This window comes from Urocitellus parryii, chromosome 4 (assembly GCF_045843805.1).
Source record: "Urocitellus parryii isolate mUroPar1 chromosome 4, mUroPar1.hap1, whole genome shotgun sequence".
Lineage (NCBI taxonomy): Eukaryota > Metazoa > Chordata > Mammalia > Rodentia > Sciuridae > Urocitellus > Urocitellus parryii.
Window position 1 is genome coordinate 152,455,967 of NC_135534.1, and position 144,179 is coordinate 152,600,145.

Consider the following 144,179-nt stretch of genomic DNA (forward strand, 5'->3'; position numbering starts at 1 on the left):
CATCAACTGTCACTAGTAATTTCATACAGCAAGTATCTTGCCCTTATGACATTACTGAATGCAATTTAGATCATTTAGGATGCTTATAGATTGACAAGTGGCTTCACCTTTTTAAAAAATACAACCAAGGGAGTCAATGGACTTACAAAATTAGATGCCAATCATTTTTGCAACCTAGAAGTGAGGAACAACATGAGTAAGGTAATCAAAAATATGGAAATTTTCAACATTAGTTGAGTGACTACTGCTATGATCATTGTAAACTATAGATAAAATAAATGAAGGAAGCAAGTTGCATTGGCAGAAAAATAGGGAGAAAATTTGATATACTGTTCTTTGCCTCTTTCAGAGGCCTTACAACATCCTCACTGACTATATTTGCAGTGATTATATCCATGAACATAGGGAAGGCCCTGGATTTCTGGGCCCACAGAATCAGTGACTCATTTCCTGGGATTATTAAGTTACAGAAAAAATAAAACAGAGATTTTTTTTTAATCATGCTATAATCCTCTCTGTGAAGATTGGCACTCAATTTAGTGTGCTTCTCTGAAGCTAAAAAAACAAGAATCAACAAAAACAACAATACAATCAGTTTCCATTGTATTATATTTATGTTATATTACAAATGCTTTTCTATAAGCCCTACTTATAGGTCTTTTATGTTAAAAAACAAAAAATGAAAATAAATTCTTCCTCTACCTTAACATTTCCTTTCCTTTCATACAAAACTTCCTTGAAAAAGTAATAAATATTCCTTTCCTCTACATTCTCAAATTAGAATCTATTCTCAGTCTTCTGCATCCCCCTCTTCCCACTCACCACTTCACTGAAAATACTATCCCCAAGGTACCAAAGTTCTCCTTATTGCTTCCAGGGGAGACTTTATCTCATCTCCTCCTGATTTTCAGCATTATTTGATGATGCTGATAACTTCCTTTATTGATATTTCTTCCCTTAATTTTAGATATATTACACTTTCCTGGGTTCCCCTGGGAGATGTTATTTTATTCCTGCATTTCTATAGACACCTTGCCAGTATTTTCCCTCACTTTCTTCTCAGTTTTTCAACATTTACAACATTCTTACAGGTTTCTGAACCATGTCACCATCTATCAATATACCATCTGAACCCTGGAATCCACTCCACTTAAATAACTTCACTCTGGTCCTCATATTTCAGACTAAAAATGATTCTTACAAAAGGTGTTGTCTGAGTGTGGGCTGCTCTCTTGAAGTGTAATGTTTCCTTTATTACAGCATTTATATTGTAAAATTGCCTGCTCTTTTGCCTGAATCTCCCATTTTGCTCTCCAGCTTCATGAAAATGCATTCTGCTCTCATATACACCTAATTAGAATAAATAAATAAATAAAATTTAAAAAGAAAATAAGACACACCTACTGAAACATATACTAACCTAAGAATTTTTTTTCTAAAAAATATCATTATTAGTAAATGACATCAGGCATAAAATCTCATTATTAGTAAATGACATATACTATCTAATTACAGTTATACAAAGTTCAAGAATACACAACATTAAACCATAGTGATCATTCTGGGTGTTTGGGGATGCACTCTATCGATCTGCAAGCTGGTTACACAGGTATGTACACATTCAAACTTTGTCATTTGAAATCTAGATTCATGTATGTTGCTAAATGTAGATCATACTATAATTTGCAAAGAGCAGAAGACATTAATATGTGTGATGGTTAATACTGGTGAACATTCATTCGTAACTTGCATTCATTATTTAATTTAGTCTTCACAACAACCCAATGACTAAGACACTATTATTAGCCCCAGTTTTAAATTGAAACTGGGGTACAAGGAAGCTATCCAACTTCCTAAGGGCACAATAATTAATGGTACATTACACAATGAAGATCAGGATGTAAACAGTCTTATTCCAGAGTCTACAGTCTTAACTAAGCTATACTGTTTCTTCCAAGTAGTCCATATATATATATATATATATATATATATATATATATATATATATAATCTTTTATTTTAAAGAGGAGCTTGATTTAAGAGGAAGGAAGAAGAAAGTTGTGCAGAGAAAAAAAAAAGAGTCATTAGAAACACCAAAGCAATAGAAACATACAAAAATAACTATAAAATTCAGGGGTTTCTGGGATTTAAATAATTTTCAGTTCATGAATTATACATATGAATGTGTAATGCTTTTAACTGTAAATATCACATTGTTCCCAAAGCGCATTCAAGATAAGCTGTTTGCCTACTGCAGTTTTTGAAAGATCAATGGATGTTAAAATGTGTCAAACACTTGTCATTTCAGGAATTCTCTACTATAATATAATAATCTATAGTATATTATCAGAACACTTTTACATGTCCTGAAAATAAATATTATGGTAAAAAATGGAAGCATAATCCATTATCCAAGACTTTATCTCCCAGCATGATGTAAAAAGTAATAAAATATGGCCTATCTCTAAATAAAAATCAATTTTATACTTTAGGGTACTAAATTTACTAACATTTGGAAGAAACGTTTTAGAATTAAAACATAATATACACAGTACACTCCCTTAAATAATCACAAACATATCACCTCTATAGTTATTTGTGCCACTCTTAAATTTGTTCAAAGTTTGGCCTTGGAGTAATGGTGCATTACTTTAGACTAAATTTATTATGGCCTTGCTTCAGTGGGCTCACTGGGATTCATGTACCCTAGTTTGCTGAATCTGGTCTTCTCAGTCCATTCCCTGCATAATTATGAACACTTTGATTAGATATTATACAGTTTCCATATCTTTGCTCTACAGTTCTATTTTTTTAGTCTACATTTCTACAAAAATCATTCATTTTCTTCCAACTTTATAACATCTTTGCTTACTTAGCAGATAATCTGTTCTCTTCAACAAAGAAATTAAAATAATCAAATATGATTTTTTTCAATTTTCTGTCTTAATTCCACAAAATCCCTTGGATCCTACGTACCACTTTCTTCTTCCTTCTTCTTAAGTGGGGTCTTTCTAGTACAATATTTATTTCTCCAACTATACTTCGGACCTCTCCAATCTCCAAACATCCCTCTTGTAGTGGATTAGTTTTGATTAGCTTATCTAGGGGCTCCATTTTCCTTTCTGTACTAGGTTCTTTCCACGGACATTTACACCTGCCAAAATTTCTCCCTCCCTTGGGCTCCAGTCACTATGCAACCTCTACCTTAACATTTCCTTTCCTTATACAAAACTTCCTTGAAAAAGTAATAAATATTCCTTTCCTCTACATTCTCAAATTAGAATCTATTCTCAGTCTTCTGCATCCCCCTTTTCCCACTCACCACTTCACTGAAAATACTATCCCCAAGGTACCAAAGTTCTCCTTATTGCTTCCAGGGGAGACTTTATCTCATCTCCTTCTGATTTTCAGCATTATTTGATGATGCTGATAACTTCCTTTATTGATATTTCTTCCCTTAATTTTAGATATATTACACTTTCCTGGATTCCCTGGGAGGTATTATTTTATTCCTGCATTTCTATAGACAACTTGCCAGTATTTTCCCTCACTTTCTTCTCAGTTTTTCAACATTTACAACATTCTTACAGGTTTCTGAACCATATCACCATCTATCAATATACCATCTGAACCCTGGAATCCACTCCACTTAAATAACTTCACTCTGGTCCTCATATTTCAGATTAAAAATCATTCTTACAAAAGGTGTTGTCTGAGTGTGGGCTGCTCTCTTGAAGCGTAATGTTTCCTTTATTACAGCATTTATATTGTAAAATTGCCTGCTCTTTTGTCTGAATCTCCCATTTTGCTCTCCAGCTTCATGAAAATGTGGATCTTGCTTACTTTTTTTTTTTTGCCAGATGTATCTCCCCTATTTATCACAGAACCTTGCAAATGACAGATACTCAAAATGTCAAGACATTTGTCTTTTCTGGTGCCAGTACCATATTAAGTATTATAGTTTAACGATAGAATAGAGCAAACCAGTTCTCGTTCATTTTTCCAATTCAACAACATCTATTTTTTTATTTGAGACAGGAAATAAAACATCCAATAGAAGGTGTATTACAAATGAGAGTTAAGAGGTGGAAAACTGGAGCTCATTCTTACTGTAGAAAACCTACCAGCTAGTGTGTAACACATCTTCAATCTATTCCATCAGAGAATAAACGGGCTTATGCATTTACACACCAATTCCTGTTTGCTATTGTTTTAAGGGTGCTGCTGGGGCAGATGTGTACTGAACTAGTAAGGGTAAGTTAATATGCAGGGAGCCAACATGGTGTGCTACAGTTGTTCAACTGAGATGTAATTATCAATTATTCTGTTGCATAGGCTATACTATATACTGCAAAATTTAATTGCCCTGGGAGGTATTCTTATATTCCTGCAGTTTAAACCATTTTTAGAGAATCATGTTAGTTGAATATCATCAGATTTTCAGCATCAATTAAAATTATTATATTTTTTCTTATTTGAAATGTTAATGTTATATATTACATTATCAAGGCATCACTGTATTTTAAGTTTTATCTTTAAGTAATCTAAATAAACTATGGTGTCCTGAAGTGTTTTCAGATATTGTTTTTTTACTGAGATGTATTTTATTTTAATATTTTATACAAGATCCTAACTGCAGATGATCTTCAGTTTTAATTTACCTTGTATTTAAAAATACTGTAGAAAATTAATAAAATGTAGGAAACTGATATTATACAACATATTTCCTACTTATTTACTGGGGTACTGTGTGTTGGGCAAATATTAAATTATACACACACACACACACACACACACCACACACACATATATTGAAGCAAAAATGTAACTGCATTAAATATAGCTTATATTATAAATCAAAATATTTTCAATTATTGAAATGTAATGGTATCTTTCAATGGTAGGAACCATATCATTCTAATGAATAATAACTTTCAATTTTCATTAGCTCCCAAAGTAATAACTATTCATTGTAGAAACATAGATAATTAAAAGAATACTGAAAATCTATTCCAGCAAGCATATTTCCCTCAGATGCTCCTAATATAGTCTTGGTTCTCTATAATGCCTGTGGAAGATTTTCAGCTATGCTTGGGTACTGACAGTTCACTCCTTTAAAAAAGGGCTTTGTTTCACTTTTCTTTTAGGTTCAAACTAAATAATATAAGAGATTATCTCTACTAATATCCCATATTTGACCTCCAAAGTTTAGGTTCTGTATGAAATGTATAATGCTCCAAGAATTAGAATAGATAGGTCTTTGCTAAAATAATACATTGTTATTAGTAGCATCTGAATATTTTTAGAAATGCTTTCTCATGTATGTTAATTTTTATGCTATTTTACCAACATAAACAAACAAAAAAAAAAAACGAGGTAAATTTTCTTGGGTCGTAAGGCAATTGATCCACTACTATTATAATCTTCATGTTGCAGAAGACAGGTAGAGCTTATTCATCAAATCTTTCTGATGTAACTCTTGGAATCTGGGTCTCCCAGTACCAAGTCAAATGGGAATTCCACTACGTTTTAAGAAGCTGCTCACTAATATACCACAGGGCATTGCTTCTCATGCCATGACTCTTTGGAATATAGGTACCAGGATGTAATTCTTTGGAAGTGACTCCACAGTTTAGTGGATTGATGGTATAAGAATGACTTCTGCTTCTTTATTATTCGAAGCCAAACTGAACTCTATATATTGGCTCTGTACTTTTTAATATGGTAGTCCTCCCTTCTCCATGGTTTTGCATTCCACAATTTTGTTTACTTGTGACCAACATGGTCTGAAAATGTTACATGGAAAAGTCCAAAATAACAACTAGTAAGTTTTAAATTATGTATTGCTCTGAGCTGTGTGATGAAACCTCATGCCATCTTGCTCTGTCCCACCTGAGATGTGAATCTTCCCTTTTTCTAGAACATCCAGGCTGTTTATACCGCCTGCTCATTAGGCACTTATTAGCTGTCTTCGATATCAGATCCAGTGCTGCAGTATTTCAGTGTTTGTGATTAATTTGTCTGTAGTTTAATTAATAATGGACCCAAAGTGCAAGAGCAGTGATGCTGGAAATTCTCATAGGCCAAAGAAAAGCTGTAAAGTGCTGCCTCTAAAGGGGCTAAAAGCATGCAATGGAGGAAGGATAGCATCTTCAACAAATGGTGCTGGGAAAACTGGAAATCCATATGCAACAAAATGAAACTGAATCCCTTTCTCTCACCAGCCACAAAAGTTAACTCAAAATGGATCAAGGAGCTTGATATCAAATCAGAGACCCTGCGTCTGATAGAAGAAAAAGTTGGCTCCGATCTACATATTGTGGGGTCGGGTTCCAAATTCCTTAATAGGACACCCATAGCACAAGAGTTATATACAAGAATAAATAAATGGGACTTACTTAAACTAAAAAGTTTTTTTTCTCAGCAAGAGAAACAATAAGAGAGGTAAATAGGGAGCCTACATCATAGGAACAAATTTTTACTCCTCACACTTCAGATAGAGCCCTAATATCCAGAGTATACAAAGAACTCAAAAAATTAGACAATAAGCCAACAAATAACCCAATCAACAAATGGGCCAAGGACCTGAACAGACACTTCTCAGAGGAGGACATACAGTCAATCAACAAGTACATGAAAAAATGCTCACCATCTCTAGCAGTCAGAGAAATGCAAATCAAAACCACCCTAAGATACCATCTCACTCCAGTAAGATTGGCAGCCATTATGAAGTCAAACAACAACAAGTGCTGGCAAGGATGTGGGGAAAAGGGTACTCTTGTACATTGCTGGTGGGACTGCAAACTGGTGCGGCCAATTTGGAAAGCAGTATGGAGATTCCTGGGAAAGCTGGGAACGGAACCACCATTTGACCCAGCTATTGCCCTTTTCTGACTATTCCCTGAAGACCTTAAAAGAGCGTACTACAGGGATACTGACACATCGATGTTCATAGCAGAACAATTCACAATTGCTAGACTGTGGAACCAACCCAGATGCCCTTCAATAGATGAATGGATAAAAAAAAAATGTGGCATTTATACACAATGGAGTATTACGCAGCACTAAAAAATGACAAAATCATGGAATTTGCAGGGAAATGGATAGCACTAGAGCAGATTATGCTTAGTGAAGCTAGCCAATCCCTAAAAAACAAATACCAAATGTCTTCTTTGATATAATGAGAGCAACTAAGAACAGAGCAGGGAGGAAGAGCAGGAAGAAAAGATTAACATTAAACAGACACATGAGGTGGGAGGGAAAGGGAGAGAAAAGGGAAATTGCATGGAAATGGAGGGAGACCCTCATTGGTATACAAAATTACATATAAGAGGTTGTTAGGGGAATGGGAAAATAAACAAGGAGAGAAATGAATTACAGTAGATGGGGTAGAGAGAGAAGATGGGAGGGGAGGGGAGGGGAGGGAGGATAGTAGAGGATAGGAAAGGTAGCAGAATACACAGTTACTAATAGGGCATTATGTAAAAATGTGGATGTGTAACCGATGTGATTCTACAATCTGTATTTGGGGTAAAAATGGGAGTTCATAACCCACTTGAATCTAATGTATGAAATATGATATGTCAAGAGCTTTGTAATGTTTTGAACAACCAATAAAAAAAAGAAAAAAAAAACACTGTGAGAAAAAAGTCCCCTATGAACATTGATGCAAAAATTCTCCACTAATTACCAGCCAGCCAAATTTAGTAGAAAATTAACAGGATAATGCACCACAAAAAGGTGAGGCTTAAAGGTGGAATGCAAGAATGATTCAATGTTATGGAAATCAGTCAATGAAACACAGCACATTAACAGAATTGAGGGAGAAAACAATTGATGAACTCTATTGATTTAGGAAAAAATTGACAAACTTCAGTTCCCTTTTATAATAACAATACTCAGAAACTTGGAATAGAAGGAAACTATCTCAAATAATAAAAGTGATATGTTAAAAAATCATAATGAACACCATATTTAATGGTGAAAGACTGAAAGACTTTAAGATCAAGAGCAAGGCAAGAAGGACTGCTTTAAGCAATTGTATTCAACATAGCATGGAAATTCTATCCTGATACATTAGGCAAAAAAAGAAACGAAAGGCACTCAAATATGTAAAAAGTGGAATAATCTTTGTTGACAAGTTTGTACATATAAACATGTATGTAGAAACCCCTAAAGAATCTACAGGAAAATTAAATTGTAGTAAATGAATTCTAGAAAGTAGCAAAATTCAGTGTCAACACACAAAACCAGTTATGCATCTGTACGATAATGAATGATATTAAAAGGATATCACAAAGAATTCCATATACAATATCATCAAAAAGAATAAAATACTTAGGTATTAGCTTAATTGAAGAAATGACAGTCTTTTGCAGTGCAAACTATAAAACATTGCTGAGAAAAATTAAAGAAGAGATAAATAAATGGGAACACATCTTGTGTTCATAGATTGGGAGAATTGATATTGCTAAGATGTTAATATTACCCAAAGTGATTTATTTTATTTTTTTTTTATTTTTTTTTTTTTTTTATTTATTTTTATTTTTTTTTTTTTTTAATTGGTCGTTCATAACATTACATAGTTCTTAATACATCATATTACATGGTTGATTCACATGGATTATGAACTCCCGCTTTTACCCCGTATACAAATTGCTGTATCACATCAGTTTCCCTTCCATTGATTGACATATTGCCTTTCTAGTGTCTGATGTATTCTGCTGTCTGTCCTATTCTCTACTAACCCCCCTCCCCTCCCCTCGCCTCCCCTCCCCTCCCCTTTTCTCTCTCTACCCCTTCTACTGTAAATCATTTCTTCCATTTGTATTCTCTTGTCTTACCCCTCCTTTCCTCTTATATGACATTTTTTATAACCCTGAGGATCGCCTTCCATTTCCATGCACTTTCCCTTCTCACTCCCTTTCCCTCCCACCTCTCATCCCTGTTTAATGTAAATCTTCTTCTCAAGCTCTTCGTCCCTACCCTGTCCTTGTTCACTCTCCTTATATCAAAGGAGTCATTTGGAATTTGTTTTTTAAAGATTGACTAGCTTCACTTAGCATAATCTGCTCTAATGCCATCCATTTCCCTCCAAATTCTATGATTTTGTCATTTTTTAATGCAGAGTAATACTCCATAGTATATAAATGCCACATTTTTTTTATCCATTCATCTATTGAAGGGCATCTAGGCTGGTTCCACAGTCTTGCTATCGTGAATTGAGCTGCTATGAACATCGATGTAGCAGTGTCCCTGTAGCATGCTCTTGTTAGGGCTTTAGGGAATAGACCGAGAAGGGGAATAGCTGGGTCGAATGGTGGTTCCATTCCCAGCTTTCCAAGAAATCTCCATACTGCTTTCCAAATTGGCTGCACCAATTTGCAGTCCCACCAGCAATGAACAAGAGTGCCCTTTTCCCCGCATCCTCTCCAGCACTTATTGTTGTTTGACTTCCTAATGGCTGCCAGTCTTACTGGAGTGAGATGGTATCTTAGGGTAGTTTTGATTTGCATTTCTCTGACTACTAGCGATGGTGAGCATTTTTTCATGTACTTGTTGATTGATTGTATGTCCTCCTCTGAGAAGTGTCTGTTCAGGTCCTTGGCCCATTTATTGATTGGGTTATTTGTTATCTTATTGTCTAATTTTTTGAGTTCTTTGTATATTCTGGTTATTAGGGCTCTATCTGAAGTGTGTGGAGTAAAGATTTGTTCCCAGGATGTAGGCTCCCTGTTTATCTCTCTTATTGTTTCTTTTGCTGAGAAAAAACTTTTTAGTTTGAGTAAGTCCCATTTGTTGATTCTATTTGTTAACTCTAGTGCTATGGGTGTCCTATTGAGGAATTTGGAGCCCGATCCCACCGCGTGTAGATCATAACCAACTTTTTCTTCTAGCAGATGCCATGTCTCTGATTTAATATCAAGCTCCTTGATCCATTTTGAGTTAACTTTTGTGCACGGCGAGAGATAGGGATTCAGATTCATTTTGGTACAAATGGATTTCCAGTTTTCCCAGCACCATTTGTTGAAGATGCTATCCTTCCTCCATTGCATGCTTTTAGCCCCTTTATCAAAAATAAGATAGTTGTAGTTTTGTGGATTGGTTACTGTGTCCTCTATTCTGTACCATTGGTCCACCCGCCTGTTTTGGTACCAGTACCATGCTGTTTTTGTTACTATTGCTCTGTAGTATAGTTTGAAGTCTGGTATCGCTATACCGCCTGATTCACACTTCCTGCTTAGTATTGTTTTTGCTATTCTGGGTCTCTTATTGTTCCATATGAATTTCATGATTCTTTTATCGATTTCTACAAGATATGCTGTTGGGATTTTGATTGGCATTGCATTGAACTTATATAGGACTTTTGGTAATATCGCCATTTTGATGATGTTAGTTCTGCCTATCCATGAGCAGGGTATATTTTTCCATCTTCTAAGGTCTTCTTCTATGTCTTTCTTTAGAGTTCTGTAATTTTCATTGTATAAATCTTTCACCTCTTTTGTTAGGTTGATTCCCAAGTATTTTATTTTTTGGGGGGATATTGTGAATGGAGTAGTTGTCCTCATTTCCGTTTCAGAGGCTCTGTCGCTGATATACAGGAATGCCTTTGATTTATGCGTGTTGATCTTATATCCTGCCACTTTGCTGAATTCATTTATTAGCTCTAATAGCTTCTTTGTAGACCCTTTTGGGTCTGCTAGGTATAGAATCATATCATCTGCAAATAGTGATAATTTAAGTTCTTCTTTTCCTATTTTTATGCCTTTAATTTCTTTCGTCTGCCTAATTGCTCTGGCCAGTATTTCGAGGACTATGTTGAACAGAAGTGGTGAGAGAGGGCATCCCTGTCTTGTACCAGATCTTAGAGGGAATGCCTTCAATTTTTCTCCATTCAGAATGATGCTGGCCTGTGGCTTATCATAGATTGCTTTTACAATGTTGAGGTATGATCCAGTTATCCCTAATTTTTCTAGAGTTTTGAACATAAAGGGATGCTGTACTTTGTCGAAAGCTTTTTCTGCATCTATCGATATGATCATATGGTTCTTATTTTTAAGTCTATTGATGTGGTGGATAACATTTATTGTTTTCCGTATATTGAACCAACCTTGCATACCAGGGATGAATCCTACTTGATCATGGTGTATAATTTTTTTGATATGTATTTGAATCCGATTCGCCAGAATTTTATTGAGGATTTTTGCATCAAGGTTCATTAGAGATATTGGTCTGTAGTTTTCTTTCTTTGAAGTGTCTTTGTCTGGTTTCGGAATCAGGGTGATGTTGGCCTCGTAGAACGAATTTGGAAGTTCTCCCTCCTTTTCTATTTCCTGAAATAGCTTGAAAAGTATTGGTGTTAGTTCCTCTTTAAAGGTTTTGTAAAACTCTGCTGTATATCCATCCGGTCCTGGGCTTTTCTTAGTTGGCAGTCTTTTGATGGTTTCTTCTATTTCCTCTATTGTTATTGGTCTGTTTAGGTTGTCTATATCCTCCTGGCTCAATCTAGGCAGATCATAAGACTCAAGGAATTTATCTATGCCTTCACTATCTTCTATTTTATTGGAGTATAAGGATTCAAAGTAGTTTCTGATTATCTTCTGTATTTCTGAAGTGTCTGTTGTGATATTGCCTTTTTCATCCCGTATGCTAGTAATTTGGGTTCTCTCTCTTCTTCTCTTCGTTAGCATGGCTAAGGGTCTGTCAATTTTATTTATTTTTTCAAAGAACCAGCTTTTAGTTTTGTCAATTTTTTCAATTGTTTCTTTTGTTTCAATTTCATTAATTTCAGCTCTGATTTTAATTATTTCTTGCCTTCTACTTCTTTTGCTGTTGTTTTGCTCTTCTTTTTCTAGGATTTTGAGATGAAGTATGAGATCATTTATTTGTTGGTTTTTTCTTTTTTTGAGGAATGAACTCCAAGCAATGAATTTTCCTCTTAGAACTGCTTTCAATGTGTCCCATAGATTCCGATATGTTGTGTCTGTGTTTTCATTTAACTCTAGGAATTTTTTAATTTCCTCCTTGATGTCTTCTAAAACCCATTGATCACTCAGCAACCTATTGTTCATTCTCCAGGTGATGTTTGATTTTTCCTTTCTTCTTTTATCATTGATTTTCAGTTTCATTCCATTATGATCAGACAAGATGCATGGTATTATCTCTACCTCTTTGTATTGTCTAAGAGTTGCCCTGTGACATAGTATATGGTCTATTTTTGAGAAGGTTCCATGTGCTGCTGAGAAAAAAGTGTAGCTACTTGATGTTGGGTGGTATAGTCTATATATGTCAATTAAGTCTAGGTTGTTAATTGTGTTATTGAGTTCTATAGTTTCCTTATTTAACTTTTGTTTGGAAGATCTGTCCAGTGGTGAGAGAGGTGTGTTGAAGTCTCCCATGATTACTGTATGGTGGTCTATTAGACTCTTGAACTTGAGAAGAGTTTGCTTGATGAACATGGCTGCTCCATTATTTGGGGCATATATATTTATGATTGTTATGTCTTGTTGGTGTATGGTTCCCTTGAGCAGTATGAAGTGTCCTTCTTTATCCCTTTTGATTAGCTTTGGCTTGAAATCTATTTTATTAGATATGAGTATGGACACTCCTGCTTGTTTCCGTGGTCCATATGAGTGATATGATTTTTCCCAACCTTTCACCTTCAGTCTATGTACATCTTTTCCTATCAAATGCGTCTCCTGTAGACAGCATATTGTTGGGTCTTGTTTTGTGATCCATTCTACTAGCCTGTGTCTCTTAATTGGTGAGTTTAAGCCATTAACATTTAGGGTTATTATTGAGATATGGTTTGTTCTTCTATCCATATTTGTTTATTGATGTTACTAAACCTGATTTGTTATCCTCTTTGACTACTTTCCCCCCTTTACTGTCCTACCTCCCATTGTTGGTTATCAATGTTATTTTCCATTTCCTCTTCCTGTAATGTTTTGCCAAGGATTTTTTGAAGAGATGGTTTTCTAGCTGCGAATTCTTTTAACTTTTGTTTATCGTGGAAGGTTTTAATTTCATCTTCTAACCTGAAGCTTAATTTCGCCGGATACAAGATTCTTGGTTGGAATCCATTTTCTTTAAGCGTTTGAAATATGTTATTCCAGGATCTTCTAGCTTTTAGAGTCTGTGTTGAGAGATCAGCTGTTATTCTGATTGGTTTACCCCTAAATGTAATCTGCTTCCTTTCCCTTGTAGCTTTTAAAATTCTCTCCTTGTTCTGTATGTTGGACATCTTCATTATAATGTGTCTTGGTGTGGATCTCTTATGATTTTGCACATTCGGCGTCCTGTAGGCTTCTAGGATTTGGGATTCTGTCTCATTCTTCAAGTCTGGGAAGTTTTCTTGTATTATTTCACTGAATAGATTGCTTAATCCTTTGGTTTGGAGCTCTGTGCCTTCCTGTATCCCAATGACTCTTAAGTTAGGTCTTTTGATATTATCCCATAGCTCTTGAATGTTCTGCTCATGGTTTCTTAGTAGACTTGCTGAGCTATCTATGTTCTTTTCAAGTTGAAATACTCTGTCTTCATTATCTGATGTTCTATCTTCTAAGTGATCCACTCTGCTGGTAGTATTCTCAATTGAGTTTTTAAGTTGGTTTATTGTTTCCTGCATTCCTAGTATTTCTATTTGTTTGTTTTTTATTACCTCTATCTCCCTGTGAAATTGATCTTTAACTTCCTGGATTTGTTTGTCAATGTGATCTTTCATTGTCTGATTTTGTTGTCTCATGTCTTCCTTGAGACTCCAGATCATCTGAAGCATGTATGTCCTGAGCTCTCTATCTGACATTCCATCTGTTGCAGCTATTACCTCTTCTAAAGTTGAGTTGACCTGCATTGCCTGTGGTCCTTTCTTTCCTTGTCGTTTCATACTGCTGGCGTTTCTTCCTGCTTGGTGAAATTGTTGTGTCTTTGATATTTTCCCCCTCTATTTATTTATATTGCTCTTGTATAGTTGAAAAATCACCCTTGCAGGGCAGGTAGTGGCTGTGATCCTCCTCCAATTAGTGTGATCCGTCTACCATGCTGGCAGGCCCTAGGTCTGCTTTGCTGGTCGGTCAAAGGTCTACCTACCCAGCAGGCGCCAGGGGCACCTGTGTCACTCCATAGGTTGCTGGGCCTAACCTCCCGATGGGTTGCAGGTTCGCCTCGCTTGCAGGCACTGGGGGAGAGGCCGGTTCCGCCCCTCAGCAGGCTTTGGGCCCGCTCTGCTCCTGTTCACAGTCCCGCCTACCTGCAGACACTGGGGGAGGGGACGGGCCTAGCCCTCAGCCGTCCGCCGCCGGACCTGTCCTAGTGGGTCCGGTCCGCGTTCCCCGCCGGCGCGTGTAGCTGCAGTCCCTTGGCTGGTTGCTGGGCCTGACCCGCCCGCCCGTGGCTTGCAGGTGCGCCTCGCTTGCAGGCACTGGGGGAGGGGCCGGTTCCGCCCCTCAGCAGGCTTTGGGCTGGCTCTGCTGCTGTTCTCAGTCCCTCCTACCTGCAGACACTGGGGGAGGGGACGGGCCTAGCCCTCAGCCGTCCGCCGCCGGACCTGTCCTAGTGGGTCCGGTCCGCGTTCCCCGCCGGCGCGTGTAGCTGCAGTCCCTTGGCTGGTTGCTGGGCCTGACCCGCCCGCCCGTGGCTTGCAGGTGCGCCTCGCTTGCAGGCACTGGGGGAGGGGCCGGTTCCGCCCCTCAGCAGGCTTTGGGCTGGCTCTGCTGCTGTTCTCAGTCCCTCCTACCTGCAGACACTGGGGGAGGGGACGGGCCTAGCCCTCAGCCATCCGCCGCCGGACCTGTCCTAGTGGGTCCGGACCGCGTTCCCCGCCGGCGCGTGTAGCTGCAGTCCCTTGGCTGGTTGCTGGGCCTGACCCGCCCGCCCGTGGCTTGCAGGTGCGCCTCGCTTGCAGGCACTGGGGGAGGGGCCGGTTCCGCCCCTCAGCAGGCTTTGGGCTGGCTCTGCTGCTGTTCTCAGTCCCTCCTACCTGCAGACACTGGGGGAGGGGACGGGCCTAGCCCTCAGCCGTCCGCCGCCGGACCTGTCCTAGTGGGTCCGGTCCGCGTTCCCCGCCGGCGCGTGTAGCTGCAGTCCCTTGGCTGGTTGCTGGGCCTGACCCGCCCGCCCGTGGCTTGCAGGTGCGCCTCGCTTGCAGGCACTGGGGGAGGGGCCGGTTCCGCCCCTCAGCAGGCTTTGGGCTGGCTCTGCTGCTGTTCTCAGTCCCTCCTACCTGCAGACACTGGGGGAGGGGACGGGCCTAGCCCTCAGCCGTCCGCCGCCGGACCTGTCCTAGTGGGTCCGGTCCGCGTTCCCCGCCGGCGCGTGTAGCTGCAGTCCCTTGGCTGGTTGCTGGGCCTGACCCGCCCGCCCGTGGCTTGCAGGTGCGCCTCGCTTGCAGGCACTGGGGGAGGGGCCGGTTCCGCCCCTCAGCAGGCTTTGGGCTGGCTCTGCTGCTGTTCTCAGTCCCTCCTACCTGCAGACACTGGGGGAGGGGACGGGCCTAGCCCTCAGCCGTCCGCCGCCGGACCTGTCCTAGTGGGTCCGGTCCGCGTTCCCCGCCAGCACGTGTAGCTGCAGTCCCTTGGCTGGTTGCTGGGCCTGACCCGCCCGCCCGTGGCTTGCAGGTGCGCCCCAAAGTGATTTAAAGATTCAGTATAATCTCTATTAAATATATCAATGATATTTTTCAGGAATAGAAAATCTCATTCTAAAATTTATTTATTTTTTTTTGCAATTGTTATTTTATTTTTTTATTTTTTTTTAATTTTGTTTTTTTATTGGTTGTTCACAACATTACAAAGCTCTTGACATATCATATTTCATACTTTAGATTGAAGTGGGTTATGAACTCCCAATTTTACCCCAAATGCAGATTGCAGAATCACATCGGTTACACATCCATAATTTTACATAATGCCCAATTAGTAATTGTTGTATTCTGCTACCTTTCCTATCCCCTACTATCATTCTAAAATTTAAAAGGAATCTCAAAGAAACCCCAAACAGCCAAAACTCTCTTGAAAAGGAAGAACCAACCTGGAAGATTCACACTATCTGGTTTCAAATGTACTGTAAAGAGATGGTAATCATAATTGTATGATACTGGAATAAAGACAGATATACAGACCAGTAGAGTAAACTGTACTGGACGTAAACTCTAACATACTTGGTGACATGATTTTTGCTCAGAATGGCAAGACTATTCAATGGGAAAAAACAATCTATTCAACAAATGGTGCTGGTAAAATTGGAAATTCTCATGAAAATAAATAAATAAAGTGGACCCTATCTAAGGCCACAGATAAATATTAATTCATAATAGGTCTATATGTAAACTATAAAACTTTTAGAAAACACATGAAAATGCTTCATGACATTGGTTTAGCAATGATTTCTTGGATATGATACCTATAAATGCAGGCAACAAAAGAAAAAGAATAGAGAAATTGGACCTCAGAAAAACTAAAGTTTTTCACATCAAAATATACTATTAATGGAGTACAAAGACAACTGTGGAAAATTATTTGCACCTCAAATATCTGATAAGGAGAACTCAGAGATCTAGAATATATAAAGAACTCGTAAAACTCAACAAAAATTAAAACCAATTAAAAATGGGAAATGACTTAAATTGATATTTCTTCAATGAACATATATAAATGGCCAGTAAGTACGTGAAAAGATGCTTGACATCATTAAATATATTAGAGGAAATGCAATTCAAAATGAGATACTACCTTACACACATTGGGATGTTTACTATCAAAAAGATGTTTTGGTGACGATATGGGAATTAGAGCCTCTGGGTATCATTGCTAGGAATATAAAATAGTACAGCCTCTGTGGCAAACAGTATGGTAGTTCATCAAAAAAAACTAAAGAGAATTAGTGTGGAAACAACTTACGCATCCATCAACAGCTGAATGTGTAAGAAATCTGTTGTGTATATACAGTGGAATATTATTTAGCCTTTAAAAGGAAGGGAATTCTGACATATGCTATATGAATGAGCCTTATTCTAAGTAAAATAAGCCAGTCACAAAAAGACAAATACTGTATGCTTTTACTTATTTGAGGTAGTTAGAATAGTCGAAATCATAAAAACAGAAAAAGATTAGCAGTTGCCAGAGATGGGGAAGGGAAGTAAGCAGTAGATTGTTTGATGGGTAAAGAGTGTTTATTTTGTAAGATGAAGAGAGTTGTGGAGGTTGATGTAATGGTGGCTGTATTAGATGATGAATATATTTAATATATGAACTCTACATGTAAACGTGGTTAGAATGCTAAAGTTTATTTTACCACAATAAAAAAATGCAAAAGTAAATGAGATCCAATGGGAATCAATTTAAATATCAAGTCACTAGAAATTATCAAATTACTTCTCTATTTTATGTTTTGGTGTATGGAAAGTAGATTTGACATTAGAAGGTGTTTTAATTACTGTTGTTGTTTTTAAATGACATACTTTGGCAGAGCAGCTCATTATCACTTGCCCTCAACATGTGCGATAGTGACATGTATTCACTTTAACATCTGATTAAATTTATAATACAAATTAGTCCAAAATTAAAAGGGAGCACTCTCTTGAACGAATATTTCTATTTTGACTGATATGGGTGGGAGCATTTATCCATATGTCAACTCAGTACACAATTGATAGAAGTTGTTTCAAAAAGGGGCAGAAACAGAAAATATTATCTATCTTATAAAAGAAGTAATTATCATTTTTATGACCCCATCATCCAGGCTTGTAGCAAGAAACAAATCACCAGTTCTTGATATATTTTACATATTGCATGATAAACAAAGTTTACAACAAAGTTCATTCCAAGAGGAGCGACATGAGGGAGTGGGAACACTGGAACAGGCTCTGTGGTGACTTATGTTTGCCTCGTCCTTCAGTCAAGACACCTATCAGGGTCTCTGTTTTCTCATCTGTAACCCAAGAATCTCAGTTCTGTTGATTTATAGGTTCTTTTCAGCATTAAGATTCTGAATTTCTATAAAATGAATAATAGATGTTGCTCACCTGAGATCACAGTTCCCAGTTTTGCACCTGGGAAGGGGTCTTTCAGTGTTTTTATTGGAGTATGTGGGGAGCCAGAACACTGTTTCCTTACTAAGAGGAGTTGGGTGTTCTCGTTCTTGCTCTACAGGAGTGCCTATTTTATTCAATGTTGTTTTCGTGGCACAGTTGTAGGATTTAAAAATTAAAAAAAAAATAAAAGTAGGCTATCTGAGTGGTGTTCCACAAGAGGAGAAATTATTTTATTGCTTAAAACTCCTCCTGTATCAGTAAATCTTGTAAACCAAGTATGAATGTTGACATTCATGATGGATTGCACAAGTACAGCTTCACAGAGAGAGATGTGACTTCCAAAGATCCAGAAAGATAAAAAGTAAATCCATGCTGTAATTTAAATCCAGGTTATAAACTTGTACTCCACCTGGGATTTGGTTTAGATTTGATAAATAATCATATCTTAGCTGAGGGAACTTTCTCCAGAGCCTTTCTTTCTTACCTCATTGACATTTCAGTAAACAGTATTTAAGAAATTGATATGAAATTCTGCTCGTTTGGCCTTTTGTCGCAGGCAGATTTATTGGGGGTGAGGAATGGAGAAAACTAAAACAACATATAAGGTATAATGTGGAAATACTTTGAGGTTGCAGAATTTTCTATAAATATTTATTGGGACCAATTTAAGTATTCCATTAGAGTTGTCATTCAGAAATATGCCACTGATGAGCAATAAGATATTACACAAATAGAATAATGAACATGGGCCCACTGAAATGGAATGAGTAATTACAAGATAGAAAATAGTTTTTAAGTGAAATACAGAACTATTAAATAAATGGAATGTGTCTGAGTGCTTCACTTGAAGAAAGTGTCCTTTATACAAAATTCTCAGTCACAATTAAAACAATATCCTCAGATATATAAATACTTTCCTTTAAATAGCGTAGGCTTGCAATCTTTCTTTCTATGAATTGCTTCCTTTCAGCTCTAAAGAGGAGACAACATAGCCATCATTTATGAATGTCAATGCACAGAATCCTTTATCAAGGTAACCTAGGAGAGGTGGCAATGGACCACAACCAGAAGAAAAATCCTATTGTCTATCTTCTGTGACAACCACAGATGCTCTGATTCTAGAGCATCACATGTTGGTCATCACGGGATAGTTCTGTGCTGCTACCAAGGTCTCTGATGCTATCTGCTGTTTAGTGGATGGAAACCTTCAGTTCTGACAACAGCATCATCTTCTCAGATGTGTGTGCTTTCCAAGCATGTGAGATGATGAGCTTGCACTACTGCGTGCCTTTCACTATGCCACTCTATATTTTCTTCTATTTGCTGGTACTAGGCATTTTAATAATATACTGTTAAACTCTATTTTATCAAAAGAAAATATTTTATTATCATCTTGAAGATATGTTTCTGGTTTTGGCATGCCTGGGAAACTCTTCTTCAAACATCTAAACAAATTTTAAAGAGGAACAAAAATATCTTCAAACATTTAAAATGAAGAGATGGTTTTTGGAATGAAATAGGAATTTGAAATAGGAATTTGAAATGGGTACTTTTTCATAAAAGCTTGTTATGGTGAATCAGACTAGTTGTGACAAACACTGCACACAGCAGGCACTCAGCATAGCACTCAGCCTGGCTTTCTCACAGCACTGGAGCTTCTGTGGTCGAGAGCACTGAATGAATGCATTTTAAAAAACAAAGACACAGAGAGTGTCAACATGCTCTAGTGTATACTACTCGCCTAACCAAAAATGACACATGATTTGCTTCTTTCATTTGACACTACCTCATAAATAAAAGATGAAAGTAATGAATTATATTTTGTAAACATTGTTGCCAAATAATAACTGCTGATTGCTAATAAACCACAATGAAAACTGATCCATACCAAGCAGGGTGATGCTGCAGCAATAAGTATGTAGAACAGAATTGTACATTTGAATCAGTCCTTGGGCTGTTCCTTGAATATTAATTTATTTGTGTAATGGTTGTTTAGGATATATTGACAAAATTATTCCTTGAATGGGGCTGTAAAAATTGTCAAAAGCTCACTTTTCTTCTGTTTCTAAGTTGTATATCCATTTCTGATATTTTTAACAAAAGGTACCTTTCATTCAGGAGCATAAAAAGAAGTTTTAAATCTGTCTAACTAAAATTAAAATTTGCTCTTATCTCCTGGTCTTGAGACAGGAGGTGATACCTGGCTTACCTTCTGCTGCAAACTACAATAAAACTGCACAAGGTATTTGAAGCAAGTATTTCCAGCATTGAACATTATGGCTGATTGTGGTTTTTTCAAGAACAACAAATAAAAGAAGTCTAAGTTTTCTTGGCTTTTTTCCTGGGAGAATTTCCCTGACAGTAGAGCAGGGAGCCCAAGAACACAGCAGTGTCACTGAGCTGAGTATGAAGACACTAGAATTTGGTGCCTGTTCTTGGCTGAGTTTGGTTGGGAAGGTTTTTTCGATCAGAGACAGCTCTGCAGAAGGTAACTGAAGCTCCTGTGAGCATTCACTGTGGAGCCTTGGGCTGCATGTAAACAAACTGACAAACGTTACAGGAAGAACTAAAGAAAATTCATGAAGCAGAATGAAAAGTATTCCAGATGGAGACTTGGATCTATAGCAAGAAACAAAGAGAATGGGAAATGGTGAATATGTGATAAACAGAAGTGTGTCTTCCTCGTTTCCTTAAAAGATAAATAATTGCTTAAAGCAAAAATAATAAAGTTGCTTACGAGGTGATGATAATAAATGCACAATGAAAATATTTGACCACAATAGGAGAAATGATGGAAAATAGATTAATCACTGTTTATGGTACTTAATTTTCTATGAAGCTGTTCAATATTATGTAAGTTGCAGAGCTAAGTTAAGGACATATTGTAATTCCTAGATTAGCTACTAACAAAATACAAAGTGCTATAGCTAGAAAACTAATTAGGAAATAAAACACATTATTAATAGATATTCGACTAACCAAACCTAAAACAGGATAGGAAAAACACTAACAAACAATTGAAAGAACATACAATAAATTATAAAGTGAAAGGCTTAAATCTAACCATATAAATAACTACATAAAATGGGGTAGATTGAATGTCAAGGACTGTCAAACTGGACAAACATACATCACTAAAACACAATTCTTCTAGGAAAATGACACCTAAAATATAAAATCAAGAAGGGCAGAAAGTAAAAGAAGGCAAATCAAGAAGGGCAGAAAGTAAAAGAAGGCAAATATATGCAACCAATAAGCAGAATTAGAAAAAGTCACCTTTAAAACAAGGATGGGATCCTCAGATAAAAGAGAAATATATACCAGAGGTAAACTGTAGAATTCATCATGACAAAATAGAACCACAAATAGGTAGAATGTAATCGAAGTTTCAATATCTATTAAAAATTACCAGGTTAGAGTGAGGAATAGACAATGCCTCCATAATCAATACTAACACCCTTCTTTCAACATCCATAAAACAACTAGCCCCTCTAACAAGATCAATAAATATATATATTTAATAATACCATAACCACCTTATTTCATGGATAAGTAGACTATATCCAACAACAGAAGAGTTATTTTTTCCAAGTACATATGAAACATTTACCAAAATAGACTATATGCTGGGGAATAAAATAAAACTATACCTTATGAACAATTAGAAGACTTAAATATTTGGAAACGAAACAACATAATTCTGAATCACTTATGATTCAAAGAGGAAATCACAAAGAACATCAGATTTAACATTTTAAAAAATACACTGAATAGTTTTTTTTTTTAATCACACACAACAATCAATACAGAGGCAACTTGGTAGGATGCCTCTAAAGCAAGAATTTGGAGGAAATAATAGAAAATCCTTGTTTGTTTTGAAATTTTTATTGAGGTATGATTGATATATGAAATCTGTACAGATTGAATGTCTATAGCTTAAGTTTGGAGATAAGTATATATCTGTGAAACATCACTATAATCAGTGCTATGAACATATCACCTTCAAATGTTCCCTCTGGCTCTCACATATTATTTTTATTGTGATATGAGCACCTAACCTTAGATCCATCCTCTTAGCACATTTTTACAAAACTCAGTACCATTAACTATCGGCACTGTGCTGGACTTCAGAAATGTGGGCTATTCATCTTGCATAACTGAAACTGTCCCTTTGATGAACACCCACCACCACTCAGTCCCTGGCAACCATCACTGTATTCTCTGCTGTGATAAACCTGACTATTTTAGATTTTTTTTATCTAAGCAAGATCAGGTGATACGTGTCCTTCTGTGTCTGGCTTATTTTACTTAGCATGTCTTCTGGGTTCATCCATCTCATAAATGGCAGGGTTGCCTTCTTTTTGAAAAGCTGAATAGTGTTCCAGTGCCTGTATTTGTATTGCAACTGGGAGTGTAAAAAAGATATCACTATTTTGAGTAACTTTTTTGTGCTTTCTTAGGATGTAACACATTCACTGAGTATGACTCAGCTGTTCCACGACTAGATCTTTAACCAAAAGAGATAAAAACATATGTTCACAAAAGGATTTTGTGAGACTGTTTATAGCAGTTTTATTCATAATAGCCACAAACTGTAAACAACCCACGTTTCCATCTGCAGAAAGATAGCCAAACAACTTGTGGTATATTCATGTAGTGTTTTATTTAAAAAAAGGAGCCTAGTGATGGTATACCACAACATGTATGCATTCTAAAAACATGGTGAAGGAAAGAAGCTATGTGTGAAAGAATACACTAAGCATGATTCCATTTATATGACATTTTACAACAGGAAAAACAATATGAAGATGATAGAAATTAGAATAAAGTTGTCTTTGATGGTTGGGAATGAGTGGAAAGGGATGAAGGACATTTTATGGAGGATGAGAATCATCCAGAAATGATGGTGTAGGGCTGGGTACACAGCTGTATATCTTTATAAAAATCACCTGAAATAAATGATCAAAAATAGAATGCCAGATTTTAGTATCAGAGAAATTTGGTGCTATTCCTGTTATTTGAGGTCCTTGTATAATTCAAGGAAGTTCTTTCTATAAATGATTCAAAAAGCAAGGGATAGATTACTTGATAATGGCCAAACTTCATTCTGTGATAAGTGGCAAGGTTTCATCTAGGCATGCTCCCACAAGAAATAAAAATTGAATAATTACACCAGGGAAATTGTTGGGTGGATTTTGTTGTTGTTCTCACCAAGCTACAAATGCTTCTTAAAGTGTAATTATAATATTAAAAAGCCTTTTAAATTTCTTTAGGATCTCAAGAAATAACCCATGTTTAGAATAAATCTGTTTTGTTTTTCCTTCTAATACTAGGTTTAACAACACTACCCTACAGAAATAATCATGAAGAAACACCCAACTCTCAAATCTAAGGTATTTCCTCATCTCTAAGAAAGTAGGAAAGGTAATGTGAGATTGGATAATCTTTAAGATTAGAGGTCAGATTTCCAGAATTGCGATGTAAAAGCTTAAATGATAAAGGTAAATAAATTTAAATATAGAAGCTTGAATTTATAGGAAGAATATCCATTAATAAAGACAAAACTAATTGTAATCTATTCATGCTGCACTTTCAGAGCTGAATTGAGTTAAGCCCTCCTGAGTTCAATTCCTGGAACCAAAAATAAAGATTTCAGAACATCTGTCGGATTACCTACATAGATTCAGAAAAAAAAAAAAAAAAAATATATATATATATATATATATATATATATATATCACACAATAATTCAGGCAACTGTCTTCATGTACATAAAATGGTTTTATAAAGTATGTTTCATAATGTTTACATTCATATTGAAGACAAAAGACTGTACTTATACTTTCTAGAAGAAGTAGTGTAATCTTTATCTTAAACGAAAACTTCAAGGCAAAAGAAAGTATTACATAGGGAAAGACTCTCAGAACAATCAGGATATCTTACTTTTTTGAAGTTCCTTCTGGTGAGATGGATCCCATTAATTCTGAGAGTCCTACCTTCATGTCCTGCCAGCTGTATGATTCTAAGACTCTGCCTCCTATATGGGCCTCTTCATGTTGAATAAATAGGAAGATTTTTATATAGATAGTGTCTAGAAGATAACAGAAAATGGCCTAGAAATGAGTATAACAGATTAGCTCCAAATATCCTTTCTGAGAATATTCCTTTAAAAAAATTACCCTTGGAATGCTCAGTTTGAGATGGCTAAGACTAACCTGTTTAGAAACTGAAGAAATCCATACATTTTAGTGGAAAGACACACTGAGAAGTTATCTGGAGCAAGGAAAGTTACAAGGGTCTATGACCTACCTCATCTACAAGTGATGCTTGAAAGTATCTTTGAGTTCTCAGAGAGTATTGGTTACTAAAGTCACAGGAAATGAAATCCAGTGTGGGTAGCAAGAGTAAGAGTTGGAAAATAAATAATGAGTATATCTGAACAATATCATTGAGTAACCTAGTACACTTGTCCTTGTTATTTGTGGAGAATTGGTTTCAGGATCACCAATGGATAACTAAATCCATAGATGTTTAAATTCCTTTTATAAAATAGCATTGTATTTACATAAACTTCCTCACATCTTTCTACAGAGTTCAAGTCATCTCAAGATCACTCATAATATCTAGTAAAATGTAACTACTACATAAACATTTGTTATACAGTATTGTTTTAGGAATAATGACAAGTAAATGTCTACACATGTTTAATACAAATGCGATTTTGTTTTTGATATTTTTGATTTGTGATTGGTTGAATTTATTGAGAGCCGCAGTTATGAGTACCTACATTAATCCTATATTTAGAAGTTAATCTAAGGATGTACTCAAAGATTATGCACCAGTATATTTGTCTTTAGTTCTATGTATAATACTCCCAAAGCATTTCAACAATATATGTCTCAAACAAAAGAAATGGCTTAGAAAATTATTTTTAAATTTGTTTAATAATCTTTCTAACTTTATTTAGAGAGTTCACCAATTTTAGAAAATTATAAAGTTTTTAAAAATGTCAGTGACAAGAAAATTATCATAATATTAACTGATTAAAAATAGGATAAGAAATGTTGTAATTCCAATTATATACATCTATTTTTCCATTTTAATCCACCTATACATAAAAACACACACATGCACACTAGCATTAAATTTGACATATATTTAAGAGTGCTACTGGGTGATAGGATAAATAGTGCTTTGTGTTATTTTCTAAACCTTTTGGAAAGTTTGAGTTATATACAATAAAAAATTTTATAATAAAATCAAAACATACTAGTTTTTCTAAAAAATATATATTCAGTTGAAAATGGTCTGGAAAAAAAAACAAGATAAAGTGAATTATAAAAGAATTAGATTTTCTCCCCTACAGAAAAAAGATTAAAACATAAAGATAATATGATGATTAAGGAAGAATAAATATTTCCCAGGTAATTATCACAGTCAGTGTTGTAATTCTATAGAGTTGTGAGTGTAACCAAAAAAAATCTATCATTAGTAAAGACAAGTGGGTCACTTCTGCTATAACTGTGAATCATGTATTGTCAAAATGCAAATTTTATTTTGATGTACATGATACTAAATGATCCAGATGTGGATAAAAACTGTTTATAAAAATGATTTTATATGTAGACTCATTGTTCAGGTTGCTATGGTAACCATAATCCCAATTGTGCCTTCATAAGCCAAAGTCTATTTGATTTTTGTCATTCTTGTCTAGGAGAGTTCTGTATTCTGAAAAAAATTTAAAGCTCCTTTGGGGAGAGGAAATAAGCTCTTAAAATCTTAGACACTACATTATCTATAGCCTAATGTTTCTGTATCATCATATATGCAAAACCTTAGTATCCAATTGATCAAACATTAATGTATTTGAATTTATGTAGGGATTTAATAATTTATAAGGAAGCTTAGCAAGTTCACACTGCACTGGTATGTTCAGTTGGTCTCTTGTTCCTGCTCTTCCCACACTCATGTGCATGCATACATACATTACACATACAATCTTTCCAGACCCAAATGTGAGTTGTTTGTGAAGATGATTTTTAAGTCTGCAGGTGTAGAACTCCATATGTACTGTCCTGTATTAGCATAGCAATGCTGCAATGAGCTCTAGCATTGATGGCCAACAGGCACTAAAGAAAAAGCCAGGAGATAATAAAACTCTTCTCCATGTACCATTTTCCCACTTCCAGAAAATAACCTTTAATGAATATTGAGCTTTTTAAAAAATAATGAGATTCAATGAAGTTACAGTCATGATATTTTAGGGGAAAAGTAATTTAAATGGTTTTCCCTCCACATATTCCCCCTTCTGCTCTTTCAAACCTGCCAAATATTTAAACTTTATTATGTCATTTGTCTTAAACTTTTGATGACTTGCCATTGCTTCCTAGATAATTTTACAAACTATTTATGAATTCTAATTGTTTTCCTACTATATTTTCAATTTTCTTGGAACTACAAATAATTGTTGAGTCATTGTCCTTCTTGACCCTTCAACTTGGAATAACTTACACCCTTCACCAAATATCCCAGCTCTTCAGTTCATCCTATTTCTCAGGACTCAAGTGGATGCAACCATTTCTGTGTAACCATTCCTGCATGACCTATCAGTGGCAGGTCATTAGCAGTCACTCTCTAATGCACTCTCAAATCACCCTTACATTTCCCAGTTTTGCATTTGCCATTTATCACATTACATTTGCTAAATGTGGTTGTGTTTACCACTGATTATTGAAACTACCTTTTTAAATAGACTACCTTTTTAAAAGACATATTGTGATGACTGCCCTGATTATCTGCATATTTGGTTTTAGTTTATTCTGTGTTTTATGTCTCCACTGTATATCACAGAGAACTACATTAACTAGTTTTGCAACAAGCTGTCTTCTTGATAGGCAAAGACTGGAAAGCAAGAACAGTGAGAAGTCAACAAATGTCCCCTATCATGTCTGCTTCTGGAAATAAGGCATCTTTGGCAATTGCTACATCCCTGGTCCATATGTCTGTCTTTCTCTCTCTCTCTCTTTCTCTCTCCCTCTCTCAGATTCTCTCTGCTTCCATAGCCCTACCTTCTGCTGAGAACTTCTTCATACTGGTCCCCTGTGGGTGGAGTAGCTTTCTGTTTTTGCTAATCCACCTGCCTTTTAAACTGCTGTTTGGCTTCTCAGCTCTTTCATTTTATTCAATGTTCTTTTATTAATGTCATTTTGTTGGAAACTCGTAGACTGGAATCTTGTTTCCTAATGTGATGGTGAAAGATATGACTATAAACCACTTGCAAGCAGAAAGTACCCTGTTCTTTAAGTCTTCTCAGCAATAGCATAATTATTGGGATATATTAAGCAATAATTAAATGTGTGATGAATTAAACTGTGTTTTATCAAGTACATTTTTCTGAATAAGAAAATAAATACTTATGTAAGGAGGAATATTTAGTCCCTATGTTATTTGAAAAACTACTGATAATATCTGTCAATTGAAGTACCTCATTTCAAAAGATCGAGTCTCAAAAAAATACCTGTTAAAATAAATGCTTAGTCCATTATTTTATAGTATTTTCCTGCTCTCCATAAGAAAATATGAAATCACTTCTCTTTTTCAAGTAAAAAAAATTTCCATCCCTTCCTTCCTATTGGCTTTACATAGCCATTTGAATAATCTGACATGTAGCACCATCATGCAAACTTGATTTATCACTTTATTAAGCAATATAATAAAATTGTGGAAAAATATTTTTTTCAATTTGAAAAACTACCTCAAATATCTTAAAATTTTTTCTTATTTTCCATAATTGCCAAAAATGCCAATTAAGGTTAAAGCAAGAAAGGAAAGTTTAAATCACTATTTGGTTTCAGTTTTCTCCATTTTATTTTCCTAATTAAAGGTGGAGGTTGAAAGCTGCAAGAACTCTGGGAATCACTATGTACAGTAAATATATACAGTAACATTTCTGACCAAAATTCATAAAGTTGAGTAAAATATGCAACCCAAACAAAGCTTTTGTATAACAGGATCTATTTACAAAGACCACACAGTAAAGGCTTTCAAAAAGATATCTGTGTGCTTTGGAGATAGCTTCTTGTTTTGCATTTTTCTAAAGGTGATCTTTGTTTCATTCAGTTAAAAAATATCACATTTTGCATCCTGAAAAAAATTAATGGCTATGTAAAAATGGTGCTATTTTCCAAATATCTTCATCCTCTATGGTATAAAGTAGATGTTCTGATCACTATGCAGGCCTTGACAAATTGGTAACACATAACGCAAAGCTTTTGCAATGAAAAAGAATCTGGGAGCAGAGATCCAATACAGCTGTTGTCTGGAAGCATAAAGCTAGTCAAATGATCCCAGGCCAAAATTTCAGCTGCCAAGTGGCAAGATCATTTGTTATCCATTTAATGAATATCTAAGCGGATGGAAATTTCTAATATGTATATTTTTGCCTAACTGAAAAAGAAAACCCAAAACAAACAAACTGGGGATCACTCATTGATGATCAAGCAAAAGGCCTTTTATGAAAATTTACAAGTGCCAAAAGTCAGATGAATTAATAACACTGAATACAGCAACATCAATGGACAAAACCTTGCTTTGCTTTAATTTGACCTGAATTATCATAAACAAAACTATGAAGAATTATATTTTATATATTAAAATACTCCTTGAATTTTTTCTCCCTCAACATTTATTAATTTAATAATTTTTAAATACTGCTACATTCACTGCACTACATTCAATACAAGAGATTCATTCCATTGTTTCAGGCATTTCTGTAGTGTAAGTTAAATGCCCTATGACATATAACAAAAAGCCAAAGTTAACCCATTTCTAAATATTTTAAATTTTTTTCCTAATGATCAGCAAATTTGTCCAGAAGGCCATAAAATTTATCCTGTTTACCCTTCTCTATCAGACATACAGTATATAATATAGAATGGAGATCCATCTAGGATAATACACCATGGCAAATCTTTGAAGTAACTCTCGGTCTAGCTTCTATAGAGCCAGAGATGTGCTTTCCTCTTATTGCATCTCACTGTAAGTTTAACCAGGGAAAACTGCTAAGGACTTACTGAACTCATCATGATCCCCCTTATTCAAATAGACCCAACAGTGTCTAGGAAAGACATAATTACATGATTAGCTATTGAAAACACAAAAGCCATCACTTCAATTAGTATGCAAGCTTTCTTCTGACAGAATAAATGCAGAAATCAAAGATGATTGAGCAGGTGATTATTTCTATTTTTCAGGGTACATGGATGAGGGGGTAAAAGGTTATTTTTAAAAGGTTTCTTAGCAAGAAAAAAATAATCTTTTTAAAGAGGTAAACTATTCCCCTGCAAAGGTAGAAGGGTTATCCTCACATAAAGTAATAGTCTTTTAATCAAGACAGATACTTTTTAGTAAATTGCCACCTTTTCTTTTTGCATATAGAGAATATCTAAAGCTTTTCAGTAATGAAAATGCAATTTCACTTCCCAATCAGAAAAGTTAATAGCTCTCTTTTCTTATCTCATGAACCTTCTTTAGGAAAATGTATACAATGACAATAAAAATCACAGCATCTTGTACTCAGAAAATTCTTCCTTAAAATGTTAAGTGCTAGGAGATGGACTAGCTTCCATTGTCCTCCACCAGTGGGAATTGATGGAATCATATTTGTACCTACCAAGATAATTTAATTGGTTTGCTTAATAGCACGAAAATGTCTATGCTAAACCTAAAATGTGGGTTCTAGGATGCTGTACTATTCACTGTGCAGTGCAAGACTAAATCTTTTGCTTGCTATGGTGAAAAAATAACAGTCAGTAATATCATGAGTGATAATAATTACTGATGAGAAATAGAAGAGGTTTCCATGCATTCCTTCAATGAAAATGGCAATTCAGGAAATGAATTTCTTTCTTTTTGACAAATCAAATTTGTCTTTTGAGACATAAATATGTTCCTGACCAACATATCAACTACTGACTCTTAATTAGTAAATGAAGAAAATAAATCCCAGCAGAGGGATGGAACTTCTCATCTTTTAAATCAACAAGATATTCTATGTTTGATTTATTTCCTATTTATCAGTATCAGTATATGGCTAGTTTTTCATGATATATAACTGTACATAAAATCCAACCAAGTCTTTAAACAACTGTAAAACAAAAAGCGATGGCATTTACAGGCAAAGGTATGTAAGTGCTAAAGTATCCCACAGAACATGATAAATTAAATGATCGTTGTTTGTATTACAATCTTCACCTTTTTTGTCCAGTGGTTGTTAAAGCTAATGATTTTCTTAAATATCATAATTTGACTATTCTAACACCACTTAAAAAAGAAGAAGAAACTTTTGCTCAAAATGTTTCCTGAGAAACATGTTTGCTATATGTAGTCTAGTTTTATACATCAAGATGTTGTTTTTTCTTAAAGATGTCAAAATTATTCATATGGTTTGTATTTCATCTCTTAGTATAATGCGATAAATATTTACAAAAACAACAACAATAAAACAAGCCAAAATAAAGAGGGCTTGCAGTCTTATTTCTGGAAGGTTTGATTTTCGCAAAGCTATGTTCCACATTTCTTTCCCTCAAATTTTCTTGAAACCCACAGACTTAAAGAATTGAAGTAAACATATTAGCTAGTACACGATAATGAAAGTCCATTAAAGAGAATTATCTATAATTAAGTTGAAAAGGTAATGGGATCTCTGTGATAGCAAAAAGGCAAAATACAATCACTCTTATTGTTTTTAGGAATTACAGTTCATCTGCCAGTTTCTATTAGTGTCTACCTCCTCAAATAAATAGCAAGTATGGATACATGTTGACAAACTGAACAGACAGGCATCTTGTGGATGAGTCTGGTGAGGTGGGAGTCAAGCTGATGCCAGCCACAGGCATAAGTGAGGTGATGGTCTTCAAATTACACAATCAATCTGTCTAAACAAACTGCCTTCTGTAGTAGCTCCATTTCCCTCTCAAGTCTAAAACTGTGACACCAACACACAGCATGAAGTCCGTAGTGTCTGGATGCTTTGTGCATTGTGAAGAGGGCATTGCTTCCCCAAACCCTCTTGGCTTGCTTTGGGTATAACAGAAACAGAGATTTGACATTTAGAGAAGGAAGGACTTTTTCTCCTCTGTAATACATGTGATCTCCAGGTGAGGGTGCCACATAAGCTTCATAAATACTTCAGCATGACTGAGTACAAGACTGGATGATGATGAAGAAGAATGGAAATCACAACTTAAAACTTCTTGATGGAATCCAGGAGGGTTTGGTAGCACAGGGTATCTGTGTAGGTACGATGGTTTGGGCAGATGTCAGGTTGGAGCTGACACAAACTAAAACAAACAGGAACATGAAGATCGAAACAAAATAAAACTACTTGCTATTCTAGGCAGTGTGATAAAACTGCTCTTCAAGAAGTAACCAGGTCTAAAATTCACCCCAGGAGAAAATTTTGTGGCACCCAAGGACTTCTCCAGTAATAAATGTTCAAGTCAAAATTGTTAAGTCCCATTAACTCCCTTATATTCTATTTTTAGAAGAAATTGCCACATGATAGTCCTAAAAAAGAACTGAGTTATAATTAGCTTGTTTGATTTTTATTTTTTAACTGACAACCAAATTTAAAAATTAAGGCCCTTCTCAGTTCCTTCCTGGTTAAGTCTCTCTGAGGACTTTCTTTTCTGGGAGCTATTTCTCTTGATCTAAAGCAGCCATATACTCTAGGACTTCAATAGCCTTGGAAAGGCCATAAAAAAAAAAAAATGAGCTTACATGTGAACCAACTCAAAAGTACCCTGATCTGTCCATTTGGTGACTTCTTGGTATACAGCTTGCATTTTAACCACCCAAATGCTGCTTTGTAATGTCTACTCAGCAATCAGTTTGGGATCAATTTTATCTGTCAATACTTCATCAATACACAGGGTCATAAAGTATTTTACCATTTTTTTTTTTTTTGCTTCTACTTGAACGATGCATTCTTGCATTGGGTGATTCAGAGAGTTACTGAAAATCTTCCATTTTCATGAATTCTAACTTAACCAGAGTGGTGGGCTGCTGTTATCATTTGTAGTGGAAGAACTGTTGTTGAAGTGTTTTCTAAACACTTCAACCTTAGTGGCAACTGTAATACTCATGATGTAGGCACCCTCAAAAGTCTACCATATAATCAAACTTACTTCCTCTAATTATGTATGGTGTTATGTATAACTTCTTATTTGTTTACAGTCTAAATGATTAATGTCTATAGAAATTTTAAAGCACCTGGCCATATGTCTGTGCCTCAGCTCAATTTTAATCTATGAGGGCACAAGCGCTCATGCAGAGAATGAGGATAACTAATTTCTAGTTCCAGGTTCCTTTTTTGGCTCTTCTCTTAAAGTGTATTATGAGGATGGAAACACAAAACAGATGAAATTTTCTATGTACCACTATCTATAAGAGATAATGATGGAGCGGCAAAAAAGTGACTTTGCTTTGGCTATGGTTATAAAATGAATTAAATTATATAAAATATATTTAGAACATACAGAACAACATAAAGAATGACAGAAGGTAATTTTAAATATTAAAAGCCATAATATATATTGTGCTGATAGTTGCAACATAGACACACATATATTTGTCAAATACTAGTAGGAAATGAGGGGAAAAATTTATGTTCTAAGGTGGTGAGTTAAGGGTGATAATTCTTTTTCATATGCCCTCTCTTTTTCTTAGAAATTCTTTGCATGATAATAAGAATTGAATAAAAATTACTACAAACAGAATCATATTATGGAGAAATCTAATACTGCCCTAGATAACTGTCACAATAATTCTTACTATATTAGACTTAACTTTTGGGACACCAAATTCCAAACAATTAGCTGAATGCTGCAATTGGAATTAATTTACTTGCCCCCATGTACATGCACTTTGTGCAATATTTAAGTTTTGTGCTTGGGCTTAATGGTTCCTAGGATAATGTTGATGATGCTACTTCTCTAATCATTTAAAATTAAAATTGATTTTCCTTTTCAATTTTCTTGCACCACTGTGTTCTCATTTCATGTATGCCAATGGAAAAAAAGAATACTCAAATATGAATAAAAGATGGATTCCACAGTCCATCTAAATAAATACATATGCAACCTGCTTTTTTTTAAAACTCCTACCTATATTTACTTCAGACAAAGGATATATTGTAATTGGAGCAGTAACAACATTCTGCTTTTTTCCCTTTGTAAGAAAATAATTTACAACTCTCCAAAGAGAGACAATTAAAAAAAAATTCTCTCTTCTGTAAATTTGATCAGGACCAGATGCTCAAGAGGCTGAGGCAGGAGGATTGTGAGTTCAAAGTCAACCTCAGCAAAAGTGAGGCTCTAATCAACTCAGTGAGACCATATCTCTAAATAAAATAAAGAATAGGGTTGGGGATGTGGCTCAGTGGTTGAGTGCCACTGGTACACCCTGGTACAGCCTCCCCCTAAAAAAATTGTTAGGTAGAAATAACTTATGAATGTAAGAAAAATAGAAGAAAAATGCTTCATAATTTCAGTTGTTCAACAAAATGCGTAAGAGTTCACAAAGCAATTTCCATACAAATATAGTAAAGATCTCACAGGATTGGTCAATGTAGAAATTGAAATTCTGGCTATAAAACTATATGTGGAAAATTAACCACTGATTTTCCTGCCTCTATCAGGGTAGAATAACAAAAATTAGGGAGCTAACTGGTGTTGAATACTTTCCTCAAGAAAGACTGTTCTTCATTTTAAATTGAGTATGACAGATTTGTATGAAATAGTTTTAATGTAATACATGCCAGGTTAACAGCATTGACAGGGGAGCATGGAATTCTAAGGAGGAAGAAAAGCATAGAAATCACCACTTATTTTATTATAGTCAGATAAGAAAGATTTACCTACAGGCAGGTAGTAGCTTCCTATTACCTGTCATTGTTTCAAATGACAGGGAGATGATCTCTATAAAATGTGTCTCTCTCGTATAATTTTCTAAATTTTCCCTATGCTTAATATAAATATGTCTTTTCTCATGATGTTCTTTTAATATACAGACCATTATTTATTTCTCAACAAATTATAAAGGATTGAAATGATATAAACTAGAAAATAGTGTAGTTAATCTAGATAAAATTAACTCCAAAGTAGTCTCCATGAGTTTTGTGAATTAAGACACCTCTGTGTTATACATAACTTAAAGAAGAATTCACAATAAAACTTTCAAAATATTTTGAACTGTATGACAATGAAAGATAATAACGTGAAATGTAGCTAAGTCATACTTATTGGGTATTCTGATGCTTTAAGGTATATAATAAAAAAGAAGTTAAGACTTAAAATCTATGATCTTCACCTCCATCTCAAGAAAGCAGAAAAAAATAAGCATAATGAATTCAAAGAAAGCAAAATACAGGCAATGAATTTAAGAGCAGAAATAAAGAACAGACAAAGTTATAGGTTGATGGTTGATTCATAGAAAAGACTAATAAAATTGATAAAACTCTGAAGAGCTGATCAAAGAAAGGAAAGAATATAAAGGCATATGTAATCAATATCAGGAATATAAAAGGGAATTGAAACTGCTGATACTAAGAAGAGCACAAGAGGGTATTGTGAACAACTGTATTCCAAAAAATTTGAAAGGTTAGGAGAAAATAACTTTCTAGAGAAAAAATACAAGATACCAAACCTAAGGAGTAAGCATAACAAATAATACACATAAGTACATAAATAAAACATCATTAAAAATAACTTAAAAATATATATAATAAATGGAGTTATATGATTCACCTATTGATAGACTAAATATTACCACCACGTTGATTTACCTCAAACTGATGTATAGATTTAATAAATCTAATCAAAATCCTAAGAAATCATGTTGTGAATCTGAACAAGATGGTTCTATGATTTATAACAAAATGGAAAGGCATGGGAAAAGCTTGCTCTACTGAACTATACATAACTTAAAGAAGAATTCACAATAAAACTTTCAAAATATTTTGAACTGTATGACAATGAAAGATAACATCATGTGAAATGTTATAAACTTATAAACGTAGTATAATTAAGAGAGTATGGTAGTGGTACAAAGATAAATAAAATAATGAAAATACATAGAGCTTCACAGAAAACTTATGAGTGTGGACATATTTTGGAGAAAATTGGAACTCCAGAATGGTGTGGGGAAAAACATTTCCAGAGCAAATGTAGATCCATCTTTTTTAAAAAAGAGAAGAAACTAGATGGGTAGGCCATCACACATAAAATTCAATCATAGATTATTGGAGATGTAAATATGACAGGCTGATCAATAAGATTTCCATGTTAATAAACAAAACCATATCTTTATGACTCAGTGTTTTAGCAATGATTTCCAAAACAGGATTCAATATGACTACAAAGAAAGGGGGAAAATTATTTCTAAAAAAGCTACAATAAAATTTAGATATCCTATACTTAAAAGATAACAATAGAAGTGAGAAGAGGAAAGGTATTTATACCTGTAAACATAAATTCATAGATATTTCAATTTTAAAAATGAACAAAATATTTGCAAATACTTCACAGCAGAGTGTATTCAAATGGACAAAAATATAATCATACAACTATATGACTATGAAAGTGGCTAAAATTTTAGAAACAAGAAAAATAATACCAAGGTTACGGAATGTAGTCAGGCATAGGAATACTCCCATACAGCTGTTTCAAATGTTTTGGAAAACCATATGATGTTATCTACTGAAATGGATTCATAGATATACTATGACTCAGTCATTCCTCTCCAAACAAATACGTGGGCCTGGGATCACCAGAAGACAAATAAAAATATGTTCAAAGCAGGACTGACATCAATCAAGATTAGGAATATGGGTGGTATATAGTGTTAGTAATGGAGAATAAGGAGTATCTGGATTTGAACTCAGCATTGCTGGTTCTCAGGCACTTGGTCTTGCATCATATATTCATATTTTCTTATTCTAGCTTTACTTCTACAAGAGAGGAGCTACTGCACCTATTTCACAGTAATCTTGTGAGAATTAAATGAGATCAGAAACAGAGAACTTACCATGATACTAGGTACATATGTTCTCAAATATGTTACTTACTTTTAATATTAGCAAAAATCATGAGTTTTGTGAGCTCTCACTTTCTTAAATATGATTGATTTCTCTTCAACATATCAGTCATTCAACAAATTTTTTAAGTATTTTTTTTGTGTGCTTAGCCATAAAAGAGATAAAATTGAAGTACAGGTGTTTGTTCTCACCTCAATCTACTTTATAAGACAGTTATGGTTTCTGCTGAAACTTAAGGCTTCACATTTACTTTTAATATAATTTGCTCTACCTCAGAGCACTAAATTTTTACATTTAAATATAAAAATAAATTTCTAAGTATTATATGCATTGTATATCAAAATTTATTATACATGGGAATCAATTTTGAACACCTGAAATATTATTAGAGGATACTCTATTCACTGAATCTGCTCAAATACAGTACATAAACAGTTAATAACATATGGAAAATACATCTCCATTAAGCTGAGGAAGACAGATTTAAAGTTAATTTACATATTTCCATGCATCATGTATCTTTTGTATTTTCATGACTGGAAGAAATATGGTGTCTTTTTTTCCACTCAGCTGTTTAACATTTTATGCTTGTTTGCTTGCTCCACAAAAATTTCCAAAGGCTCAGAGTAATTTGAAGAAATCTGGTCAACAAACAGTTATCAAGATATAAGTTATTTTCCATTTTTTTGGTGTAGTCTACTATTTTGAAAGTAATTGGCAGCTTGGAAAACCTTTCATAAGCAAACAACTTCTCTCATTTTAATTGAATGTCAATAAAATTTTCAATGTCAGCATGGGTTACAAAAATGTGGGATTTCATTAAAGCTATCTACATACAAGTCATAGAATCAAGGGTTTATTACTATTTAAACAAATCTCAGCAGACAGCAAGCAGTGTCTCTGACCTGAAAAAAGAGAATCTCTAAATTCTTAGGCCACTATCTCTAATTATAGTCATAGACCAATTACACAGGATTCTTTTAGGAAGCTTAAAAATGGTAGGTTTGTAGCCAATCTCTGAATTAGATGGGATACTGGATCTCCAATTTTAACAAGCTTATAGGCTAATTGGTATGCATATTCAGTTCTAAGAATCCACCCCTTAATTTTTTGTTTGAGGTTCTTCTTAAGTGCTCAGAAATCTAAAAGCTAAAACTTGTTCTCTGGCTGCCTGAGAGATGTTATGGATTCAGATGGCATTTGATCTCCCATCTCCGCCCCACGTGTGTTCTGAACATGGAAGCATGCTACAGCCAAAGGGGTGACCGCATCTGAGACATGCTTATCCTCTTAGCTCTCAGAGTTTGCATTCCATCATGTTTCAGTTCCTCTGTGTTACTTGATCATTCACCTGTGCCTATTATGTGACCTAGTAAATACCCATAATCCTCTCACCAATCATTCAGCCACTTGCTTTTCAACCCACAATGATCAAGACTTGGAAGGAAAAGGCAAAAGAACCTATCACACAGTTACTTTTCCCACCAAAAGCATCTGCATCTTCAGTGCTGGAAAAACCCCTCAGATTTCTTCACAAGAATGCATTGGGAAGTATTGTTTCCTGGGAATGTACTTTATCCAAAAATAAGAATAATGCATGAAATCACCATTCACCTGAAAAAGAGAGGACCTGTTAAGTGGCAAAGGACAAAGGCATTTACTTTAGGAAGTGAGAAAACTAAGCTTCACAAATGCCATAAAAGTGTATGGTCAGAACAATGAACAGTTCTACTTAAACAGAAAGTTTAACAAAGTAAACAGTACAATTATTTCAAAGGATGCTGAGACATGGCCATTCCATGGTGCTAACAATTTTACAACTCTAACAAACATGTTCAGGGTTTTCTTGTTTTATTTTCTAGCACTAAGTATTGAACTCATGGGTGCTCTACCACTGAGCTACATCCCAGCCCATTTTGTAGTGACTGGGCTTCACTACACTGCCCAGGTTAGCTTAGAACTTGTGATCCTCCTGCCTCAACATCCTAAGTAGCTGGGATTATTTACAGTTTTGCACCACCACATCCAGCTTGTTCAGTATACTTTTGAGGTTTGACAACACCTAAGTTAGATTTTTGTAATTTTATTTTGAGTATCTGGATTTTTTTAGTTTGTTGTTTGACTGGTATACAAATTGGCTAAAGGTAAACTTCAATCCTGAGTCAAAACCCATCCTGAGAGGGAGGGTTTGTGTATATTATGATAAAGTCTCAAACATTTCTACAGCAAAATATCTGAACATAATGAAAGTTAACCCATTTATCCAGAGAGAAGAAAAACATATAAGTTCAACCATGGTAAATACTTTCAAGAATACTGCTGATTTGTTAGGAAAACCATGAAGAGTTTTAAATTTCACTTTCAAATAATATTATATTCTGCAGAGTAGGTCTTAGAAAATGAATTAATCTGGATTCTATCCTTCACCTGAGCAAGAAGAAGAAAAAAAAAAGCCAAGGGAAACTTGTATTTTCTTGGCATAATTTCTTGCTCTCCTCTCTTTAATAAAAAAGGCTATGCCTCAGTAGTAAGTTCCTCAAAGTAAAAATAAAGAGGTAATCAGCTCAGAGTTTTGGATTGTGAAACTTGAGGCATTTCAGATTTAGGAAACAACTAGAAAATAATTGTGAATCAGGGGATTCCTGCAGCTGAGCCATCTCCCTTTGGCTAATAAATAAGTTCTGTAATATTTATAATCTGAAAATTTAGGTACTTTGCAAAAGAAATGATTGAGAAGGCAGAATAGCTTAAGAATACAAATTTCTATCTAGAGAGGAGGACACGTGTATGGCAGAAAACAACACTGCTATTTGCTATTCTTAAAAAGTGATCTAAATTAGCACAATTCATGTTGTTAAAACCAGACCCTTCAGCAATCCCTTTCCACATCCAAAAAATATGCAAAAATCTAGAAAAATAAAACAACTTTGCCTTTAAATTATATTATTTTAAAGAAGGAGTCATTTTATTTTTTCTTGGCAAAAAGTATATTGTCATAGAATAATATATATGTGGATAATTGTTACTTTAGGCAAAGATTATTCTTAATTACTAGTAATTTTTCTTTACTATCCCCTGGCTAATATCCTTCTATATGTTATTGAACAAAGCAGTTACCATACGCACATGAAGAATCACATTTGCTAAATATTTATGTCTCCTGAATATTGGAACAGAGATATTTTGTTTAATTCAATTACAAACATTGGTTTCATGAATTGAATGCAGTCTGCTAAGGGCATTTTAGTAGCAAATAAATAAATATTGAATTACGGTGAGTTTAATCTTTCCTTGTCACAACACATTTATCTAGCTCCTGTTCCATTTATCTGTTTGCTTTTCTATTACTCTCAAGATATCTTCACTGTCTTCTCAGAAGTCTGGCTTCTGCCCTTGCTGAAATACTCCTTGTTAGGGCAGTTGACTTTCCAAAGCAAACTTTGAAGCACTGTTTTAAGTCTCATTTACCTGAGGCAGCTGACACTCTTCCTGTGTGCCCTCCTTAAAATTCTCTTTGACATCTGAGACAAAATACTCTTCTTATTTCTCACGTCACTCTTTTACTGCTTTTTTGTTATTTTACTTCTTTGCTCATCCCTCAAATCTTGGTACTTCTCAGAGGGATTGTCATTTGCTATGTTAATTCCCTATTGTTCAGGGCCATATCTTTTGTATCATCCCACTCCAATTCTCAGTCCACAAGCATCAGATGGGCAGACATCAGAAGTGGGCAGGTGACCAAGATGGGCCAACCATTGGCCCATCTGTGGCTAAGCAGATTCAAGCAGAGCATTGAATCTGCTTAGCCACAGTCATCAATCATTCACAGAAGGACAAATAACCCAGGGCAGTCCATGAGAAACAGGATCAAGATACTTCTCTAAATTGGGGGCTTCTAAGCCTGGTAAAATCTGCACTGTGTTACCAGGAGGAAAGGGCCAGCTTGACAATGAAGCCAGAGAAGGGAAAAGTGTTGCTGAGAGATGAAGAATCAATTTCCTGGGTTAATAGAGGAGCTTTTAGATTAGCTATGCCTGAAAACTGTGCCAGGATTTCTGCATCTCAATAGATTCCTCTTTCTCTTTCCTATAGCTATTTTTCTTCTCAAATCCTACTTAATTTCCCCAAATTAAACTATGGTCTAATACTGATAATTCAAATTTCCTAAGCCCTATCTCCCATTTGAGTATATTTTCTCAGTATCAGAAATCTGTAGTTAGATCTCGAACAGGTCCTCTAATAGGACTCTTGAAAGCAGTATATCCCAAGTTAATTTTAAATTCCTTTATTCTTCCCAATATGCTCATCTTCTAGTCCCTGTCTTCCTTGATGGTTATATCTATCTTGTTTCTCAGTCAAAAATACCATTTTAAGCATATGAATTTGTTTCCAATGCATTTTTTTTTTCTGTTCTGAAGCAGAAGAAATCCACTGGGCATTAAGAAGGTTACTGATAAGCATACAAATATTAAATAATCAATTTTAGTAACTTCAATCAAAGTTATATTGGTAGTGGTACTGTTAACTACACTAATGCTTACTTTGTTTTATAATTTTAAGTGGTACATCATTTAAATGACCCAAAGTGCAAGAGGGCACACAACATTTGTTAGAAACTATCTAAACTCAACAAGAAAGATATCTTTTCCTTTTTCAGAAATAGTTTGATTATTACCTATTGTCCCTCAAGATTCCTAGAAACCAGATACCAAATCAGTCTCAGACATCAGATGATGATGACTACGTTTCTGATAGCTGTTTTGTCTTCTTCGGTCTTCATCGCATTATCTTTGATTTTTTTGTTTTTGCAATTTTAATGATTTTAGGTTTTATTCTGCCTATATTTTATGCAGGCTATTTGCAGAAGAACTTCAGTCCTCTCAATCACTTACTGCTTGCTATAACTTGGATCTTAAATATCCTCCCAAGGCCCTATGTTAAAGACTTGGTCTCAGAGAAGTCCTATGAGAAGTGGTGAAGACTTCAGGAGGTGGAGCCTAGTGGGAAGGGTTTAGGCCATGGAGGGCCAGCCCTTGAAGAGGGTAATGGGACTCCAACCCTTTCCTCTTTTGTATTTCCTGGCCATGAGTTTAGTGATTTTATGTTTGTGGTCTCACCATGGTATATCAAAGGAAAGGCCCAAAGCAATAGCACAAACTAATCATGGATTGAAACCTCTAAATCCTGTGATCCTAAAACCTTTTCCTCTTATAAAATATTTTCCCCTTCTAAGTTTGTGTTTGTCAGCTATCTGTAGCTATAAAAAGACAAACAAAAGCAAAGACTAAAGAACTCTAAAAAGTTCATTTGGTCATTTTTCTTTCGACTGTCTATATTCCTGCCTTTAATCACAGGGCATATAAAGATCCCATCTCTTATGTTTCAAAGAATGATTAAGGTTTATCATATATTATCAACAGCAGTGTAATGTGGTCAATTTGTTCTCTTCATAAGGTAAGTAATAAACTACGAAAACATGACTTCTACAAAGTTAGAGTGATGTTTCACCAATTAATTAATTAATGAAAAATTACATTTCCCTATTAATTTGAGAGAAATAGAAATTTATATTTTCCCTGTTAATTTGAGAGGAATAAATTATTTATAGTAAGGTATGAAAACAACATATGGGAAATTTGACAGAGCTGCATTTTAAATCAAATTTTATTCAAATAGAGGCGATTAAATCATAGGTTAATCTGTTCAGAAATAAGAAAAATGTTTAATATTTGCAAAGCAAATTACTAAAATGAAGCAGAGAAAGTCAAACATCTAGAAACTTATCTAAAAGAGCTTGGAAACCTATTAAGTACTTAATATCACAAGGTCATATATTTCTGAGATTACATCTTTTGCAAACTTTTTGTTATTGTGGAATGCATACATATAGACAAGTACCTCGAAAGCAACCTCTCTGTTTTATGAATAATTGTGAAGTATTTGTTCCTATAAGCAAACCTAGGTCAAGGGTTGAGCTTTGTCTCCCTTTAGAAACCCTCTTCTGACCCTGTTTCATAATCACCCCCTGTTCTCTTTTTGAGAAAGTTATCTTGATTTATATGTAATAATTCTCTTTTTTAAACTTAACCACTTGGTATTTATGTATTTCAAACACGGAAGTTAAGATTTGCCTATTTATCAAGCTTAAAAACATCACATTATATGTACTTTTATGTTTTGCTTCTTTAGATCAACTTATATTTATAATCTACACTTAAGTTCTTCAATATGTTGCAAATATTCTTATTGTCCTATAATAGGTTATTGTAATGGCAATACCACAATGAAGTTATGCATTCTACTGGTGATGAGCATTAGATCTTTTCCCAATTTTAACCCACAATTAGTACTTTTATGAATATTTACATATTTATATTTGGGTACAGGTGGACATGAGTTTCTCTAGGATATTTACTTAGGCTGTCATTAGGTATTCTTGTTTTCATGTTACATAGATTACAGCTTAAGTGCTTTCCAAAGGGGTTATACATGGCATTATATAATTTAAAATTAAATGTTTTTCTTTTTCTTTAAAAATGGAGTTACTATCAGTTTAGGGGAAGATTCTTACAAATATAGACTATAGTTTTTCTGTAGATAATTTACTATTAATCAATCATTTAACTTCAAAGACTGATGGAGAGTCTCAGAAGTCAGAAGTGTATAACCAAAGTTGACCTATAATTGGACATGACTTTAATGCCATAATGAATTACTAGAGATGTGTAATCAAAGTTGATCTACAATTGGACATGACTTTGATGTCACAGTAAATTAGGTAAGATCTGATGGTATCATCCTTATATCTTTGAGTTTTTTAAACTTGAAATATGCTTCTAAAAATTTGATTATTTGGAATATTTAAAAATCCTTTTGGTGGCTGGGTGCAGTTGGCACATTCCTGTAAATCTGGTGGCTCAGAAGATGAGACAGGAAGATCATGAGTTCAAAACCAGCCTCAGCAAAAGTGAGGCACTAAGCAACATAGTGAGACCCTGTCTCTAAATTAAAAAATGTAAAATAGGGCCGGGGATGTGGCTCAGTGGTCGAGTGCCCCTGAGTTCAATCCCCAGTACCAAAAAAAAAAAAAAATCCTTTTGACATTTACCAGTGGGTTTAAATGAACAATTAATCAATGGTTTCAGAATAATTAAGATTATCAGTTCTATATGATTTCTGATCACTTGAAGTTTGGCAACTTAATTCTAATATATAATACTCCAAAAGTGTAATTCAAAAGTGTAATTCAGATGCTCACTTTTATTTTTATAAAAAATTGTTTGTTTCATTTTCAAAGTGAACTGTCAATCAAAATTAGAGTCAAGGATATATTCAAAGATGTATAGGACCAAAGATATTCAGTTTTATACCTGTTTAATATTTTTATCTTGCTGGGTAAAATATAACCAATTGAGATTCTTTATGATTTCATAGCTGGTTTAATGTAGCATTATACACAGTTCAATCACTTTATAGATATATGTATGTTCATATTTGTTCGAAAATAATTAAATCACTGTTTAAATTTTTGAGTGTACATTTATAAAAGGAATATAGATTATTGTCTAGAATAATTTCTAATATACTTAAATCATTTGATTCTGTTTACATTGCACTGGTGTATTATCACCTACATACTTTTGTAGTAAAATCTATGCCAAATTACTACGCATACTACAAAGTATTTTTATTATACAGAATTTAATAACAGTAAAATCTAGGAACTTTGAAATGCTCCCTCCTGTCTAGACAACATTTGAATAGTGGGCACTTGTTGTGGTACCATGTCAGTATCTTGTCAGTATGAACAAATGTTTAATACAACTGTTAACTTCACTGAAAAATAATATCGTTTTTAAAAGAATGTTAAGTCAAGAATTTGTTGGAATGTTGGAATGACAAATTCCTCCCATTACCCTCTGAATGATTATGACCCTCCAAATTTCTTGAATTTGGAGGGGGGTCGTCTAACATGATTCTCTAGTAATTTATTTTTCTTAGGCGTAACTCTTCAAGAACTTGTCTTTGGTCCTTTTTTTTTTTTTTAATGTACTCTTTCCCAATGGTACCATGTCTGTCTGTAGGTTTTTTTTTTTTTTTTTTTTTTTTTTTTTTTTTACTTCTAGCTACATATTTCACCAAAACTTTAAATTCACAATGTTAAATCAAACTAGACCTTCTGACAATGATGGAATAATAAACATGCTCCTGAGTGGTACAACTATACCTTGCACAATATACATAAAATGTCATTTTTTTCAGATACAGGATGCCAAGCAACACAGTTCTATGATCACAGAGATAACAGAAACCAAAAAGCCCCTCAATTATTCCAACTTCTCCTTCATGGTTTCTGGACCAATAAAAGAAGAGTCATGCTAAATAAAATTCATCCATCTTGTTAAATTTTCGGGAGGTCAAAAAAACTGGATTTTTGTGGGCCAGAGAAAGAGAACTGAGATAGGAGAGAATGACTATGTGGATCTGTGAGGACTCCCACAAATCTTTCACTGAGTAAAGGAAACTAACAGAGGTCAGGGAAAGAACTATAAGAAAGAAGTGAGTAGAAACAGTCCTGAAGCTCTCACAAGATTGGGAATAATTTATGGTTTTACTGTCCAAATGGAAAGACTATAATACATAGGGCACCAGGAAGAATCCACAGGAGAACATTGCTATAGTTTGAAAATTAAATTAGCAATAGACTAAATGTTTCTCAGGACATGTCCTACCAAAGATCAAAAATAAAAGACTTGAAAAAATGAACAGAACATTAATTTATATAATTTGCTTCTGAAAAACAAATTTCACAGAAAAAAATAGTTGTTCAAATACAGCTGGAACTTTGCCATATTGCTGAAAAATATAAGCCCACAAATATTTAAAAGAAAGAAAGAAAGAAAAAGAGCAAAGAAACCACTTGAAGAAGTATAATAAAAGAGTCAATGGTAAAGAGGAAATATTAAAGTAGATCAAGAAAAAAGAAGAAAGAAAAAAGAAAGAAAGATTGACTAGATATGGAGATAGAGAGAAAAGAGAGTTATAATCAGAAACCTTTAAGCCAGATATGATGGAAAGATTTCTTTATAAAATGCAGAACAAAAATCTGTCATACTAGAAATTGCTTCACCTGAAAATGTAAAATTATGGAAGAAAATATAGAAAAGAACTATGTGACCTTGAAACTGGTAATTACATTGAGCATAAAGAGCTCAATACATAAAAAGTTTAATAAGTTACACATCAAGATAAAACATTAAGTCTTCAAAAGACACTAGTAACAAAGTAATAGGAAAGCTTAAGAGAGGGTATAACCATTTTCAATGCATATATGTGATAAAGTACATATAGTTAGAATACACAAAGAATCTTACAACCCAAGTAACTCAAAATGTTTTTACTAGACAGTTCAGGAATGAACTTATATGAAAAATAAACACTTGAAAATGTGCTCAACATCATTGGTTATTAGGGAAATGCAAACGTACACCATAGTAAGATAACTCTACCCCCTATACAATGACTACAATTAATAAGACCTTTTTTTAAATATATTTTTTCTTTTTGAAGGGTGGGGGTACCAGGGATTGAACTCAGAGGCATCAAACACTGAGCCACATCCTCAGCCCTACTTTATATTTTATTTAGAGACAGGGTCTCACTGAGTTGCTTTGCGCCTTGCTTTTGCTGAGGTTGGCTTTGAACTCTTGATCCTCCTGTCCCAGTCTCTTGAGTCCCTGGGATTACAGGCATGCACCACTGCACCCAGCCTCCATAGGACTTTTAATAACAAATTTTGTTGAAAACAAAGAGAAACCAGAACTCTCATTCATTGCTTCTTTAATGGAAAAATATAGAAACTTGAAAGATTCTTTTAAAACATCCCTGTCTATATGATCTGGCAATTATTTTCATGTGTTTACCCAATCAAAATGAAAGCCTATGGCTGGGGATATAGCTCAGTTGAAAGAGTGCTTGCCTCACATGCACAAGGCCCTGGGTTCAATCCCCAGCATCACCAAAAAAAAAAAAAAAAAAAAAGCCTATGCTCAAATAATTTGTGTTTGAAAATGTTTATGCAAATTTATAAATAATAGCAATACCTGGAACCTAAGAAAAAATAATTTTAGCTAAAGAAGAAATTGTGACATAACCATGCTATAAAATACTACTGAGCAGTAAAAAAGAGTGCTCCTCTGACTCATACAACAATGTGGATAAAATACAAAGGTTGTAGTGGTGTATTTCATCCCACAGAAAGGGCACAGATGAAGGAATGGAGGGGTGAGATATTATGCAGCATAAAGTAAGTAACTTTCCATAATTGATAAATACTTGTTCCTCTTGGGCCTAAGTGATATGGTTTGAATGAAAGAAGATACTGACTTTTCATGATGATTCAGAATTTTATTTTCCTCACACATTTTGAAAGGAGTAGAAAAGTTATATAGATTTATTTTGATGATTAAATAAGTTCTTAAGTAGGAAGCACTTAAAACAGTATTTACAACAGAGTAAACACTATATAAAAATTCTTTCTATCATTATAAGGTTGAACAAATTTGCCTTTTAAAAAGAACTTCCAGCCCAGAGAATGCAGGACGTGTGAGAGTAGGTGCAATGACACATTGGAGAACACTTGGCAAACTCTTTCAATCATTCATAAAGGAAGAAAGGAAAGTATGAATGATTTTATATCCTCTCCAGGTACCTGGAATGCTCACCATCCCATTCCAACATAGTAAGTTATCAGGATCCTATCAGTACTTCTAGACTATGCCAAAGTTCACACTTTTGAGGAAGCTTGTCTAGACCCACAATAGAATCAGTGTAGTTTCTCATTGGCTGTATCAATTCATTTACTGGCTACCTCTCATTTGGTGCCTATATTTCTATCATCTATAGTATCAGTTTACATATTGATCTTCCAATGGCATGAGTTTGCTTAGTAATGGCCATGTTAACACATGGAGACTTCAGTGACAGGCAAATTTTTGAATTATTTATTTTGAAAAAATTAACTTTATCAGAAAGCACTAGTTTTCTCATGTTTCATTAAAAACTGATGCTCAAAAAGGAAAATACTCAGCAGACTAGTTACCATAATTTTCAAAATGAGGGCCACATGAACTATGGAGGGCAGTGAATAATATTTGCCTTATAGAATAAATGATTATTTATATTTAATGATTTCAGATGCTAAATCACAATAGGGGGCCTAGAGAAGAATAGAGCTACTTTGGATTAGATAGAGGGGAGTGAATGGAGGGGAAGGGTATGGGAATAGGAAGGATAGTAGAATGAGTCTGACATTATTACCCTACATACATATATGACTACATGACCTGTGTGATTCTACATTGTGTACAACCAGAATGAGAAATTATGCTCCATTTATGTATGATATGTCAAAATGCATTCCACTGTCATGTATAACTAATTAGAAAAAATTAAAATACAAAAAAAGAATAAATGATTGCTATATTTCAACTTATATAGAGATTTAAACTAAATTCCACTTAAGGGTGGATTTAGTAAAGGAAGTTATCTGAAACATAAATGATAGATAGACCTAGAAAAGTTTATGTGAGTTCAAGACTTTATTTTTTGACCAGGCTTTATGGCTTACAACTGTAATCCCAGAAACTCATGAGGTTGAGGAAGAACGATGGTTAGTTGGAAGCCAGCCTGGGAAAATTAACCAGACCCTGTTACAAAATAAAATAAATAAATAAAATAGAAGCGGAGGCGGGGGTGGGGTGGGGAGAGCTAGGAATGGAACTCAGTGGTAGAGCATCCTTGAATTCAATCCTTAGTACTGAGGAAAAAAAAAATTAAAACTGAGTAAATAAATTTATATCATATTTTGTTCATTTGTTTATGAGATGATAGACATTTGGGTTGTTCTACTTTTGGGCTATTATGAATAGTGGTACTATGAGCATTTGTGTACAACTTTTTGTTTGAACAGTTGTTTTTAATTCTTTTGAGTAGATTTGTAGGAGAATTACTGGGTAATATAAAAAAGTTATATTTAATTTAAAGAAACAAATTTTTTTAAATAAGATGTACTTTTTGTCATATTGATATTATGTTAAATGAAGTTTATAGAAGATTGTGTATATCTAGATACACCCTAATATTAATATCTCTCATACAAATCTATTGTTATATATACATACAAATCTATTGTTTTATATACAAATATACAAGTGTCTGTGTATTTTATATGCATACATATTTACATATCTCTGGAAAAAACTTATATTAATACAAAAATTTTCCCATTTCTATGGATTAATTAACTATATTGTTAATAATAAATAACTATATGTCATACTCTTTATTTAGCATTTAAAAATCCAGATGAACACAGACTTTATATGTATGTGTATGTGTGTGTATGTATATATGTGTGTGTGTGTGTGTGTGTGTGTGTGTGTATGAATGGGTTAGGGAGAATTACACAATAAAAGTGATTTAGATTGAAGATGGATTAAAAAAAACTCCTATGTGCTTAGACTTAAAAAGATAAAATCTATGATATATGTAAAATGTGAAGCCATTTATATGAAGGTAGAAATCACTTAGACCATTTAGTTGACAAAAAAAATGGTACCTGGGACAGATGAAAGTTGGATTGCTTTACAGCCTAGAAGTAAGCTCTTAAAACTTGTCCTTAGTAAACTTAGATCCAAACTGGCATCCTGCCTGATCCCCTCTGAAATTGGAACTGGCCTTTCTGCCTGCTGGTTTCCAACATGGAGTCATGTTTTGGTTAGGTCCCCACCCAGCTGGAAGCACAGATGTAGTAGAGGCTGAAAGATTCTTCTGAGACTGAAAAACCAGATTTCCTTGAGAATTAGGGAAGTTATGTGAACAGCCTTTGCAATTCATTGCAACTTTGGGTCTGTGATGCTGTTCCTCATGAACATGGGAGAGAATATCACAGATTATGCAGTTCAGATGTTTTCACAGGCTGGTAGTGTTTGAAATTCATGACATAAAGATGATTTGTGATTTATTTCCACTAAGTTTTCTATTTCAATCTTGCATCCCAGTTTTGCATCCCAGAAATACTCATAAACACCCTTGGTATAATCATTGAAGAAAATACTTACAACTGCACAATCAGCTGTAAAATAAAATGGCATAGTTTATATGACTGGCTGTTTATGAACTTGCAAAATTTTTATTGAAATGGCCGTGTGTGACTATTTAAATATTTTGGTTTTGCCATATTGTTTCCTTCAGTTATTTAATAATCACGAAATAGCACTAAAGAACTGAGTGAAAATAATGCTGAAGAACTTCTAAGAGGTAGCATCCTTAGGTTGGTTTGTGGATACAGATTCTGACATGTATATAGTGAATAGGTTATTATCTATAAGCATTTTGTATGTGGTTAGTATTAATATTATTTCTTTATATTTTTTCTCTTAATAAAATAAGGAGAATATGTCTTCTTCACTTCTTTATCCCAAACAATTCATAGACATCAAACTACTGGTAATTCATAAATGATTAATCAAAATGAATTGAATGAAGATACAAAATCCAAGTTTCTTAATGGTTCTCAGTGTTGACTTCCAGGTAGTTACTAGCTAAGCTCTTTTAATTTTCAAACCACAAACTTTCCAAAATAAGCTCATCACACAACATTGATATTAGCTTTTTATCAGAATGATCAAAGGAATGAATCAATTAGCTCTTATTGCACCATTGTTTTCCTCTTTGATTTTGATGCTCTGATATTTTTTGGTCTGTTTTAATTTTTTTGCTCTAATTAATATTGCCTATTTTTCAAATGCATTATTCAGGGTTGCTTTTCTCTTGAACAAAATGAATAATATATGAAATGACCTTTAAAGTTTACAAAAAAGATATACTTCAAAAACATTTAATTCCATATAATTTGTCAAATCTAATTCAATTATCTTTTGTTCCTTTGCGCTTATAAATTCACCATAATATTAATGGTGATGTTATCTCTCAGTCACTAATCATATGAATTCATGAAGACCTTACCTGAACTTTGGGCAAATAACAATGATTTATTTTTCTTAGTATTTATATACATGCTTTTCTGTGGAGGAAGGAAAGCATAATAGAAGGAATAAGGCAAACAGATTCAGAATATTTTTTCTAGTGTATCTTGAAAAACTTAAAATGCACTTGTTTATTCTTGTCTCTTCTATTTTTACTATATCTTTTGCTTAAGATAAAACTTGATTCATAATAAATAATTATGCTGCAAAATACTTTAAACTCATTCTTTTCAAAATTGTGATAATATTGCTAAATAGGTCCATAATCTAGCCAGAAGGAAAACACAGATGAAGACACACATGCACACACACACACACACACACACACACAATTAAATAATTATAAGACCATAGTTTAAACCATCAGAGAATGTAAAAATAGAATCAGAAAGCAGTTCTCTTATAAATTGCTGATCTCCTCATACATCCTATTTCTATGTTGGCTGTTTTGCCTACTAAGGAGGATCATTCTGACAGCTACAACTTGTTAGTGTTTCTTTATAAAACATGACTAGAAATATTATTGGATATTCTTGTGATCTGTTTGACATTTTAAGAGTATTATTTATACAATACTGAAAGAATGAGGACACAGTAGTCACATGTTCTTTATTCACCAAAATTAGTCATCCTCAATCACCTCCATGGCAGTATTACATCCATTTCTCAGTTGGCTTTGTTTAGAGAAGTGAAATAACTTACTCCCTTACCACCAAGAGCCAATAAACAACTGGGAAATAGGAGGGTGAGAGAAATCGGGTAGTGATACTTATTGACAAAGGAGATCACCTCTTAATATGTATGTAATACATAAATGTGTTGATGTTATATACCAGTTAGGAACAGCACTCCATTGTAATACCCCCCTCAAAATAATGTTGTACGACTTTACACTTTATTTACTATCTATTCTTTGTCCAGGAGCAACATTTGTTAAAGTTTGCTGCTAAAAGGAAAAAAAAAATGTGCTGTCCATTACCAGCCTAAAGCCAGTTAACAGATAAAGTAGAGCAAAGTGTTAGTGAACCTCCCTGGAACCGTTCTGACTACTCAGATGGGCACTTTTAGTTATGTAAGTCCTCTTCCTTTTCACTTTTGCATTCAGTATATATGACTTGTTGTTTTTAAAGTCCAGCTGTACTTCCAGTTTCTTTCTATAGTCATAACTTTTACAGAGGATACTTATATGTTCAGCAAATATTTGTTGAATGCCTCCTATTGGTGGAGGTACTAAGATACATCTATAGATACAAGGAGCAAGTTCCTGCCCTGATGAACCAAATAGACTGTAAGCAGACAAGGAATTGTCAATTAAAATGCAAAATGTTAGTAGCAGCATCTACAAATATAAAAAGAAAATAGTTTTTCCTTCACTGTGAGTGGCCAATGTGTACATATACATCCCCCTGGACCAAGACCCAACCTTCCCTTAACTTCAGTCTGGCCCAGGAATAATTTAATCTGGGAATTTCTTTTAATAGACGGGGCTCACAAGTAGGATGAATTCATTTTTGAAAACTTTTATTGAAGGTGTAAAAGATTCTATTATTTGCTTTTAGGTAGAAGTTGAGTATTTCGTAGTCTATGGATTAGAAATAAGCAAGTGTTAAACTATCCCAAAGTTCCACACTTGGTCAAATGCTCTGAAAAGAGAATATAATATGCAAAAGTCAATTGAAAAGCTGTGAACCTACTGCCATGTTTATGTGAAGATCAGTTTGTAGTTTGAAAATTGCATGAAAAATGAATACCCATTCATTGAAGTCCAGAGTAGCCCTGGTGTATTGCTAAAACACTATCCCAGTAACAGTTAAAGAAACAGGAAATCCATTGCTGCCTCAGTGAAGAGGGGGCTTTGAAAACATCATACACATTGATTAAAATATGCCTGTTTTTCAAAAGTAGCATATGTGATCAATATATAATTTTGTTGTTTTTCATAGTGTATGCCATTTTAAGCTCTCTTTAGCTAGATGTTCATTCTATCTACTAGAGTTGAATGTGAAGAAGCATATCAAGTAGAAAAGTGAGCACACATTAAAGATTCTAGGTATGCTAGAAGAAAGAACTCATAAAAGGGATTTCCTTTCTATGTAGTCAAGGACAGAAAGTCTGGACCACTTCTGCTCACAGGGAATTAAATAGTGTGTGTGCACGGGAGGGAGGGGCAGGGATGGGAATGAGGAGGACAATGACGTGATACCAATTCTTCACAGACCTTTCTACAATTCCTATCAGACTATTTTAATATGCTTGTTCAACTGTTCCTAAGAGAAATCTTGTTCCTAGCCAAGAAAGGTAATGTCATATCAATAGAAATATTCAGCCACACATAGAATTTGCTGATTTGGTAATTAGGAACAAGGATACTGGTTAGACATGCACTGCTTCTATTACTCTCTCCCTAAGAGATATCAAGATAATTGCTTTTTGTGCTTCAGTAATATTCTATGCATAACATTTCACTTGCTGCAGTATTTTATTTTTTACTTTTAAAAAAATTTTGGTAGTTGTAGATGGACAGAATGCCTTTATTTTATTGATTTATTTGTATGTGGTGCTGAGGATTGAACCCAGTGCCTCATGCATGCTAGGCAAGCACTCTACCACTGGGCTACAGCCCCAGTCCTTTCTGCAGTATTTTATAATTACCTATTTCTGTATATATCTCTTTATTTGCCTTTCCATTTCTAACACCTACCTCGGGTCTTGGCAGAAAGTTGACACGTCATGTTTACTGAATAAATGTTAATGTTTGCTGGGAGATCAGGATCCTCAAGTTATAATATTCTTTCTTTAAATCCTTCCTAAATCAAATTTTCACATTAAAGAGCAAAAATTAATTATTAATTATTTGTCTGAGAAATAAGGAGTTTGGATGGCATTAATCCAATGAAATCGGTAATACTCATGCTTCTTTCAAAATCCAATCAGCACTTTTAGATTTCAAATTATGATCTCAAATGTGAAAATGATCGGTAGACGATTATCAAACCCATTGGGCTGTACAGAGCAGTATGTCAGCACCTTTGCCCACAGCCACAGCCTGGAGGTTTTTGAAGGTAAGCAGCGCCTTCATCATTCTGGCATTCTATTTTAGTCTAAGTCTACATCAGAAGCCTGCCAGGGCTCAGTGCTGATAACAAAGCACTATCGCTTTTCAAAGTGACAGAGCACAGTGACATATCAACACTAGGACTTAAACGAAAAGCCCCTTCTAATTTAACAGGGAATCTGCTGAAGCTGTATTCAGCCCAGCACTCTTGTTTTCAATTAAAACTTTCTTGTAGCAAGAGAAAAGTTTGGCATATCCTTTCCTTTTAGAGGCAGTTATGGAATCCAGTGGAAAGGACAGTGTAAAGTCAGACCAGTAACATCTGGTACAGATCAGCTCTTTTCATCTACTAATTGCAGTTCCTATGGTTCATAGGAGTTTTACCTAAGGACTCATGTTGCCAAAAGGATCCTTTCTCTCATTACCACTGTTCTTAAAGGAATGTCTTTCTGATACATTGCAGAAAGCAGCAAAGGGGAGACCCTATATCAATTACTGAGAACCTTCTGTATGCCAGGTACTATTGGGATGGGGGTGAAGAGCTCTTATCTGTCATGGTTCATGTAATTTCTACATAGGGTTATGATATAGGTAGAATTCTTTTCTTTTTCTTCTGAGAAAGCAATTTATCAGTGAAGAAGTAACTTCTGTAGGGTCACACACCAAGTGTGAGGTAGAGCTGGAAGATCTATGCACATGCATGTCCAGCCAGATGCATGTTGCAGGTACCTATAGTACTGATAACATGTTAAAGTGGGTGGCTATGGGTAGCAATGACACACCAACATCATAAACCATGCTTTTGAAAACTTGTTCTCTAAGGCATACTTCCAGACAATTCCCAGGGGGCAGACTGCAGAGAAGGGGTCAAGGGTATCCAAAAGATAGCAAAACTTGATGATATCTTTATGAGGCCCAGAAACAGATGCAATCTCTTAAGCCTCAATGCTAAAAGCCATTTCTTAAGAAAACCTTTTTTAAAGAGCTGATATTTAAAAAGCTATGTATCTCACGGATACTGTAAAATGTATAAATGCATTTCATATTTTTTGCTTTAGTCACTAATAATCTCAGAGCCAAGTTTATTCTCCATGTCTATGACCTTCTAGAACATTTTTCTTCATATTGAACTTTCAGTTTATTTTAGTCACTTCTGTTTATTTCTCTTTTCCTTCAGGTTTTTCACAGCATTTAATATGTACTATTATATATGTTATTCCAACTATCTCTGCTACTTTGGGAATGGGAAGAGCTATTAATAACTAAACAAAATTTGGACTGGAGTCACAGAAAGGGTGTGGATCAGACTTTTTGGTACACTTTATACACCATTAGATCATAATGAGAACATCTTTCAAAATTGTTAAGATTGCTAGTAGTTCAAAAATAGACTATTCCTACTTCAGGAGATAAAAGCCCTCAGTACTGTTGATAAAGAATAATGTTAGTCACACACATGAGCACAGCACTAGTTAATATTTTGGAAGAAGCATTTCCCTTTAGGGATAAAACAAGTTTCTGGCAATTTGTCTCTGAGACAACCATTAAGCACAAAGAGTATTTTTAAATGCATGTATATATTTAGTGTAGCTTATACTCCTCCCCGCTAAATACTTGGAGCATATTTTTCTCCAAGAAAATATTTTCATGGATTGGATCCATATCAAATCTCTGTCTTATTTAAAATGGCATGAGTCAGTCTGCCATTATTTGATTGATCAAAACTTGGACCAAAGAAGGGCAGCCATATGGCACCCAACTCAGGGATGCTATGCTGCAAACTGAAGAATCTGGAATCAGCAGATGCCAGAAAGCAGAATGCATAGTGATGTTGATGTATGAATTAATGCAGACAGACAGGTATAAAAATATTGATGTAATTCAAAATTGATATTGATATACGTATATCAGAGATGAGCTTCAGAATTATTTTCATTTCTTGATAAATACTCTAAATAAAAGGCTTCAGTTTTAAAAATTCATCTAAATTTGAATATACATGTAATTTCATTGTTTTTCTTTTGAAAATTGTAATAAGACCAACATTTGAGATATTGTGTGGGTCTAAAATTCAGTCACTTAGCAAACTATTTACTGAGTGCTTCCTAGTACCAGATACTCTTCGAGGTTCTAATGATGCAGCAGTATGTAAGAGAGTCATGCCTTTGTGATGGCGCATATAACAAATACAGGATATGAAATAAGTTCTGCACAAAATAGTTTAAGTGATTACTATGAGGAACACAATATAGGGTAATGTAATAAAAGAACGAGTGGGGAGAAATGGAGTTATTTAAGATAGGTGCACAAAGTTGGAATACTGGTAGAGACCTAACTGGAGGAGTCAGTAATGAGAAGACATCAGGAAAGAATGCCCTCCACAGGGTTAATAGCATTTACAGAGACACCTAAGGTGGAATAAGCTTGGAATACTCAAGTCAGAAGGAAAGATTCTGTGGCTTGAGCACTGAGTGGAAGGGGAGGTGGACGAGGAAATGCATCCAGGCAAGATAAGAGGCTCCTGCCTCTTATGAAGAGTCTCTTATGAAGCAAGACTTAACTTTTCTTGGCATTAGTTTTCTCACAAGTTTTGAGCTGATCTTTGTGATTCCTGCAGCCTCAAATATTCTATTAAAACAATTCTTAAGAGTTCTAAATATTTTTGGTAGTTTATGCACAATAAATATTTCCAACCTTTAGAAATATGCCATTGTTCACAAAAGGGGTTAAACCAACTGTCTGTATTAGCAAGGCACTACATTTTTAAAGCTCTAGTAAAAATGTATTTATGAAATCGGTTCTCCCAAAGTGCTCACTACCATTAACTGGGAGTGTTGTCCGTATTTAGAAAATGCATTAAACTCTTTTAGGATGTTAGGGTTCTACTTAGTAAGCTGTTATTTTGTTTCAGGGAATAGGAAAAAAGTGTTTCCAGTTAGCTAAACTCTAAGCACATATAGGTGAATATATAAAAGCAATCAACACTTAAGAATCTATGAAATCATTGGTTCTCAGTTTTTTTTTTCCAAATATCATGCCACTTTCATATATATTCCCATTAGAAATACTCCTCAATGGAAGAAGATTACCACTAAATAGGGAAGAGAGGTGGGAGGGAACAGGAGGGAGAAGGGGAATTGCATGGAAGATGGAAGGAGACCCTCATCATTATACAGAGTACATGTATGATGTTGTGAGGAGAAAATATAAAAGAAGTGTGTCACATTAGATTGGGTAGAGAGAAGTGATGGGAGGGGAGGGGAGGAAGGAGGGAAGGGAAGAACAGCAGAATAAAATAGACATTATTATTACTGTATGTTTATATGTGACTGTATGACCAATGTGATTCTGCAACCTGTACAATCAGAAAAATGAGAAATTATACCCCATTTGATTCAAATGTATGAAATGTCAAGATCATTGTATTGTCATGTGTAACTAATTAAAAAAATAAATAAATTTTAAAAAATAAAGGTAATATGTCCAACTACAACTAAAAAAAATAAATATATATATATATATATTTTTTTTTTAAAAAGAAATACTCCTCAATTCCTCAATGGTGAAGGGAATTATCCTACCAGGGTATTACACTAATTTGACATTTTTTGAATGAGATTCTTCCTAAGACTGTATATTCTCTTTTTCCATTATTCTCCCCAAGAGTGTCCCATCTGAAGTTATAAATTAAACAAACAGATTCATTAGCTAAAAAATTCCTTTGTTTCTACTACTGCATAACTAGATTTGGGGGAAGGTTTAAGGATTGAACCCAGGGTGCTTTACCACTAAGCAACATCCCCAGCACTTTTTATTTTTTGAGATAGAGCATTGCTAAGTTGTTGAGGGTCTCAGTAAGTTGATGAGGCTGAGTGCAAATTTGCACTCCTCATGTCGTGACTACTGGAGTTACTAGGATTATAGGCGTGTGCCACAAAGCCTGTTTTAGCTTTGCTTTTAAAACTGACTACTTAACATTTTGTCACTTATCTAGTATCTCCCAGTCAACATGTTGGTATAACACGGTCAGATGAAAGATGTATTATTCACATATTCATATAATTTAACCCAATTTTATTGTGTACCCACTGAGTGTTAGGCACTGTGCCAGGTGCTGAGGACAGAGTGAGAGGTAGTGCCTAGCACAGGTTTAATAAAGAAAGGACATCCTGAAGGAACATCTCAATAGCGCTTTAAGGAAAAGAAGCAATAGGGAGGGTAAAATGAAACTCGAGATATCTCCATATGAAGTACAAATAAAACAGTCATGTTGGTAAGAAAATAAGTTATTTAAGCTTATCTATGTTAGGTTTAGTTATAAACTAAATTTCTAGATTTGGTGATAGGAACTTGAAATACAACTTCCTATATTGACTTGTTTCCTCTACACCATCAGTAAATGAGATCATTTGCTTAGGATAAAGTAGAAAGTTATGGGGTCCTGAAGTCTTAAGTACAAGTGAGAAAGTAAGAGATATAAGCAGTAAGCACTTTAAGTTTAGATGCAAAAGTTGTAGCAGAGATTTTTCGTTTCTATCCTAATCCTAAAAGTTACGTACAATATACGAAATCATCTTTCCTTTTGATTTTTATCTGTTCATACAAAAACAAATTTTAAAAGACTAAATAAGTAAATGAATTTCATCTCCAGTTGACAATATACCTTGAGTTCCTTTTAGCACTTGCTGAGTGACAGAAGGAGGAGGAATCGGTATTAGATATTGAAAAGTAGAGAAAAGTTACCATGGTAGCCCACAACCAAACAGCCCTCCTAGGCTAGGGGGTGTTTTGGTTAAGGCAAAGCTTGAGTCAGTAGAACCTTGAAATATGCTTGCATAGTGGAGTTTATCCTTTGGGAACACTCCCTGTTGGTGTGCAGCTACTAGGAAACATACAAGAAAATTGAGGTTTTTAGTGCTAGATTGAGAGGTCATATTGAGGAAACTCTGGAAGTTAAAAGATCATGAGTAAAGAAGTCATATGAACTAGAATATGAAGGTCCTAGAAATAAGAGGCCATCTGGAACTTCCAACACAACTCAGCTACCAACAGAATTCAATCACATTAGTGATATCAATCATTATCACATGGAACAAAACTGCCTTGTAACTAGAATCATAATACATGTTAATTTTGAAGCTAAAGTTTTGTGATAGTTTATTATACAGCAATAGAAACGGATAGATCAGGTGAACTTTTAGAGCAAACTTTAAATCATATGCATGGCGTGCATGATGAATTAAATTCACAAGGAGGCTTAGCTACAGAACAAATCTGAATTCAGCTACACACATTTTCCCAAGGGCATTCACCAAGTGCACAGAAATGTTACACTATGGCTAGGGGCAAGACAGAAGAGCTAAGGAACTTCCCCCTGAGGCTCCTAGAGAATTCTTCAAATGTAAGTCAGCGGCTTGGCAGAAATGGTAAGAATATAACTATGATGTACATTGAAATTTAACTGAATAGCCAGCTAGCTTTGGAACGGAAGTATGATAGAAATCCAAAATCTGTGACCTAAGATTCTATAGAAGGTAGCCAGAATAAGAATAAAGTAAACACAGAGGAAGATGAATCAAGAAAATAATCAAGATAAGAGCAGAGGTAACAAAATGGAAAATAGACAAAAGGGCAGAAAAATAACAAAGCTAAAAGTTGGTTCTTTGAAAAGATCAAGACAAAAGATAAATTCTACATTTTTCTAATCAAGGAAAAAGATACCAGGAGAAAATGAAAGAGAAAAAGAGATGAATACAAGCTGCCAGTATTAGGAATGAAAGAGTAGTTAACACAATAAACCCTACAGATATTACAGAATAATTCAAGACTAGCGTGACAGCAAATTGGATAAGCTATATAAAATGAACATATCTATTTAAAAATCAGCATTGATTCCATCTCACTAAATACCAAATAGTAATTTGAGGCATATCATAGATTTAAAGGATAAAGCTAGAAACAGAAAATACCTTCAAACCTTGACATAGTCTAACATTTCTCATATAAGACACCGAAATGTTTACCCTGGACATAAAATGCAGTAATCATTAAAAAGGTTAAAGTGAAACTTCAAATTGAAGTTCATCTAAAAGGAATCATTAAGAAAGTGAATCAGCCAACTGGCTCATTAGTTTGGTCAAGTTTACTATGAGAATATAAGACACTGGAAAACCCAGTGAGGCATCATACAGAAACTCTGATCTAGCTCTACAATTCTGTAAATCTGAAACTGTTTTGAAATGAAAGTTAATAAAAATTAAAAGCAACATAAAAAGAAAGTGAATAAGCAAATCAGACTACAAACTTAGAGAAAATATTTGCAGTAATTTCTGGCAAAGGACTTATATAGAGAATATATAAAGAACTCTGACAGATCAACAATACAAAGGCAATACAGAGTTAAATACAGGAAAATGACTGAATAGATACTTCATAAAAGAAGATACATTAATGGCCATCAATCATATGAAAAGCTGCTCGATACTGCTAATTTAGAGAAAAGCATATTAAACCACAGTGAGGTACTCTTTTGGTTCACTAGAGTCCTAAAATTAATATTTCCTAATGGTAACAAAGTTGAAGCATCTGAACTGCAAAATGCTAATGGTTTCACTCCTAGTAGTAAACAACTGAACAATTATTTTAGATAACTTTCTAGCCCTTTCTTATAAAGCAATCTCACCCATCATTTTTCAACAATTTAAGCAATACCCCAATAGGTATTTACCCAAGCATAGGAAAACTTACATCCACAAGGGATTTGTTTAAGAATATTCATAGCAACTTAAAATAATTCAAGTGGTTATGGGAAAATTAAACAAAAGAAACCGTACATGAAAGAATGTATATTTTAAGATTCCATATACATGAACTAAGGAATAGGTAAAACTAATTGTAGAAAAATTAACATGAAAATTTTGCTACTGGTGGGTGCTAACATTAGAGAATTGATAGGAGCTTTGTGCAAGGGAATTTTCTAAGGGGATGCAAATATTTTATATTTTTCTTCACGAGTAATTCCAAGGGTACTTACAAGTGCCAGATTCACTGAACTTAACGTTATTATGTCATATCAATATTGTAATAACACTTAGTATCATTACACTAAGCCGTGTAAATCATCATGATAAAGAGAACCTAAATCTCAATATAATTATTTACTTATTTACCCCCAAAGATGCAAAATAGAGATATTTGTTTAGAATTTTGCAAGTCCACGAGCCCATCTTGAACAATAGATAGATCCAAGATGAAAATCACTGGTATTGAATATTAGAGGAAACAAAAACAACAAGAATGAGACAGTGAATAAGTAAAGTTTGATGCTAGGCTCTGTCTTTGCAATCTAGTTCCCAGTAGTAGTATTGAGCACTTGATTTTTCTAAAAGCTTCTTACTTTAAAACATTAAAGTAATTGCTTTAATGGAATCAGAAAAAAAATATGTGCTTAACTATTTTTAAAACTATTTGTGTTTATTAAATGTGTATTATTAGAGCTACCATTTCCCAGAGCTTTTAATAAAAAATTTGCTTTGAGTCCAAATTTTATCAGGCAACTGTCAGATTAAAATCCCTCTACCTTCAATTTTGTAAGCTATTCCAAATTTCATAAAACTAGACTTAATCTGTTCCCTTGTAGGAAATACATCTAAGCTACTGCCCATATCTCTGTGATATACTTTAAAATAACCTTGGTTTGAATTAAGCTTAAGGATAAATGGTGAGCATTTAGAAAGTCTGCATCATATCAAACTGCTTCCTATAAAACAGTATTTCAATTTATTTTTACATTTTATTATTTTTCCCTAAAATGCATATCATCAGAATAAACTCATAAAAAACAACTGTCATTAATCATTTGTAATATTAACTGTGTGATATTTTAATCAATAGAATAAAATTTTAAATTTCTTTATGTAAAAGTGCATTAATCAATGAAGGTTTTTAAAATGATTACTCAGCATAAGTATTGCAAATGAGATCTAATTTTTACTTGTTAGCCATATATGACACAAATTTTTAAATTTTATTTAGACTTACATGTGAAATTAAGAAAGATTTCATTCAAAATATTCTCCTTGATAGGCTATATATTTAGAGGTCTATTTTGAGAACTCTTGAAATTTTCTTCAGATCTATTTTGAAGTAGAGATTACGTCAGTCACCTGACTTGGTAATAAATTATTTAAATAAAAAATATTACTTTAATATCTAGGCATAACTTTTTCAATGCAAGTCATATTTGTATGGAATTTTTTTCTATGTACACAATAAAAATCATCTTAGATCATACATTTAAAAATGTAGACTTTTTTAAAGGGGTAAGTCTAAGAGCACTAAATTGTATTAAAACTTTATTTTATACTTTTAAGTTTATTTTATAATTGTTATAAGTTTAACTATAACAACAAATTTAAAATGTAGAATTAGTTCAGCAAATTCTAGCCAATAGCCCACATTTTTGCTTAGGGTAGAAATCTGAATAAATGTAGAAATTTAACTTGAATCTCATGTTATTTTTTTTTTTCAATAGATTTATTTGTAGAGCAGTTTTAGGTTCCAAGCAAATCAGAGAAGATACAGAAATTTCAAATATACACCACAAATGCATATGCTCCCTCCTCATCAACAGCCCTCAACAGTGTCATATTTGTGACAATGAACCTTTATTTTCTCTATCCTCAAAGGACCATTCTTTACATTAGTGTTCATTGTTGGTGTTGTCCATCATATGGGTTGGATCAAATGTATAATGAATGTACCACCATTAAAGTTTCACACAGAGTAGTTGCTCTTCTCTCTGTGCTTTACCTATTCATTCTGCCCTTCTTGCAACTCTTGGCAACTTTGATCTTTCTGTTTTCACAGTTTTAGCTTTTCCAAATGTTGGAATCATCAGTAGGGAACCTTTTGGATTGACTTTTTTTTTTCCCCTCACTTAGTAACACCTGTTTATGTTTTCTCTGTGTCTTTACATGACTTGATAGCTCATTTCCTTTTAGCACTGAATAACACCCCATTATCTGAGTTTATCATGGTTTATTTATTCTTCTCCTATTAAATGACTTCTTAGTTGTTTCAAAGTTTGAGTAATTATGAATAAAGTGGTTTTAAACAGCTGTATGCAAGTTCTTGTGCAGACATTCATTTTCAACTCATTTGGGTAACTACCAAAGAGTCTGTTTGCAGTATCATATGGTAAGAATGTGTTTAGCTTAATAAGAAATTGCCAAACTGTTTTCTGAAGTGGCTGTACTACTCTGCATTCCCATCAGAAATCCATGAGATTCCTGCTGCTTCACACTGCTACAGTAGTTGTAACCGTCCATTTTACAGACTTTGGGCAAATTCAGGGTATGCAGTAGTATCTTGTGTTTTCATTTGCATTTCCCATATAACATATGATGTGGAGCATGTTTTCATGTTTATTTGCCATCTGTGTATTTTTTTTGGTGAGAGGTCTATTAAGATCTTTGGCCCAATTTTTATTGGGTTGTTTGTTTTCTTTCTGTTGAGATTTAAAAGATTTTTGGATAATAATCCTTTATCAGGTGTTTTATGAGAATATTTTCTCCTAATCTGGCTTCTACCTTCATTCTGTTCACATTATCTTTCATAGAGAAGAGGTTTAATTTTTTTTATTTTAAGGAATCCTAGTTTATCAATTATTTTCCTCATGGATTTCACCTCTGGTGCTGTGTCTAAACAGTCATTGCCATACCTAAGGTCATCTATGTTTTCTTGCTATCTTGTAGAAGTTTTAAAGTTTTGTGTTTCACATTTAGGTCTTAGTTACTTTTTAAAGAAGGTTTTAAGGGTTGTATCTAGGTGAATTTTTTTTAAAGAATGCTCAGTTGTTCTAGGACCATTCTCTGTACTCCTGTTCTCAGCTTTATGGTTTTTGTTTTGTTTTGTTTTGTTTTGTTTGCAATACCAGAGGTTGAACACAGAAGGCTTCTACCACAGAGCTACATCCCAAGCCATTTTTATTTTTTATTTGGAGAAGTTTTCGCTAAATTGCTCAGTAAGCATTAAACTTGTGATTTTCCTGCCTCAGCCCCTGGATAGTTTAGGATTACAAGCATATATCACTATGCCTGGCTGGGCTCTATTCTCTTCCATTGATGTGTTTGCCTATTCTTTCATTGATATCACACTATCTTTATTATTGTATGTTTTAAAATCAGGAAATAGGAGTCCTTTGACTTTGCTATTTTTCATCAAAATTGTTAGCTATTTTGGGTCATTGCTATTTCCACGTAAATTTTAGAATTACTTTGTCACTATCTACAAATTAAAGTGCTGGTATTTTGAGTGGAACTGTATTGTCTATAGATCAGCTTTGGAAGAGCTGACATCTTTAATATATTGTATTTATATGCATGAACATATAATACATCTCTATTTAGTTCTCAGTTTTTCTTTCAGAATAGTTTTGTTGTTTTATTATATATACCTTGTATGTATTTTATTAGTTTTATATGTAAGTATTACATTATTTTAGTTGTCCATATAAATGGCATAGTGTTTTTAATTTTCAATTCCACTTGTTCATTGCTGGCATATAAGAAAGCAATGGACTTGTATGCATTAACCTTGAATTCCGCAGCACTAATGAAGCCAGAATTCAGCAGTCGGTATAGATTGGTAAACTGAGTCAGGTCAGATCAAGGAGGCCAATTTGAATGAGTTTGGGGAGTTGGAGACTGCCCCCTGAGGGACTGAAGTGCCTTCAGAGCCCTTCCTCCACCCTCATCAAGATAACTTGCCCTTGGGCCTGGGGTGTGTCTCAGCAGTAGAATGCTTGCCTAGGCCTAGCAGGTGCAAGGTGCTGGATTTGATCCTCAGCACCACTTAAAAATAAATAAATAAAATAAAGGTATTATGGCCAACTATAACCAAAAAAAAAAAAAAAAAAAGATAACCTGTCCCTCTCCAAACTATTGCTAAGGTAATCTGTCCCAGGAATTGCTCACCCCTACATTGAATTGTAAAAGATGTTAATTAATGTGTCCTGGGCTGCTCCATCCTGCCTGTCCCCCTTCAGCTCACCTGTTTCCCACCTTTGGCCATCCCACCAAGCATTTCCTGGGCCTAGTCAACTATGCAGAAAGAAGAAGAGTAAGGAGAAGAGAGCAGGAGAACAAAGAAAGCCTAAGACATAAAAAGGTGGAACACCTTTGCTTCTTGGGATACCAGGATATCAGCTAGGGCCCACTTCTCCCTCCTGGAAAAAGTCTATGTTAATAAATAAATCCTGCTTTATATGCTTGCTTCTGTGTGCTTCTCTAATATTATACTTCAACCTGTGAGGGAGCAGAACTCGTTACCGGTAACCAGTGGTATCACTACTATAGTCACTTATTAGTTCCATAAGTTTTTGTAGATTCTTTTTGATTTTTTTACATAGAATATTATTGCATCTGCAAATAGTACAGTTTCATTTCTTTTCTTCTAGTCTGTATAGCTTTTATTTCTTTTTTATTGTTTCAGGACTTTTATTGCCAGGACCTCTCATGTTTTTTTTTTTTTTTAACAAAATTAAATCCCACCTTTTACACTGTTGAAGATGTTCATGTATTTCTATGTTATTTTTTCTTCTCTATTTATGTGTCAGTTGCTCTAATTAATGTCCTTTTATAGTTGTCTCCTTACTTGATTTTGAATAAAGTCTTTGGTCTTCTTATTTAGTTTCAAAGACATTCCTTTCACTTTTGTCCTCTATTAGTTTATAGTATTCTAATTTAACTCTTTGATGATGTCTGTGTCCAATTTCCCATTAGTATAACTTTATATCATAAAGTTTAAAATTCTGGTAGCAACATACAAGTTTGAAAACATCCATATTTTTACAACAATATTTTTACAACAATATGTGTTTATAGTAATAGTAATAATTGTTAAATGTTTATTGACTATTTATAATATGTTAAGTACTGTACTAAATACCAAATACTGTACTATTCTATACACTTGTTTTCTTATTTGATCTATAATGAAAAACTTAAAACCTTGAGATTCTTAGAATATGTACAAGCAAAATAAATATGTTGAAGCTATTAGAAAACAATTTTCCTCAATAAAATACCCTTAAAAGCACCAGAGAAGTAATGGAAATTATTGCAAGGGTAGAGAGCTTAGTTCATGATATGGATTGAGAGAATTCTCATTTTATTCCAAGGGCCAGGACTTAGGAAACAGTTACTTTCAGAACCCTCACCTGTAAAACATGAATAATAATAGGATCTATGTAAGACTATTTGAAGGACAAAATGCATGTAAAACACCTAGTTCAGTCACTGGTACTCCCATAGCTATGCTTAGTAGGTCATAGTTGTTTTTCTTATACTAGCACACCATCTGTTATCTACATAACAAAGTACTTTGTATCTCAGCATATTTAACCCTTCTGATGACCCAGAAAAACTCACAATGTGCCATAGTTTCTCCCTCATTGAATGAATGGAGTTAAATAGCTACATTATTTTAAATCCAAATAAGGAATATGGAACCCAAGAAAGACAATCCTATTTGTTTTTCCAGTTATTTTTTTCTTTACCTCTTCACCAGTTAAGACAGCTTTTTTTTAAGACATGTATCAAGAGGTATGTCTGAGGTAGTTATTTTCAGGCTAAGATAAAGCAGTTAAACATTCATGGGACATTAAAAATTTTAGAAATCAGAGTTTAAAAAAATACTACAGATGATAAGAAAAAGGTCTTATTTCATTAGGCTCACATGGAACTCTGTTTATCTGCCTGACTTATCTGAAAAATGAATAATCCTTGAAGTAGAAGGAAAAAAAGATTATAGAAATGAATTACGCACAGAGTTAAATGATAAGACAGAATAACTGTGGGGAATTGTGAGCCAAATGGTGATTCTTCAGGTCACACAAAATAAGGGTAGCAGAGTTCTAATCATCTACAGGCAGATACCTTTCAACTTTGAGTTTTTCAAGAAAGATGATAGAAAGGCAAGAATTTCAGAGTAGAACAACTCTGCTGTAACAAACTCTAAATTCCAGGCTCACAAAATCATGCTAGCCACCAAGAAATTAACTGGCAGTCAAAAAGAAACATTTTTCAAAAGAATACAACATATGCCATTTTCTCCAAATCACAGCATTCACAATAACAAACACATAATCAAAAATCACTGGATTTATGAAAAGACAGAAAAACATAGGCTACATCCAGGAGATAAAAGCAATCAATAGAGATATGCACCTTGGAATTGTCAGACAAGGACTAAAGAAGTTCTAAATTCAATCAATAATACTTAAAAAAAAAAAAAGACACATTTAACAAATGGTTAGGGGAGTCTCAGCAAAGAGATAACTACAAAAAAGATTCAAATGAAAAGCTTAGAAAAATATGAAATTTTCCCTAAGTAGTCTTAACAGCAAACTACATGCTACAGGAGGAAATAATCAATAAGTTGAGGAGTGCAAAATACCTAAACTGAAGGATGCAGAGAAACAAGGGCTGACATGTGTCTCAGATACTTGGAACATTTGTGATACAATGTACATTTAATTGATGCATGAGAGAAAAAGAAAAAAAATAAATGTTTGAGGCAGAAAAATTGTTTAAACAATATTTTCCAAAACTTTCTAATTGTTTTCCCAATTTGATAAAAAGTATCAAACTACATATCTAAGAAAGCTCAGTGAAATTTAAATATGATAAACACAAATAGACATACACACATTTGGAAAAAGCCTAAGGCATATCATAGGGAAACTGCTAAAACTGAAAAATGATGATAGAAATTTCAAAGAAGCCCAAAGAAATAGGCTTATTACATTAAAAATAAGAACAAAAATTGTTGACTGTTCTTAGGAACAATACAAGACAAAGTACAATGAAACAATATTTTTCCAAATGAGGGGAAATAAACTAATCCAAGATTTCTTTATTTAGATAAAATGAAGTGCAAGAGAGACATTTGCTAAGCAATAAAATATAATTTGTCATCTACAGATATGTACTTCAAAGAATGATTAAAAAATTCTTCAAAACAAATGGAAATTATATCAGCAAGTACAATCCACAAAAACAAAGAAGAGTGCTGTAAATGGTAAATTACAAATGGGCATTACAGAAATCTAATGGCAAGAATATAGACATATACCCAAATTTATCCATAATTTCATTATATGAAACAGCACTAAAATTTAGGCTAACTATTCATTGAAATTCAAAGATGGTCAAGGTATATGAGATAATATAATTCAACTATTTGCTGTTCATATAAGACACATTGCTAATATAAGTTAAACACAAAAAGATTATAAAAATATACACTATAAGCAATAATCATAAGAAATATGGAATACTATATCATAAAAGTTGACTTCAAACAAGAACTACCAGAGATAAAGGCTATTTTAATAATTATAAAATAGTCAATTCACCCAGAAATAAGCAATCCTAAATGTGTATTTACTTAATAAAAACTTCACAAATAAAAAAATGACAATAGTAAAGGGAAAAATAAAAAATACTCTGATTATATTTGCTTACATTTTTATATTTGCTCTAAGTCAGGAAAAGTAAGTAAAAACATAGTATATAAAATATTTGATTAATACAATTAAAACAATTTGCTATATTTGATGTTCTTAGAATACTACCAACTCAGAATACATCTACTTTTTTTCCAAGAAGAAAGCAAATAAAAATGTCTTAATTTTAGAATATGCAAAAGTTTTTGAAAAAACATAAGAAGTACAAAGATAAAATAAAAAGGTGAAAAATTGAGCTTTATCAAAATTTGTAAAATTCTGCTCATTAAAAGATACTGTTAAAATGATTAGGCAAACCACAGACAGAAAATTATGGATGTGAATGTGTATACACACATGATATCACATATTATATACTTATATAATATATACTTATATAATAATATATATAATATACATATATAGCTATGTATAGATACACATAACATATACATATAGATATACATATATATACATATCATATATTTATATACATGCATATTATAATAAAATGCATACACAGGGGACTTACATTGATAATACATGAATAACTTCTCCAACCAAAAAAAAAAAAAAATTACAATGAATGGGCCAAAAAATTGAAGACTCTTTAAAATAGAACTATATAAATAGCCATTAAACATATAGAAAAATCTTCAATGCCATTAGTCATCAGGAAACTGCAAACTGAAACCATGAAGAGATGCAACTCTACATCTACCAGAATAAATCAAGACTGATATTGCCAACTACTGGTGAAGATGTAACTTAAGTGTTCCCTATGATAAAGCAATTCCTTGCCTTGTTAGTTATCAATGAAAAATTAAAACGTCACGAAACACTTGAAACAGACCTACACAAGTATACTCTCATTGATTTTTGACACAAATGTAAATGCAATTCAATGGAATGATTAAACAAATGGTGGCAGAGAGATTTGACATGTATAGGCAAAACAATAAACCTTGACTTAAACCTCATATCTTATGTGAAAATTAGCTTTCAAGATGGACTATAGACTTAAATCTAAATTAAAAATGTAAAACTCTTCAAAAACAAAAATCATAGCAGTATATCTTGGAAATCTAAGGCTAGGCAAAGATTTCTTAGAAATGACATAGAAATCATGATTAGTAAATACATTGGGCTTTCTGTCAGATAAAATGGATTAATTTTGGGGGTCAACTTGGCTACACTGTTGTGATCAACTGTTCATCAAAAATATATCTAAATGCAGCTGGGAAGGGATTTGGTAGATGCCATTAATGCAAATCAATGAACTCTGAATGAAGCAGATTACCCTCATATTTGGAGATGGGGTCATCTAATCAGTTGAGAGCCTTAAGAGCAAAGACTGAGGTTTATTGAACATGAAGGAATTCTGCCTTCAGATACAGCATAAATATTCTGCCTGAGTCTTCTGCTTTCAGACTTTAGGCTGCAGTATCAACACTTAGTGAATCTCCATCCTGCCAACTGGTCCTATGGATTTCAAATTTGCCAGATCCTATAATTGAGTAAACCAGTTCCTTAAAATCACCCGCCTCTTATGCAGGTAAATGAATGGAGCTGGAGAATATCATGCCAAGTGAAATAAGCCAAAACAAAAGGCCAAGTTTTCTCTGATAAACAAATGCTAATCCATAATGGGGGAAGGGTGGGTGGGGAAGAAAGAAGGAACTTTGGATTGTGAAAAGGGGAGGGAACAATGGAATGAGATGGACACTATTACCATATATACATGTATGATTACACTACCAGTGTGACTCTGCACCATGCTAAGCCAGAGGAAGGAGAAGTTATGCTCCATTTGTGTACAACGTGTCAAAATGCATTCCACTGTCATGTATAACTAATTAGAATTTTTTAAAAAATTAAAAATCAGCCCCCCACCAAATAGGTGCTGTATCTAAATAACATTTTATATGTTTCTCTCTCCCTCTCATATATATGATATGCATACACTTGGTTTTGTTTCTTGCAAGAACTCTAACATAGAGTTCATTAAAATTAAACACCTTTGCTCTGTCCAAGGCCCCATGAAGAGAACATAAAGATTCACTCTGGGATTGTTTGCAAATCACACACTTGGCAAATAACTAATATGAAAAACAAAGGACAATGAAAATTTAACAGTAAAAAAAAATTAGAAAATTAGTAAAAGGCATGAATAGATATTTTACCAAGAAGATACACAGATGCTAAACAAACACGTGAAAAGATGGTCAATATAATTAGCCATCAGACAAATATTAACAAAACCGCAAGGAGATATCACTGCACATTAATTAAAATGACTAAAATGAAAATTGATGAGAACACCAAATGTTGACAAGGAAGTAAAGAAAGGGGATCACTCATACATCACTGGTGGGAATGTAAAATGGTATAGTTATTTTAAAAAAAGTTTGGCAGTTTCTAATCCTTCAGAACTAATCATGTCAATACTATGAAATTCAATGACTTTACTCATTGAGTAAAATCATTGATACCCAGAAAAATTAAAAACTTTACATTCACATAAAAACCTGTATATAAATATTTCAGGGAACTGGGGCATAATGGAAGCTCTCTTTTTTAATGATAACCAACCTGACCTTCAATAAAACTCACAAAATTACAATGAAAGGATCAGTAAAAACTTAATTGCTAAATACTATAAAGCTGACAAATTGAGGTCAAAACATTATAATCTTTAGAAATATATTATCTAAGATAAAGGTCTCTATTCAGTAAAGGTGAATAATTCCAGTTATTATATTGTACTTCTAGCTTTTGAGTGATGGTACTAGATGACACTGATTATATTTAATATTCTATCAATACTAGTGCTTTATTCTATATGTGAAAGCACATTAGTGAGTCTGTGCTAGATTAGACATAATAACAGACATGTTTTTGAAAATAAATACATATAAAATTTCTGTTGAATGTTGATACATTCAAAAGTTTACATATGTTGGTTCAGAAAATAAATCCATATTCAGCTATCAGACTCTGAGACATGGGCTGGGGTTGAAGCTCAGTGGTAGAATGCTTGCCTCACACATATGGTGCAATGGGTTCAATCCTCAGCACCACATAAAAATAAGTAAATAAAATAAAGATATTGTGTATCTACAACTTTAAAAAAAAAGAATTCTGAGATGTGTTTCCATGAAACTGGATCTAAACTTTGAGAGCACAGGCTGACTATAGCACATTCATGTTTGGCAGTTCTCATTATATTTTCTGTCCTGAATTAAGCTTTCCTTAATTCATTTGACTCCCATTTTAATGCCAAATGAGTACATGCCAATGCTACTACATACAGGTTGTGGTAAGAAGATAATCAAATTACTCCACCAACTAAGCCCCATTGGACTGGACCAGAGTTAGGCACAGTACCTCAAGCCAATTTATATATCTGCTAGTGGCCTATAAGATAGGTACCCCAAAAGAAAATGATGACCAAGTGGAACAATGAGACCATCCCTCAGGAAGTATGAAATCAAGATAAGAAGAAAGATGCCAGACAGAATTAGCAGAGACAAAAAAAAAAAAAGTGGGACAAGCAAATAAACTGAAGTCACAAAGTCACAAGCAGAAGCAGCCAACAAGGTGAAAGTAGTATTGGATATGCAGAAATCATATAGTTGCAGAAGCCTAACTGTTCATCACCATCCACTGAAGAAGGGCTTTCTGAATATACAGATATGCCCCTACTATGGAATGTTCTCTAAGTTTGAGAATAACCAATATTCACAATCTCATTTGTTCCTCATTTAAGACATGTATCTGTATGTAACTGTTAGAAATAAAGACACAGAGACTTAGAGTGTTCATGAATTTGATCAGTCTGACTCCAAAACTCCATGCCATTTGCATTATTCCATGTCACCTCTTAAACAAAATAAAACTGTAGAAAAATGAGGGAAGTGATTTTTATCTTGATGAAGTACCTTGGTGAAGTTATCTTGTGACTTAGCAATTTGGAAAATGAATTTTAATTAAATCCAAAGAAATGTTGCATATTAAATAATATTACAATTTTGTTCTTTATACTTTCGTTCTTTTTTTGAGATGAATTTTGCTAATATTCAGGAGGGCTTCTTTTATGAGGAAAGACTTGATTCTATCTAGTAGGCCAATAGTAAGCTTGCTGGAAGAATCCTGAGATTCACCTGCTAATCTTCAAACACTGTCTTGGGCTCAGGATTAGTGCTTCAGAAGATTAAAAATTCCTAGGCTCAAGGTTAGCACTGAAAAGACTTTAGACACTGCTGTTTTTATGGAACAAAATCACATTGTGCATGGGTTCATCTGAAAGGTGAATGCTTCATTCTGCAGTTTGCTTCATTTCCTAATACAATTGAAAAGTCATTTGCTGACTGTAAACCAGTGGCAGGTGTGCTTTCGTGTTGACAGCTGGGGTTCTGACAAGGATCACAGACAAGCTCTGCTGGCAGCACTAGAACATCTGGAGCATTTGGTCAGATTTCAAAAGCTAATTTGAGTGGACTGTCTTCTTCTATTTCAGGAAGAAAAAAAAATATAGACACCGGGACCATATTTGCATTGTGGTAGCTCAATAATTTATTCAATTTCTTATTTATTAAATATGGAGGCATAGGTAGCAAAGCATACCAACAATCTTATGTCTGGAAATATAGTCTGCAACATAGTTGACTGTAATCCCTTGTTTTATTATGATTTCCCTTGAATATTTTAACAGCAAGTAATTGATAGGGAACAGAATAAAATTTAATCTTGATAATTCATTTATGAGAAATTGTGATAGTGATTTTTGTGCAGAATACATTTAATTTTATTGAATGAAGAAATGAGGATTATTAATACTTATTTAATAATGAAGGGATTAGGTTTTATTTTTCTTAATTTGTTTTTTTTTGGGGGGGGGATATTGGGAATTGAACTCAGGGAACTCAACCACTGAGCCACATCCCTAGCCCTTTTTTGTATTTTATTTAGAAATTGGGTATCACTGAATTGCTTAGCATCACCCCATTGCTGAGGCTGGCTTTGGATCCATGATCCTCCTGCCTCAGCCTTCTAAGCTGCTGGGATTAGAGGTGTATGCCATTGAGCCCAGCTTTCTAATTTCTTAAGAATAATATTTATTGCTGCCAATATTACACAAGACAGTATTACTTAATATTCAAAAATGCTCAATGAGATTGTAGCAAATACCATCATCCCCTTTTATCATATGAGGATTCTTGGACTCAAAGAAATAACACTGGGTGGTAGAAAAATGGGTTTTTCCCAGGATGGGATTCCAGAAATCATGCTCTTTCTACTTTGTTTCTAAATGACACTTTGGAGACTCTCAATTTGCTGAATTTATGAGGTTGGTAAAGAGTGCACATTTTTTTTTTTTACTACCAATTTAAGTATGCCAGAACACATGGAAAATAAGGGCATTTCTACCACTTTGTTCATGTTGTAAGCCATTTGCACCTGGAAATTGTTTAGAAAAATGAGGCAGAGGTCCTTAATATATCTCAAAGTTTGGTCATTACATCTAGACTAAAAATATAATGATCACAAATTTTTGTCATCCATCATTATTTAATTGCTGATTATTGGGCCTTTTGAGACTGAGCAAGGAAAGTAGAGGCTGCAGGTTCATACTCTCTGGCAGAAATATTTATATATGAGGATTTTGCTGGGGTTTTTAAGAGGATCTAGATTGTGATAGTAATATGACACCTGAGGATTAATGTTGTTTTGTCGTTTTGAATGAGGTAGAAAAGTTAGATTCACCTTCTATTTCTCCAGATTACAGTATTTCAAGGGATAAGTAGGCAAGAATCCAAAAATATTAATTGCAAACTCAATTGCTGTGCTCATGTGGGTGTATGAAATACGGGAAACACTACCAAGTAATTTATCTTCAATGTTATGCCAATAAGTATGTGACTTCTTATGGTCTACACATCAGAGGATGTCCATTCAAATGAGATTTGAGCATTTTATGGATGAATGTGTGACTAATGAATGGAGACTAATATATTCTCTGGCCCCCACATTATTGAGACCAGAGTATTTACTAGTGTACACTGTGACAAATGGTTCCATTTTAATTTTTTTCCTTTGATCCTACTTACTCATTTTTTAGATTACACTGGCAGCTAGTTGGGAAAAAAAAAGATTTTTTGACATGATTTTGTGAGGATGACATGTCAAACAAATAGCATAGATGTGAATATCTTGAAAGCATTTCAGTCTGGCACCAACCAAGAATAAAAAGGAATCATACCCATCCTGGGACCTGAAAACATTGTTTGGTGCTTGGCATCTGAGAAATTACCCATGAAATGAACATTTGGGGTCTGACTCATTAGAATTCAGGTTTAGTGTCTTCAAATGAAAAAGACTCTCTGTATAGTTACTGAGAAAGAGATAAAAAGAATTGTAGAGAAAATGACAATAATTCTTAACTATGAAGGAATCTTATATTTATGAAATTTGCTCCATAACATATACAACATCTAGGGATGATCATCAGTCAAAATGGTCATAAATTCCAAGCCAGGGGAACTATGTATTCAGTCACTCAATAAAACGAATTCTATCAGGAAACTATGGATTTTGATTTAACCTGCTTGTTTATAGCTCTATATATTCTGTATTATACAAACTTTATTTGATATCTATAATTTAGTCAAACTAGAACTGGAAATTTTTCCTGCATAGAGTATAAAAACTCCAAGTACCCAGAAAATTTAGACTCAAATCTAAAGTTAGGTTTGGTTAAGAGACACAAGGGCATAATGCTTCGCATATTAGGCTTAAAGGTATTATGACACTGCCAGAATGCATCTCATAAATATGTTGTGTTCACTGTATAATCTTCCTTATCTGGCATTACTGATTTCTAATGCTTCTAGAAGGATGTCTAATATACTCTTTTCTTAGAAAAGATGCATGGCAGCCTTCTCATCTTTGTTTGACTATTTGCACCTGCATGTTCTCCATACTCAGGAACCCAATCACCTTTTGAGCAGTGTTATACCTTAATAAATGAACTATGGTGAGGGACTGAATTATTGGTTACAGAATTGGACAACTCTAAATATTATGGATTGGATATGGTCTAAATATAACTCCTGAGTTTCCATGTTAGTAAAAGGTCTCAGTGTGCTTAAGTTGGGAGGTGGCAAAATACTTAAGGAGGGGGTTGGTATAAGGTTAGGTTACTGAAGGCACTGCCCTCAGAAAAGATTAAGGGAGTTCTTGTGCATATTGTGAAAGTGGTTGTCATAGAGAAGCGATATTGGTCCCTTCCCTTCTCTCTGGCTTCCTTTCTTGCCATGTGATCCCTTCTGCATGTGCTCCTGCCATGATGCCACCTGCTATGAGCCCCACACCAGAGGTTGATTCAATGGGGCCATAAAAACTTGAACTTTCAGACTGCAATACTATGAACCAAATAAGCAATTCTTTACAAAATACCCTGGGTCAGGTGGTTTATATAGCAAGAGAAAATAGACTAATACACTAAATTACGCTTTCAGAGTGATTCTTTGAATTTCACTCCATTGTATTATCATTCCATTAACTCTGCAAACCTGCACATAAACACACACACACACACACACACACACACACACTCTTATACAATACTTCATGTAATACCTACAACCTTACTTCAGTATCATTGTAGTATCCCTTTTTCTCTAACTGAATCTTTCCCAGGTTACTTTCTATTTCAATACTTATGGATCTAGTTTATATAAGGAACTGTATTTGGCATTAGGTCATAAAATGTACCACAAATCTATTTTCCCAAGTATAAGTACAGGTAAAAGTAGAGACAATATTAGCCATGAAGTAATATTTCCTACTACTTTACATATGGAAAGAATTTATTTGAATCTAGTTGCCTTAAAATATATAATGAAAATATTCAAAAAATAATATACCTACATACAGAAAAATATACAAAAATTTGTTTCCTTTTAAACTTACTGTTTGTTTCCTAAATTATTTCTACATATGGCCTTGTATTATACTTTTCATTGTCCATAGTGACTGTAAGTAGATTGTAAACTTTTTTTTTTTTTTTTTTTGGCACCAGGGATTGAACTTGGCCACTGAGCCACATCCCCAGCCCTATTTTGTACTTTATTTAGAGATAGAGTCTAGCTGAATTGCTTAACATTGCTTTTAGCACATCACCATTGCTGAGACTGGCTTTGAACTCATGATCCTCCTGCCTCAGCCTCCCAAACCACTGGGATTATAGGTGTGTGCCTGGCTAGATTGTAAACTCTTGAAGGGTTAGAGTTTCAGTTTACATTTCACATTTTGAATCTAACCTGTCCCAATTGTCTTGCCCAGTGCCTGGCAACATTATAGATAATCAATAATTTGGAACATGTTATTGTTGCAGGGTCCCCCTGTTGGATAAAGGATGGCTTAAGGCACATTGCCTTCATTTCTTTGAGAGTTGACACAACCCCAAACCCTCATTATTTAGGTGATCATACTACTAAATTAAATTCAAGTTTCATAATATAATTCCTGGAAAGCAATTATGAGTTCTCCAGTTCATACTATTGATGAGAGAATAAGGTCTCAGAGATTCTCAGTTTGTTGCCAGGCTCCTTACTTATCAGAAAAAGGATAAAGGACCAGAACTCTGTATTGTAACCTCAGACAATATGTTCACTTCTACTCCAGGAATGGCAAAGGCTTGATCTGAGGTGGATCTAGCGGTTCGATTTGTTAACTACTCTGTCACCTTAGGTAATTGACCTAGCCTCTCCAGGTCCTGGTGCTTGATCCACAAAATGTTGATTGAATGATTATTGTGAGCATAAGGGGCAATGTCCATAAATGAAGGAAAAAGTAGACCCCCAGCACATCTTGCACACATTGTCATTCATTATATGCTCACTAAATTTTCAGCACACTATTTGGGGAGAGTGATAAGTTGACAAGGACAAGCAAATGAGTTTGTATTCTAGTTAAAATTAAAAAAAAAAAAACAAAACGAATACTCTTCTATTTTCATATTTCAGAACTATGGTGTGAAAATGTATAGAGGAAAAGGCACATTGATTCAACCCTTAACTGAAATAGAATATTCTGCTAGTTTCAAAAGAGAAAGGCTATTTACAGAATACCTGTACTGGCAAGACCTCTTTCTTTTCCCAAGTGACAGTATCCTTCACTCTTGGCTTCAAAGAGACCCCAAAGACTTTTTGTTCTACCTCTACCCCTAGGTTTTGCTTTCTCACTTTATCTGTTGGTTCCTTATCTTCTCCCCAAAGAATGGAGTACCTCAGGACGTAGTCTTAAACATTCTTTCTCCATGTCTGTCTACTTTGAGGATTTTTTTGTTTCATTCTTTGGCTTTAAATACCATCCCCATGCTAATCAACCTCTGCATCTTTATCTTCTGCAATTACATCTTTTAAACTTGAGTTTCATAGATAAAAATGCCTATATGACACCTCACTTAGGGACTAAAAGACATCTTAAATTCAATGTGTCAATATTAATCTCCTTATCTTCTCTGTCTCCCAGCTTTGCTTCATTCACAATCTTCCTTCTTTGTTGTAAAAGATCCCTCTATCCTCAAGTTGCTTAGGTCCCAATGTAAGTCATCTTTATTTCCTCTTTTTCTCACATCCCCATCTCATTTGTTGGAAATATATTGGCTAATCTTTCTTTTTTTTCTTTTTTTTATCTAGAATCCAAATATTTCTCCCTGCCCTCTCTGCCACCATCTGGTCCGAGTCAGTTTATCCTGCTTCAAATCTTGCCCCTTATTTGCTGTGTTCACCACAGAAGATCTTACCTTTAAAACATTTCTTAAACCACTGCCCTGGCTCCCCAATGCTCACAGAGGTAAAATCCAATTCCTCCCTGACATAATACCTCCCTAGCCCCTGGCACTGACCTCAGAACTTATGGTTCTCCTCTTTCTTCTTTTATTCCAACATAGTGACCTCTTTGCTAATCCTCAAAATCCTTTGACTTTTTTTTTCCTCTTAGTCCTCTCTTCCATGATATCTATGGCTAAGACTTTTAACTACTATGAAAATTTGCCCAAATCTCTTCTTCCAACAAAGCCAAATCTAAGCACCCTATTTAAAATTATGTTACCTCCTACTCCTTATCTTCCTACCTACAAATCTCCCGATTCCCCTTAACCTGTTCTACTTTTTGTTATTTTCTATAAAAAATACATAACCTTTAGACGTGTTCAATCATCCACTAATTCTGTTACAATTTTTTCCACACTGAAATCTCAGCTTCACTTGGGCAGAGATCACTTACTTCTATTGTGTATGACATGGCTTAAGCAGAAAGACAATGACCTGGAACACAGTAGCTACTCACTAAGTATTTATTTCGAATGAATAATTTGTAGTTATCAAGAAAACAAGATTTATTTTTTCAAATGTGTATAAAATTTTAATTAATTCCATGGCTTCTGCCCACTGTTAGGGGAATTTCAGGACCAATGTTTCAGCTGGCTACTTCTCTTTGGTGGATCCATGAAAAGCTCAGAAAGGAAATGAAGGGAAGGGATGTGATGTGACTCAAGACACATTAACGAAAGTTGCAGTGGGAAAGTTTGTCCGGTAGATTTGAAATGTGAAAGGAAGCATGGCTTGGTGTGGTATACAAATTTCGTGGGTTACTTCATTTTGGACCTTATGGATAAATTGTAAGAAACTGCTATCAAAAAACCTATACTTGGACATCATCAGCATCATATTTAGTAGTTTTTTTTTAATTTTTCTTTGATGCATATCACAAATATGGATCCCTCTGTCTCCCTGGTCCCCACTTCATTCTATATGAAAAAAAAATATATATATAGTGATAATAGGTTCTGGGAATATTGGGAATAATGAAAAAAATCAATCAGTTCCAGAACACAGGAAGAGCCTATACAGCTAATGTAGTACAAAAGAAAATGAGGCTCAGATTTAGTGGGTCAGGCTAGTTGTTGATGCCAAGTTCTTATGCCAAGGATAAAACATTACATTACACTAAAATCATTCCACAACCATATAAACAAAACCATAAATTTTCCATTAAGTAATATTCTATGCATCCAATCAATCTATGAAAGGGATCACTGATATATTAGTTTGCCCAAGTAATATTTTCCTCTTGTCTTTCTCATGATAAAGAACTCGAATTGGCTTTTACTGAGAATCAAACAACACACTTTACCTGAGCATTTAAACCTTGCCTCTCTTTAAACTTGTGCAATATTTTTTGCTTTCTCCTTCACATAATTTAGTACAATGGTTCTCAAAGCACATGGGCCTATGTCACTGGAAGAGGTAAAAAAGGACCTCTTAAGTAGGTAAGGACTTGGTTTGTGTTCATGTTTACCAAGTACTCCAGGAGGTTCTAATTCCATGCATGTTTGTGGGCCACACAATAGTATATTCACCTGGAGGTAGTCTTCTAAGAAGCAATAAATTGAGTAAATCTTAGCCACAGAACTTATTAGGATCACCTATTGAACCTTTCAAACATTGGGTACCTGTACTTAACTTTGGTGATTCTTATTCATCAACACTGAGGCAGTGAATGGAAATGTCCAAACCTTCCTAAGTGATTCCAATCAGGATTTCCAATGAAGAAACAATGCCAAAATTCTTGGAATACACTTCCTTCAAATTTTCATTATTCTGAAGAAATATTTCTCCCAGGATCATTTATGAACAAGATGGATAAGAGTTTCTCTGATGTGGAGAATGAGGGGAGGAACTGGGAGAGCTCTTGAATTTTTATTCAGAGTTTCTGACTCCACCACAGATCTAATAAGTTAGAATCTCTGGGAATGAGGTCAAATAATCTGCATTTTTTATCAGCTTTACCAGATGGTTCTCTTGCATCCCAAAGTTTCAGAAGTTCTAGTTCAGAGTTTGGTCTTCCTTTAAAATTTTTTTGAATTCTTTAAGCAGAATCTCTGGAATGAATCCTGGGGTTTGTATTTCTATTTTCTAAAATCTTTCTGAGTAGATTTTTTAAAGGTATCATATTTATGAACCCCTGTATTAATATGCAAATATTCAATTCATGATTGTCCATTTCCATGAGTTTTCCTTCTTTCTTTTTTTTCTTGGCTAACTCGAGTCCACAGAACAAGGACTCTGTTTGGATTTATGAGCACCTTAAAAAAATATTATGCAGTTTAGCACTTACATTTTAATTTTCAACCTACTTTCTCATCTTCCTCCAGAAACTCAAGGTAAACAAAATAGAGATTAATCTCTTTCACTTCTGTGATGCAGATACGGTTAACCTATGATAAGATATATAGTATTTTCTTAATAGAAATTAAGATGAACAATATGTCCTTTTGAAATTGCATGTGTCTCAAGGCTTCCTGTTTTCTAGTAACTATGTTAATCATATGTAATCCCAAGTTTAAGAAACAGTTAATAAATACTTTATTAAAACTTGATAGTATTAAATAGTTTCATAAGGTGAAAAGAATTACTTAAATTGATAAATGTAAAATAAGTATATTTATTTCCATCTAATTTTGTCACTCCAGGAAAAGCAATTTTAATTTCACCAAACTCTTCCTTCATCTGTTTTGATTAGACATCTCTCTGAACTGAAAAATATGCAGGTTCTTAACAATTATGGTGATGATGCAGAAAAGGAGATAGTTCTTTTATAAGTGAAAAATATTTAAAACATGGGAAGAATTGCATGCTGTGAACTAAGTGATCTGCATGAGAGTGTGCCCAAAAATTGGAAGAGAGGCATGAAAATGTTGTTCATCTGGATCCCACAGAGTCTGCACCCAGGGGTGAGGATACATTTATGGAAGGTTCTTCTATCTTTTTTGACTATTTGTTTTTATAGTTGTTTCTTTTCATTCTTAATGATCCCAACCTTTTTATTAGCACTTGAAAAGTATTTGTGACATTTTAGGATATAAAAAGTAAAAAGAAAATACTTCAATATCCAGAATATAAAAAATAAACTCTAAGTCTATTTTTAAATCACTTTTTACAACACATTTCCAGAAAATTATGTGTACTGTTCATTTCTCATGCAATTGTGGAAACAACCAAATGTCCTTGATGAAAAGAAAAACAGAACATTAAACTTTGGCCCTGCTCCCTGGGATTTGAAGACCTTATATATTAGAGCTGTCAAGGATGGAAGAAAGTTAAATAAGATAAATGAAAAAGATCAAATAACCATCCCTAAACTTCTTACTTGATGTCATCTACAGTAGGGAATCCATAATTTCATTTTTCTGTACTCTAATAAGCCGGACATGTCAGATGCATTTATAAATACGCTATGATGGACATAGGATGAATCATTTATTGGCCACCTTCTTATTCATGACAGCTGAAATGCTATGTTGTTAGGTACCCCTCCCCACAGCCTTTTTATTCTCTAATGATGTCATTTTGACATTTTTTTTGCTTTCCAGTACTTATCTATAGCCCTCATAGTCTACTAATTACATCTATAAATGAATCACAAATCAAATTATTGTTATGTTTTAAAGACTCTTATTGTCTATTTATATGTATTTTGTAGTTCAGGAGAGAAAAATTAATTTGCACAGGTTAACTTTTCAAAAACAGCAATATTTATGTGAGGGTACATTATAACAACAGAACCATAAGGATTTTATTTTTGTTTAATGTACAATAAAGTTAAATTAATTAATCAAGAGCACAGCAATTAGCAATGGTGTTGTGGACAAAGCTTTATATCTCAGATTATTTTCTACTTTCTACATTCATACATTTTAGTTACAGAATTGAACCCATGAAAGAGCTTGTAGTATTTTTCCTACAGTACAAGAATAAACAAGGTGATTCTTCTTATATTATCAGTTTTACATGATGATATATTAACATTATTTTATGCTAAACAAAACATAGGATGTATCTTCACTATGGTTTTAAAAGATTAAAAATTGTGAAATATAAAAGTGGCATGACTTTGAAAGATTTTAACATCAGAACTTTGAAGTTAGTTTACATTTGCAGCGGGGTCATTACTGCTTATACTCCACAGTTTATCCCTTATAGATTAAGCTCTTGGTTAGGGCAACATTTGGGAACATGTGGAATGTTTTGAGAACTACTTCCCTAGTCTATCCTATGTTCTTATTATGGGAAAAAAAATATGCTCCAAGTGTTTGCTTGGTTTATGTATGCTGATCCTAAGTCCATTCTGTTATCCAGGCACATTCTAGAAAACATACAATGAACCTTGTCTTGTACCATTTCGGAGTCAAGGGCAAAGGTGGCAGGAAGAGCATCTTCACAGATGAAAAGTGGAAACTCAGTGCAGAGAGGAGTCATAAGGGGGTAAAAAAACATAAAATATCTATCCAAGGGGAATATAGTAGTAGCCCAATGGGAAAATAATAGAGCACATAGGTGACCTGAGGATTCATGACATATTCCACATACGAAGTGGCATTTCAGCTGAAACTTGAAGGAATGAAGAAACAGTAGTTCTCTTTATGTCAGGCAGATGTTCAGAGAAGAGTTATAGGGAAGATGGACTGGTGGGAGGGGTGACTATTGTGTTACATGGGTAAAGGCAGGGGACTGAGAACAAATTGTATCTGTACACGTTGGTGTGGATGGGGAAAGCAGCAACATTGAGGGAGAGACCAGATTTTTATTTTGTACATTTTAAAATCAGTCTCTTGTAAATGAAGAATTACTAAAGAATTTTGAGAGGAAATATGAATGTAAACAATAGGAATTGCCTACTTAGTAGGCAATCGCCTATTTAATTTGATTTCAATATTCCTGGAGACTTTTCATTTTAAAGTAAGCCCACAGTGTATTCATCATGTCCTTGGGGAGAACAAAAATATTCATTCAGGAAGAATGTAGTACAACAAGGAAGCATAATAAAACATACTCCCGACTGCCTGGCCCAGAGCCATTTCCACTATTTGGCTTCTTAAGGCAACTTTGGTTTCATTATTTAAGCTCTCCATCCTTCTCTGTGCAGCCTTGAGCTTGCATGGCCTCAGAGCATGTTTTTCACATGCATTGGATAAGCATGATTGGTTTAAGCCACTGGCAAATGGTCCTTTTAGGTTGGAGCATATGATACATTTAGTCAAAGAGATGTCAAGAGATAGATAGTTGCTGGTAGTAGGCAGTTGAGTGTTATTCTCATAAAAAGTCTTCTTAATTTTAAAAGGCAAAAAAAGAAAGCAAAGTCCCTTTTCTATCTAATGAAAAAGTGGTATCTGGATGTAAAATTGAAACCATGGCAGGCATCTCTCAATACTGAGAAAAGGTTGACAAGGACAAACCTATGTTAGGAGACAGGGAACAGAGATGGACAGGTCTTCTGCGGTACCGTGAGTCATCCATGAAATTCTGTTTGTATGCTAATAAACTTAGAGTCTAAGCAAGTTACTTCCCTGTTCCTTTTGATCAAAAGTACACCCAGTAATAAAATTAGAATAAATTTAAAGCTTGAGAAGTTTCAAAATTCACAGTGCACATCCTTTTTCTTACATGTTTGAAATGGAAGACCTGAGAAAATAAATGATTTGTGTGAGGACATTCAGTCAAGTACCAGCAGAATCAGGGTTCCTAAGTTCCACAAATATTCTGCCTACCCATATTTTATAAATTTTAGTCTTTTAAAGAGAGCCTTATCTTTTTTGAATAAAACCATCCTCCAAAGTTTATGGCATGTGCTAAATAAATATTCAGTAAACATGATTTTCTGACTGAGAATATGAGCACTTATTTTCAGATTTGCCCAACTAGTAGGGAGTTTGGACATTAAAAATTCAACCACAACAAAGAGGAAACATGTGAGACTTAAAGCCCAGTGAGGTATCCCTCCATAGATGTACAGGTTTGACTACATGCTTTGCTCTGTGACACATACATATGTCCTGTACAATTATCACATGCCATGTCCATGATCTATTAACTATGATTTCCTGTAAAATTGTTGTTCACTCCTCCTTTTCCCATATGGGTAGCTATATGACACATATGCTATATATCTCATAGAGAACTTCATAGGTGATGACCTTTTAGTAGCCAGAGGATGACATTAGATCCTGTAAGCTCTCCAGAACTACAAATTCTCTACAGGACTGGTGAATTAACTGTTCCCAACACTTGCTCAGTGCCTACAGCATACAGATGCCCAGTGCATTTTGCTGAACTAAAGAACAGATGGACAGTAGAAAATGAATATCTGTGATAGAGATTGGTCAAAAAAAGAGAGAAAAAGGCAAAGATATTAGGTAAAGTTAATTAAGAAAAAGACCAATTTTCTAATTTTATCAGGTAATGGACATGATGCCAAATTTGAAGTAAATCTTTTTCTTTAATATTTACTCTGGCTCTGTATTCATCTTCATAAAACAAAAGTAATAATTAATAATAATAATAATAAACCATTTATACCTATCTATGTTAACTCTAGTGATGAGAGTTAATGCCCAAGTAATGTTCAAAATATATTAGCATAATGAAATGGAAACATTAATTAAATTTCTACAAGTCAGACGGGAGAAAAAGATAGTTGAAGGAAGAAACTGTATTACTAAAAAAAAAGAAATACATTTCAGTTTCAAATTCCAAAAAGGCATTCACCAAAGATTGGTATCAAGTGATAACAGTGGCAGTTTATTAATAATCTGTCATGTAAAGCTGACATAGTAGAAGCCAAATTCTGCTCAGCTTTACAATGAAATCCCATCTATTTTGTTGTTACCAGAATTAAATATATACTGTTGAAAGGCTTTAGTAAGCTTAAATATGCTCTAAAAACTCTTTTAGAAATACATTTTACTGCTTTTCCTAACACCTCACTATCAATAAGTCAATCAACAAAAGTCTAATCTTGATTCTTCTAGATATCCATGCTATATCAAACAGGCAGTAAGATAACATACTTATTTTTATACAAGTTGATAAGTTTGCTTTTAGACAAATGGAAAGGCCTTAGCAACTAAATTACTTGTTTCTGACATGTTAGGAACAGAGGCAAAGCTAGATATAATGTGGAAATAATATAAAGTAAGTATTAAAAGTTAAGCCTAGGGGATTCACAGGGGGATAATTTATTTAATCAGAATTATGTGTGAGCTAGCCAGATAGGGACAATCTATCCAAAGGTGTGAAGAGCTGATAATCCATATGTATTCTGAGTAAAAGATTTAGGTGAGGCATGTTATAGCAAGCAAACATCACTGAAACAGTATTTCAGAAATACCAATTAAAAGTGACCATCACAAGTAGAATTTGGGCTAGGGATGTATAGCTCAGTGGTAGAGTCTTAACCTAGAATGCATAAGACGCTGGGTTGGATCCCCAGTAATGTTAAAAATATAACACAAAGAAAGAGTAAGAATGAAGTGATGTTTCTCTTCTCTATATATTGGAAAACTTGTATTATGTCATTTACAATCACTTAATATACATAGACCTGTGCTAACCTCTGCTTCCAAAAGCATGCTGACCATCTGAAAGTAGGATTGTATAAGAAAAAAGGTTTACTCAACTAATGGTAAAAAGATTTAAAAGAGTTTTCTGTAGAAGCAAAGAACTGAGTGAAACCAAGGGATTTTGATTACTTGTACAGTAATTAGCAAAATGTGTAACACATTGTGCTATGAATGTGTTTGGTTAGAGTGCTAGTTTTCACTCACTGAATAGTTAAAAGTATACAGGTTATTTAATCCCAGGCCATAATATCAAATTCATTTTTTCTTATTCTATGAGTAATGTCTTAAATCAGACTCAGAATTTTTTTAAATAAATTTCATAGTTAATATCTTAAAACTCTGGAAAAATATCACAGTAGAATCCTTTTCATTTAAAATGATAGTCACCAGGTAGCAAAATTTCAATACCTACTAGCAAACAAGAGTACATGAGAAGAGGGAGGGGAAAAAATGGAATCCAGGAGGTAAGCATGTTATACAAGATAAAAATTTTCTACAAACACTAGAGATAGAAGAGTGTGTATGTGTGTATGTGTATGTATGTGTGTTTGTGTGTGTGTGTGTGTGTGTGTGTGTGTTGTGAGTGTATGTGTTTTGCCCATTCCCTTTTAGAACATTATGTTAAAAAATGTTTAGGAATTCATTATCTTTCTAATAAAAAGTTTTAGAAATTCTGAAGATTAAAAGAAAATTAGTCGAAGTAAGCCTCAGTTTTCCTACTTCTCAATTCAGATATCAGGAACGAACATTTCTAAAGTTTTATAGTTTAAGGATAGAAAATTTTAAATGAATTTCAATAAACCTGATTTGACTCATAATAACTGGTTAAGTAGTTAAACTTTACTCATCAGGTTAAGTTTAGCCAAAATAAGAATGGCTTTGCTATGTGGATGACCCCCAACTTAGAATGGTTTGACACATGATCTTTTGACTTTTTTATATTGCAAAAGTGATGCACATTCAGGAATTTTCACTTTTTGGGGGGTGGGGGTTGGGGTACCAGGATTTGAACACAGGGGTACTCAACCATTGAGCCACATTCCCAGCTTTTTTTTTTTTGCATTTTATTTAGGGCCAGGGTCTCACTGAATTGCTTAGTGCCTTACTGTTGCCAAAGTTGGCTTTAAATTCACGATTCACCTGCCTCAGCCTCCCAAGCTGCTGGGATTACAGGTGTGTGCCACCCTGCCCAGCTAGAGTTTTGACTTTCATCTTTTCCCTAATAGCACACAGTTATATTTTCTTGATGCTGGCACAGCATTGTGCCCCGAAGGTGTGGTGGTGGCTGGATTTGGTACAGTAAAACCATTTTCAAAACTTGTGATATTTTCAATTTATGGTGGGTTTGTTGGAACAATACCCCATCTTAAGTCCAAGAACATCAGTAAACTGCTGCAAAGGTCAAGAAGAGTGCATCCTAAAGTGGATTTACAGGTAACATGCTCTCATGAAATGTCAAAGAGAAAGTATACAATTTTGGATTTAGGAAAGCCTTCTGGGAGCAAAACTAACATAATGAAGATTGTAAACTAAACTCCAGCCATTAGTTTCCAGGTGGCAAACAAGATTTGTTTTCTGTGTGTGTACATCAGGTGTGCTTCTTTTTCTTTCTTAGTCCTTAAACTATGACTGGCTCTTTGCTATCAGGGAGGTAATTAAAGCAAAAACCTTTTAGGCTTCTTCTGAGTTGTTGCTAAAATTATCCTTTCCTTTCTGTCTCATTCAGCCCACCAATCGATCCTGGTATAAGTGAACACATGTTGGGCTTGGGGGTCTAACATGTTGGTAATGCATAGAGACACCTCATTGTCTTTGAGTTTTATTCTATGGTTGGGGGGAATGATATCTCTCACAGGAAGTTTGTGAAGACTAAGTTGTGATTCCCTTTAGCTAAGTATTTCAAATACTAGAATTCATCACATTTTCTGTTATTATTGCCCCTTCTCCATATCACATTTTCCCCTCATTTTCTACCAGAGAATTTTCTTATTATATAAAAATATGCTCTGTTCTACATTCCTTTCAAAAATAGTATACCACAAGGCATTCTAACAATGTACATGGAATCACCTTGGAATGGATTAAAAAGTCAGTTCCTGTACCTCACTATAGATCTGGGGAACCAGACACTCTGGATGGCAGAAGTAGCTCAAGATCTGTTCTATGCATTCTCCTCTGGAGGAGGCATTGTACACACATTTGCAGACCACTTCTCTAAACCATTATGCTTACACAATGTTTTTAACAGTCCCCCATTCTGTGTTTCAGTGTCTCTTCTCCAAGAAAATCTTAATCATAACTGGCAGCCTGCCTTCTAAATTAGACCAAAGGAAGGCTCCAAGTGGGAAATGGAATTAATTTCACTTAGCAACTCAGCCTGGATCAGCAGGATGAGGCTGGAGTGCATTTTACAATATATCACACTAGGAGTCCACGGTTAACTGATTTTTGACCCATATTTTGGATTTTTTTTTTTATATTCCTTGTTGCTAAGTGCTAGGAAATATCTTGATTTTTTTTTCAGCTTTTCATTTAAATACTAACTATAGGAGAAAAAAGTAAGTATTTTTATAAAGTACCAAAGTTATAAAGAAAGACGTCTGTGGTTAAGACAACAAATTTGTTACTACTTTTTAAAAGGGAGAACATTAGAAATGATAAAGCAACAATATGTTGAAATAATTTTTTTTAATATTTTTGGATTTGCAAAAGAGCTGCCTAGATATTTTTCCTTATTTTTGCTTTTATAAATAAAAAGTAAAACTATACAGCAGAATTACTATAGCACATATTTTATGTAAAAGTGTCTCATGTCAAATACTAGTTCAATTAAGGGGAATGAAATCACATATATAATACTGTGTCCAGTCACATAAAGATAACTTTTTAATACTATTATACTACAATCTTGGCTGGGTTTTCAGTTATATAATTATTCTCTCTAGGAAGTACACAGAATTTGGATGAATGAGTGGAAAAATACTTTGCTGAGCAGTTTTGTAAAATCACTTTTGTTTCAGTTAAATTCATTGAGGCCAACTGGATAAAATGTTATTACCTTTAATTTTCCAGTTTCTCATTCTCAGAACACAGGTTAATTTTTATTTTTATTTTGATAAGTAGATTAAAAACACAGTCCTTAAAATAGAACAATTATTATTTTTTTCTTTCCAGTGTAGTTTTAGCCTGCAACAATTATTACATTAAATAGATCATTCCTGAATTAAAGAGGAAGGTCAGAAGCAGGCTATAAAAGGAGCCTTGATACTCTTGTTATTATTCTGGTGTTGTGTCTGCCAAAATGCACTGGTCAATATTAATGATGTGACTTTTTCTTGGAAATGCTGTCCATCAAGCTCATGTGGCTAAACCTGCTTCTTTCTGAAACCAGCAAGGCAGTCACTGCCTATCTTTCACACTATATCCCTGCAGTATGATTAAATGATTTTGTTCCATATGCAATTTCTCCATTGAACTCTTTTAAGTCAAGTTCCTTTTAAAATATGGAATATTGTATGTGGCTAAAAAATGTTTTCATGCTTCTTTCTTATCTAAGTATACTGTTTCAAGTCCAAATCAGAAGACTTGTCTGGTAAGAAATATGAAAATAAGAACATCCAAGGATCTAGAAATGAATTCAAGTGTCTTTACATTATTTCAATTATTTCCTTCATTTGATACAGAAACATGTAGACAATATTTTAAGAATTCTTTGACTTTGTAAATAGTGTTTGATGGATTATATACATTTTGTTATTATCTAAGAGAGAGGATACCAATGTAGATAATCTTTTTTTTTATTTGCACAAGCACTTTATTTATTTATTTATTTATTTATTTATTTTTAGAGATTTCAAAACTTTGATTCATCCTATTTTTGAGAGTTTACAGCTATAAGACACATTGATGGGAAAAATAGGTACTTACATTCCCAGTTCATATTAATGGACTTTAAAAAATTCTTTCTTTCTTTCTTTCTTTATTTATTTTTAGGTTTATTGATTTTTTTAATACACAACAGTGGAATGCTTTACAGTTCTTATTACACATATAGAGTACAATTTTTCATCTTTGTATATATATATATATATATATATGTTCATGCCAATTCATACCTTTATACATGTACTTAAAAAACATTGTAATCTTTATAATACAGTTACAAAGTTAAACACATTTCACATATATTCATATAGTCAATATATAACTTTATCAAAATGCTTATTTAAAAATCAATCTCGCCAGGTGTGGTGGCACCTGCCAGGATTCCTAGCTGCTCTGGAGCCTGAGGCAGGAGGATCATAAATTCAAAGTCAGCCTCAACAACTCAGGGAGATCCTGTTTCTAAGTAAAATATTAAAAGGGCTGGGGATGTGACTGAGTGGGTAAACACCCCTGGGCTCAATCCCCAGTACCAATAAATAAATAAATAAATCTCAATATGTTGAAATTGCTAAGATTTCAATGACTTTTTCCTGGTTGAATCCACTGGTCTTTTCCACTATTATTCCATCATTATCAACATCATTATGTTTGAGGCACTACTTGCTATTACTATTCTCCTGATTAACATGACTATTAGTGCTATTGCTTGATATATGTAGCATTTACTGTGTCAGGCATTGTACTAAATAAGTTCCTTACCATATTAAAACATAGATAATTATTTAGGACCTGCTGCAGTCCTACCCCTAAGAAATGATTAACAAAAGGCAAAGAGTGGGACTGTCTCAGCCATGTTCCCCAAGGAGGAAATGGCTGATTGGGGATTTAAATATAAGCATTCAAGATGAGAAGGTGCCTTTGCCCTTTTATAACAATTCTCCTATAAATTGCCATCAAAGTTTTCTCCCATAATCTTTTCTTTTTTTTTTAGTACCAGGGATTGAACCCAGGTACAACCACTGAGTCATATCTACAGACCACTTTATTTATTTTATTTTGAGACAGGGTCTAGCTAAGTTGCTCAGTGCTTCTCTAATTGCTGAGGCTGGCTTTGAACATGCAATCCTCCTGCCTCAACCTCCAGAGCCTCTGGGATTACAGGTATACACCACAGCACTTGACTCTATCACTATCTTTTAAAGATAAATGAATTATATTCATGGCTAACTCTCTTTGGGGAAATACAGATGCTAGGTTATTCCATCCACAGGATAAAAGAAAGTTTTGTTTTTCTTTTATGGTCTTAGTGTCATACTATTAGAAGGTTCAGACATTTCAGCATTCAATCAAAAGTCTCTTCTTTTGCTTTTAAGTAAATAGATAAATCATCATAAAATTTTAGAACTAAAGAAAAGTCTTGACAATTGTTTCACCATCACATATATATAGTAAAACTTAGGTTTGCTCCCAGATAATCAATTCCCTTATCTCTCTTTGCTACTAGCAAACTTCGTATTTCTCTAAGACCTAGCTCAAATGTTACACCTATGCCATAGGCATTTCTAATTAGCCTCTCCCCTAACACCTGCCCCATGCCCATTTCATAGGATCTGTCCTTTGCTACACTTGTCCTGGGTATGCAACCTTGAGCAAGTTTCTTCTCCAAGTTTTGGTTTTTACTAAGAAAAACAGGCCCTTCCTCACAAGGCATTGTGAGGATTAAAAAAGAGAATCATGGTAAGGTTGACTTCTAGTCTTTGTGATCACATGTCTTCACTTGTCCTACCCAGAGTGTTGGAGTGTGAGCTCTTTGCCTGTAGCCAAGTGCCTGCACCATGTCAGGCACAGTTCACTTTCAATGAGTCTCTACTGAATGAAGACATTAGGGAATTAATATTCTCACCCCAGCAGTTCCTGGGTCCTTCAGAATAGGCATGATATCTTTGAATTTCTTATATGTCCACTATCTACCAAAATTATTTCCGAAAGTTTAAAATAAAATATTGAACTAGTCAGTGCTTTGATTATGTGACTTTAGCAAAGATAGTGGGTACCTTTATTTTACTTTAGAAATTTGATACCAAGTTTAAAAAGTACATCCTTCTTTGATTTCTTAAAAGACAATAAAGTCCCTCTCAAATATGTGAAATTTTACCCTTAATTTCTATTCAGTCTTTTCCTGATGCAGTGGTTTGACCTTAAAAATTTGCAGTCATATCTCTATTTCATGGATGGGCAAATGCTCTAGCAATCATATGGAATACAGTTCTGCTTCGTAAGCCTTTGATATAATATATTACTCATCACACTTGAAATTTACATTAGAGAATGATTGCCTTCTTTATTTAATTATGCTTCTACAGAACTATGAAAATTCATAAATAAAATTAAAATTTATGAATACTTTGAAGACTCTTACTTCAATGACTAAATTAAGAAATGTGTTTAAATATATAAGTAAATGTGTATAGGTTATTTCTGGAAAAATATATTTGTGAAATTTTTAAAAAATCAATATTCACAATGATAAACATCTTACTGTGCTATTTTAAGGAGACTCACTATAAACTGATTCATAGTAAAGGTCTCTAATAACACATTTATATCCTGGTAGACATACTGATTCTGTAAACACATAAAAATAACTTTATTAATAAGGGGCATATTAAAATCTTTTACATATGCATAATTCAAACAAAACTCAAAATGTGTCTGTTTGAATGTAGGTGTCTGTTGATTATAAACATGATCACTTATAATAAGAGAGAAGTATACTTTAGTACTTAACACTTTTGTTTCACAGACTTATTAAATTAAGTGACTACTCTTGACCACTGTTTTTCATACAATATTTTCAGGGATTGGGTCTACATTGGGTACATTCACTTCACAGATATTTATAGCTGGGACAAAAATCTCAATTAAAAAACTCACATTTAAATAAGAAAACTAGTGTTGTCCCCAAATGATAGACATCCAGACAGCTTACCATTTTCCAGTGTTTCACAAATACTGTTAACTGGTGTTTTCAAAGTGAAGGCAGACAGTGGGAGGATAGATCCTAAATATACCCTTTCAAATTTAGAGCACCTGTAATTTCTGTCATTCTCTCTATTTCATTAACATAAACATATACTCTGTTTTTATTCTGTTTAAAATTCAAAATAGAACTCAAAATTCAATAATTATTAAATTTGTTCAAAGTTGCCATTTATTTGGGAGAGAATGACAAATTCTTGTTCACTTCTTTAGCCTTTTCCTTCCCATTCTTTTTAAAGTGGCACACACATGGCAAAAGTGCTAGGGATCCAGCAGAATTTCTATGCCAAGTTCTCATTGATGACATTATACTGTTTAAAATAATTTACATGTGGGCTAATATATGCATGAGCTTACATTAAGCTTATAAGAGTCTTCACAATCCAACTCTAAAATGTATTTCTTTCAATAAAAACATATTCACTCCTTTCAATAGAAAATACGTATTACCTCTTTGAATAGCAAAATGAAAGAAAAAGACTTTCTCTTTTAAATTCAATTCAAGATAAAGAGGGGTTCATAATGACAATATCTCTCCTTGTAATTTACCAGATGGGAATAAAAGGCAATAATTAAAACAAATACATATTCTGGAGTGTTTTACATTAAAGATAATATATTTGCATTTTTGAAATAATTTCATATCAAAACAAACTCACAGAATATATGGTCATAAAATTTTAACAATAGATTTCAAAGAACTATAATCACCCTATTTACTTGAATCTGAGATTTAATATTTAATGTGTATAAAACTCATAGATAAAAGCTCAAATATAGATTAGTTTTTATTTCACTGGTTTTATCATATCATAATTCTTTTGCAACTGTCATATATTATGGTTATCATGGGTATAGTGAACTTCTCAAATGAGAAGCCAATTAATAGTCAAGTGTTTGGTTATCAGTTTATCATGGCTAAATACCATATGTTGATCTAGAGATTATTGTTAGGGATATGCTGAACCAAAATTCAGATCTGCCCTATGTGATGGTCCTACAATCCCCTCTTCTTTTAGAAGGACACATTAAGCTTATTCTATTATGTAAGCATAAAGTATCAGAAAAAGATGGTTTGAATAGCATAGAAAAATTTCTAAGGTCATTCATTTTTCAGGTGAATTTTGTTAAAAAATGATCAGAATATGATACTATGACATATCTATGTTAATAAATTTAATAAAAGAGAGAAAGAAATGCACTCTCCAAATGAAACCTCATGGCAATCAGTTGTCCCACCATAGACAATCAGGTATGAGCAACAGCAAATTTTACTTTACTGAAGCTTCTTGGAAAGTTGGTAAAAAGAGAAAAATTCTGTTTTCATTTCTCCTCTATCAGATTTCCTTAAGTTGAGAGGTGCCATTTTCTTGAGGAAATAATTGCAATGACAGAGTTTGGGGAGTTCTTCCAATTTCCACTTAAAGCAGTGAATTCCCAATCCCTCACTGTTTCTTCTTTTGCTTATAATTGGTCATGGGAAGGTCACTTAGAGTTTGAAATTATGTACACATTGAATAATCTTTTCCAACTTTCCCGCTTATTTGTCTAATGTACTCCAGTTTTTGCTACCCTTTCCTTTCAGTAACTGCCCAGAAATCACTATAGACTCATTCCAAAATCCCCAGAATGATTGAAATCAAACATATATTTAATGCCAGCATATAATTTTCCACAGCATCCTGGGGTCCCACTAGATTCCACATATCTTTGTGACTTCAGTTCATATATACTTCTACAAATACCAGACCAGGACCATTATTTCCAGCACAGCGCTTTGCCAGGTAATTTGGTGTAAGGATGAATTATTATTTCTAAATCTTAATCTGGTGTTCATCAGAAGAACTGAAGATCATACTCTGACTAGAAAGAGGCAAGACTGTTCTTTTTCTTTTCTTTTTTTGGTTGTTGTTTTAAATCCCAGATGGAATTATTCTGACTATAGCCTGCTTTGGAACCCCTTCTTGCCCAATGCAGTTATCAATGACGGTGCTCTGCAATGACATGCTCAAACCTAGTCATGTCTGTTGTCTCTTTTCTCTCACCCTCTATATGCAATCAGTTATGAAGTCATTTGGACTCTGCTTTTAAAATAGATAGAAAATCCATCTCAGTGTCTGCCTTCTGGATCAGGACAACATTTCTCTTTCTTAGAAGTGGTCATCTGCCTCCTTCCAAAGATCTTCCTACTTCTAGTCTGACTCCCCACTAAATCATTCTCCACAGATGACTTATCTTAAAATACAAATAACTACATCACACACTGTTGTTTAAAAGCATTCAATGGCTTCTCTTGGTATTTATAATAAAATCCAATATTTTTATTATGGTTTGAATTGCAGAGGAAGAAAAATATTTTTTTCTTTTATCTTCCTGAGTTCTTGGCTGGTTTGCTTATAAAAAAAGACAGATTGTTACAGCTTGGATGTGAGGTGGTATTCTGAAAGTGCATATGTGAGACAATGCAAAAAGGTTTAAAGGAGGGGCTGGGGTTGTGGCTTGGTGGTAGAGAGCCAGCCTAGCAAGTGTGAGGCCCTGGGTTCAATCCTCAGCACCACATAAAAATAAATAATAATAATAATAAAAGGTACAATACTTTTGTGTCCAAATACAGCTAAAAAAATATTTTTTAAAAGAAGGTTTAAAGGAGAAATGATTGGGTTATAAGAGTCTTAAACCAATCAGTGAATTAATCCCCTGATAGGATAAACTGAGTGGTACCTGAAGGTGGGTAGGGTGTGGCTGGAAGAGGTGGGTCCTTGGGGTGTATATTTTGTATGTGGTGAATGGAGTCTCTGTCTCCTGTCTGATCGTCATGTGAGCTGTTTCCCTCTGCTACACTCCTACACCATGATGTTCAGCCTCACCTTGAGCCCTAAGGAAAGAAGTCAGCTGCTTATGGACTGAGACTTCTGAAACTATGAGCCCCCAAATAAACTTTTTCCTTCTTTACAGTTGTTCTGGTTGGATCTCTTAGTCACAGAAGTGAAAAATCTGATTAAAACACATATCAGCAAAAGAAAACCATACAAATTTATTTAATATAAGTTTAACATGCTATGGGAGCCTAAAGAAATGAAGACTTATTTAAGTGATTAAACCTGAGTGTTTTATGTGAGATGAAGTATAGAGAGATGTAAAAGGACCTGGTCTGAGGTAGGTGTGGTAAACTTGGGGAATTTTAGAACAGCACCTTCTTTCAGTCCTATCCGTGTCCTTTCAAATTCAGAGACAAAGATGACTAAACATCCCTCATGAGGGTTTTATGACCTGCTTCAGGCAAAGGTCACATACTATCTCTGAAACTCTTCAGCTCATGGATTCAACATGCCAAGCTCCCATATTTGGTATCGCATGTCCTGATGCCCATCAAAGCCTGCCTCATTCCTTGTCACTGTCTCCTCTGCACATAGTTCCTCAGCTACTTTAACAGTCTTTCACTTCCTTGAAGCTATGAGTTACCCTTTTTCTCAGAGCCTTGAAAACTTCTTTACATCCCACCTCTCCCCATTTCCTCATGTGGTCAACTCTCCCTTTTAAAGTAAGAAATTAAATATCAAATCCTCAGAAAGGACTTATCTTCAGTATGTATTCTCCTGTCCAAATTAACCTATATTTGAAAATGCTTTACTTCATAACTTTGTCAAAATTGAGATCTATTTTTTGTATGCATTTGCTTAATAATTTTAGGTTTTCCAATAGATTGTAGAATCAATAAAGTAAAACCTTATCTGTTCCACCATTGTAGTGTAAATCAGGCATCGTCCCAAAACATAGTAAATGCTTTCTAAGAAATATTTGTTACCATGGGTGCAGGGTTGGAAAAAGACTGTGACTGAGAAAAAAAAGTATTTAACTGAGCAAAATAGATACAACATCTTTTCTTTAGTTTATATATAATTTTCCAGCTAGCAAAATATAGAAACCACCTGCTACTGCCAGATATTGTGGCAAATGCTGGAAGATATTTCTACTTTTCAGAAAACAAAAAGCAAAATAACAAAACACCTGACTTAAACAAATCAATCAGATCAATGTAACTGATATATTCTTGAATAGGAATTTTTAAAAAACAATGGAAATTTTTGCATTCAACAACTTCATTTATATTAACAAACTTCAATTTATATTAACAGAAACTTTATTTATACTAACAAAAACTTTTTGGTTTTTTTGTCCCATATTATACTTTCCTTTTTTTTTTTTTTGGTGCCTTTCAATGGATGCTCATGCTTTCAGATTAGAACTTTATCATGTAAGTCAGTATTTTAGTTCTGGGTTCAAATTATGCATTTCTATTATTTTCCTTCATGTAGGGTATTAGTTGCATATTTGACATTTATTTGTCCCAATGCTCTGTCATCACTGTGAAAATGAGCTGAAGAATATTTAACTGGTACATATAACCAACATATTCGGTCTGTGTCTCTGAAGTGGATTTTTCTCCTTAACTATCATGTACCTTCAGAAACACAAAAAATATATACTGAAATTTTAGTTTTGCAAACTATGCTGTACTTCACAAATGCATATTTAGCTATTTGGAATGCCTAGCAGAGGATCAGAATGATTATGCTACTTAGAGTCTTGGAGTCAATCTTCAAAACAGATTTCTGTATTTCTCCTGTTTTCCTTTGTTGCAGAGATTCCTAACTCAGCAAAAATGAAAACCACCTAATTAACTGTTAATTAGTGCACTCTGTATTTTATCATAATTGGCTTCCTAAAATGAAAATAAACACATGCTCTTCCAATATCCAAACCTATGGCATAAAATGAAATTTCTATTCCTTCAGTCTTGAGAATTTTAATATATAAATTCCAAAATTTCCTTATCAGATATTTTTGATATTATGAAGATCTGATCCATAATAATTATTAAAAATAACATGTCATCCAAACTGCTATAGCACTCCCTCATTTTTAGTTATGGGTTTCTCTGAGGTCATGACATGGTTTGGATCATAATAGGACACAATGATGAAAAAGATACAGTATAAATGTGATATGTGCCTATTGAAATGATTGCTTTCATTTAAAAATAGTTATTTAATTCCATTAAGTTTCATCATATCTTTCAAAATTTTTAATTATTATGGATAAAAATGAATGTATTTAAATCAAAATTATTATTACTTTAAAAAGAAAATCATGCAATTTCAAATGCCATGCGTAATAGGACAATATAATATGTAGTAAACATTTGCATAATTGACTCAGAATTTTAATAAAGAAAGAATATTGATTTTTATACCATCCTTTCTATAAGGCATAAAACAGATATGTGAAGCACTGTTGTGTTTTTTCATGGATAATTAAATATAATTATATTTAATAAACAGAGTAATCACCCACTGCATATATATTAATATTTTATTATGAAAGATGTAAATATAAAGATATTTATATAAATATGTATTTTAATATAGTTATTAAGATAAGCAATTTTCTGTATCTTAGCTTAATGCATGTATTATGCATTGTCCATTATAAGTTTTACACACTGAAATTAGTTATGTGGACACAATTTTGAAATAAAAATTCAGTAATTATTGATTTAACTTTAACCTTGAATGGACTGTGATAATTTATTTGCATCGTGTGGTGTTAAGCATACCAAAAATTTCAATTAAAATAATCCACAGGATCATGAAAAAACTCAGCATATTAAGGTAACCTTTAGGTTTTCAAATACAATTATGGTTAAAATATATTTGTTGCTTTGAAAATATTGTGCTTAATAAATTGCCTAAACATATACAAGCCATGTCAAATGCAGCACTTACTACATAATATTATTGCATCTACTTGATTAAGGTTTTATTTGCATTGTGAGTATGTATGTATGTGTATTCATTTCCTACAACCCAATGTTGACAGTCCAGTAGAGAAGAGCAAAACTTAGGACACTTTCAAAACGACATGACAATAAGAATTAAAACAAGTTTTAATAATATTAGTCTTTAGATGTTAAAATACCACTATACACATATCAAAATCTAAAATTACAAGGGCAAAAAATGTCAAATGTTACTGACTATGAAGCAAATGAACTCTCATAATTTGCTTTCAAAAACTGAGAGCTACTTTGGGAAGTGTCAGTATTTGTTAAAGCAGAATAAATGCATTTTCTATTCACTCAGTCAAGTGCATTTAAGTGTTCCTAAAAGATATGTTCCTGATTATCCATATCATCACTATTCTTAAGACTCAATGTCTGAAAGCTACTCAAATGCTGATCAGTAGTAGAAAGGTTCAATAATTTGGTATATTCTCATAGGTGAATATTATACAACAATGAAAATGAGTGTTTTACCATTGTACACAAAAATCTTACAAACAAAATGTTGAAAAATGGGAAGCAATATCTACTATGATTTCATTTATAGAATGTAAAAATGGAGGTAAATTATACCTCTAGAGGTTAAGATGTTGTTTATATTCTGGGAGTATATTGAGACCAGTCAAGGGCATAACAGAGACTTTTTTTTAAAAAAAATTAAGTTTATATGAATACTGGTTATACGAATGTGTTCATTTTCTTACATTTTGCTGAAACCATACACCTAAGATACTAGTAATCTTCTGTAAACATATTGTGTTTATACAAGAAAATGAAATACAGTAATAATGAGGATAATTTTTTTTAAAAATGTTCCATTCCATAAGTTGAAATAAATTTTTAAGAAAGTTCATTTAGGACAGAAAATCCACAGAAAAAATACAAATGGTCAACAAATATGAAAAAATGTTCAACATCTCTAGCAATTAGAGAAATGCAAATCAAACTACTCCATCTCACTCCAGTCAGAATGGCAATACAAGAATACAAGTAACAAATGTTGGCAAGGATGTGGGAGAAAAAGGTAAATATACATTGCGGATAGGACTGCAAATTGGTGCAAACACTCTGGGAAGCAGGATGAAGATTACTCAGAAACCTTGGAATGGAACCACCATTTGACCTATATATCCCACACCTTAGTATATACCAAAAGGACTTGAAATTAACATACTACAGTGATGCAGCCACATCAATGTTTATAGCAGCCCAAATCATAATAGCAAAACTATGGAACCAACTAGGTGCTCTTGAAAAGATAAATGGATAAAGAAAATGTATGTATGTGTGTGTATACACACACACACACACACACACACACACACACACACACATATATTTTCTAGAATATTACTCAGCCATAAAGAAAAATTAAATAATTATGGCATTTGTTGATAAATGGATAGAACTGGAGATTATCATTCTAAGTGAAACAAGCCAGTACCAAAAAACCAAAGCCAAATGTTATTTCTGATATGTAATTGCTAACTCATAATGGGGGAGGGTGGGGGTGGAGATAGGGAGAGAATAGCAGTTCACTGGATTAGACAAAGGGGAATAAAAAGGGAAGGGAGGAGAACTGGGAGTAGAAAAGACAGTAGAATGAATTGGATATAACTTTCATATACTCATATATGAATACATGATCAGTGAAACTCCACATTGTGTACAACCATAAGAACGGGATCCTAATTATAATGTTATACTCCATGTATGTATAATATGTCAAAATATACTCTACTGTTATGTATATCTAAAAAGAATAAATACAAAAAGAAGGTTTATATAGGTATGTTTGTAAAATATATTTTACAATTAAAAATTTACTTTTTCAGGGTAAGATTATTACTCTATTCATATACAAATAATTCATAAAAGTTTCCTCAGATATCAGTAAAATCTTCCCAGTATGTCGAAAGAATATCCACTTGCTTCCATATAGCACTTGTTTATTATGCTATGTTGAATGTTTCAGAAATATGTAACCAAAAAGTATACCTTACAGTTCCCAGAGGAAGCTGTTGGCTACAATGATTTAAAACATCTTGAAGATGCAGTTCAATAAAGCCACATGCCCCAAATAAACACTTTTGGTCTCTTGCCTTTTTATTTCCATGAATACAACATTTCCCCAAATATAAAATGCATGACACAAATTTCCATATCACCTCGATTTTATGTATTCATAACAAGATAAACTTTATCATGTTTACCCTTAAGGAACAGATAAATTCTGAAAGTTTTGATAAAAATTAACTTCATCAGTTTTACAACACAAAGAAGCTTATATTTATATGTATATATATTCTGTAGTAATCAATTATTACTATAATACACATGTTGATCAAATGCTATTGAATGAATTCAACCACAGAAATTAACAAATGAATGAGTAAAAACAATTCCTTAGAAATCATTTGTTATTTCTTATTTTATTTCCATACTTATACTTTCCTTTCAACTCCCTAAAGCTCAAACATCGGACTTTCATAGAGAAACCCAATTCTGATAAATCTTGACAGATTATAAAATACGTTTTACTTAAATAATTCATTGTATGTATTTACTGGCATCACATAGAATGTACCATGAACAACTTAATATATAAATTGTCACTCGTGCCCAGAGGACTTTTTTCAGTGGTACAAAACTTCATCTTGCAATATCATGCCTTCAAATTTATTTGAGTCCCATCAAAGACTATATCAAATAACTTTACTATTACATAACTAAGAACATTTTGATAGAAAAAGATTGCATAGTTTCCCAACATTTATGGTAACACATCAAGTGAATTATTCTAACTTCCTTTACTTTTTAAAACTGAACACTATGAAACAGGAGTAACAGAAAAACAATAATATTAAAATTAGGTACATTAATATAATCTTACCATAAACTCATAGGTTAAGAATTCAAAGATAAAGTTCGCCACCCTGAGACCTAGAAAAGTATAAGCAGAAACATTCTTTATTAGTTCTGGCATTCAACTTTAATTCACACACCAAAAAAATGTTAGTGATTTAATATTATGAGAAATTTTATTATATGAGTAATTAATGTACATTTAACATGACAGTTTTGACTATAATATTTGTCTGCAATAACATTATCAGTTACTCAGCTCACATCAAATTATTGTGATTTAAGATTAATTACTTTAATTTGGGCTCTGTAATGCAGAATGACAAACAAGCAATCTTTAGTGTCTTCTTTGTTTCTTGTGAAACTATGGGTGATGGACATATTTTCAAGAAGAATGTATTTTGCATATATTATTTTGGAGAAGCTTCTTTGTTACATTCATTTGACAGTGTCAAGTATACTTCCATCCATCTGTATACATATTCACATGCAATCACATTCATGTGCATACACTCAAATGTGTTTATCATACTGTAATCCTATTTTCATAATTGCTCCATCTGTATTAATCATTGAGTAATGTAATAATATAGAGTTCTCCTTAAATGTAGAGACTCTATATTATCATTTTAAAGATTGCACAGTTAGGGGCTGTAGTTGTGGCTCAGTGGCAGAGCACTTGACTAGTACTTGTGAGACACTGGATTTGATCCTCAGCACCACATAAAAAATAAATAAAATAAAGTCATTGTGTTCATGCATAACTAAAAATATGAAAAAAGAAGAATTCATCGTATTCTGTAGTTTGCTATTCATCCTAAATCGTCTAGGATATTTGATTTAATAAAAATGTTGTGTGACACTGGTATTATCCTCTTTAAATTAAGTCACTCAATTACCATTGTGTGTGACATTTAATAGTTACTAAATCCTTTGCAAAATTTTATTTTGATAAAATGTTACTAAGTAGTCAATAAACATTACTAAGTTCTTAAATTTTCTTTGTTATAGCAAGGAGTTTGCAAATACTGCTAACTTCTTCATGGAGGACCAAGATTAAATCTTCAATTTTTTTCTTCTGTTTTTGTAGAATCTAACTATAATGGACATTTTTTCTTAAGGCTCCTCATGGTGTGATTCGAAATGCTTATACCTCAAAAAGTGCATGGAAGAGTCACAGGGGCACTTCCTTCCTGCTCTCATTTTTATCAAAAAATGCAGCAAGTGAATTTTTGGTGAAATGAAAAAAGGTTGAAATGTTACAATCAGTATTTGACTGAAACTAATTGTCGAATAAACTTAGATATACAAATTATTATTTTTAATTGTTATCACCTTTATTAAAAATTTAAAGGTAGGTTTTAAGCTTTTGACATTATAATGCTGAAACAACAATATATTCTTAACATCCCTTAGCACTATCAGATGCTAGATTACTCCTGCTGGCACTGTGTTTCATATTTATAATATTAAATTAATGCTTTTAGCTAAATAACATAATTTCAAAATAAAAAGCACATAAAGAGATTTATGTGCTCTAGTTATATCTAGAATGTTTATGTGCATTTGAAAGTGAATATTTAGACATTAAGACTAAATACAAAGGATATCCCCTTCTGTATTACTGACACTATTTCATCAATTACATAGTGGGAATACAAATTATAAGTCCTTGTTCATATTTAAATTCAGGAATTTTAGAAATGATATTGAAGGCATTGGCTAGTTTGTTCTTCAAGGCCAGATCCAAATCAGAGAGGAGATTTTAGGCATATAAGGCAAATGCAGAAATATTAAACACTCCAACTTTAATTTACCTTTTTAAATGATTTGTGAAGCTTGATTCAGGCAAGGATACTGTGTATTGGGATATGTTTAAAGAGGAAAGAGTAAAATTTTAACATGACATTTCTAAATAACTATTTTTACAGGAGAAACTCATGATGAAGGACCAGTGATTAAACTGTCAATGACATTGGCACTGGGTTAGAGTTTTATCCTTGATGCATTTCATGAAGTTTTATTCCACATAAGATTCTAGCTAGGTGAATTATACCAGACATACTTCTCTAATATGAACTAGTTCTCCTGGGAGGCACAGCCATTCAGAAAGCACTTATGGTAAGCCAAATAAGCAAACCCTAAAAGACATTTTTGGTGTTTTTAAATAATTGTAATATCCTAAATTTATCTCATCAAAGAAGGAGTACTTCAAAGTTATGTTTATATGACAGTTAAATTGTTACATAAATTTTGAAAAGTTGTAGCTGAGTTAATATTTCTGTAGATAAACTAATGCTATTAGTGAATACATTTAGGACATACAATTCAGCATTTGGAAAAAAAAATCATGAATTGGCTTGTTAGATGGGGATTTCTTTGATGTTAAAAAAGGAGTACTGGAAATGGTAAGATGGCAGATAAAAGGAAGGATGCACATCCCGCCAGCTCCTCAAAGATAGACTTAAAAAGCCATAAGATGGCTTTTTAGCAAGGTGGTAAATAGGGAATGAACTGAAGATTAATACTGAACTGTTAAAAAAAAAAAAAACAAACAGAAAAACTGAAGAGTCATAGAAGTCAGAAGTGCAAATCTAAGAAATAATACATTACAGAAGTGCCAGCTTGGGCGCCATCCTGGCTGCCAGCAGCAGTAGCAAAGAGCCAAGGTTAGCATAGACAGAAAAATGATGACATGGCTGGCAGATAAAGAAATTGAAAAATAAAGAAGAATTGAAAAAAAAAAAAAAGAAGAATTGACTTGGGGTAACCTGTGGATTAGAGTGCAAGTCTGATTTTAATAGACATAGCACAAGTAGGGAAAGTGAATTAGTGAAAGAAAATCCAAAAATAACTCCCCTGGGAGCAGAGGCCTTTGGAGCACAGAAAATGGCTGCCAGGCTCCTGAGGAAAGCTACAGTGGCAGTGCTCCCCACTGCCAGGGAAAGCATGTGCTCACCCTTCTAGACAGAGTAGTCTGCCACTAAAGCCCAGCTGACGGAGAAAACATGGCATTTCTGCAGCCAGGAAAATGTGTGCTCTTGGTACCAAAGTGGCTGCCTCCCATATTCCTGCAGCTGAGGAAAGCACAGGCCTGTGTGGCCCCTACTGTACTCCCATGGCCTACGGAATCTCCCAGACAGGAGACAGGAGATCAGAAACACCTGAAGCTAACCAAAAATTCTCAGAAGGCAACTGAAGCAGAGAGGCTGAAATAGGCACAAAGAAAAATCTGCCATTCAGGCTCTGGATCCCAAGGGAGATAGATATCTCCCACTGTGGCTGGTGCTTCAGCAACTACACAGGAGCATCAGCAATCTAGGGCAGAGTCCCCCTACTTCATATTCATAGTGGTGAAAGTGATGAGGCAGGGGCAAAGAAGAGGTAGTCAGCATAGATAATAAATGATCAGGTTGGAAAGATGGTGGCTAATTATCAAAGGAAAAGAAAATAGAATGCTCACACCTCCTGAGCACTTCCCCCCTCTCAACCAGTGACCAACACCTTCAGGGAATCACTCCCTGCAACAAAGAAGTTGCTAATGAGTACCCCCTGCATGGCTCTTTTCCTGCATTTTGGGCAGATTCTGAGGATAATGAGGGGTGCTACTGGGCAGCTTTATGCCTGCCTTTTGGTCACTTAGGAAAGATAGGAGGAGGTCGGGGAGGAAAGGAAACCTGAGATCTATAAAGGGGCCAGACCCCCCTCCCACCTCCAAAGCACCAGCTCTGGGTTCCCTTCTCTCAAGAAGTCCACAATCTCTATTCTGTTCCTTACATAAAACTTGTTTTCCAGGCTTACCTCTGCATTTCTCAGATGTTTAATATTCAACACCCTGGAAATAAGGACCAGATCCTGATTCCCAAGATGGGTATCAGTGAAACCTGTAGAGGTTTTGTCCTTAATACACTAAAATTATATTTCACCAGAGACCCTAAAGATGCAGACATCCTGCTGAGACTGGCATCCCCCTTTCAATGGGGTGTGTACAGCAACTCTCAAACACTCATGCACAGAGTGCAAAAATTCCATCCAGACTAAAACTGAATTACTGCGGTCTCCAATTTAGGACTCTGCAATACCCCCAGCACAGAAAGACACAATTTGTCAACATCCAAATTGTGATACCCCATCATACCCTGGTGAAGGTGGGGGACGAATGGCAGTTAGTGTAGGTAATGAATGATTGGTTCAGAAAGAAGAGGGCTGATTCAGGAGGAAATAAAATGTGAATGCTGAAGCCAGATTTAAAATTAGGTCGTCAGTGTAGTTAGGTAAATCGGGTCTAATGAGTGAAATCTAAATGGAGGCCATGTTGAGAATGAATTCCCAGAAAAGTTGAGCAACTCTCCTGGAATGTTAATGAAGTCCAGGAAAAAGCCCAAGGCCAAAGTCCATCCCAGAGAAATGTTAATGAACAGCAAACTTGAAGATGCTGACTCAGAAGTGCCCAGATTATTCTTTGGCCCACCTGTGTCCCAACCCTTCGGGCCTTCCCACCTACATTCCATCACTATAAAATGGAGAGACAACAGCACTTCCATGGATTCCATCTCTTGGGTCCCCTTCTTCCTCCAGGAGAAGTCTTTTCTGCTGTCCTTTAATAAACTTCTAATTTCTACTCTAAACTTGCCTCAGCGTGCTTCTCTGGTGTTATACTTCAACATTGGGGAAGCAAGGACTCATCACTGGTCAACAGAGGTAACAATACCTCAAAGGACATTTCCCAGTCCTCTACTTGTTGCCAAAAATACCTTCCTCCCTGCAGGGAGTTGTAGGAGTTGTTAACCAATTACCTCCTGGTTGGTTCCTTTCCTGCCCATTTGGGCAGACACAAAGAGGCATCCCTGGAAGGCTTCTTTCTAAAATTTTGTCAATAAGATAAGGGGAGGAGAGAGCATGAAAACAACTGAAATCTAAAAAGTTTGAAAGGGGCAAGACACCCCCACTTCCTTAGACAGGCAGCTCTGGGGCCCCTTGTCTGTGAAGAAGTCTATCTCTGCTCTATCCTTGAAATAAAACTTGCTTTATATGTTTGCCTTGGTGTTTCCCAGGTGTTTAATTTTCAACATCTGGGGAAAGGGAACTTGTGTTTAATTTTCAACATCTGGGGGACCCAAACTTGGCCTTGATTCATTCTCATCATCAGTATCACTGTGAGCCTGGAAGCTGAGTGGTACTAGAACCAGCTTTGCCTCCTAGCCACATAGTCTGGCAGCTAAAAGAAGACCACGGAGGAATTAGGTTACAACCTTAACCCTCAACCCAAGGGTCCAAAGCCAAATATAAGAAAATGAAAATTCATCTGCAACAATAGATTTGACAATCACGGTATTAATAAGCCCTTTATTCCTCAGCAGGATTTGAAATTTAAAAAAAAATTTTCCTTTCTTCATTACTATTGCTTCTCTTTTCTTCATACTCTCATTTTAATCTATTATTTTTCTTCTTCTTTAAAATTTTAACATTTAAAAATTTTTAAACACAATTTCCTTGTAAAGTATTAATTTTTACTTTTTCCCCATAATGTCTGTTTTTTTGGTGCATGTATGTGGATGTGTTTGTATGGATGGATTCACTATGCAAAAAGGTTTTCAATAATATATACATATATATTTATATAAGTTTATCTTCACATTAACTTCTTCCTTCTGTACCTGTTTATTATTTAGCCTTGATTTGTCTTAGGTAGGTTTCAAGTATATGTGGGTTTGAAATATTTTTATCTTGTAGTTGCTGGTTTGTCCATACCTTGGTTTGCATTTCTCTTATTTCCCTTCATCACTCTCTTTCCACAGTAACAGTGACGTTTTCCTATTCCCAGGTCTACTCTTCCTTTATTTTATTACTTTCTATAAATCTTTTATTCCTTCTTATTTATAGCCAACATCTGCTACTTACCACCTGCCTCTCCTTTGATAACTTTTTAAAAATATTTCAAACTTTATCTCACCTTCACACCTTTTTTTCTTTGCTTAAGAAACTATAATTCTACTAAATAATAGAATTATATAATTTATGTAATTCATACTCCATTCATGTTGTTATGATTATTAAAAGAGTGGATAATATGGTAGGTACCTGATGTTGAATGCCTTATCTACTGCAGTTTTGTATTGCTAGTACTAATTTTAAATGCTGACTCCACCATTATTATATAGGTGGCAAACAGTGTCAAATTAGAGACTGGATATTTATCTCCATTCTGAACAACTGCCATTGACATTAGTGCTATTCTTGGCCGCCCCCTCTGAGAGGGGTAAAAAGTGACTAGACACTTTAAGATGACAGAATAGAGATCTTCCTGCTGAGAAACACAACTCATCTAAGCAACAGCAAGTTTCATCCCACACTATGATCTAGCCCCACTGAGCCTAAACTTTACTTCAACAAAAAGAGTTGGGTAAACAAAATTCCCAAATGCAAAATCAGGGCCAAGGGAGAAACCACCAGAAGGGAACTCAGATCCCCTCCCTTGACATCTATTCATATACTAAAAACAGAGAAATCCTAGAATATGTCTAGAAAGAACTACACATATAAGGAGACACATATAGAGGAGGAAGGCAAATCCATCTCAATTGATGCACCAAATCCAGGACCTCTGAAAACATGAGAAAACAGACAAAAAAAAAATCTCCTCCCAAAATTCATAATCCTCCAAGAAAGGATCCTAATTATATAGAAGATAAAATTCCAGAGAAAGCTTCTGAAAAAAAAAAACCTGATTATTAAAAAGTTCAATGAACTTTCAAAAGAAGATCTAAAAAATGAATTAAGAGTGCAAATCCAGGAGTTGAAAGACCATTATAATAAAGAAATAGAAATATTGAAAAGAAACAACTAGAACTCCTGGAAATGAAAGACACAATAATTCAAATTAAAAATTCATCTGAAAGCTTCATCAGCAGATTAGATTTCACAGCAAATAGAACAGAACGTTAGTGCCTGAAGACAGAACCTCAGACATTGAAGACAGGATAAATGAATTTGAGTATAAAGAGTACAACAAAGGAGGGGAAAAATAGAACATGATCAGGATATATAGGAACTCTGGGAAACCAACAAGAGACCAAATCTAAGAATCATTAGGATAGAAGCTAAAGGCATTAAGAATGTTTTCAATGAGATAATTACAGAAAACTTTTTCCATATCAGAAAGGAGACAGACATCCTCAAAAGGAGAATTAAGGACCTAAAATAGACCTGGTCAGAAAAGAAGCTTTCTAAGACACAATCAAAATGCCTAACACAGAAAATAAAGAATATTAAATGCCACATGAGAGAAACATCAGGTCATATTTAGAGGCAAACAAATAAGGCTCTCATTTATGACTTCTCAACTCAAACACTAAAATCAAGGAGAACCTGGAATGAGATATTTCATACTCTAAAAGAAAACAATTCCCAACCAAGAGGAAATAATATAATTTCCATGACAAAGATAAACTAAAAGAAGTCATGACAACCAAGCCAGCACAACTTCTCAAAGAAAAACTGCAGAGAAACCAACAAACAAATCCCCAAACTTCCAAATAGGTACACATCAAAAGAAGACTAATTATCTAAATTGTCTAAATGAGAATTAAACAGAACAAAAAAATCCAAGTGATAGTAAACCAAACACAAACACATATCCATAACAGTGAATATAAATGATTTCTTTCTTTTTTTTTTTTTTAGTGTGAGATAGTATTCTTTTTTTTTTATTTTATTTTTTTATTGGTCGTTCATAACATTACATACTTCTTAATACATCATATTACACGGTTTAATTCAAGTGGATTATGAACTCCCGCTTTTACCCCGTATACAAATTGCTGTATCACATCAGTTACCCTTCCATTGATTGACATATTGCCTTTCTAGTGTCTGATGTATTCTGCTGTCTGTCCTATTGTCTACTATCCCCCCTCCCCTCCCCTCCCCTCCCCTTTTCTCTCTCTACCCCTTCTACTGTAAATCATTTCTTCCATTTGTATTCTCTTGTCTTACCCCTCCTTTCCTCTTATATGACATTTTGTATAACCCTGAGGATCGCCTTCCATTTCCATGCAATTTCCCTTCTCACTCCCTTTCCCTCCCACCTCTCATCCCTGTTTACTGTAAATATTCTTCTCAAGCTCTTCGTCCCTACCCTGTCCTTGTTTACACCCCTTATATCAAAGGAGTCATTTGGTATTTGTTTTTTAAAGATTGACTAGCTTCACTTAGCATAATCTGCTCTAATACCATCCATTTCCCTCCAAATTCTATGATTTTGTCATTTTTTAATGCAGAGTAATACTCCATAGTGTATAAATGCCACATTTTTTTTATCCATTCATCTATTGAAGGGCATCTAGGCTGGTTCCACAGTCTTGCTATCGTGAATTGAGCTGCTATGAACATCGATGTAGCAGTGTCCCTGTAGCATGCTCTTGTTAGGGCTTTAGGGAATAGACCGAGAAGGGGAATAGCTGGGTCAAATGGTGGTTCCATTCCCAGCTTTCCGAGAAATCTCCATACTGCTTTCCAAATTGGCTGCACCAATTTGCAGTCCCACCAGCAATGAACAAGAGTGCCCTTTTCCCCGCATCCTCTCCAGCACTTATTGTTGTTTGACTTCCTAATGGCTGCCAGTCTTACTGGAGTGAGATGGTATCTTAGGGTAGTTTTGATTTGCATTTCTCTGACTGCTAGCAATGGTGAGCATTTTTTCATGTACTTGTTGATTGATTGTATGTCCTCCTCTGAGAAGTGTCTGTTCAGGTCCTTGGCCCATTTATTGATTGGGTTATTTGTTATCTTATTGTCTAATTTTTTGAGTTCTTTGTATATTCTGGTTATTAGGGCTCTATCTGAAGTGTGTGGAGTAAAGATTTGTTCCCAGGATGTAGGCTCCCTGTTTATCTCTCTTATTGTTTCTTTTGCTGAGAAAAAAACTTTTTAGTTTGAGTAAGTCCCATTTGTTGATTCTATTTGTTAACTCTAGCGCTATGGGTGTCCTATTGAGGAATTTGGAGCCCGATCCCACAGCGTGTAGATCATAACCAACTTTTTCTTCTATCAGATGCCGTGTCTCTGATTTAATATCAAGCTCCTTGATCCATTTTGAGTTAACTTTTGTGCACGGCGAGAGATAGGGATTCAGATTCATTTTGGTGCAAATGGATTTCCAGTTTTCCCAGCACCATTTGTTGAAGATGCTATCCTTCCTCCATTGCATGCTTTTAGCCCCTTTATCAAATATAAGATAGTTGTAGTTTTGTGGATTGGTTACTGTGTCCTCTATTCTGTACCATTGGTCCACCCGCCTGTTTTGGTACCAGTACCATGCTGTTTTTGTTACTATTGCTCTGTAGTATAGTTTGAAGTCTGGCATCGCTATACCGCCTGATTCACACTTCCTGCTTAGTATTGTTTTTGCTATTCTGGGTCTTTTATTATTCCATATGAATTTCATGATTCTTTTATCTATTTCTACAAGATATGCTGTTGGGATTTTGATTGGCATTGCATTGAACTTATAGAGAACTTTTGGTAGTATCGCCATTTTGATGATGTTAGTTCTGCCTATCCATGAGCAGGGTATGTTTTTCCATCTTCTAAGGTCTTCTTCTATGTCTTTCTTTAGGGTTCTGTAATTTTCATTGTATAAATCTTTCACCTCTTTTGTTAGGTTGATTCCCAAGTATTTTATTTTTTTGGGGGATATTGTGAATGGAGTAGTTGTCCTCATTTCCGTTTCAGAGGATTTGTCGCTGATATACAGGAATGCCTTTGATTTATGCGTGTTGATCTTATATCCTGCCACTTTGCTGAATTCATTTATTAGCTCTAATAGTTTCTTTGTAGACCCTTTTGGGTCTGCTAGGTATAGAATCATATCATCTGCAAATAGTGATAATTTAAGTTCTTCTTTTCCTATTTTTATGCCTTTAATTTCTTTTGACTGTCTAATTGCTCTGGCCAGTGTTTCGAGGACTATGTTGAACAGAAGTGGTGAGAGAGGGCATCCCTGTCTTGTACCAGATCTTAGAGGGAATGCCTTCAATTTTTCTCCATTCAGAATGATGCTGGCCTGTGGCTTATCATAGATTGCTTTTACAATGTTGAGGTATGATCCTGTTATCCCTAATTTTTCTAGCGTTTTGAACATAAAGGGATGCTATACTTTGTCGAATGCTTTTTCTGCATCTATTGAGATGATCATATGGTTCTTATTTTTAAGTCTATTGATGTGGTGAATAACATTTATTGATTTCCGTATATTAAACCAGCCTTGCATCCCAGGGATGAATCCTACTTGATCATGATGTATAATTTTTTTGATATGTATTTGAATCCGATTCGCCAGAATTTTATTGAGGATTTTTGCGTCAAGGTTCATTAGAGATATTGGTCTGTAGTTTTCCTTCTTTGATGTGTCTTTGTCTGGTTTCGGAATCAGGGTGATGTTGGCCTCGAAGAATGAATTTGGAAGTTCTCCCTCTTTTTCTATTTCCTGAAATAGCTTGAAAAGTATTGGTGTTAGTTCCTCTTTAAAGGTTTTGTAAAACTCTGCTGTATACCCATCCGGTCCTGGGCTTTTCTTAGTTGGTAGTCTTTTGATGGTTTCTTCTATTTCCTCTATTGTTATTGGTCTGTTTAGGTTGTCTATATCCTCCTGGCTCAATCTGGGCAGATCATAGGACTCAAGGAATTTATCTATGCCTTCACTATCTTCTATTTTATTGGAGTATAAGGATTCAAAGTAATTTCTGATTATCTTCTGTATTTCTGAAGTGTCTGTTGTGATATTGCCTTTTTCATCCCGTATGCTAGTAATTTGGGTTCTCTCTCTTCTTCTCTTCTTTAGCATGGCTAAGGGTCTGTCAATTTTATTTATTTTTTCAAAGAACCAGCTTTTAGTTTTGTCAATTTTTTCAATTGTTTCATTTGTTTCAATTTCATTAATTTCAGCTCTGATTTTAATTATTTCTTGCCTTCTACTTCTTTTGCTGTTGTTTTGCTCTTCTTTTTCTAGGATTTTGAGATGAAGTATGAGATCATTTATTTGTTGGTTTTTTCTTTTTTTGAGGAATGAACTCCAAGCAATGAATTTTCCTCTTAGAACTGCTTTCAATGTGTCCCATAGATTCCCATATGTTGTGTCTGTGTTTTCATTTAACTCTAGGAATTTTTTAATTTCCTCCTTGATGTCTTCTAAAACCCATTGATCACTCAGCAACCTATTGTTCATTCTCCAGGTGATGGATGCTTGATTTTTCCTTTTTTCTTTTATCATTGATTTTCAGTTTCATTCCATTATGATCAGATAAGATGCATGGTATTATCTCTACCCCTTTGTATTGTCTAAGAGTTGCCCTGTGACATAGTATATGGTCTATTTTTGAGAAGGTTCCATGTGCTGCTGAGAAAAAAGTGTAGCTACTTGATGTTGGGTGGTATAGTCTATATATGTCAATTAAGTCTAGGTTGTTAATTGTGTTATTGAGTTCTATAGTTTCCTTATTTAACTTTTGTTTGGAAGATCTGTCCAGTGGTGAGAGAGGTGTGTTGAAGTCTCCCATGATTATTGTATGGTGGTCTATTAGACTCTTGAACTTGAGAAGAGTTTGCTTGATGAACACAGCTGCACCATTATTTGGGGCATATATATTTATGATTGTTATGTCTTGTTGGTGTATGGTTCCCTTGAGCAGTATGAAGTGTCCTTCTATATCCCTTTTGATTAGCTTTGGCTTGAAATCTATTTTATTAGATATGAGTATAGACACTCCTGCTTGTTTCCGAGGTCCATATGAGTGATATGATTTTTCCCAACCTTTCACCTTCAGTCTATGTATATCTTTTCCTATCAAATGCGTCTCCTGTAGACAGCATATTGTTGGGTCTTGTTTTGTGATCCATTCTACTAGCCTGTGTCTCTTAATTGGTGAGTTTAAGCCATTAACATTTAGGGTTATTATTGAGATATGGTTTGTTCTTCTATCCATATTTGTTTATTGATGTTACTAAACCTGATTTGTTATCCTCTTTGACTACTTTCCCCCCTTTACTGTCCTACCTCCCATTGTTGGTTTTCAATGTTATTTTCCATTTCCTCTTCCTGTAATGTTTTGCCAAGGATTTTTTGAAGAGATGGTTTTCTAGCTGCGAATTCTTTTAACTTTTGTTTATTGTGGAAGGTTTTAATTTCATCTTCTAACCTGAAGCTTAATTTCGCCGGATACACGATTCTTGGTTGGAGCCCATTGTCTTTCAGTGTTTGAAATATGTTATTCCAGGATCTTCTAGCTTTCAGAGTCTGTGTTGAGAGATCAGCTATTATCCTGATTGGTTTACCCCTAAATGTAATCTGCTTTCTTTCTCTTGCAGCTTTTAAAATTCTCTCCTTATTCTGTATGTTGGACATCTTCATTATAATGTGTCTAGGTGTGGATCTCTTATGATTTTGCATATTTGGCGTCCTGTAGGCTTCTAGGATTTGGGATTCTGTCTCAATCTTCAATTCTGGGAAGTTTTCTCATATTATTTCACTGAATAGACTGTTTATTCCTTTGGAATGGAGCTCTGTGCCTTCCTGTATCCCAATGACTCTTAAATTTGGTCTTTTGATATTGTCCCATAATTCTTGGATGTTCTGCTCATGGTTTCTTAGCAGACTTGCTGAGCTGTCTATGTTCTTTTCCAGTTGAAATACTTTGTCTTCATTGTATGATGTTCTCACTTCTAAGTGATCTACTCTACTGGTAGTATTCTCAATTGAGTTTTTAAGTTGGTTTATTGTTTCCTGCATTTCTAGAATTTCAATTTGTTTGTTTTTTATTACCTCTATCTCCCTGTGAAATTGATCTTTTACTTCCTGGATTTGTTTGTCAATGTGATCTTTCATTGTCTGATTTTGCTGTCTCATGTCTTCCTTGAGACTCCAGATCATCTGAAGCATATATATCCTGAACTCTTTATCTGATATTCCATCTGTTGCAGCTATTACCTCTTCTAAAGTTGAGTTGACCTGCATTGCTTGTGGTCCTTTCTTTCCTTGTCTTTTCATACTGCTCGCGTTTCTTTCTGCTTGGTGCAACTGTTGTGTTTTGAAATTTACCCCCTATTTATTTATGTTGCTCTTGTATACTTGAAGAGTCTCCCTTGCAGGTGCGGGCGGCGGCTGTACCCCTACTCTAATTGGGGTGACGTGTCTACCACGCTGGCGGCTCTCTGGGCCTGTTCCGGGAGTGGAAGGCGGCTCTGCTCTGTCCCTATTCCAATTGGGGTGTCGTGACTACAATGCTGGCAGGTCGCTGGGCCTGTTCCGGGCGTGGGCGGTGAGCTTGGCTGGCGGGATTCCACCTAATGGCAGTCCCTAACCTCCCTGCTTGCTAATTAATGGCTTCTCTGAGGCGCCACGCCTTCTGTAGCTGCGGGGCAGGCTGCGCGAATCAGTTGGCCTGGATCTCCGGGGTCCTGCTGCTGGCTGTTTTGATGTTGCAAGCTGTTGGAGTGGTGGTGTATTCTTCAGCTTTCCTGGATGGTGGCCGCTGACTGCCTGGATGGAGTGTCCGCTGTTTTGATGTTGCACTCTGAAGGAGAGTGGCGGTGTATCCTTCAGCTTTCCCGGATGGTGGCCGCTGACTGCCTCGGTGGAGTGTCCGCTGTGGGGGATGGGACTGTACCGCTTGCTTCCCCTTCTGAGATCCCGTGCTCGGCCCAAGGGTCCGTGTGGGCTTGGCTGGTGGGATTCCACCTAATGGCCTTCCCTAACCTCCCTGCTTGCTAATTAATGTCTTCACTGAGGCGCCACGCCTTCTGTAGCCGCAGGGCAGGCCACTCGAATCAGTTGGCCTGGATCTCTGGGGCCCTGCTGCAGGCTGCTGGGATCCCTGGCACTCTATCACTTTGATTTTTTCTGCTTGCCCCTCCCCAGCGCTGGCTAGCCAGGTTTCGTTTTGGCTGCTACTGGGAGGAGGGGTTGGAGGTCAGGTGTCTCTAGTTTCCCCCTAGTCTTTTTGGAGGCTCAGCTTGCTCCTCCCTCTCCCGGCAAGCCTAGGAGAGATTTTATGCGAATTCCCGCTGTCTGGGGGGTGAGCTGAATGACACCGACCTGTTTTGATGTTGCACTCTGAAGGAGAGTGGCGGTGTATCCTTCAGCTTTCCCGGATGGTGGCTGCTGACTGCCTCGGTGGAGTGTCTGCTGTGGGGGATGGGACTGTACCACTTCCTTCCCCTTCTGAGATCCCGTGCTCGGCCCAAGGGTCCGTGTGGGCTTGGCTGGTGGGATTCCACCTAATGGCCTTCCCTAACCTCCCTGCTTGCTAATTAATGGCTTCACTGAGGCGCCACGCCTTCTGTAGCTGCAGGGCAGGCCACACGAATCAGTTGGCCTGGATCTCCGGGGCCCTGCTGCAGGCTGCTGCGAATATAAATGATTTCAACTCCCCAATTAAAAGACATAGATTAGCAGAATGGATCAAAAGACAAGATTTAATTATATGCTGACTATAAGAGTCTGATTTCACAGGCAAAGACACTCACAGCCTAAAGAAAATAGAATAAAACATTCCATGAAAATGGAGTCCATAAACAAGCCAGAGTAGCTATTCTTATATCTGAAAAAGATGATTTCAAGCAGAAAACCAATCAAAATAGACAAAGAAGGACATTATATCCCAATAAATGGGAAAATGCAAGAAGAAGCTATAACAATAGTAAATATATATGCCCCAAATGACAGCATGCCCGATTACTTAAAAAAAATACCCAACATTAAACCCCAGTTACATCACAATACAATAATTCTCGATGACTTCCACATACCCATTTAACCAATAAATGGCTCATCAAATCATAAAATCAATACAAATATAGCCAACCTAAATAATATTATAATATTAACAGCAACCTATACAATATTATATTATGTCAAGTGAACATAATATACATCTACAGAATATTCCACTATGAAAATGGCTGGATTTATCTTCTTCTCAACAATTTACTGAACCTTTCCAAAACAGATCATATTTTATGTCACAATGTCAATCCTAGCAAATAAAAAAAAGATGTATTTTCCTGCAACCTCTTGGATAATTATGTAATGAAACTAGAAATTAACGGTAAGAGCATAATAATAAAAATCCTATAAACATATGAGGGTTAAACAATACTAATTAAAATAAATAATGGATCAAGAATAAATGAGAGAAGAAATTAATAAATTATTCGAAACAAATGAAAACAAACACAACATATCAAAATCTCTGGAACAATATGAAAACCGAACTAAGAGAACAATTTATTGCATTGAGTGACCACATTAAAAAACAGAGAGATCCCAAATAAATAAGCTTGTGCTCCACCATGAGGCCTTAGAAAAAGATCAGACTAACTTCAAACTCAGTTCAAGAGGGAAAATAATAAAGATCAAAACTGAAAATGATGAAATTAGAATGAAAAAATATACAGGATCAATGCAACAAAGAGTTGGTTCATCCAACAAGTAAGATTGAAAAACCCTAGCCAAACTAACTGGGGTGGGGGAGGGAGATGGAAGAGAGAAAGACCCAAATCAACAAAATTAGAGATAAAAAGGAGATATCACCACAGATACTTCTAAAATCCAGAGGGTCATTGGAAACTATTTTGAAAATGTATACGCCAAGAAACTGCAAATTGACAAATTTCTAAACACATATAAGCTACTCAAATTGAACTAGAAAGATACAGAAAACCTAAATAGACTATTATCATCTAATGAAATCATAGCATTTAAAAGCCTACCAACAAAGAAAAGCTCAGGACCAGATGGGTTCTCTGAGTTCTACTAGATCTTTACAGAAAAATTAACACCAGTCTTCTTCAAATCATTCTATGTAATTGAAAGTGAAGGAACACTCCCAAATGCATTCTATGAGGTCAGTATATCCCTGATACCAAAACCAGATAAAGACACATCTTGGATAGAAAACTACAGGCCAATCTCCCTGCTGAACATAGATGCAAAAATCCTTACTAAAATATTAGCAAGCTACATTAAAAAATGTGAAGATGATACATCATGACCAAGAGGGATTCATCCCAGGCATACAAGTTTGGTTGAAAATATGCAAGTCAATAAATGCAATTTGCCACATAAATAGAATTAAGAACAAGAACCATATGATAAACTCAATAGACATAGAAAAGGCCTTTAGCAGAATATAGCAATCATTCATGTTAAAATGCTGGAAAAACTACAGATAGAAGAAAATTACTTTAACATTATAAAGACTAGATAGTACAAACCCAAGTCAACATTATACTGAATGGAAAAACCTGAAAGCTTTTTCTCTAAAATCAGGAACAAGAAAATAATGTCCACGTTAACCACTTCTATTTCATGTGGTTCTTGAAACTCTAGTCAGAGCCCAGACAAGAGGAGGAAGTTAAAGATTTACAAATAGTGAAAAGAAAAAGTCAAACTACCACTGTTTGCTGATGATAAAATATTATATCTAGAAGACCCAAAAAATTCCACCAGAAGACTCCTACAGTTGATAAATAAATTTAGCAAAGTAGCAGGATACAAGATCAATAATTGTAAACTAATAGTTTTAAATAAAACCATCCCTTTAACAATATCCTCAAAAACAAACCTGGAAATTAAGATCTAACCAAGATAGTAAAAGATCTCTACAGTGAAAATTATGAAACACTGAAGAAAGAAATTGAAGACGATCTCAGAAGTTGGAAAAACCTCCTATGTTTTTGGATAAGCAGAATCAATATTTTCAAAATAGACATACTACCAAAAGCAATATACAGAATCAATGAAATACCCATCAAAGTACCAATGACATTCATTACAAAAGTGGAAAAAATAGTTCTTAAATTAATTTGGAAGAATAAGAGACCCATAATGGTCAAAGCAATTTTGAATGAGAAAGGTGACACAGTATGCATTGCAGTATCTGACCTCAAATATAGCAAAACCAGGATGGCATCAATACAGGCATGAAGACAAATGGAATAGAAGATACAGGGAAAAATGCACGGTCATCTAATACTTGGCAAAGGTGTCAAAATTATATGTTAGAGGAGGATCCAAATGGGGGGGCCTGAGGGAAGCAGCATTCTATGTTGCTTGGTGACCTGGGACTCAAGTAGTGAAAATACTGCTTCTCTGTGAGAAATATTCCTGCTCCTGCATGGGCATCATGGCCACTGTGCCCATCCAGTGATCCAGGACTCAGCATCAAAGTAGGTCTCCGAACTACTTGCCCAGGCAGGATTACTGGGTACTCGAGGGACCATCAACACACACTCGGAACATTCAGCCACCCACCAAACAAAAATCACCCATGCCACTCCCACTCAGGACACCCCACAGCTTCCCATCCAGGAATTCCTGCTACCACTCCTGTGTGGATCCCCATCTACCAACATGAGGTTCCCCTGGTAGCCGCTACCTTGGGAATCATTAGCAGCAGACACAGTCCTCCACTTGCAGTAGCCTGCCTGCACCAAGGAACTTCATGCAGGATCTGAAGTCAGCCAACACTGCAAGCCACAGAGCTTGTCTCTGAACTCATCATCCAAAGTCATCACCTGACCCATCACCCCATATCTAAAAGAAGGCACCTCCATCTTGGGTCACCTTCACCAACATCTTCCAGGTATCCAGCTTCTAACTCCCCTCTCTTCCCAGTAGGCACTAACCCAGCACAGTGACATCCCGGTTACCTTCACCATCCTGAGGACAGAGATACCAGTTAACAACAGATGACCCCACCTATTAGATGAGAAAGGAAGCAGGAAAGACATGGATCTTCAATCAAAACAAGCCATGTGTCTTCCTTCAAGATTTTCTTTTTCTTTTTGTTCCTCTCTCTCTCCATTCTCCCACCCTCCTATTCCCAACATATGTGAAGTCAAGTATTTTGCATGAATTAGGATTTTAAGGACTAGGATGCCTGACTAGTATATTATAGTTTTGTTATATATTCTTTTTATTATTCTTTTTTTTTAATATTTTTCCCACCAATTTATTCTATTTTAACATTTTTTATCTTTATTAATATATATGTGTGTTTGCTTTATGTACTCTACTATCTTTCCCACTTACCTGTCTACCCAAAATTACTTTCTCTCCCTTCTCCTAACTTTCTCTCCCTTCTCCTGCTACTAATCTTCCTCTTTAGATTTCACACTTCCTAAGATATAACAATTCTACATCCTCACCTCCTACCTCCTCAGCATATCATCCTACTCCTTACCCCTAGTTCTATATCCTCCATCAGAAACTGTAAACCCTTTTTACAAACATACTGAGTATTCTGTAAATAATAATTGAATTCACCATTTATGTACAGTGTGACCAAACTGTAAATGTCTTAATAGCAAACATTTGTTTTTAAGGTGTATATTGTTTATATTGGGATCTGGATAAAATTGTCTGTCACCTCAAAGGAGAGATAGTGGATCCCTACAGGGGCACTATAAGCCTATAGTGTAAAAATGGTAATGCTTAGGATTCACAGTGCTAGAAGGGAAGACACAAAAGCAATATGAAAAGACAAGGGAAGAAAGTGTCCCAAACAAATCAAGATACCACATTATTAAAATTCATGGCCAGCACAGCAGAAGAAATGAGAAGAGAAGGAGTTCAGGATGTACATAATTAAAATGATCTACAAACTAAAGAATGATATAAAAGAGAAAATACAGCCACCGAAAGATCATTTTTAACAAAAAGCTACATAAACAAATAGAGGAAGCAAATTATTACTTCAATAGGGAGATAGAGGTCAAAACAACAACAACAAAACAGAAATCCTTGAAATGAAAGAAACAATAAACTAAATGAAAAGTTCAACTGAAAGCATCCAACAAATTAGATCACTTGGAAGATAGGACCTCAGACAATGAAGACAAAATATATAATCTTGATAAGAATGTAGACCACACAGTGAAAATGGTAAGAAATAATGAGCAGAACATTCAAGAAATATGAGATACCATAAAAAGACAAAATTTAAGAGTTATTGGAATAAAGGAAGGAATAGTTCCAAACCAAAGGAATGAGCAATCTAATCAATGAAATAAGAAAAAATTTTAAACATGAAGAATGAATTAGAAAACCAAATTCAAGAGTCTTACAGGATGCCAAATGAACAAAATCACAACATATCCACACCAACCCACATTATAATGAAAATGCCTAACATACAGAATAAGGAGAGAATATTAAAAGCCATGAGAGAAAGTAATCAGATTACATATAGAGGGAAACCAATTAGATTGTGTACAGATTTTTCAACCCAAACCCTGAAAGCTAGAAGATCCTTGAACAACATATATCAAGCTCTCAAAGAAAATAGATTCCAACCAAGAACCTTATATCCAGCAAAACTAAGCTTTAGATTTGATGATGAAATAAAAACCTTCCATTATAAACAAAAGTTAAAAGAATATACAACTCATACAACTCAAAAGCCTGCACTATAGAATATCCTTGGCAAAATATTCTATGAAGAAGAATTGAAAAACAACAATGAAAATCACCAAAGGGAGATATTATACTACAGTGAAAACTAATCAAAGGAGAAACCAAGTCAAGTTAAATACCAAAATTAAACAAAATGACTGGGTGTACAAATTATGTCTCAATGATAATCCTGAATGTTAATAGCCTAAACTCACCAATCAAAATACACAGACTGTAGTTTGGATTAAAAAAAAAGACCTGACAATATGCTGCTTCCAAGAGACTCATCTCATAGGAAAAGACATACACAGACTGAATGTGAAAGTTTGGGAAAAAACATACCAGTCACATGGACTTTGTAAGCAAGCAGGGGTTTCCATCCTCATATCAAATAAAGTAGACTTCAAGCCAAAGTTAATCATACTGCTTAAGGGAACCATTCATCAACAAGGCATAACAATAATAAATTTATATGCCCTAAACAATGGCGCATCTATGTTCATCAAACACAATCTTTTTAAGTTCAAGAGTCAGTCAGACCACAAAACGATAATTGTGAGTAACTTTAACATGCATCTTTCACCACTGGATAGACCTTAAAAAAAAAGCTAAAAAAAGAAACTATAGAACACAATAATACAACCAATAACTTATACTTAACTGATATATTTGCTCATCCTTCAGTGAGCAAATACACTTTCTTCTCAGCAGCACATGGATCCTTCTCTAAAATATATCACATATTATTCCCCAAAGCATCTCTCAGTGAATATAAAAAGTAGAGATACTATACTGCATTATATCAGATCACAATGGAATGAAATTAGAGATCAATGATAAAATAAAAAATAAAAGATACTCCAACACCTGCAGAGTAAATAATATGCTAGTGAATGAACAATGGATTGCACAAGACATCAAGGAGGAAATTAAAAGATTCTTAGAGATGAATGAGAATACTGATACAACATATCGAAATCTCTGGGACACTATGAAGGCAGTACTAAGAGGAAAGTTCATTGCATGGAGTCAATTTCTTAAAAGAAGAAAAAGTCAACAAATAAATGACCTAACATTGCATCTCAAAGCCCTAGAAAAAGAACAAATCAATACCAAAAGCAGTAGAAGACAGGAAATCATTAAAATCAGAGCTGAAATCAGTGAAATTGAAACAAAAGAAATAATTGAAAAAATTGACAAAAGAAAATGCTGGTTCTTTTAAAAAAAATAAATAAAATTGTCAAACACTTAACTATTCTAATGACGAGAAGGAGAGAGAAAACCTATCAGAAGGTGATACACAATCAATCAACAAATATATTTAAAAAAATGTTCAATATCTCTAATAATTAGAGAAATGAAAATCAAAACTAAGATTTCATCTCACTCCAGTCAGAATGGCAGGTATTAAGAATACAAATAACAGTAAGTGTTGGCAAGGATGTGGGGAGAAGGCCACACTTTTACATTGCTGGTGGGACTGCAAAATGGCATAGCCAATATGGAAAGCAGTATGAATATTTCTTAGAAAACTTGAAATGGAACCACCATTTGACCCAGCTATCCCACTCCTCAGTTTATACTCAAAGGACTTAAAAAGAGCATACTACAGGGACCCAGCCACATCAATGTTTATTGCAGCACAATTCACAATTGCTAAACTATGAAACCAATCTAAATGCCCATCAGTAAATAAATGGATAAAGAAAATGTTGTATATATACACAATGGAATATTACTCAGTAATAAAAGATAATAAAATCATAACATTTGCATGTCAGTGGATAGAGTTGGAGAATATAATGCTAAGTGAAGTTAGCCAATTCCAAGAAACCAAATGCCAAATGTTTTCTCTGATATAAGGAGGCTGATTCATAGTGGGTTTGGGAGGGGGAACATGGAAAGATTAGACAAACTCTAGATGGGGCAAAAGAGAGTAATGCATTCTGCTGTCATATATAACGAATTAGAATAAAAAATAAAAATTAAAAAAAATTATATGTTAAAGAAAAGACACCCTTTATAACAAATGGTGCTAGGAAAATTTTATATATACATGTACTAAATGAAATTATATACCTAAATATCACTCTACATAAGTCAAATTAAAATGGATCAAAGACTTAGGAATTAGAACAGAAATCTTGCAATTCCTAAAAGAAAACACAGAATCAACACTCCATCAAACAGATTCAGATAGTAGCATCTTCAACAAGACCACTAAAGCTCTAGAAATAAAACGAAGAATCAATAAGTAGAATGTCATCACATTAAAAAGCTTCTGCACATCAAAGATTAAGAAAGTGAACAGAGAGTCTATGGAATGAGAAAAAAAAATCTTTGCCTGTTACTCCTTGGCAGGGGATTAATATATAGTGTCAGGAGCCATTTATGGGCTGTGTGGACTATGTTGTGCATCCTAGTCTATTGAAGGGATAAGTCTGGAATTAGGAACTTCCTGTGGAACTCCCCACAGGGATTGATCACCTGATGCAGGTGAACTTCCCTCTCAAGCTCTGCCAAAGAACCAGCATAGCACCTGAGATCCCTGTGCCCTGAGAAGATGACAATCAACCTGCTCACTAGCAGATGTCATGATGCAAGACTCTACCCTTGAAACCTTATCCCTGCCTCTGATGTACCTCCTTAAATAAACCACCAGGGCCGTCTTTTCTTTGTCTAGTTCCAGTACCCATGTGGACTAGATCTAACAGGGGCTTCACTATTGTAAATATATTTCTGGCTATTTATGTTTTGTTTTTCAGTGATTATTTGAGACTTTAAGTTTTAGGGTAGCTTACATCCTCCTGGACAGGAAGAAGAACCCCCAATGAAATGCTAGTCATCACCCCCATTAATCTAGGATATATTAAAAACTCAAAAATTAATATACAACCCCCCCTAAATAACCCAATCATTAAATGAGCAAAAGAACTAAACAGAAATTTCTCAGAAAGAAGAAACACAAATGGCCAATAAACATAAGAGGGAAAAAAGATGTTCAACATTTTTAGCAATCAGGGAAATGAAAATCAGAGCTACAATAAGATTTCATCTCACTCCAAACAGAATGGCAATTATCAAGAATAAAATAATAATAAGTGTTGGCAAGAATGTGGGGGAAAATGTACACTTATACATTGTTGGTAGGATTGCAAATTAGTGCAACCACTTTGGAAAGCAGTGTGCAGATTCCTCAAAACACTAGGAATGGAGACACCATATGATCCAGCTTTCCCCACTCCTTTGTGTCTATCCAAAAGAACAAAATTGGCATACTGTAGCAATATAGCCACTACCATTTTTATAGCAACATAATTCACAGTAGCCAGATTATAGAATCAACCCAGATGCCCATCAATAGATGAATGGATTGGTTCCACAGTTTAGCTAAAGTGACTTGTGCTGCTATTAACATTGATGTGACTGTGTCCCTGTAGTATGCTGTTTTTAAGTCCTTTGGGTATAAACCAAGGAGAGGGATAGCTGAGTCAAATGGTGGTTCCATTCCCAATTTTCCAAGACATCTCCATACTGCTTTCCATATTGGTTGCACTAACTTGCAACTTTTCCCCCCACATCCTTGCCAACACTTATTGTTGTTCTTATGCATAATAGCTGCCATTCTGACTGGAGTGAGATGAAATCTTAGAGTAGTTTTGATTTGCATTTCTCTAATTGCTAGTGATGATGAACATTTTTTTTTTAGGTATTTGTAAATTGATTGAACATCATGTTCTGAGAAGTGTCTCTTCAGGTCCTTGGCCCATTTAAAAATGTGGCATATATACACAATGGAATATTACTCAGCAATAAAAGAGAATAAAATCATGGCATTTGCAGGTAAATGGATGGAGTTAGAGAAGATAATGCTAAGTGAAGTTAGCCAATCTCCAAAAAAAACAAATGTCAAATGTTTTCTTTGATATAAGGAGGCTGATTCATAGTGGAATAGGGAACAGGAACATGGAAGGAATAGATGAATTACAGATAGGGAAGAGGGGAGGAAGAGAAAGGGAAGGGTCAGGGGATTAGCAAGGATGGTAGAAAGGGACAGACATCATTATCCAAAGTACATGTATGAAGACACAAATTGGGTGTCAACCTACTTTATATACAAACATAGATATGAAAAATTGTGCTCTATATGTGTAATAAGAATTGTAATGCATTCTGCTGATATATATATATATATATATATATATATATATATATATATATATATATATATATATAAATAAAATGAATGGGTAAGAAAATGTGGTATATATACACAATAGAATTTTACTCAGTCATAAAGAAGAATTAAATAATGGCATTTGCTAGTAAATGAATAGAAATATATATATAAAAAAACATGCTTGTGTGAAATAAGCCAATGGCTCAATGTTTTCTCTAAACGTTTTGCTAATTCAAAATAAGGGAAAGGTGGCAGTGGGGCACTGGATAGAATAATAGGGAAGATCAGTGGAGTAGGAGAACTGGAGGGAAGAAAAAAGAGAAAGGGAAAGAAATATAGAATGAATCTAACAGATCATGTTATATACATATGTAAATGTACCAAAGAGAATTTCCCTTTTATGCATATGTAGAAACTACCAATAAAAAATAAACAAAGGAATAAAAGGAAGATCAGTAGACAAAAGGAAAGAGAAAAGGGGAAGGGCAGAGGGCAGGAAAAGGGAGGGGAAAGGAGATTGAAATAAAATTACTCATATGAATAATTTTGTCAAAATTAACCAAACTACTATATATAATTTTAACTCTCTAATAAAACAAGATTTGACTCCCCCCCCCCCACAAAAAAGAGGATACTGTACATCTCTGTGTTTGAATTTTGCTGAGAGTTTATTTTTTTGTAGGGGGAAGAAGAAGCTGAATGTTCAAATACCTTGGAAATCTTAAAGTTATAAAATCATCCTAAAGATAATTTAAAATAACTATAAGTACTTTTAAGTAATTATGGATAGTTTTAAAGATAATTTGGTGGAGTTTGAAAAATAATGCTTATTTGGCAAGGAATAATTAGTGCTGTGATAAGATGATACTACATTTTTATGTTGTGCATTGTCAATGAATACTCACAAAAGTCTTGTGTTAGAGATTATTTTCTATATTATTTTCAGATATGAGACTGAAAACTAATGGTTGCCTGAATGAATTCTAAAAATCCTTGCCACTAATATATTTTGGAATCAAAGTTCAGCATAATCTTAAATTCTGAATTTCAATTATTTACCGCGATAGGATAATATTAGTAGATGACATTCTTCAAATGCATAGTACTTGTCAGGCACTGGTATATTTTTACATATTAACTCACTTAATTCTTATGCTTATATTCCTACTTTATGTATAAGTAAAATTGAGCCACAACACATAGTTATTGTATAATATTATTGCAAGTACTTTTTCAATAAACACATATGCTTATTATTCTTTTCAAGTTTAGGGAGTCATGTGTTTGCACATTTATTTTACGTCTTTTGTCACCTTATTTGATGGGTTCTAGGTGATAAAAACAATTAACATTTATTGAATACATACTGTTTGCCAAGAAATATGTTAAATGCTTAATTAAGCTCATCTCATTTTATCTCCAGAGCAATCCCACCAGATATTTGGAATAACCACATAACACTGGTAAAAAACTGATTAAAGAATTTAACAAATGCATACTAGGGTGCCCAGCTAGTAAGTGAAAAATCTCAGTTTTAGAGACAAACTCTCTTACTCCATAAATGTAACATAGAGACTCTTTTAATGAGAAAGAAGTGTGAAAAGACTTAGGGGATTCCAATTTAGTTTGCTAGAAAGAAACATACATTTTCAAATTCACAAAGCAGAGATAAGAATACACCCTCAATTTTAAATAAATCAACCATAATAATAAACAAATTAAAATCTAGCTTTATATCTCTAATATATTATGATTAATTTTAAGTAGTGAAAAACCATAGTACTTAGTTTATTAAATGCTACATTAAAACTATGCATTATTTATCAGACATGCCAATTTCTGGAGTTTTCTGTCAATAAATTTTAGGATACCTAAGATTTGACAAAATATGCAAATTTTATGTAATATATGAACAATTTTGGCCTAGGTTATCAGAAACACTTTCTTGAAAAACCAGATTACTTTTTATCCATTTAGGAAAAATGTAAATAATGCTAACAAATTTTTTTGAACTCAGTTCTTTCAAGAGTGTCAAGCTTATCATCTTGGAAACACAGCTCTTATTATAATTGCAGGCAATGCTTTTGGAAAAAAAATGTAGACTGCTTCAGTGAAACTTAGCATATTCCAAATTCTCAATAAATAACTAATGAATATCTAAATGCTACAATAGAAAATAATCACTGGATAGACTGTTTGCTGTTAGATTTTGCCTTAACTCAATAATATCCAAACCTTCTCAGTGTCTTTCAATGTTTAGATAATTTCTGACAAAGCAGATCTAAAACATAGGGAAAGGTGCAATGTCAGGCAATGATAGGTAATCTATCAACCCATCCCATGATTAAACTATATAAATTTGTTTTATAATGTGATACAAAATGGCAATAACTAATTGAATTTTTTAAAAAAATATTTATGAGCAATTATTTACAAAATACTATTACTATATTGGAATGGGTGTTTGAAGTAATAAATAAAACAAATATGGTCTTCCCTCACTAATTTTATATTCTGCTTTCTTACATTGAATATATATATATATATAATTTCTTATACCTTTATTTCATTTATTTATTTTTATATGGTACTGAGGATTGAACCCAGCGCCTCACACATGCTAGGCCAGTGCTCTACCACTGAGCCACAACCCCAGCCCTGCATCTTTTGGTTTTTTATTTTATTTTTTTACCCCTATTTAATGCCCCTGTAATCTAATCAGTCCACCCACGTTTGCATGGGCTAACTTCGTGATAATCATGGCTGGTGGTACATGGCTGGATGAGGTGGGTCTCTGAGGCATGCCCTTGGGGATTTTATTTTTCCCTCTGGATCCTTTATTTCTCTTTCTCTCCTTTCCAAATGTCATGAACTGAATAGTTTTCTCCACCATACCCTCCTTCCAGGATGTTCTGCCTCACCTTGGGGCCATACCAATGAAGTTAGTTGGTCACAGATTGAACCTCTGAAACTAGGAACCCCAAATAAACTTCTCTTCCTCTCAGATGCTGTTGTTTGGTATTTTGGTCACAACAATGAAAGGCTAACATTCAATCTATAACCTCTTCTATGCATTTTCTTTTAGGTGTTCTAGACCCTATTTTAAGAAGCTTTAAGGAAATTCAAGTGGGTATAACACTATGGCACAAAATCCTACTTATCTCCCAATGTTCATCTTTCCTTGCTTTCTATAAAAGAATCCCTGATTTTCAGCAAGCTGTATAGCACTTGGAGTAAGACAGTGATCCTAAGTATCAGTGCCATAAGATTAAGTTCTGGTAAAAGCTTGTATGTGGAAGTAGAGTAGGTAATATATAGGAAGTGTCATTGCATATGGGAAGATTGTCCATCTTTGGTCCTGTTTGTTTTCAATTTCTGGCAAGAATGCAGAATTAATTGCCTGAAATGTCAGCCGTCATTCTGTGTCATCAGGGGACTCTCCACTCTCCCAGTTCTCCCAAACTCTAGCAGACTGATAAGAGGATACAACATGCTGTGTCATCTTAGACTTACATAGATTGTTTCTTCAGTGTGAAAGAGAAATTACTGCTAAATAAACAGAAAGTGTATTGATGGATTTCATGGAATACAGTGTGTTAGAAAATAACTGCTAATCACTACAGGGTTACTTTTTAGGTGATAAAATATTATATTAAAAATTGGTACTTGGGCTGGGGATGTGGCTAAAGCGGAAACGAGCACACCTGGCATGTATAGGGCGCTGGGTTCAATCCTCAGCACCACATAAAAATAAGTAAAGATGCTGTGTCCACCAAAAACTGAAAAATAAATGTTTAAAAATTCTCTCTCTCTCTCTCTCTTTCTCTCTCTCCTCTCTCTCTCTCCTTCTCTCCCTCCCCCTCCCTCCCTCCCCCCCTCTCTTCTCTCTCTCTCTCTTTAAAAAAATAGTACTTAAATAACTATGAAAAGACAAATAAAAAGAACTGGATATTTTAAAAGGCATCAAAAAGATTAACTTATGGTGTGTTAATCACATCTAAATCAAACAATAGAACTAGTATTATTAAAAGTAGCTTATGTCACTCTATGGTTTAATTTGGTCTCATATAATTTAGGAACATGTTTGTGAAGTCTATTTTCAAGGGGACTCAAATTTATCTGAATTTCTAACTTCTTACTATGCATTAACACATAAGTACATTTTAGGAGAAGTAAAAATAACAACATAAAATGACAACATCTGTCTTCTACAGTCTAAAATCTACTCAGAATTAAGTAACACCAAATCAAACCACTAACCTCCTAGGGATTTTTGTGTGTTTTTTATTGTATAATTGAAAGTTACTTGAAATCTACTACATAACAAACTGTGTAATTAGAAATTTTTGAAATATGTTGATGATAATGTGGGGACGTACTGAGGAATAAAATCTGAAAAATTATGATATATCCATGCATGGATATACCACAATGAATATATTTACATACATAATGTACTAATTAAAAGTTAATGATAACAATCAGTATAGTAGAAGAAGCAGATTAGGGGGAGAGAAGGAAGAAGGGGCAGGAGAAGGTAGGGAAGGCAGGGAATAAGACTGATCAAATTATGATTTGTGTGGTGTCCATTATGACATAGAGTCCTACCATAAAAAAAAAAAACCTGTTCAAAATAAGTATCATGTACATAAGATTAAGTTCTGGTAGAAGTTCTGGTAAATTTTGTATTTTAACCTTTTTTTAATGGTGCCTTTTCTATCCTTGTAACTTAATATATACCTGTATTTAAATTGCACTTGTAAATTCTAAAGTATCAAAACCTCTTAATAAAGTTGTATCCCATTAAAAAGCTATAAAATAGTGATTACAAAATTTTTTATGGAAAACCCACACTAAATAGCTTTTAGGAATAGGGTTTATGCCTCTCAATCCAAAATTTGTACATCTTTATCCTCAACAGATTGACTCAGGAACATCACTGTTCTGAAAAATGCATCTCCAAATTATTGGAACACGATTTCATGAAAATGCTTAATGTTGTATTGAAATAGATGGCAACAAAAATCTAAAACTACAAATGGGTGAATTACCCTCCAATGTCTTCTTTATGAGTGACACTGTCAAAATTTTCGAAGTTGATATTCTGCTACCGTAATTGATAAAACTTAAAGAAATAATCATGCTCATCAAAAAAGTTACTGTTATACAAATGCCTATATACTAAAGGAGAAACAAATAAAAAGTTCTAATTCTGAAAATAATACAATGGTCCTTTAGTTACCAGAAATAGTCATATTGAAAAACCTGTAAGAATGTGTGAAAGTTTACAAAATGGGTTTAACCTTAATGTAAATCAATCAGTAACCATGGTAACATCCATTTTCATCTCACTTCAAGAATTTCACCAGCAGAGATAAACTTAGAGACTGCCTTATGATTGCTGTTGTGACAATTAGATCCTTATCCCTCCCTGTCTAAAAGGAGATAGTAGGTTTTAGATGTTACTGGTTCCCTTCAAGCTTACTTTCTATGGTTGGCTACTTCAATAAAGTCCAGGAATGTACACATTCTTCTTCTGTTTGTGTTACTATACTTTCTTGCCAGTCATCAACTCAGAGGCAAAAGTCAGACATATAGTGATGTCTCTCAAATGCATATACAAGTCAACTGTGATTTTGGATAAAATTAGATTCTCACGGATAGCTTTGGACTTGTTTAGAAATGCAGGCTCTCAGAAACAGGGATCTGAATCTTCACTTTAACAATCCAGGCAAGCTATTTAAAGCTTTCCAAACCACAGTTTCTTTATCACTAAACAGGTAGTCCTAAAATCATGAATGTGAAGTGTCCCCCAACTTCTTTCTCACCTTAATTTCTCATCTGCTCAAATTTGCTCCATCTCAATTATATGATGTTTCATAAAATCTCCTCTGACTTCTATTCTTTACAAGAGACAGCTGCAAGTTGCTATAATCTTCTTCCATATTTCTTTCTTTTTTGCTATGGTTGCACCCAAATGTTTTTCTCATGCTTCTTCACCATTTATTTCTCAACAATTACTTTAGCCATTATTTTCCTAATATCCACCTAAGTGAAATTTTTCTGACTTCCACACATTCTGGACCTTCTTCTCTATCACACATTTTTAAGTGAATGAAATTAATTTGTGAGAATAACTTCAATGTTCCTATTCTTCACTTTAAAAATACATGTGCATCTTCATGCATTCCTCTTCTACTCTTTCTAAGAAACAGTTTCTTTCCTCCTTGCATTCTTATTTTGAAACCCTCTTGCCCATCCTGAATTACCATGTGTACTTTATGATTTTTCTAATGACAACCAATTTCTCATTCTCTAGTTGATCTTTCCTTTCAGCCTGTAATTTCAAGCCTTACCTCTCCGGGAGAACTTTGTCCTTGACTGTCCTAACTCTTCAGGCTCTTTTCCATTTTCCTGTTGGGTGAATACTGTACATTTACTTCTTATACGTAATGATATTTTTCTCACCCTAAAAACTCTAATAATACTCTTTACTGAATATCTCCAATGATGCTGGGACATCAATCCCAAGTTCCCTTTAAAGTCATCATCACCCTGGAGCATTTGCAGCATGCAATGAATGTTAAACACTTCTTCCTTCATAAAAGTCACTTCTTCCAGAGATTCCATCACTGCCTTCTTGTCTATTCTTACATTTTTGTTTGTTTTCATATTTTGATGATATGTTCTTATTGCCTTTGCCTTGTTTTTCTTCCTTTTCAAGCATGTTTAAATGCAGACAATTTTTCTGCCCATCCTTGCTCAGTGATAGACACAATGGACAGGGACCCAGCTGTGCCTGGGAATTTTTAATGAATACATAAGTCAATACGTGAACATATTTTACAATCTTCTTCTCCTTTCTACATGTTCCTATTGAAACTTACCTTTAATAATTTGGTTTTCAATTATCAGTTTTATAGGAAATATTTTTCAAAACAACATTTCTAGATCTGACTGTACTTCTTGGTTCAAGTCCTACTTTCTAAACTTCTGACTAGATAGTTCTGCCTACACATTCCCCAATTGTCCTGAACGAAAAATACTCAAAACGAAATGTATCCCCTTGATGCCAAAACCAATATTGCTTTCTGGATTCTTACTTTCTGTCACTGACACTTTGAACTTAAACCAAAAAAAAAGCTATTACTGACTCTTTTTTTTCCCCTTCAATCTCCTTATCCACTCACTTATCAAGCTCAGCAATTCTACTTCTGATGTCTTTGTGGAAATAAAGACCACCTGCATGTGAATAGACAGATGCTATTTGTTTGTAGTTGGCTACTGCAAGGGAGTCAGACATTGTCGCTTGCTTGGCATGGACCCACTGGTAGGTAGGGGAACAGCAAAGGGTGACAGTGAAAGAGGAAAGGCTCTGATGGGAGACTGTTAGCACAGGGAAGGCAGAGGTGGGATAACTGGATGCAGAGTAACTTCTGAGATTTGTTTGGGAAGCATATTTGTCTTTCTCTGGTTGGTCCTGCAAGGACATGGAGGCTAGAATAGGGAAACTGGCAGTCATTGATCTGAAAATGGCCTGAAGGTCTTGATCACCCTGAGACAACTGCTGCAGAGTTTGTGGTATGATTTCCTAGGATGGGTGCTGAAGAAGTCATAGGTCATAAATGGTCTGGCTTCTCTATTTGCATATTCAGGCTCCTGTATCTCACTGCCCTATCACCACCTTCTAATCCCAGGGCCATCCTTCAATTTAGGTAGTGGTTACATTGTGTACTACTTTATTCACCTCTTAAGAGCAGACTCTCAGATCCTCCCACACCCAAAGAAGAGTACAGTACCACATGCATATAGTTCAGTGAATAATTGTTAATACAAAAATCTAATATAATTAGCTTAATGGGAATTATTATGTGGTCATGTATCCACAGAAAAGTCATAATCTTATGAATTGAATTTTGTGTATCAAAGCACTTGTTTTCTTCTAAATACTGAAAATATTTTTGTTGAACAATTCTGTTCCTTGCAGTTGTCAATTGTCCAAAATGAAATCTACATACAGTATATTAAAAATAATTTAGTTAGTCTCAGGGACGACATTATTTTTCATACTTCTTTGAGGTAAAAAGCATTTTCTTTGTTCAACTACTTAAATATCATTTTTAAATTAGTGTTATGGTTTAGATATGTGGTGTCTCACACAAAAAAATTAGGAGGTAATGTAGGATTGTTCAGTGGTTAAATGATTAGACTATTAGATCTATGACCTCATCAGTGGAGTAATCCATTTTGATGAATTAATAATTTGAATGGATTACTGAGTGGTCACTGGAGACAGCTGAGGTGTGAATACAGGAAGCATGCCACTGGGGCTGTGCCCCTAGGTATTATATTTTGTCATGGCTCCTTGCTGACTCTCTCTGCTTCCTGACTACCACAAGCTAAATAGCGTTCCTTCACACCAAACATTTCTACCATGATGCTCTGCCTCATCTTGGGCTCAGAAAAGTGGAGTTGGCTAACCATGGATGGAACCTCTGAAATCATGAGCCCAAAATAAATTTTTCCTCCTCTAAGTTGTTTTTGCCAGATACTTAGGTCACAGTGACAAAAAGTTGACTAACACAAATAGTAAAACCTATGAACATTTGCATGTTTTTCTATCACTTTCAGAGGCTGCACATTGATAAGTAGAAGGCATTTCTTGGATACCATGTTGATTTTTAGCCCTTTGTACACCTAAGCTATTCTGATTCATGCCTATCAAAAATAAAGGAAAAAAATAGATAGTCTTTAATATCATTTCTGTAATCTCTGATTTAATTAGCATTTTGAGACTGAATACATTTTATTAGAATTAAGATTCGAATATAATCTTATTCCTCTTTATCTATCAATAAGTATTTATTGAATACCTAATATGTTTCTAAGTTCCATATCAGATACTGGGAAGCATGAAGCACTAGCTCTTCCTATGTTTCTAATATAAGGAAGCCAATCTATCATAGCAGTGTTGAATAACCCAAGATGAGGGAAAATATGGGAAAATACGTGTATATAAAAGACAAAGTATATGACACAAGTATCATTGCTGAACATAATGAAAGAGGAGAAATTTACAAAAAGAAAACCAATATTCCTTCAGGAATTAATCACTATTCTAGCTGCATTTTATCTGGTAATTTGTTCAGGTTTCTGTAATACTCATAATCAATAGTAATATAACAGTTATAGTTGATAAGAGCAGTAATGTTGAAAGCAAACACGTGTAGAAATTGCATGTGTTCTAGGATTTTTCATACATTTGCCCATTTAATCCTCCTAAGAACTCTAAGTGGCAGGTACTTCTACTTTATCTATTTTATAAATAAATTAACTTAGGAACAGAGCAGTTAAATAACTTGCCCAAGGGCATGAATCTCGTTAAAAGAGGAGCCTGATAATGATATAGTTTTATATGCTGTTAGAATTTTTATGAGGTAATTTAGTTGAAGCACCCACTGCAGTGACTGATTCTGCATCTGCCCAATCAACATCAGTTTACTTCATTCCAACTAAGTAGGAGTTACCTAATCTTCTCAAACTTCAGAGTATACCAGAATGGCCAGAGGGCTTGGTAATACCCAGATGTATGAGTATTTTTCTTAGCTTTTCTGATTTAATAGGTTGGAAGTAGTACCCCCAAATCTGTATTTCTAACAAGTCTCCTAGTGATGTAAATACTGCTGACCAAAGGACTTTGTGAACTCCTGACCTGGTGTTTACTAAAGAGAATTACCTCTCTCCAGAAGCTGACTCTCAGTGTTAATTCTCAAAGACTGTTTTAAGAATAAAGTAAAGATTTACACAAACAGAGTAAAAGAAAGACAAATACAGATACTAGTGAAATTATAAAGTTACCTTGTGTGTATGTGGATGTGCAAACATGTAACAACAAATCGAATCATTATGTACGACTATAACACACCAATAAAAAATGTAGAAAGGGGAGAAATAACTTTAAAAAAATTAAAAACCAAAAAAGGAGAAAAATCATCAATGAAATTGTCAAGAAAAAGTCCCAGAACCAAAGAAAGCAAATTTCCAAATTAAAAGGGCTCACTAGGTAAATCAGAACAATGGACAAATATAGACCCAAAGCACAGTCTTGTGATATTTCAGAATATAGAGGATCAGATCTGAGTTAAAAAATAAAATTATACAGACACAACAAAAGGAGGAGGACAAATACAGATTGGATAGTAACATAAAAACATGTCAATGTACATTATTTCCATGTTGAATAATCAAGCCTGCTTTCAAAAGAGGCATTTCTACTCCAGGTTTTTTAAAGATCAGGACACCAAAGACATTAAGATTAAGTATTCTGGCAGAAGTTATATTAAAATCCTAGAGAAATGGTTGAAACTAGAATTTAGAAATGTGAAATTTCAACATGCAACCCAGTTCATTTATCTACTTTGTATTCTTGCAGAATTAAAATAATCTGCCAAGGTTAAAAAGTGTGTCAAACTTCACCCCCAAAGGGAAGCAGCAGAAGACCGAAGATACCTTCCTCTGAGATCTCTCTTTTCAACAAGAAACACTTCATCGTTGGCAGTATATACAGATGTATTAAATATGTTTTATAAAGGTCAGCTTGCTCTGAAACCTGAAATAAGAACTTGACATGATGGGTCTACAAATCCGGCTAAATCTTATACAGCTCTAAGATATTTAAATGCAGAACATTCTTCGGAGACAATAAACAACAGATTTTATTCACAACATGGGCCTTCTATCCTTGCAGTTTCTGTGTCTGAAAACCTCAGCAACTGCTGAAATATTCAGAAAGATGTGTTTTATCAAAAATAATTGTGATTTTGGTATCAACTGAATAAAAAATATTGAAGGAACAAAAAAATAACAACAAAAAAACCTACTGCATTTGTTCTCTAACTTGGGTTAAGGATACTCCTACAGCAACTTCAGGTAAATACCTGTAAAATACCTATTAGGTGTCAACCAAGGGTATGCAAAAAGATGAATTATGAGACTTTAAATTATGTTCTAATTCTGATTCTATGAAACTATAGAAAATGTTATCCACTAGACTTTTAGTTCTCTGTATTTTTCACTGCTTGACCACAGATAAACAAATTCATTGCTATCAGTAGAACAAAATTTGTGGATACCATTTATAGTAGGGTGTCCTGATAAAACATATAAGGCAATATTTGCAATATGTTTATATTAATGAAGCATTTATTGCTTATATAAAATTCAAATTTAGAAAGGCATTTTGGCATTTTTTCCTAAATCTAGCAACATTTAAGCTTCTTCACTAGACTGTGGCTTTGCAGTTTAGTACAAATTCCTCTATGTGAGTGGCACCTGCAAGATTCCCAATGGATCAGTAATGAAGCAAGCTACTGGTTACCAAAATGTTCTCATCCGTGTTATGCTTGGAACATTTCCTCTGATTCCTGTTTTAGCATCTTGCTTTTTTTTTTCTAAACTCTAAGATAGTCTAAAAAATAACTTGCAATATTTAACTGTTTCTTAAATATAAATTACATATGTTACATTATATATGTTTATATAATATGTAATTACATATAATGTGTTTTATGTGAGCATTATTAAAAAATGGAAAGTAAGTTTTGTTTCCTAAATGTCTTTCCCTGTTTTAAAAGTTCTTTTGTTATTTTAAATTAGGATATAAGTTCTCTTTTTCTTATATCATTTTTAGATATAGGAAAAAAATCTACTGATACATAACAATTAAAGGAAATTGTGTTTCTGACTCTTGACTAAACTCATGGAAAATGGGATTTTTCTCAGGTACTTAATCAGCAATCTATGTAAACATTGAGCACATCGTGTTCCAGTGATACTTCAAACCCAGTCATATCAGCATTAAATAGCTTTTAGGGTAATTATGACTAATATTCACAGTATAGCACTACAATTTATGAGTTATTGGGTTTACATTTAAATCTGAAATGCCATGAGTTGTAAGCCCTACCATTGTTTTATAACACACTACAAAAGAAAAAAGTAGGTACATTTTATATATATAGTAAACAGAGACCAGTCCTCTATCAGTAGATGATGGAGTCAGTTTAAGAGCAAGTGAAATAGGCTCAAGCATACAGGGCTTATGACAGTAGAAACTTTGATACATTTTTCTGGAGGTCACATGGCAATACCTATTTGAAGCTCAAAACTACTCATACATTCTGAGTGCAATTCCTCTTACCTAGAACACAGTGAGCAAACATTTAGGAGCAAATAGATATTTATTTAATTTTTTAGGAGTGTGTGTGTGTATGTGTGTGTGTGTGTGTGTGTGTGTGTGTGTGTGTGAGAGAGAGAGAGAGAGAGAGAGAGAGAGAGAGAGAGAGAGAGAGAGACAGAGACACAGACGGACAGACAGACAGAGACACAGAGACACACAGAGAGATACACTAGGGATTGAACACAGGGATATTGGAGTACTCTGCTCTTGGCTACATTCCCAATCTCTCTACTCCTTTTTTGGGGACAGGTCTTGAACTTTGGACACTTCTGCCTAAATCTCTCAAGTAGTTGGGATTATAGAACATGCACCACCACATATGACAAGCAAATAGATTCTTAATAAGAACATTCATAAAGTAAAATTCAAATAGAAATAAAATCCAGCTGGCAAAATATATTGTGAAATGTGCAGTGATTATATTTCCATTTTTTGAAACATACCACAAACAAGATTCATAGAGCAACTGCCATTTTACAATTATTCTTATATAACATATCAAAAGCACTTTTCTATATTATAACAGAATGTGAGCTCCCCATAGGAAGGTCTTTTTCATTAATACATCCTAAGTTGTTTCCCATGGTTTAACACATAGTGCACAAGAAATATTTGTAAGGCATTCCAATACCTGTGATGTGTTGTTCAAGCTTATAAAAACAGCATGTAAAGAACACTGACAATATGATCTCAAACTATTCATACATGAACATTATCTGTATTATTATTTCTATTGTATCCTATAGATCATATTTTTATAATGTAATGCATTTACTAATCAGAAATCTAAAATATGTCACTTTAAAAATAACAGTCCTATTTTATAAGACTTTCAAGGTAAGGTAACTGATATTTTATTATTCTAAAATGAAAAAAAATGTTATATACTGAAGAATAAGTTTAAATTATAGGTAGAAATCTTAGCTGACATCCTATACATTGCTTTTTTAAATTTAGAAATAAAAACAATTCCCCCCAATCCTTAGACTGCATCTGATCTTTGCTTGCTTTGTAAGAGTTCTCCACAGATTAATAATATTGGTCATTTATTATACACATGATACATTTTCTCAGATTGGCATTGGCTTTGGTTATCATAATTTGGAGGCAAAGTAGATATAAAGTTTTACATAATAAAACACATATTGGTCTCTATTTTGGTATCTTAATTAGAATGCTTTCTATAGTAAGCTAACTGACTCCTTAAAGATATCCACACCCTAATCTCTGGATACTGTAAACATTAGCTTACATGGTAGAAGTGACTTCAGAGATCCAATGAAGAGTAATCATCATAAAATAGGGAGACTATCTGCGTATGTCCAGTCTAACCATGTGAATCCTTAAATAGGAGAAGAGTTTTCTCTGGCTACAGTTAGAAAAGTCAGAGAGGTTTAGTTTAAGAAAAGGGCAACCTACCACCCCTCGAGGTATAGGGACATATGGAAGGATGAGTGGGAATGTGGGAAGCCTTTAGAAACAAAGACCTGTCTGTTTGACAGCCATCAAGGATGTGGGCTCTGTCTTATAACTCCATGGAAGCAATTAAGGCCAACAGGCAGAATGACCTTAGACACAAATTCACTTCACAGCCTCCAAAAAGGAAAGCAGCACTGCAGATAGCCAGACACTGCCTTGTGGGATTCTACCCAGAGGCCCAGCCAAGTCAGACTGTGCTCAGACTTCTGACCTACAAAATGTTGATTTAATGAAAGGGTGCTGTTTTAAAATTCTGAATTTGAGACAGTATATTATGGCAGGAATTTTTTTAAAATACCCTAATACACTTTCATTAAAATGAGTTTATAAATATTTAGCTATGCCTTCTCTAGCACCTTTCAGGGTTTTTTTGCATCTAAATATTTTAAATATTTGTAATTAAGTTCTGTTTTATGTCATTTTCAATATGGACTTAAAAATATTTGTTCCCCAAATTATTTAGTCATTGTTATAACACCTGTTATAAAATAATTGGAGAATCATTTTCCCACTGATTTGACATGAACCTTTAAATGATACAAAATCCTAAGTATAATTATGACATTTTACTTAATTTTCATTCTGTTCTGTTTCCTTGAAGTATGGGTGTTTGTATGAATGAAGCATAGATAATAACAGGATAAAACAAAACGTGGAACTGTCTTTGTGTTTCTTTATGTTTATAGGATCAGATATAATTTCAAAACTACTTGAAGTGCAAAGTCCCAGTCTGTCCAGTATAAATGAAGAGGGACATTGTAGGATACATTATTTGACAGAAGGACAAAGGAAAAAAAATAGTAAATTATTTATTATGAGAGAGGAGTTAAACATGGAGCAATCAATCTGAAAAATTTTCTCCTGTAGCCAAAACCCAGGAGGTTTACATTCCCTTCCCCATTCCCCACTCTTGCAAGAAATATCAATTCTCTAGTAAATGCAGTGAATTTCTTTCCCCACAGCAAACAAGCAAAGACAGGAATTAGTTTACTTGAGGGATTGCAAGGACTGATATAGTGTCAATAGCAGCAGGAGTGAACAATAATAGAGTTAACAATAATAAAAACTCAGAATGTTTACCACTTGCTTTCAGAGGAGGGGGATTTCCTATAGGATGGCCACACAAAATCATTCATACTTTTTCTGATGTAAACTGAGGACTTGTTTTGTTTTCATTTCCTTGTCTTTGTTCCTTTCTGGCGCAAGGAATGCAAATACTATATGTAACAGGTTCCTGCATATCAAATACTATATCTTATCTATTTGCCTATTAAAGGGTCTGACTACTGAAAAATCTATGTCCTTTGTTGTTGTTGTTACTTGGACTCTAATAGTCCATAGAAGAGTTTTATGGGAATGTGTTGTATAAGGTGACAAGGAGTGCTTTGAAGTCCATGCTGATCATGTGAGAGGAGTCACCACAGATTATAGTGGACTGGAGAGCAAATGCAAATGATCAGGTGTGGAAATATTTCCACACAGTATCCCAAGACCTTAGTAAATTTGCCCAAGGGAGGAGACTCTATCCAGAAGGTCAGAACTAGATTACAACCCACACAAAAGTCATGAGGAAGTTTAGTCATTTTCCATCTGATCTTTAGCTTTCCTCAGAGTAAGAACCACTGGTCATCTAACTTTCACCTTGAGAAAGCATCCCTTTTTGAGCACATTACTCTACCCACTGACTAAGTAGGAAGTGTAACCCCCTTTGTGACTTAACTCAGTACCCTTCCATTACCCAATGAAGACACCTGCAATCTTAGGAAAGGTGACAGAACCCTGGCTATAGACAGACATGGTAGCACAGGACAGCACAGTGGTCCTTGGATGTGGTCAATGACTATAGTTAATAATCTGGTTATTACAATTCTATAGTATCTATGGCACTGAAACTGTCAGGTCAATATGGAATCATTGTGGAAGACAAAAGAAGAGCTCTTGATATTCTAATGCAAGAAATTATTTAAAAATGAAATTTGAAGATAAGCAAATCAGAGACTTTTCCAAAGATACTTCTTTTACAGTATTTTGTCAATTCCCTGGATGGGTTAAAAAATGGAGTGAATGTAAGATAACATTCCATAGTATCCATTGCAAAGAATTTTGCTTTTGGTATGACCACATGAGCACACAGATTCTTTTGCAAGTGTCTGTGTTTAACTAAGCAAAGATATTTTCAATTAGACATAACCAAAGTACCTATATTATGCATGAGCAAAGGAGGACACATATGTACATTATCTATCATTATGCTTAAGGTAAACAGATAATTTTTACTTAATGTTTAATCTAATGTGTGGGCCAAAAGCCAAGCACAAAAGAAATAGGTAATATCTTTACTGAATATTTCTAGGCAGAGAGGCCAGATAAAATAAATAGCATATCAATAGAATAATTCCTAAAGAAGAATCTTGTGTGTTCTGCATGTTACACATGTATTATATATAAATACCTTTATATATTCAATAAAATATTCAGAGGTACCCTTTGTATTTCCTTAATGGTTTTTGGAAGGGTGACCTCATACTGTATTATTTTTCATTCTTCACTGTGTAGGAAATCTTATCTTTTTATTTAGAGAGGTCAACTGTTATTGTTAATATACAGAAATATTTTTAAACTCTCACCATCACCTCATATATCATTTGTGAAGTTGGCCTCATTTTTCTAAGTCTAGCCAAATGTACAAGAAATGATTGATTGCCAGATGATGCAGTGACAAGTAAAAAGCTGACATCATATAGTCTACAATGTGATTAAATATTAAAAATGTTATTGTGTGAGCTTGTCCATAACCTTCTAGCCAGTATCTAAAGAACCTAGGAGACTTATGCATATGGATAGGACAGTAAATTGAACTACTGTTAGCTTAAATTCATCCTAAATGTTTGAATATTAAGAGAGATAAAAATATAAAACACATTCTTTCCTCAATTTAAAATGTCTTTTAGAATTATAAATTACTAAGTATGATATCATTTATAAATCATACAAGTAGGTACACAAGATTAATCATTAGAGAAATTTGAATCCAAAGTTTTGGCAAGATTATTCTGCTCTCAAGAATCTGCATAAGTCAGAGTAAGAAAATGCTTCAGGACTGAGGAAGAAGTAAGTAATTAAGTAATTAACAGGAGGGAAGATCCACTGATTTCTGTCCAGTAGGTAGATAGGAAGTTCCCAGAAGTCACTGAAAAATAATAACCAAATTAAGGTAAAAGAGAGAATAATCTTAAATATCAACCTAATTTCTAATACTTTGGCAGTGGGACATGGGGGGAGGGAACCAAATCTTAATTAAAAGCCAAATGTGGGCAAAGAGTAAAGGAAAACACATGCCACCGGAAACCTCTTCCACTGCAGAATATCAGCCATCCAAGAGGGAAAAGAAAAACCAAAACTTTGAATAAAGTTAAAGACCTTTATTGCTCTATTGAGAAAAGCATGTTGATTCTGTGTATTGAAGAACATTTTGTTCTTGAAACTGCCTAAAAAGTAATGGGAACTGGCTTAAATTCCAATGAGGAATGAAGAACTAGTTCTCCACATTAGTCATGAAGGAAAAAAAAGTGTGTATATATATATATATGTGTATACATATACACATATATATACACATACATATATATACACACACACACACATATGCGTGCACGCGCACGCACACACACACACATACAGTGAAGCTGCCTTGGGATGTTCAACATGATGATTACAGAAATAGAGTATATTAGAGAAATTAAGAGCAAAGGGACTGTAGAACTGTAAAACTAAAGCAAAGACTAATTTGGTAAAGCTGGGGAAAGTTTACAGTATCCGATAGAGAAGGCAAGAAATAGGATAATAAAAACAGGATAATATCTTTTTCATGGTGAAAAATATATGTATTGGATGACAGCAGAAAAGTTTCAACTCAGTAGTGCAGATGGATGGTAAGATCTGGTATGTAAGAAACAGATAATAATACACACATGAGAAATTCAAAAGTAAAATAGGGAAATAAGAAGATGTTACAATGAATATCAAATTTTGAATAAGCAGTATTAAAATAATACAATCTTGTCATGATTTTCTTTGTTACACAAACTAATACTTTTTTGTTAGTATCTTATATTTTTCTCTGTCACTACTATTCACAAAAAGGTTAAACACAAAAGCCAGGCATTTAAAGACCTGTTATGGATTAGCTATCATGAGGTATCCCCCAAAAGCTCACCTGTGAGACAATGCAAGAATGTTTAAATATGAAAGTATTAGATTATCCTTAACCAATCAGTGCATTAATCCTGTGATAGAGATTAACTGGGTGGTAACTGCAGACAGGTAGGGTGTGGCTGGAGGAGGTGGGTCTTTGGGGGCGTGCCTTTGTGATAAGTATTTTGTCCCTAAACTCTCTGTTTACTGGTAGGCATGTTCTGAGCTACTTTCCTCCACCACACTCTTCTGCCATGATGTTCTACTACACCTAGTACATGGGAAATGCAGACAGTTATCTAATAACTGAGACCTCTGAAACCGGAAACCCAAATAAACTTTCCTTCTCTAAAATTGTTCTTGTCAGGTCTTTTGGTCCCAGCAATATAAAAGCTGAGTAAAAGATGACCTCTTTCCTGAAAACTCTCCTGCCACTTGCGCAGGACTTGAGCTGCACATGGTTTGGGAGCACACTGTTCATCACTATCCCACCACCCCATCAATATCAAGAGCCTCACAGTTAAAGCCTCTACTTCCACCACAGTATGGAGATGCAGGAAGAAAGGGTGGAGAGGTTAGCAATGAGAAAGTGACTCTCTTTCTTCCAGCTGGACAGAATTGAACATCAGGGGTAGATTAAAGCTTCCCTTCATTGGCTGGGACAAGATCCCTTGTATACTATACAACATGGTCTGCTGAATGAACAAAAGGGAAAATGGGAGTGAGGAGTAGGAATAGAAAAAGAGAAGAGGGAGAAGAGAATGGAGAGGAAAGCTGTCCATCATGGTTCTCTCTTGAACTCCTTATCCTTAGAAACCACTGCCCATCTTCAGAAGACAACTCTTCTTTAATAAATAGAAAAGGTCATTTTCAATGAAATAATTAAAAATACAATTTTCATGGTAGAAAAATATTATGGAAAATTTGTAAAATAGATTTTTTTTTCTGTTTTCATTTGGTGATGCTGGGCATTAAACCTAGGTTTCATGCTGTTAGTCAACTCCCTACCACTGAACTATGTATACACCCAGCCCTAAGAATGAAAGTTTTGAGGCAACTACTATAATCCTTTTGATAAACACTTCTCTAGATGTTTTGGAAGTTCTAAGTCCCAAGCCTTAAGTGTGTTAAAGCTATGTACAAATTTATATCCATTTCAAATTACTATTACAGGAAGCCAAGATGGGTAAACTCTTTGGGAAGTTGTTGGGGGTGGAAACCTGGGCTTTATGCATGCCAAGCCATACACACTATCACTGAACTATATCCCAGCTGATAAATTTTAAATGCCATTTCCTCCTTTGTCCCACCTTCTAGTTATTGAAAGCCTCTCCTAGTGGTGTATAAAAGTGATTTATAAGGAGGTCATTTGAGTTGAATTCTGGCCTCCTCACTTCTTGGTTGGGCCATCTTGGAAAATGAGTTTTTGAGCTTTAGTACTTTTTATCCTCTGTCCCCTGCCCAATATTTAGCTCCACATAATTCTTAGTCACTAAACCCCATAAATTTTCAACTGATGAATGAAAATAATTTTTTCTCACTAGCAACATAATATGCATAATATTGTTTTTTGCTTTTGTTTACTTTCCCCCTATCTATGTATCTATGTGTGTGTATATACATCTATATATAACTATATATAGATATATAGATATCCATGTATAGATAGATGTATATAGATATAGCCATTCTAGCCATATGGTGATTAGGCTTTAGAATATTATTTAGTATCTACACCTCCAAACAATAAATAATTATTACTACATTTCTGAATCCAGTAATAGATGACATTTCTTGAGTGTTTTA